The sequence below is a fragment of the Lynx rufus genome, unplaced genomic scaffold, assembly GCF_022079265.1.
Source record: "Lynx rufus isolate CCGP_SWC_20201006 ecotype Redwood Valley unplaced genomic scaffold, mLynRuf1.p SCAF_9, whole genome shotgun sequence".
Lineage (NCBI taxonomy): Eukaryota > Metazoa > Chordata > Mammalia > Carnivora > Felidae > Lynx > Lynx rufus.
In genome coordinates this window covers 66,222,165-66,354,983 of record NW_025814897.1, presented here as the reverse complement: position 1 = coordinate 66,354,983, position 132,819 = coordinate 66,222,165, and the positions used below count along the sequence as shown (strand labels likewise).

The 132,819-nt window shown below is 38.5% G+C and overlaps 2 protein-coding genes and 1 non-coding gene across 6 annotated transcripts; all 3 read right to left on the bottom strand.

Moving 5' to 3' along the window:
- Nucleotides 1-18,571: 18,571 nt before the first annotated feature.
- ZNF143 (zinc finger protein 143) lies at nucleotides 18,572-74,947 on the bottom strand. 4 transcript variants are annotated; one of them, XM_047070485.1, is made up of 17 exons: nucleotides 74,865-74,926; nucleotides 61,763-61,939; nucleotides 58,409-58,527; nucleotides 58,002-58,094; nucleotides 57,051-57,134; nucleotides 56,214-56,297; nucleotides 54,009-54,205; nucleotides 53,365-53,439; nucleotides 43,290-43,409; nucleotides 41,435-41,510; nucleotides 40,637-40,762; nucleotides 36,113-36,292; nucleotides 32,772-32,999; nucleotides 29,174-29,322; nucleotides 26,167-26,328; nucleotides 20,531-20,677; nucleotides 18,572-19,320 (listed from the first exon to the last, which is right to left on the bottom strand). In XM_047070485.1, exons 3-17 carry the CDS (start codon nucleotides 58,518-58,520, stop codon nucleotides 19,237-19,239), a joined length of 1,917 nt encoding a protein of 638 aa, XP_046926441.1. In that variant the 5' UTR covers nucleotides 58,521-58,527; nucleotides 61,763-61,939; nucleotides 74,865-74,926; the 3' UTR covers nucleotides 18,572-19,236. The 4 variants fall into 4 exon arrangements, with proteins under 4 accessions (XP_046926441.1, XP_046926443.1, XP_046926442.1 ...); XM_047070487.1 differs by having other exon boundaries at nucleotides 56,214-56,294; XM_047070486.1 differs by lacking the exon at nucleotides 61,763-61,939 and having other exon boundaries at nucleotides 74,865-74,947.
- A 7,866-nt stretch (nucleotides 74,948-82,813) lies between these two features.
- On the bottom strand, nucleotides 82,814-129,977 carry IPO7 (importin 7). Its single transcript, XM_047070802.1, has 25 exons — nucleotides 129,787-129,977; nucleotides 119,149-119,230; nucleotides 115,332-115,485; nucleotides 113,698-113,856; nucleotides 110,003-110,159; nucleotides 108,406-108,495; nucleotides 105,332-105,426; nucleotides 104,865-104,949; nucleotides 102,332-102,466; nucleotides 101,599-101,698; nucleotides 100,053-100,129; nucleotides 99,786-99,902; nucleotides 97,361-97,450; nucleotides 96,773-96,938; nucleotides 96,460-96,620; nucleotides 94,337-94,465; nucleotides 92,379-92,445; nucleotides 92,174-92,299; nucleotides 91,648-91,745; nucleotides 89,821-89,916; nucleotides 88,938-89,158; nucleotides 88,647-88,852; nucleotides 87,272-87,478; nucleotides 85,843-85,959; nucleotides 82,814-84,971 (listed from the first exon to the last, which is right to left on the bottom strand). Exons 1-25 carry the CDS (start codon nucleotides 129,868-129,870, stop codon nucleotides 84,874-84,876), a joined length of 3,117 nt encoding a protein of 1,038 aa, XP_046926758.1. The 5' UTR covers nucleotides 129,871-129,977; the 3' UTR covers nucleotides 82,814-84,873.
- Nucleotides 97,029-97,212, bottom strand: LOC124506574 (small nucleolar RNA SNORA23). Its single transcript, XR_006960822.1, has one exon. It is a non-coding gene; the product is annotated as a small nucleolar RNA SNORA23 (small nucleolar RNA).
- Nucleotides 129,978-132,819: the final 2,842 nt, after the last annotated feature.

Below are 132,819 nucleotides of genomic sequence, written 5' to 3'. Positions count from 1 at the left end.
TCATGCTCTGTCTCTCTCTGTCCCAAAAATAAATAAACGTTGAAAAAAAAAATTAAAAAAAAAAAAAAGAAGCCATGTTGGTCAAATGTGTTTTTCACTTAACAAATACTAGCAGGGGCAGTGGGGGGGGGGGGGTTGCGGGGGTTGCCTGGGTGGCTCAGTCAGTTAAGTATCTGACACTTGATTTCAGCTCAGGTTGCAATCTCTAGGTTTGTGAGTTTGAGCCCTGCACTGGGGGCTCTGGGATTCTCCCTCCCTTTCTCTCTGCCCCTCCCCCCTCCCCCTACATCTATCTCTCAAAATAAATAAATAAAATTTTAAAAATCCATATTAGGGATGTGTCTGGCTGACTCATTTGGTAGAGCATGTGACTCTTGATCTTGGGGTCATGAGTTTGAGCTCCACATTGGGTGTGGAGTCAACTCAAAAAAAAAAAAAAAAAAAAAAGAGTCAACCAGGTGCTCCCCAGACCAAATCTTTAAAAAACAAAACAAGAACAAATACTAGAACAAATACTATGCTAATAAAGTCCAACTGTCTTTTCTTCATCTTCCTGGTTATCTTTACTTTTTCCCTTCCGCTGCTTCTCTCAGCAAACTTCACCTTACTTCCACCCAGCTCTAACTGCCTGTTGGCCCTGGCAGTCCATATCTCAGGCTAGAATGTGGTACTCCTATCCCTGCTCCTATTTGACTTCTCAGGTCTAGGTTAGCTTTCTCTACTCTTGTCACTTGCCTTCCTACCCCCTGATGGATAACATTGTTTGAATGTTTTACCATGTGTTCATTAGCTCACCCTGAGAATACAGTATAATCTAATTTAATTTGTCTTTAGTTCAATGGGTTAAGTGTGAGACTAGTGCTGTCCCTTACAAAGAATGTTCATACAAAGAGTGTTCAATAAATGTTATGTGTTGCTTTCAATTATAGCAATGTTGTTTGAGACTAATCCATACTTGTTAATGGCTTTATAAATGGTCAGTAAATGGAACATGTAACTCCTGATGTCCCCAAAATAAGTTTGCTTAATATGGATAGACAGTTGAGATTATATACAAATCAAGTCAGGACAGATATAGTACAGTTGATCCTTGAAGAACATGGAGGCTAGGGGTGCTGACCCCTTGCAGTCAAAAATCAGTGTATAACTTTTGACTCCTCCAAAACGTAACTAATAGCCTACTGTTGACCACAAGCCTTACTGATAACATAAACAGTTGATTAACACATATTTTGTATGCTATATGTATTATATATTATATTCTTACAATAAAGTAAGCTAGAGTAAAGAAAATGTTAAGAAAATTGTAAGGGAAGGGGCGCCTAGGTGGCTCAGTTGGTTAAGTATCCAACACTTGATTTTGGCTCAGGTCATGCTCTCACAGTTTGTGGGTTTGAGCCCCGCCTCAGGCTATGTGCTGAGAGTGCAGAGCCTGCTTGGGATTCTTTCTCCCTTTCTCTCTGCCCCTCCTGTGCTCTCTCTCCCTTTCTCTAAATAAATAAGTAAATAAACTTAAAAAAAAAAAAAAAAAGAAAGATTGTAAGGGAGGATACATTTTCAGTACTATATTGTATTAATAGAAAAAATCCATATATTAGTAGACCTGCAGAGTTCAAATCCATGTGGTTCAAGGGTCAACTGTATTGATATAATAAGAACTTGAGAAGTATGGCTCAGGAACAGTGGCCAGTTGAAAGCTTATATTTTAATGAAATAAACATTATTTGTTGTCCTGCCTAATTAATCCTTAATGACTACTAACATACTATTTCTGTTTATGCTTTTAACATTTATATAAGGTAGATCAAGTGTAAATTTCATTATATCCTTTAGGTGTGGATTATATTAATTATATCGGCTGCATACAAAAAGTTTGAGGACCTAAGATTTTCATTCAGTTTTTGCTTAGGGTCTTCAGCTGTGAGAGACCACGCTGGGGCACTCAAAAGCTGTATCTGCATGTATATAATACCTTGCCTATAACCAGCCTTCTTAGTGAAAGCAGCCTTCAGGCCTACTCCCAGTTATTTTAGCCCTTACACAGGCTTCCTAATCTTGAAAGAATTGATAGTCCCCTGCAATCAGTCAGGCCTGTGGCAATGATACTAACTTCAAGACTTTTCCCAAGAGAAAATACTGACCACTGACAGTATCATCCCTAGATAAGAAAGGAGTTCTCAGTTAACATATTTAAAACTATAGTTCTGTAAAGCAGTTAGCCAGAACATCATGCTTCCTCTTTGATATTTTTAAAACTCCTTTCTACTGGGATGGAACTGAGTAGCAGCATTTTCTCCAATAATGCTTTGTTTTTCCTTTACAGAGGCACAAAGCACTGCTTTTCTCTATGCTCTTAGTGAGTTTCAATAACTGAAAAGGTCACTTCACAGAAATGTTATAAAAAGGAGAAATCATGAGTGCCCAACAGAATGCTGGTGCTCAATACACATTTGAGTAATTGATTAATTGCCTCTTGGGTTAGTGACATACTCAGGAAATGACCTGGATGACCACAAGGACTGCCAGTTGTTTGCTGACCACACTGTGATTATTTAAACCAGCTTTCTTCTTATTACTGCATCACAAAAGATGTGATGACTCTTCTTCAGTGAGTCAAGGGTTTCTGTCTCATTAGGAGAGGGAAAGGAGGAGATAAGGCAGACATCCCATGCTGCTCTTTTGTGTAGCAACAGAAGTGTTTGGGTATTGCTGTTTTGATGACTCAGTAGTGAGTCACTTTTAAAGTTCTGTAAAAGGCCATGTTCAGCTCAGACAGGATTAAGATGAGCTCATTGGGTAGAGAGTACCCAGTAGTGTGTGATACCATCAGGTGATTGGTGGTGTAAATATGAATGTGGAAAAATCATACCAGCAAAGATGAACTAGTTCCTGAATGCAGAAATCAACTGTACTTGGCAGTCATCTTTTCAATGCCTACTGTGTTCAAGCACCATCCATGGTTCAAGCACCCACTCCCCATTACCTTTATAAAGGTCAGAATATGATAAATGTCTTCAGTGCTACAAAGATCTGGGGTACTTGAAGGAGCTGGGAAAGGGATACTGCCAGCTATATGGTAGGCACTGAGCCAGATGCTTTACATATTTATTTTATGTACTCTTTTTAAAAAATATTTATTTTTGAGAAAGTGTGAGCAGGGGAAGGGCAGAGAGAGGGGGAGACAGGATCCAAAGCTGGCTCTGTGCTGACAGCAGAGAGCCTGATGCAGAGTTCAGACTCACAGACTGCAAGATCTGTGAGTCACCCACAGTCACCCACCCAAGATCTCAGCCAAAGTTGGGTGCTTAACCAACTGAGTCACCCAGGTGCCTCTAACTTATTTAATCTTTAAAGGAACCCTTTGAGAGAGGTATTTTTACTCACATTTTATAGAACAAAATGAAACCCAGATAGGTTCAATGTCTGCACATACAGCCATAGGGCTAATATTCCTGAGACTGTATTACTACTGGCTTAAAGATTAGCTCTTTCTACCCCAGCAAGAATGGGGTAAGGTGAGAGTGATAACCAATTGGAAGACTTGTTGAAGCAAGGTTGCTGGACCCAGCTGATGGGCCAGACAGTTACGTAGTGTGATGCTAGAGTCTGGACAGCAGGGCACATTATCTTGTCTGGTGGGAATGAGGGAAGTGGGATCCAAAGAGAGTTAGACTTGTGCCTTTACTTTTTTGTTTTAACATAGAAAACCCACATGTATTTTAAATTCTAAAATCAAGAAGAAATATTACAAAAATTGATACTATTGTATGTTGTAGAGGATATGGGGAAATGCATTCTTGTCTACTATGGGGGTGAGTGTAAATTGGTACCATTTTTAAAAGATTAGTTTGATGTTTTCTGTTATAATTTAAGTATTTATACTCTTTGACCTAGCAGTTCTACTGAAATGTTTATATAGATCTGCAAAAAATATGTAAAAGAATATTTATCACTGTATCAGTTCATTCAGTGAATACTTAGGGAGAGTCCTCTATGGGCTTGGCACTCCTCTGGGCACTGTGTGAAACAAAACAGTGAAACAAAACAAAGTCCTTTCAGAAAACTTTTGAGGCCTCTGGTGGAGACAGACAAGGCATATAAATAAACAAATGTACAAAAAAATATCAAGTAGTGATAAGTATAAGTGCTGTTAAAAGGGGAGGGGGTAAGGGATTATGAAGTGGTAGAGGGTTGGAGGGAAGTGCTATTTTAAATAGTGTCATCTGGGAAGACCTTTCTGAGGAGGCAACATTTGAGCAGGAACCTGAATGAAGTGAAGGAATCAGCCAAATGGAGATCTGGAGGAGGTATATTCTAAGCATTGTTTATAATAACAAAAATTGGAGGCCATCCAAATGTCTGTTAAATACTAAGTAATCACAGTCTGAAAAATAATAAGAGAGATATATGTACAGAATGAAAAGATATTTAAGATATAATGAAAAAAATGTCACAAAAACTGCATAATAATTCCATTTTTAAGAAAGTAGTCTAAGCAAATATATTTATCAGAGGGAAGACATCTAGAGAAACACACAAAATGCCAAAAAACCTGTTATGAAAGGTGCCTGGATGGCTCAGTTAGTTAAGCTTCCAACTTCAGCTCAGGTCATGATCTCATGGCTCGGCTCATGAGTTCAAGCCCTGTATTGGGCTCTGTGCTGACAGTGGGGAGCCTGCTTGGGATTCTCTTGCTCTCTCTCTCTCTGTCCCACCCCCCCACCCCCAAGCTTGCATGTGATCTTTCTCTCTGAAAATAAATAAACTTTAAAAAAAAGGTGATTTAGAAGCTACTAGAAGGTGTGTGTGTGTGTGTGTGTGTGTGTGTGTGTGTGTGTAGGGGGTATGGCAACCTGGGACCTCGGGCCTTGGGCCTGAGGGAACCAGTGGGATTAGATGGTGCTGGAGTCACACCACTGGAGGGGGAACACTGCACAACCACACTCCACACTGTCTTTGGAATGCCATCCCATTTCCGTGACCTCCCTCTTGTCCCCAAGGAATCACAGGGTCACAACCTATGCAGGACAACCATCAGACCAGACAGCAAGCATCCTTATTAGCTCCTTAGCAACCTTCTTCCGGAAAACTCATAAAACAATAAGCACAGTGAGGTCAGAGCATCTGTCCATCTCAGTCATCATTACCTTGGGAGCGAGACACGTAGGGTTGTCTCTGCAAAAGTTGGGGGAATATAGAGTGAGCAAAACAAAAAGCCTGCTTAGTCCTGTTTTACAGACACTGAGATGGATCTGGAGAAGGAAGGGGATGGATGATGATAATTTGCTGAGGGGCACCTGGGTGGCTCAGTGGATTAAGTGTCTGACTTCAGCTCAGGTCATGATCTCACGGTTCGATCCCCACATCAGGCTCTGTGCTGACAGCTCAGAGCCTGGAGCCAGCTTCAGATTCTGTGTCTCCCTCTCTGTCTTCCCCTCCCCTGCTCGCGCTCTCTCTCTCTATCTGTCTCTCTGTCAAAAATAAATAAACATTAAAAAATTTTTTTAGGGGCGCCTGGGTGGCTCAGTAGGTTGGGCATCCGACTTTGGCTCAGGTCATGTTCTCACAGTTCTTGGTTCGAGCCCTGTGTCGGGCTCCGTGCTGACAGCTCAGAACCTGGAGCCTGTTTCAGATTCTGTGTCTCCCTGTCTCTGGCCCTCCCCCTCTCACGCTCCGTCTCACTCTCTCAAGGACAAATAAACATTAAACAAAAAAATTAAAAAAAAATTTTTTTTAAAAACCTGTTACGAGTGGTTGTATGCATTGAATGAGAGAACAAATCAAAGTGCCTAGGTGCCAACCGAAGAGAGAGTCAGGAGGAAAGCCTCTGAAACAGGATAGGGTGGACAGAATTATGACACAAGTCCTGAAGTCCCATACCTTTGCTTTTTCTGATGTACTTGGAGCTCTCCTCTCAGGTCCCTGATGTCTGAACCCTCCTTTTTCCTTGCTTCCCCACAACCCTATCCCCCTCCTCTAGTTTTGCTCTTGAGAAAGGAGCCTGCGATTCTGTTTTCTTAGCCTGGTACTCCATCTGGACTGGTTTTCCTGCCCCTCCCAGACAAGCAACTTTATGCTCTGGCTGCAGTCTGATGAGGTGCTGATAAGGAAGAGGGCTTCCAGAACCCCTCTGATTTATTATAGGCTCACTTCTAAGTGCAGAATAAAAAGGCTTCATCCTTGGTTACCAGCTTCAGAATATTAACTGCGCCAGGGGCTCAGGTCGGGGGATAGGATTGGTCACACACACTCCCACCAGTGTTGACCGAACCACCTGCCTTACCATCAAGGTTTTTGAAGCAGCTAAGCTGTAAGTGTTTGATGCCCACCCCTACTCCCACCCACCACTACCAAACTCTGCTGACTTCGGGGCCCTGTGTATCTGTATGCTTGTCAATCAGTTGTTAGAAACAACACAAGAGCACAGAGAAATGCCCAGTAAAAAATAAATACTCAAGAAGTCAGGGTGCCTGGGTGGCTCAGTTAAATGTCCAACTTCAGCTCAGGTCATGATCTCACGGTTCCTGGGTTCGAGTCCTAATTCAGGCTCCCCACTGGCAGTATGAAGCCTGCTCGGGATTCTCTTTCTCTGTCTCTGCCCCTTGCTCTCATGTGCACTCTCACGTGCATGTGTTCTGTGGTCTTACATAGTTTCTGATAATTTTTCAGTTAATTATCTTGGATTTCTAGGTAGATAATCATATAATTTATAATAGTTTTCTTCCAGTGTTTAAACTTATTTTTTATTGTCCAATTGCATTAACTAGCACTTTCAGAACAATATTAAATAATAAAAGAGGTGTTCAATGGCCAGTTAGCTCAGCTGGTTAGAGCATGGTGCTAGTAATAGGAGAGGTGGTGAGCAGCCTTGTCTTGCTCCTGACTCTAATGGGAATATTAAGAGTAATACCGGGAGTAGGTTAGGTGTCAGGCTGGCTCAGTAGATAGAGCTTGCAACTCTTGATCTTAGGGTGTGAGTTCAAGTCCCATGCTAAGTGTAGAGCTTACTCAAAAAAAAAAAAAAAACATGGGGTGCCTGGGTGACTCAGTCAGTTGAGCATCAGACTCTTGATTTTGGCTCCAGTTTTTTTTTTTTAATTTTTTTTAATGTTTATTTATTTTTGAGACAGAGAGAGACAGAGCATGAATGGGGGAGGGGCAGAGAGAGAGGGAGACACAGAATCGGAAGCAGGCTCCAGGCTCTGAGCCATCAGCCCAGAGCCTGACGTGGGGCTCGAACTCACGAACCGTGAGATCGTGACCTGAGCCGAAGTCAGACGCTCAACCGACTGAGCCACCCAGGCGCCCCTCCAGTTTTGGAATAGAGCCCTGTGTCATGCTCTGCACCAAGTGTGGAGTCTGCTTGAGATTCTTTCTCTTTCTGTCTCTCTCTCTGCCCTTCTCCCCCGCTTTCGTGCTCTGAAAATAATTAAAATTAAAATTTAAAAAAGTAAAGACAAGAGTAATACTGGTTGATGAATGTATGTGTGTGTGTGAGTGCACACGCACAGGATTTACACCTGTGTTATGTTAAAAAGGTCTTTTCCTTTTATCAGAATATTTATGAGGAATGAATATTAAATGATATCATATTTTTAATGTTTCTCTTATTTATTCTTTTTCCTCTTTTGATTTATCTATATGGCGAATTGGATTAATGGATTTCCTTATGCCACTTTATCCTTCCTGACATAAATGTGCTTAGTCAAGTTGTTTTCAAATCCTGCAAAATAATGTTAGTATATTTCAATTAGACATTTTGCATCTGTAGTTTTAAATCGGACTGGTCCATGAAGATTGCTGTACAATCTTTATAAGATTTTGGCTTTGTGAAACACTGGGATGTTTTACTTCTTTCTCTGTGCTTTAGAATAGCTTTAATAGTAAGAAAATGATTGATTTCCTGAAAATCTGAAAGAAGTTGCTCATAAACATATCTAAGTTCTGCTTTTTTTTCTTCTTTCTTTCTTTCTTTTTTGGTATATAGCTTTTGACCACTTTTGTCCAAGATTATTTATCTGTTTAGATTTTCTACTTACTTTGAGTCTCTATTGGTCATTTATATTTCCTTCAGTATTGTCCATTTCATTCAGATTTTAAATAGTATTAGCATAGGATTGGGCAAATGTTGATTGAATCCCCTCCCTTGTATTTCTCATCATTTCTTCTGTACCCATCTGTAAACCCTTTCTCATTCCTAATTTGTATATTTATATTTATGTTTTGCCTTTCTTTTTTATTATGTTAGCTAGTGGCTTATCAGTTTTGTTTGCTTCCTCCCATCCCAAAGAATAGATCTTAGATTTATTCATCAGTTATGTTGTTTTCCTGATTTTGAAATAATTCATTTTGCTTTGTTTTTAAAAACTTTTTTAGGGGCGCCTGGGTGGCTCAGTCGGTTAAGCGTCTGACTTCAGCTCAGGTCATGATCTCACGGTTCGTGAGTTCAAGCCCCGCATCGGGTTCTGTGCTGTCAGTTCAGAGCCTGGAGCCTGCTTCGGATTCTGTGACTCCCTCTCTCTCTGCCCATCCCCCACTCACGCTCTGTCTCTCTCTATCAAAAAATGAATAAACATTAAAAACATTAAAAAAATCTTAAAAACTTTTTTAACATTTATTCATTTTTGAGAGGGAGAGAAAGAGAGACAGAGTGTGAGCAGGGGAGGGGCAGAGAGAGAGGGAGACAACAGAATCTGAAGCAGGTTCCAGGCTCCCAGCTGTCAGCACAGAGCCCGATGCGGGGCTCAAATCCACGAACCATGAGATCATCATCTGAGCTGAAGTCAGACGCTTAGCGGACTGAGCCACCCAGGAGGCAACCACCGTGGGATCTTTTTAAGTGCAGGGCCCTGTGTACACACTCGTGAAGCTGGCCCTGCCAGCTGCCTCTGGGCTCTGTTCCTATCCCTAACTCACCCCCCCACCGAAGGTACCCACCCGCCTGACTTCAGATAGCAAGAATAGCTCTGCCTGTAGTCTTCTGTGTCTAACTCCTATTGCCTAGTATTATGTTCGTGAGGATCATCCGTACTTTCACATGTAGTTGAAGTTTATACATTCTCATTGGTGTATGGTTACAACTATGTAATTCAGTTTTGTAATTCAGTTTTGGTTTCTCACTGACTGAAGAATTGTTTAAGACAACTTGAAAACTTTTCTACTCTGAGCACACTAGGCCATGGATCAACTTCCTAGTTTCAGGCTCTTTTCCTCTGAATGAGTGGGTCCTTACTCATAGAATATATAGTATGAATAAGAAACAATGAGCTTTATTCCCTCCTCATGTTCTTCTGATACACAGTGACAAAGAAAGATGAAGTTAGCTGAATTCATTTTAACATTTACTGGTGTCATGATCTTTTACAACACTGGAGAGGATTTGGAATGGTGAAGGTGCATTAGGAGAGCATTTCAAACCTTATGTGGTATTGATCCTCTCTCTCTTTTAAAGAGTAGCCATTCTCCTTTTCGTTCAAGGCTGCCATGAATTTGGAGAGTGAGATGTAGGAGATCCTGAACATTTTGCCAGTGAGCTGCTTGCTTTCACTCTTTCTCTCTTCAACAAAATGAGTAGTTTCCCCCCCTTTTATTAAAGATTATTTATTTTTAAGTAATTTTTACACCCAGCATGAGGTTCGAACTCACAACCCCAAGATCAAGAGTCATAAGCTCTTCCAGCTGAGCCAGCCAGGTGTCCCCAAAATGGGTAGTCTTTTTATTTATTTTTATTTCTTTAAAAAGTTTTTATTAATTAAACATTAATTTTTAATGTTTATTTATTTTTGAGAGAGAGAGACAGAGTATAAATGGGGGAGGGTCAGAGAAAGAGGGAGACACAGAATACCAAGCAGGCTCCAGGCTCTGAGCTGTCAGCACAGAACCCAACACGGGGCTCGAACCCATGAACTGCGAGACATGACCTGAGCCGAAGTCGGATGCTTAATCAACTGAGCCACCCAGGCGCCCCCAAAATGGGTAGTCTTAGAACAATAGATAGGTGGGAGGCAACGGGCAAGCATCTACTCACTCCCAACAGAAGATGGCTCGTTGTGATAAACAGCGGCTAAGTTACAATGGCTACAGAACGCCCTGAGAGAAGTGCACAGTTCAAGGCAGATGGCCTCCCCATATTTACTAACACTCTGTCCTGGACAGGCACCCTTCATTTAGCGGATTGTCACCAGGGCTGATCAGAGAGTGTGTGTGTCTTCTTCTACTCCTAACCCAGGGTAAGCATACATACCTTCAGTGGAAGATGGCAGCAGATATACAAAGATGGAAGCAGGAGGATACATACCTGCAAGAGAACAAGTGGTAGCAGTGTTATCACATGGTTCAGAAAATGAGAATGTCATCAGATGGTCTGTGGCTGTAGTTATGCATCTTTCCTCAGTTCTACTCACTACTCTCTTGCCTCAGACATAAGGCTGTCCATAGCTACTGCTCCAGAATAGGAAATACCACACTGAACTACACGGTGCAAATAAAACTTCTATTTTATGATCCCGTTCTTCCAAAATTAGAGCATTTTTTGTTTTTCTCTGGCCTTTTTTTCCTCCTTGGTTTTAAAATTAGAGTTATGGGGCTCCTGGGTGGTTCAGTTGGTTGTGTCCAACTCTTGATTTTGGCTCAGATTATGATCTCATGGGTTTGTGGGTTCGAGCCCCACACTGGGCTCTGCACTGATGCAGAGCCTGCTTCAAATTCTCTCTCTACTCCTCCCCCACTTGTACATGCTCTCTCTCTCAAAATAAACAAACCTAAAAAAAAATCCGGGGCGCCTGGGTGGCTCAGTTGGTCGAGTGTGTGACTTCGGCTCAGGTCATGATCTCACAGTTCATGAGTTTAAGCACCACTCTGGCTTGTCTGCTGTTGGCACAGAGCCTCTTCGGATCCTGTGTCTCCCTCTCTCATCATTCCCCTGCGCTCTCTCTGTCTCTCAAAAATAAATAAAGCATTTTTTTAAATTAAGAGTTATGTACCTTTCTGTTACTGTTAATATACAGTCTCATTTATATTTTATTTTCAAAATCAATAGTTTTCCAGTCAAAAAATAGAGAACAGGGTAGATAGATCCTGTTCTCTTCATCTCTGACAGGGAAGAGAGAAGAGCAGATACATGACATGATCAAAATAGAGCACTAGTGGAGGACAGAGGAAGGTCTTTTGTGCCTTTTCCATTGTGCTGGCTCCTACCAGGGCATCAGCACTCCCGGACCGTCAAGGGAGAAAGTACATCTGCAGGAGGAAGTCACTACCTGACCATCCTCAGAGTCCCCCAGCTGGGAGGGTGGCCTCCCTCTTGCTGGGAAGGACTCTCGTGCCTCAACTTGCGAAGAGAGGAGGACCATCAAGCCAGAGCACCTATGTGCTTTAGAACTCAACTCAAGGACCAGAAACAACAGGAGTCCGAGGAAATCTCTGTAGAAGGTACAAATGCCAGTGGGCCACTTGATAGTGTTGCGCTTGTGAGAGCTGCCAGTGTGGGTGGGGGCCTTTCCATGCCTTTTTGTGAACTAATCCTGAGTAGAAGATCCTGGTTGCTGTTTCCTCATAGCCTGGACATCTGTGGTATGACTTCTCTGTTGACTCCCTTGCTCCTGAAGGAGCTCCAACGCCAATGCCAATGAATAGATGAGAATGAATGGGACATGGAGAACCAGAACAGGGATGGAGTTTCACCTCTAGTGGGCACTTCTCTTAGAAACCCTCCTGGTCCCTGGGCCGGGTTTGGCTGGACCAGTGGCTTTGAACTCTCAAGGCTAAAATACCCTGTGTATTAGTTTCCTGTTGCTGCTGTAACAAATTGCCACAAACTTCTGGTTTAAAATCACACACACACACACACACACACACACACTCACAAAGACACAAATTTATTCTATCATGTTTCTGGAGGTCAGAAGTCAGAAATTACTTGCCAGGGTTAAAGTCAGGGTACATCAGGGCTGGTTCCTTTTGGAAGTTCTGAGGGAAAAAATCCATTTTCCTTGCCTTTTTCAGCTTCTAGTAGCCACCTGTATTCCATGGTTTATGGCCTCTTTCTCCATCTTTGAGTCACATCACTCCAATCTCTGCTTCTGTCACCACAGGACTTTCTCCTGTGTCTCTTCCCATATTCCTCTTATAAGGACCACATCGGGTTCACTCAGATAATCCAAGATTGCCTCCCCATCTCAAGATCCTTAATCACATATGCAAAGTCCCTTTAGCCATAAAAAATAACACTCATAGATTCTGGGGATTAGGACATGGGGGGGCATTATTTAGCCTACCAAATCTTATGACCAGTCCACCCCAGGAACTCCCAGAGCACCCCACTCAGAAGCCTCCCACTCAGTGCTGTGGCTTGGAGGAGCCTGATACAAGACTCTCCCATAATTTATCTAAGTGGTCCTCCATTAAGCTGTTTTGAAACTTTTGCTATTATGAGCAATGTTGCTTCAAGTATTCTTGACATCACTTGACATCACTTCTCCACACGTGAATATATCCTTAGGGTACATTATTAGGAGTAGAATTGTTGGGTCAAAGGACATGTGCACTTTAAACCTATTTCCCTATATCCTTACCAATAATAAATCAACTTTTTAATATATGGGGTACCTTAATGTCTCAGTCGGTTAAGTGTATGACTTAGCTCAGGTCATGATTTCACCGTTTCTGAGTTTGAGCCTCTTGTCAGGCTCTGTGCTGATAGTTCAGAGCCTGGAGCCTGCTTTGGGTTCTGTGTCTCCCTCTTTCTCTGCTCCTCCCCAACTCATGCTCTGTCTCTGTCTGTCTTGTCTGTCTGTCTCTCTCTCTCTCTCAAAAATAAACATTAAAAAAATGAAAAAATTTATTTGGTCAATATGATTATAAAGCCAAAAGTGGCTGTCAGATTGGGCAAGGAGATAAAACTAGTTTCCCAGGTCTGATGTGGGCATATCCTTCTCAGTATCATCCCAGCGACTGAGGGAGGCAGTCAGGGTCCTTCTCTTCCCATCACTCACCCTGTTTTCTCCCAGCATGAAATAATTTCCTTCCAGGTAGAGAAAAGAGCACCTCGCCCTCTACCTCCAGCCCAGGCACAGCTGGTTGAGTCAGAAGGAGGTGGTGAAGTAGTGTATAGTTGTGGATTGCTCCCTGGACCTACATAGCACCTCCTGCTGGAGACTGACTTCAAGGCTTATCATAGTGCCTTTAATTCATTAACTAGTTGCTTTCTTTTTTACTCTGAAATACCCACAATAGCAAAGCCAGCTTCACAATAGCAAAGCCAGCTTCACAATAGCGAAGATCATTTTTGCATTAAAAAAAAAATGGTCCACTTTTGTACTGTTCCTGATTTTCTGTTGAAAAGAACATTAAGCAATTTCTGGATGTTAGGAAAGCCCTAAGACAGCTGAGAGGCTGCTTGCTTGATCAGTTTATCTGGGTAAAAGATCTGGTGAATGTTAAGAGCTGCTCTCAGGACGCTTATCGCTTAAAGCCTGCCACTGGCTTGGAGCAAAACTTTCCTATTTAAAAAGATAAGACAACCTCCTTGCCACAGCAGAGATTTTACCCCTGCTTTCTCCGTAGAATTGTCTGCCTGCCACGGGGACTGAGTCTGTAACCCAGGTTAGAGCTGTTTTTCACAACCCTTTGTTAGGCAGGATTGTACCTAATGAAGCAAAATGAAACCCCTGCTTGGGGACTGGAGGGTTCTCTGTGCCTCTCAAGCCAGGTGAGTTTAGAGCTGGAGGGAGCAGCTACAGGTCACCCACTGCTCTGCAAGGCCTCCAGGAGTTATGGGGGAGCCGAAGTTCCAGGTTATACTAACGGAGCCGATGCTCTAAAAGGAGAAACAGATAATATATTTCCAAAACACAAGTCATACCTCTTGTGTGACAGTGAAAAGAGAAGGATTGATGGAAGAGCTTTCCCCAGTAGGGCAGGCTACATAATCTGTGGGACTCAGTGCAAAAAGAAAATGTGAGCCTCTTGGTCAAAAAACAGGAAAAAAGTTCTGTTAAAGGTATGTATAAAGCCAGACACAAAAAGACAAATAGTGATGCCACTTATATGACATACTGAGAATAGTCAAATTCATAGAAAGTGAAAGTAGAAGGGTGGTTGCCAGGGGCTGGGGGTGGGGGGGAGGTGGGAGTTCTTGTTTCAGTTTGGGAAGATGAGAAAGTTCTGGTGATGGATGGTGGGGATGTTTGCACAATGATGTGGATGTGCTTAATAACACTGAACTGCACACTCAAAAATGGTTGAAATGGTAAATTTTATGTTATACGTATTTTACAGCCACCGCCCCCCTGAAGGAATGCATGAGCTTTTTCCTTATTTTGAGGTCTCTCTCTCTTGACTTGTGATGGTGTTTTTATTTGAATTTTACCTTTCATCTTTATATATTTGCTATCTAGCATCATTCTAAGTAAAGAAAAATTAATCTTAAATTTTTAGCATGAATTTTACCTTTCATCTTTATATTATGCAATGCCAGGGTTTTGTTTTGTTTTGTTTTGCTTTATTTTGTTTGTTTTTGAGAGGGAGAGAGAGAGAGAGAGCGGGGCAGGGGCAGAGGCAGAGAGAGAGGAAGATAGTCTGTGCTGACAGCAGAGAGCCCCATGTGGGGCTCGAACTCATGAACCATGAGATCATGACCTGAGCCAAAGTCAGACCCTTAACGGCTGAACCACCCAGATGCTCCTGTAATGCCAGTTTTAAATAAAAATATCATAGTGTTGAACTTGTATTTGAAATCACTGAAATTACATGATTCAAATTTTGTGGCTCCTCCTAGAGGGCACCTCAAGCTGGCTAGAAGGATCAAACACCAGCCAGGCTCAGGAAAGGTGGAAGGAGGAAGTGAGGACACCCAGGCGCAGAGCCTATAGAAAGAGTCCTCTGGGTCATGGGACTTCACAGGTGCCTGAGGTGGTGCCGGTCTGGGCCTGAGAGCTATCAGGTCCCCCTTCCCACAGGCCTACTCCTCCAGCCCACGAGAAACAGGCTACTCCCAGGGATCTTCAAAATTCAGAACTGGGACACACTCAGTACAGGGTGTGCATGAGGCCTCATCCCTGTCAGGACTTGGCTAACGTCGGCTGCCCACCTCAGCTTTGTGCTGCTGCCTGCCTGGAGTGAGGATGGCTGCCACCACGCCTGACTCCACAGGGGCATGTGCCTGACACTGACCTGTTGAAAGCAGAGGGCAATTGCAAGTTGAGGGAGAGACCGGGTCAGGTAGGGGAGTGACAGAGAACCCATCCACAGAGGCTGCAGGTGGGACTGTGTCCCATTGCTCCATGAGACTTCACCTGCAGAACACACATTCAGGGGCACCTGTGTGGCTCAGTTGGTTAGGTTAGGCAACTGACTTCAGCTCGGGTTATGGTCTTGAGGTTTGTGAGTTCAAGCCCCATAATGGGCTCACTGCTGTCAGCCCAGAGCCCTCTTTTGTTCCGTTCCTCTGTCTCCCTCTCTGCCCCTCCCCTGCTTGCATTCTCTCTCTCTCTCAAAAATAAATAAACCTAAAAAAGAAAGAACGCACAAAGATAAAACTATTAAGAATTCCAAGACTGGGGGCGCCTGGGTGGCTCAGTCGGTTAAGCGTCCGACTTCAGCTCAGGTCACGATCTCGCGGTCCGTGAGTTCGAGCCCCGCGTCGGGCTCTGGGCTGATGGCTCAGAGCCTGGAGCCTGCTTCCGATTCTGTGTCTCCCTCTCTCTCTGCCCCTCCCCCATTCACGCTCTGTCTCTCTGTCTCAAAAATAAACGGTAAAAACAAAATAAAAAAAAAAAAGAATTCCAAGACTGCAACCACAGTGCATTAAATCCCAAGTGCAGAGTCTGGTCAACTGTACTGGTCACAAGTCCATGAGCCAGCCTTATTCCTCAGTCAAAAGAGAAGAGGGTATTTGGCTGGAGTATTCTTTGTAAGATCTCTGAGGAAACCTAAGTATAGAGAGTGCTTAAGTGGAAGGGGCTGAGGCAGCCTTTTTGCACTTCCCACATGCTCCCTTTCCTTCCTTGGCAACAGACTCCAGCTGTGCCCCTTTCCTTTTTGCCCTCTGCTTTCTTACTGTTGGGATCTACTAATAGTTGACTGGTCTATAGTCTTTTATATATATCTTTTTATATTTATTTTTGAGAGAGAGAGCGTGACTGGGGGAGGAGCAGAGAGAGAAAGAGACACAGAATCCGAAGCAGGCTCCAGGTTCCGAGCTGTCAGCACAGAGCCTGATGTGGGGCCTGAACTCATGAACCGTGAGATCATGACCTGAGCCAAAGTTGGATGTGTAACTGAGCCACGCACATACCCCAACTGGTCTACAGTCTTATGTGAGCTAGGAAACACTGGAACACAAATTCCTTGGAGTCCAGTCCATTTTAGTGCTGAATGCATGGTTTCCCGACATTACTTACCTAGTCCTGGAGCTGCCGTGCAGGAAAGGCAGCATGTGATATCACCCAAATGACCACCCCGAGGTGGAGGGGCACAGAGAGCTGTCTGGCCTTCGGGGCAGCTGCCACCTTTGGAGAGTTGAGGAAGCCAAGTTCTTCTCTTACTCTATTTCCTAAATTCTTAATGACTGCAGACTGTAGGCAATGTTCTTTTTCTCTGTAGTGGCCTCAGGTTGTGTCTGGGAGAGTGAGGGGTTTTCTTAGACTAAGTTTTGCCTTGAGCAACTGCCTGGATCCCATTGCAGTTATGCTCCAACAGGCTCCATTTGTAAAGTACTTGTGTTTCATCAAGGGTCTTTGGGGACTTTCCAACTTTGGAGGGCTCCTTTATGCACCCTACACTCTGAAGAAACTCTGCACCAGCTTAACTAGCAACTGTCTGCACATCAGCTGGAGTCTTCCCTTGGGGGAAATGTGCCACCACCCATCCCCAGGAAGGCAGGTAGGGGACAAACCAGCAGCGTCCCTCTGCCCTTTTCTCTGGTGCCGGTAGGAAGGCATTTTCTTTGGAGCTGAGGGATAAACAGGCCTGCCAGCAGAGTCCAGCTCAGCCCTGTCCAGTCTAGCTGGCAAAGGAGCTGGGGTGAGGGAGAAAGCCTGGAATCTGAGCACAGGCAGTAAGGGGCCCAGGGAGGCTGATAGCGTGGGCTTGGTCCTGGGAAGCACAGCAGGCCTAGCTGGGCCCAGCAGAGGAGCCCCGTCAGCAGCCAGGACTGGGGCTGGGAGGCCAGAGCACCACCCTGTGACTTTGCAGATCCTCTTCTTCCTCTGCCTCCCCATACCAGCCCCTTTCTGAGACTTAGCAGGCCTTAGCTGTGAGTTCTTTGTGTGCTTTAAGGTCTCAGGCAAGAGAGAAGACAGGATCTGTGTGTGACTAAGACCCTTTCTAATGTTAAATATCTGTGAAGAGCTTTGAAGAGAAAGCAACCAGTCGCCTGCCCAACCCTGAAGGGTTTCCCATTTCAGATAAGTAAGTCATGACCCTTTTTTAGCAAGACTTCAAAGAACCTCATCAAAGATAACATTTGTATTAAATACAACAGTACATTTTTTCCTTTTTTACCATAAAGCTTGAAATGAAACATGAGAGCGGCATTTCAGCTCTCTGGCAAACAAAGCACAGTGAACACGGTGAAGGAATGATTACTGCAGGGCAGGCCTCCCCCTCCTTTCTTTTTTGGAACTTGGTGGACCCTAAGCTAAATTTTTGACATTAGACATGGTTTTTCGAGTGTTCTGGTCATTGGGCAATCAGAAAATACCAGAGCTCATCTTGATAATCTTTGCCGCCAGCATCATCTGAGAAGGCAGTTGTGGTGTGGTGAAAGCACACTGGACATGAGGGTCAGACTGGGTTCTCTGGGGTGCCTGGGTGGCTCAGTTGGTTGAACATCCGACTCTTGCTTTCGGCTCAGGTCATGATCTCCCAGTGTCGTGAGTTCGAGCCCTGCATTGGGCTCCATGCTGACAGTGGGGAGCCTGCTTGGGATTCTTTGTCCCTTTCTGCCCCTCCCCCACTCATGCGTGTGGGCACTCTTTCTCTCTCAAAATAAGCATTAAAAAAAAAAAAAAAAAAAAAAAGCCTGGGTTCTCAAGTCTTTGCCTTGCCTCTTCACAGTCGGAGGGCCTGGGTGGAGACACAACTTCTTTGGACCCTCTGTTTCTCCTTGTATAAATGGGGATAATGGGGATAATAAATCCTGTATATCTCACAAAATTGTTAGAAGAGCATAACAATGTATGAAAAAATACTTATTCTGTGCTTGATAAACAATATACTCTCAATATATGTGTGTTGGGTTATAACTGATGGCATTTGTGCTCTTTTCTACCACACTCTCTCCCACACCCATACCACGTTAATAAAACAAATATAAAGGTAACATTTTAAAAATTGCTGTATTCAAAATTAATAATAAACTTTAGGGTAAATAAGCTTTAAAACAAAAGTACATAAGCAAAAATAAATAATTTACACGGACCCACTAACCTAATTTTCAGAGGAAAGCCATGTCCAATTACAGCACTATTATCCCGGGCTCCAGCCTATGGTCAAACTTTGATAGTTCATTATTTTTAAAAAACAGTAACAAAAAAACTGAACGCTAAAATCTTTAACAAAACCAAAGCACTGGATTTAACTCTTTAATTTTAAATAACCAAACTTTGTTATTTTATACATAATCCAATGTAATGGATCCAATTCAATATAATTAGCATTTCAGCTTGAAGAGTTGGTATTTTAACAGGGATGGAAAACTATAATGAATAGTTTTCAAACCGTGAGGTACAAAAAAAAACCAGACACGTATACAGTAGAACAAAAACTGCAGACACTCTATTAACTTGGGGAAATATTTGAAGGCTTTACATCCTTTATTATCCATGATGGCTTCTGGAATTGATTGTTTGAAGTATAGAACCTTTAACATTTTAGATACAGCCTTTATTTTATTTGTCACAGTAAGTTAAAAATCCATCATAAGACTCCATAAGACTTTGCTGATCTTGCATTGTGGACTCTAGGAGTTTGTGAACTGATAAAAGAGTAACATGAAAATTTACTGTATTGCCCTAATTTCATACATCCTTGTACACAATGAATCAGTTTGGGAATCTATTCCAAGGGTTATATACACAAAAGTGTCAAGAATAAAATGTTCTCCACTCTTGCATAAAAACGTGTACAGTATCTCAGGAATGGAAAAATTCTAATTTTCCTGGGCCCGGGTTCCTGGGTGTCTGCTGCCCGAAGACGAAAGGCTCCTCCTGCTGCGATGCTCCACTGTTCTGAGGATTAATCATCCAACCCTGGTGTTTCTCCTTGTTGGATCCTAGATGCTATTCTGATGGCTTCTTCCAGAGATGGCTGTTCTCCAAGCTGAAACAGGAACAGACACAAAGCCACAGTCAAGATAATACCGAAGAAACAGTATATGCCCGAAGTAAAATCTCTGTAATTCTGACACCTGGACTCGTTAAGATACGACTGCTGATCCAATCATTAAGAACACACAAAAAATTCTTGCAGGAGAATAATGTAGTTTCTTACTGTAGGATTTTGCAGTTTTGTTTTAAGTAGGCTCCATGCCCAACCTGGGGTTTGAACCTCATGACCCTGAGACTGAGAATTGCATGCTTTACCTACTGAGTCAGCCAGGCGTTCCATCTTTCTTTAGGATTTTCTTTTAAGCTTATATTATTTAAGCTTATATCTTTTAAGCTTATATATTTATTTTGAGAGAGAGAGAGAGAGAGACAGCAAGGGAGGGGCAGAGAAGAGGGGAGAGAGAGAATCCCAAGCAAGCTCCGTACCATCGGCCCAGAGTCCCGACGTGGGCTCGAACTCACAAACTGTGAGACCATGACCTGAGCCAAAATCAAGAGTCACATGCTTAACCAACTGAGCCACCAGGCACCTCTTCCTTTAGGACTTTGATAAACCTTCACTCATGCAATGGACAAAAGATGCTCATCTTTTCCAATGGAGGTATTCAGAGAGCTTCCTGAGTCTTTAGCTTCTATACCATAAACTAAATTAAAAACAATGGTTGGCATTTTCCTGAGTGTGTTCTAACTCTTTTCCAAGTAAATACATGAAAAACAACTCTTCCCAAGGAAAGGTAATCTGTATTCTAGACTGTCTTCCTGAATCCAGTGACTTCCCCAAGAATAGTTTCTTTTGTCTTCTGATGTTGCCCCAACATAAAATGGGGCTGTGCAGTGATTCTCAGAGGACTAATTTGGGTCTACATTTACACTAGGTTCATTTCCAAGTGCTTTACAGAATCCTGCTTAATTAGACTTATTTTGAAAGTAAAGATAGCTGGCTGGGTGCATGCTGGGATGTATACCAGAAGCTTTATTTTTCTTACTATAAATTCCCCTAAAAAACGTAAAGATAATAGCGAACAAAGTGCCAGTCTCTTTGAAACCACCTCAAACACAGCAATTTCCTTCTAGTGGCCAAGTGACAAAGATTAGTCTGTCCCCAGCCTCCCCTAAAGGTTCTGAATAAAGCACAATGTGCAAGGTTGAGAGCTAGGAAGTAGGTCTTCCTGTTGACTGAGGACAGCTGCTATAGAACTCACCTGAACTGCAATCTGGGTGCCATTGGATGTTGCCACTAAGGTCAGAGGTCTGGTTTCTGTGGTTACTAAATGATGGCTGTGCTGTTGATGCCCCATTTCTGATGAGGCAGTATGGAATGCTGCCAAGTCCTGAGCCACAATTGCGACCTTAAACAAAAAATACACAAAATAAAGCTATGATTAAATACATTAAACTCCATTTAATGCAAGGGACTGTCTTGAAATTTGAAAGGAAAAACTCCCTTCTGACCACAGACTTGTAGAAGCCTAAAGTTGGAAGAGAACTTCTACATTGTCTATCTTAGACTCTTTTTTGTTTGAAGAAGTTGAGGCTCAAAAAGAAGGCATTTATCTAAGCTTATGTGAACCAATGACATAACAGGGTAGAGGATACTTGGCAGGTAGGTCTGCTACACCAGGCTTCATTAACCAGGACAGACGTGACCATGCTTAGGATCTCCTACCCTAAGTGGCTGCTTAGTACGTTACACATGTAGAGTAATTCATATCTCAAGTGTCTATTTATTCCTGAGTTGGGATCAGTGAAACATAATATATACTATTTTCTCTTGTTTACCTGATGCATTTTTTTTAATTAAAAAAAACTTTTTTAAAAATTTTATATATAGAGAGAATGAGCAGGAGAGAGGGGTAGAGGGAGAGAGAGAATCTTAAACAGGCTCCATGCTCAGCACAGAGCCTAAGGTGGGGGTCAATCCCACAACCCTGGGATCGTGACTTGAGGTGAAATTAGGAGTCGGACGCTTAACCAACTCAGCCACCCAGGCACCCCTACCTGTTGGGACTTAAAATTAGATTTCCATTTAACTAGGAAAACTGAAAAGACTAGGGATTGACTGGAAGGGATGACAAGGGAACTTTCTGGGGGTGATGAAAATGTTGGGGATGGTGTTATATGCGTGTGTATGTGTAACAACTCACTGAATTGTAAATTTAAAATTTGTACATTTCACTGTAAATTTTACCTCAATTAAGAAAAAATAGATTGTGAGTCAATCTGAAAAACATGTTCAACCTCATTAATGATCAGACAAATGAAAATAAAATAGAATTCAACTTCTGCTTGTGAATTATGCAAATATGTTAAAAATCTTCAATGCTAGCAAGAAGAGTACAGTGAACCAAGAAAGCTTTTAGATCCATGGTGCAATTAAAACTTTTTGGAAGAAAATTTGGCAGTATGTAGCAAACAGCTTAAAATACTTTATATCATTAATCCAGTAATTCCCGTGCTAGAGTTTGTTCCTATGAAGATAATCAAAGGCTTATACAACAATTTATGTTTGTGGAATGAGTTAATGAGTTCCATTTGATAGATTATTTTACAAATGATAAGAATCCTTTTATAAGAACATTTAATTGGTATGAGAAAGTGCTCAGAATGTAGTGTTAGATGGATGACAGGCATACAAAATTATAATCCTAACTCTGTATACACACACACACACACACACACACACACACACACACACACACGAAGTAAGTAATCCTAAATGTTGAGACTAGTTATTTTAACATCAAAAGATTATAGCTGATTTTTAGTTTGCATCTCTATTTTTAATTCTTCTGGAAATATATCTGCAAGTGGTATTAGTGGATCATATGTAGTTCTATGTCAACTCTTTCTTTTTTTTTTTTTTTTTTTTATGTAGGCTCTAAGACCAATGTGGGGCTTGAACTCATGACCCCAAGATCAAGAGTTGCATACTGTACCAACTGAGCCAGCCAGATGCTCACTATGTTCAACTCTTTGAGGAACTGCTATACTGTTTTCCACAGTACTGGCACCGTTTTACATTCCTATGAGCAATGCACAAGATGTCTCTGCATCTTCGTCAACACTTGGTACTGTTTTTTGGATAACAGCCTAAACTAAAGTGAAGTGGTATCTCACTGTGGTTTTGATTTGTGTTTCCCTAATAACTAACGATGTTGAGCATCTTTTCATATGCTAATTGGCCATCTGTAAAACTCCTTGGAGAAATGTCTATTCAAGTCCTTTGCTCATGTTTAAATTGGATTGCTTGTTTTTTTCTTGTTGAGTTATAGGAAGTCTTTATTCTAAATATTAATCCTTATCAGATAACATAATTTGCAAATATTTTCTCTCATTATGTAGAATGTCTTTTCACTCTCCTGGTAGTAGCCTTTAATGCACAAAGTTTTTAATTTTTAACAAGTTTAATTTATCTACTTCTTCTTTCATTGCCTCTGCTGTGATACATAAGAAATAACTGTCATACATAAGAAATAATTTCCAAATCCAAGATCATGAAGATTTTCATCTATGTTTTCTTTCAAAAAGTTAATTTTTATATATGATATAAGGTAAGGGTCCAACATCATTCTTTCTCATGTGGATATTTTTTTTACCAGCACCATTTGTTTAAAAGACCATCCTTTCCCACTAGTCAAATTTTAATTGTTCAGATTTAATGGACTATATATTTGATGGTTTACTTCTAGACTCTTTATTCTATTACATTAAGAATATATATTACTTTTATAATCTGAAATTAACAAAAAAAATTAACAAAAAGTAGATACTGTCTGTACCTGCTAACTAGGTTTTCAAGGCACCTGGAAAACTGAGGCTAAGAAATCCAATGACCTTGGGGCGCCTGGGTGGCGCAGTCGGTTAAGCGTCCGACTTCAGCCAGGTCACGATCTCGCGGTCCGTGAGTTCGAGCCCCGCGTCGGGCTCTGGGCTGATGGCTCAGAGCCTGGAGCCTGTTTCCGATTCTGTGTCTCCCTCTCTCTCTGCCCCTCCCCCGTTCATGCTCTGTCTCTCTCTGTCCCAAAAATAAATAAACGTTGAAGAAATCCAATGACCTTAATTTAAAAAAAAAAAAAAAAAAGGCAGGGAAAGACCACCTGCTTTCTTCCTGTGCATGTAAAGAAATAGGTAATTTAAGGGTTACAGATAATTCAAAGGTGGTGTCTGGACACCCCAAGTGGATAGTCATCAGTTGCCCAATGGCCTACAGTTGCAGCAGAAGGAGATGTGGCAGCAGCTGGTCCTCAAGAGAAACCCCCGCTCCTGTTGTGATATCCCTGCTTGCTGAAAGCTGCCTGCCTTCATTCCAGCCCTCAAAACCGCCTCTCCTAAAATTTTCCTAGTCCCCAGGCTACAGATAAGCTACAAAAGAATGCTTGGTTTAGGGCCACTATTCTTACAGACCTGCAACTATAACTGGTACAAGGTGTATTTACCCAGGCTGTGTCATACACCCAATCCAGGAATCCTAGAGCCATGGAAATGACTGGGACCATTCCGTAAGACAGCCTGAAAGCTAGTGGCTGGGTTTCGAGTTTGTTTCTGTTTTTGCATCGGGCATAATTAGCAAACAATAAAAATGCATGAATCTTTAGGTGTTCTGTTGAGTTTTGACAGTTAGATACATCTGTGGAACCACCACCTAAAACAAAATAGAGAACAGTTCCTTCATATTCCATTCCATCAATTTCCTTCCCCCAGTCAAGCAGCATTTTCTGATTTCTATCACCATGGATTTGTTTGGTCTGTTCTTGGATTTCATGTAAGTGAAATCGTATAATATGTATTCTAGTGGAATTGCTGGGTCATGGAGTATAAGAAACCACCAAACAGTTCTCCAAAGTGGTTGTATCATTTTACACTCCCACTAGCATGTACAAATATTTTAGCTGCTTCGCATCTTTACCAAATGTCAAGTCTTTTTTATTTTAGTCATTTTGAGCACTTTTTTTGTGTCATTGGCCGTTCTTGAGTCTTCTTTTATGAGAGGTTTGTTCAAGTGAGTGGTCAAATGATCTGCTCATTAAAAAATTTTTTATTTAGGGTGCCTGGGTGGCTCAGTCGTTAAGCATCTGACTTGAGCTTAGGTCATGATCTCACAGCTCAGGAGCCCATGCCCCGCTTCGGGTGAGCCCCACTTCACTCCCTCTCACACTCTCTCTCTCCCTCTCTGCACCTCCTGGGATTCTCTCTCTGCCCCTCGCTCACTTGTGCACCCCCCCGCCTCAAAAAATACATTTTTAATTAATTTTGCTCATTTTTTATGGCCTATTATCCATCTTTTTATTGTTGATTTGTAGAAGTTTGTTATCTATTCTCAATTCCACTGATATATATAGCGTAAATATATTTTTCTCAGTTTGAGGCTTATCTTCTTCTTAAGAGGCTTATCTTATCTTTTTCCCAGTTTGAGGCTTTTCTTAATGGTGTCTTTTGGTGAGCAGAGTTAATTTTGACGAAGTTCAATTTATGTTTTTTTCTTTCCTTGGTAGTGCATTTTTAGGAAATCTTTAGCCAAGTTTGCAAAAGTATTCACTTCTCTTCTAGAAGCTTTATGATTCTGAGTTTTGTATTTCAAGGTGTAGAAGACTTTCTTTCAACCTTGTTCTTTTTTCTTGTTTTGTTTATCATAGGTCCTTTCCATTTTCATGTATATTTTAAAGTGAGATTATTTAATATCTTCAAAAAAGCCTCTGGAATTTTGATTGTGATGGTATTGAATTTATAAATGAATGAGAGCTACTAATTTTGACAGACTCTTTCATTGAACATGGTAAGGTAGCTGCAGTGAATCTCAACATTGCTGTCAGCATAGTACAAGAAGATGTAAAATGTATTAATATCATGGATTTTAAGGGAAATGAAAAATTAAAACTACAGAGAGATACATGAGATTGGCAAAAATCCAAAAGTTTAGTACCTTTGTATTGACTATACAGAAGGGAAGAGGCGCTCTCGAATGCTGCTGGTGGTACTGTGGACTGTACAACACTAGAAGGGAAGCTTGGCACTACTTACCCCAATTACAAATGCATGTATCTTTTCACCCAGCAACTCCTCTCTAGGATTTACCTGGCAGACATACTCACCCATATGCAAAATCACATGAGCACAAAGTTACATGTTTGAAACAGCACAAGACTTCGATTAGGGTGTTCATAGAGTAAAATATGAGACAGCTTTAAAAAAGAATGAGGAAGCTCTCTACATAATGAAATAGAAACATTTTCTAGATGTATCATTAAGTTAAAAAAAAAAAAACCCAAGGTGAAGAACAGTATAGTTTACTACCATAAGAAAAACAAAAGTGGAGAAGAGGACTATTTCTATTTATTTGTATATGCCTAATGAATGGCTGGAAGACTACACAAGAAACTAATAACAGTGGATTATCTCTATGGAGGCAAGAACGAGGTTGATGGAGGCAGGGGTAGGAGGGAGACTTTTCACTGCATACCTGTATATACTTTTTGATTTTTGAACTATGTGACTATATTATTCAAAATATTAAATAAATTTTGCCGATGAATTTTTCCTAAGTATCTGGTGAACACTTTATGAACCATTAATGAACCTTAATATATACCTAGGCTTTATATTAAGTACTATGTACGTATTATCTCATTCAATCCTTATATCAACCTCATGGTGTAGATGCTACAATCACTCCTGTTTTACAGAGCAGGAAAACCTCAGACTCAGAAGGTCATGTGGCTAATAAGCCGTAAACCTGGAATTCAATCCAAAGTGTGTGAGATTAACCACCACACTACCCTGTATATCTATGAAATAGTTTTGATGATATATGTATTGATTAATATAAAAAAATAGCAATCACCTGCTGCCCTTCTGTGCCCTCAGCAGTAACCATAGCAACAGAGTGCGTTCCCGCCGAGGAGATGACTGCATCGTGAGCTGGGACCGTGATGGGTGTGCCATCCTGCGTTACCATCGTGATGGTATTGCCAATGGCTTGCATGTCAGCTTGAGATATGTTGACCTGCAACACAATGCATTTTACATATCAGTCTGTTTCTTGTTCTATTTGGCAATCTTTAGTAAGGACTAGGCCTAGTCCTTAAATAAGTCTACTCTGTGGAGCAAATAAGAATTCTATAATGGAATAAACTCTTTAGAAAGAGATCGTCAGAAAACCTTTTTCTTTTTTAAAAATCTTAAAGTCATCTTTATGTCCAACATGGGGTTCCAACTAATAACCCCAAGACCAAGAGATCAAGAGTTGCATGTCCCACTGACTGAGCCAGTTAGGTACCCCCAAACTGATTCTTTCTTTCTTTATTTAAAGTAGACTTCAGCCCAGTGCAGAGCCTAACACAGGGCTTGAACTCATGGCCCTGAGATCAAGACCTGAGCTGAGATCAAGAGTTGGATGCCTGGGGCACCTGGATGGCTCAGGTGGTTAAGCATCTGACTCTTGATTTTGGCTCAGGTCGTGATCTTATGGTTTCGTGGATTCGAACCCCGTGTGGGGCTCTTTGTGCTACCTGCATGGAGCCTGCTTGGGATTCTCTGTCTCCTTCTCTCTCTGCTCTTCCCCTGCTCATTCTATCTCTCTCAAAATAAATAAACTTAAAAAAAAAAAAAAAGAGTTGGATGCTTAACCGATTGAGTCACCCAGGCGCCCCAAGCTATTTCTTAAATGCACTTCCTCCTCTCCATCTCTACTGCCAATTCACACCCTTACTTTTTCCTTGTCTGACTTTCCACAATAATACAACTTCTTTTTAGGTACTCAGTCTAACCCTTTCTTAAGCCATCCTCTACCTTGACACCTTTTTAAAAGAACAAATTTCATTATGCTCCCTGTTCAAATGCCCAGGGCCCCCCATCACTAGAGTTTAGACTTTTTACATGGTATTCATGACCTTTTGCAATCTGGCCTTTAACAGCATCTCTAGACTCATCTTCCACTACTTCTAAACTAGCAGCTGGCATTCCAGCCACAACTAATCATTTGCAGTCCCAGAGTGTCATATTCTATTTTCCTGGCTTTTCCCTTCCCTTCACTCTGCCTGACAAACGCATGAAAACTCCTCAAGATCCAACTAAATGGGGGGCACCCGGGTGGCTCAGTCAATTAAGCATCCAACTACAGCTTAGGTCATGATCTCGCTGTCTGTGAGTTCAAGCCCCGCATTGGGCTCTGTGCTCACAGCTTGGAGCCTGGAGCCTGCTTCAGATTCTGTGACTCCCTCTCTCTCTGCCCCTCCCCCACTCGTGCTCCGTCCCTGTCTCGGAAAAAATGAATAAATGTTAAAAAAAAAAAAAAAGATCCAACTAAATGGCCATTCTCTAAAAGGGTCTCCAAGATTCCTTCAGGAATAATCATTTACTCCTTCCTCCAGGCTGCCACCGCACTTTACACATTCCTCAATTACATACCCATCATAAGAGGTTATTGTTCATTTAGAAATATCTCTCTCCTCCTTGACTATGATACCCCCCCCTTCCTATATTCCCCACATTAAGCCAACCAAAGTATCTGGCATTGGGTAGACATTCCATAAATGTTTGCTATTTAACTGACTAAAGGAATGGAAGAGAAATCTAATCCCTGAAGGAAATGGGAAGGTTACATCTGGAGAAAATACATCGGGATAAGGAAAATAGCTGCTCTGGAACACATGAAGGGGGATGAGGCTCACTTTATGTGGTCAGAGAGGAGCCAGGAGTGGCTGACATAGCAGGAGGTTCCAGTCTGATAAACATTAGAATTACCCAACAATGGAACAGGCTGCTTCTTTTGAAACTGCCTTATCTGTTTGGGGGCTCCTGGAGAGGGGAATTCTCTTGGGAGGGAGGGAGGGAGGTTACATCACATTACTTCCAGAGGGCCTCTGTCTGTGATGATCTAATTCAAGAAAAAGTCTTAGGATTGATGCTAAATTAAAACCGGGTTAGTAAATATGTTTAATCTTGCACAGCAATCAGTGGACAAAGAATACTGTGAGGGTGAGGAATTAGTGCCATCAAAAGTGAGGGGGAAGGGAATGAATGGGATGGTACAAGCACTTTTAATTTTCCAATCCTGAATATGTGCTGCTTCCTAGTTAGCATCAGCATGGTAACAGTTATCAACACAAAGGGCAGATTCATCATGGGAGGTAAGCTCTGCGACAAGTAAGGAGAGAGTTCTCCATGGAAGAGACAGTTATAGGAGGATAAAGAACCCCATATGCTCATTTCTACCAGGTACTAAGACAACCTTAGTTGGAGCCTAAAAATAAAATAAAGTCTGGATTATTTTAGGCTAGTGGCATCTAGAAACGTTCAGAGAATAACCATTATACTGCTTTTCCTGGGGAAATCAAGATACCTTTCTATGAATTCTGGGAGATAAGTTAAGTGAACTTCCATGACTCCAGGGAGGGAGAGAGACACACTTTGGAAATTTTATAAGTTTTGCCCATCACTGACTTCCCAGGATCTTTTAATGATCAACCCCTCAGCCAAGGCTCTGTTGGTTTCTCAATCTCACCTCTTGGATCTAATCAGCTACTAAATCCTATCCTTTCTCTGAATTATATTTTCACACAGATCCTTTACTTTTCAAGCCCTCCATTTCACTGTGGTTCTGACCTTTACCACCTCACCTTTGAGCTACACCAATAACACCATGGGAATGCTGGGCTCACAACCATCCTGTCTCTCCTGATGTTCTTGTATGTAGCCTCTTTCAGCAGATTACTAGAAAGCCTTCGGGAGATCTAGCATTGCTTGCAAGCTGATATTCAAGGCTTTCCTCGATTAAGGCCCAACCTGCCTTTCATGCCCATGTTCAGAGAAACAATATTTAACTTGTTTGGCTTTTGGTGGATACTTACATGCTGAGTCCCATCCTGGGATATGAGTGTAACTTGTTGACTCAACCCAGACTGGGTTACTGTGGCTACTTGTGTAGACACAACATCATCCCCTTCTACACCTGTAACATACGTGATCTGGGACCCTTTAAGAACATCTTCACTTTGACCTATTTAAAACAAATGAATCATTTATTTGACCAACCAAGCAAGCTGTTTAGAAAACAGAGGATATTTTCTCTCTTTTTTTTTTTTATCGCTTTGAATATTTACTTTTTTCCCAAGTTTTTACTTTAATTCCAGTTAACACACAGTGTTGTATTTGTTTCAGGTGTACAATACAGTGACTCAACAATTCCATACATCATCTGGTGCTCATCATGACAAATGCACTCCTTAATCTCTATCACCTATGTAATCCCTCCCCCAACCCATCCACCTGTCCTCTGGTAACCATCAGTTTGGTCTCCAGAGTTGAGATCCTGTTTCTTGATTTGTCTTTCTCTTTGCTTGTTTTGTTTCTTAAATTTCACATATGAGTAAAATCGTATGGTATTTGTCTTTCTCTGACTTATTTCACTTAGCATAATACTCTCTAGCTCCATCCATGTCATTGCACATGGCAAGATTTCATTCTTTTTTATGACTGAATAATATTTCAGTGTGCTGGTATAACACTCTGAATTAGTGTTTTTGTATTCTTTAGGTAAATAGCCAGTAGTGTCATTGCTGGATTAAAAATAGCTCTATTTTTAACTTTTTGAGGAACCTCCATATTGTTTTCAGAGTGGCTGCACCAGTTTGCATTCCCACCAACAGTGCACAAGGATTCCTTTTTCTCCATATCTTCACCAACACCTGTTGTTTCTTGTGTTGTTGATTTTAGCCATTCTGACAGGTGTGAGGTGGTATCACATTATAGTTTTGATTCGCATTTCAAAAACAGAGAATACTGTAAATATGACAGAGACATTTATACAAATTAAAGTGTATACATGTTATAGTCCAAATCACATGGCTTCTAGCACCTCCTTTTAATTCCTCTACCTTTACTTTTGTAAAGCCAAGCCAAATCAAAGCAGACCAAACCAAACCTTTCCACATCAAATTTAAATATTCTAATTTTGGGAGACCACTCTTATTCTTAATTGGAGTAATTATGTGATACTGTGCATGTGTGCTGGGGGGCAGGGGGAGTACTGAACAGGAAGACTGCCTGGCAAATAACCCTTCCAACATGGCAAGTATGCTAAGTTCTTGCAGTCACTTAAGAAGCTTTTAAATATGATAACACAATCTTCATAAACATTAGCCGCAAAACCAGAACGGTGTGTAAACAGAACCTACTAATACTAAATTACTTACTCTTTAACACAAGTGATTGACCACAAGTCATCAGTACACAATGACCACACTGTGTAAAGACAATGTAATGGCACATTATCTGGGGAGAGGTTAATCATTTAATAAGGGACAGAACAGGAGCACCCATCCACTTCCTTAAGTCATGAAGAACCAGCAAGTAGACAGCAATTTCAACAGTCCATTAGTGCTATACTTGGCAACCAGGAAGTCTGCTGATCTATTTTTTCATCACTTTTCACCTCCCAGGAAGCCAGAAGGAGGGTAAATATGTTTTTTTTCTTCCTTCAAAGAAGGACTTATGCTAATTTAACAGTACTTCTCAAAGTTAGTGGCTGATGCATGCACTCCTATGGCTATGGTCATCATGGTAAAATCTCCAGTCATTATTTCATGTCTTTTTGTTCTGTTTCACAACTATTTATATACCATTATTCCAATGGGCTACCATACCTAGAGAATTATATGAGAGAAAAGGAGTACAAATCCATCCCTATTCTTGGAAAAATAATCTTTGTTTATTATTTTTTAAATAAAATCTGTATCATTATATTACAGACTACTTTCTAAAATACAAGAAATTCAGACAGTCTGAAAAATCAGCACTAAAGGAAAAAGACTGAAGAAGCTTTAGAAAGGAAGAATTTCAAAACCTAAGCTTGTCCAGCCTATTTAAAAAAAAAAAAAACCTGCTTTCTAACTGCAAGGATTCAGCAGTTGTTGGGTTTTCTAACCATGCCCACTTACAGTGCTTTGGCTAGAAAGTACTATAGCATTCAGGACTGAAGGAATTGTTATTTTCTCACCATCACATGACAGATATCTGAAAAAACAAATTAGAACTACAGGGAATCATTTCAGCAGGGAGTGAATGATCTGTTCTTTCCCTTACTCTCCAACACTTCAATATAAGAATGAGAAAATATGATTTCTTTTAATTTTTAAGTCTACTTTGTTTAGGAGGTACTCAGTGAAACAGTAGGATGGCCCAGGCTTTGTTTTATTGGGTGTGTGTGTTTTTTTAAGAAAACCTACTCACTTACTTTACCTATTTACCTATGCTAAGTTACTTACGTGACATCACAGAATGGGATCCTCTAAAATATTTTTTCCCCCAAGAGTTTATTCTTATGAAATGAATGTTTTTGTCTCCTTACAACAATACCTAATAGCACATAAATCAACTAAAAGTTATTTGGGAGTGCTCTGCCGTTCTCATGCTTAAGATCAACATCCTTAGGGCACCCGAATAGCCTAGCTGCCCCTACCTTGCTCTCCAGCCTCATTTCATACTGCCTTCCCAGGCAGAAGTGCCACATTGGCCAGGCTTCTTTTAGTCTCTCCAATTTACTTTGCTCTCCCCAACCTCAGGGCTTTTTGTATTTGCCATTCCCTCTATTCAGAATGTTCTCTTACCTTTGCTCCTTATTTCCCCTCCCTGCGAAATCCCTGCGTCTCCACCTAATTAACCCCTATCCGCTCTCTAGATCTCTCGTAGTAGCTGTTACTTTAACCTATGTAAGAAGTGTGTCTAGCTAACCTGTACTGAATTTAAAAATACCAGAAGGCTCACACTGCTTTTGCAGGGGATTTATTGCAACTATTTGCATTCACATCCAATTATACGTAGGAGTCACTTTATTAAGCAGCAAAATAACTCACATCACTCAACTTCAACTCAAACCAAAGCCCAGACTGCTCTAGACAACAGGGGGGCAGTGGGTAACACGTGCCCTGCTCTGCCTCCAGGTGTGCCAGGGTCCTCTGCTCCTGCAGCTCAGGCCACTGTCACTTGAAACACATGTGATCTCAAAGTTGGAAGGTTCCAGGGCTTCCTTAGGGATAATTACAGCTTTTCTTGCCAAACGGAAGCCACATTCAAGAGGCAAAAAACCCTTCATCACGTATGTAAGCATGACTGAGGTCTGGCACCACAGCCTGGCCATTTCTCAGAAGAAAAACAGCAATTCAAGCTGGGTCTCCTAAATCCATTTTATTCCCATCTTTCTGTTTCTTTAACAAGAGGAGAACTAAACAGGGGTAAAAAGAAAAAGAACCTCCCAGGCTAGATTAACTTCCCTTCTTATACATCCCACAGCACCAAGTACCATTTTTGGCTACCACTTATTACAGTTGTAAATTATATATTTGTGTGATTATTTGAATGAAACTTTATGATCTGAGAAAATGCTATGCATCATAAATTATGGTAGCTGTTGATTCCTAGAGAGAGAGATTTATTGGAAAGAACACTTACCTGGAGGAGGCTCAAAGAAGGCTTCCTGCTCCTCCTCGATGGGCTCAGTGTCATTGTGGGCCGTCCGTTTGTGCATGGCCAGTGTGGAGATCTGCTTGTAGGTCTTTCCACAGTGATTACAGTTGTATGGTTTGGAATGAGTGTGAACAACATGATGTTTGTACAAACTGGAATATTCTGTAAACCTTTTGTCACATCCAGGGACTGTACAAACATATGGCTTTTCACCTAAGAACATACACACATACACACAAAAATCAACTTTTACATATATGAAGGCATAATCAATCCATTCCTCCCATGGGGAAAAAAAGCCTCTAATGGCAAAAATAGATGTCTGTCAAATCTCTCTTTTTTTTTACAATTTATTTTTGATAGAGAGAGAGCACAAGTGGGGTAGGGGCAGAGAGAGAGGGAGACACAGAATCTGAAGCAGGCTCCAGGCTCTGAGCTGCCAGCACAGAGCCTGACGCGGGGCTCAAACTCACAAACCACGAGATCATGAACCTGAGTCAAAGTCAGACGCTCAACCGACTGAGCCACCCAGGCGCCCCCCCCCCCTTTTAAGTTTTATTATCTATTTATTTTGGGAGAGTCCAAGTGGAGGAGAGAGAGAGAGAGAGAGAGAGAGAGAGAGAGAGAGAGAGGGAACCCAAGCAGGCTCTGCACCAGCAGCATGGAGCCCTACCTGGGGATCGAATCCACGAACCGTGAGATCATGACTGGAGTCTAAACCAAGAGTCAGACACTTAACCAAATGAGCACCCAGGTGCCCCAATGAACTGTCCAATCTCTTTCTATACTGCTACGAGGCAGAACACAAAAAAAGACTCTCTATGATTTTGTCTTTGTTCAAAAGGCTGTCTACATTCTAAGTCTTATCTCATGCCTGAATACCACTCTTCCCTTCATTTCAAGGGATGAGAAAAGTAAGGATAGAGATGTTGCCCAGGGTAACTCTAAGCCTTGATAAAACTAATTTATTGTTACCTATAACTAGACAAGTCAGTAACATTAATGCTGTATTAAAAATCACAATAATAAATGCAATGATTACTATAACAAATGCAGCTTTCCCTAAGGGTTTTATAAGGATAATAAAAAAGGTCTAGAAAATCTACTAGACATAGTCTGAACACTTCAGTAAATCTAAAGGACATATTCATATAATTTCTAAAATGTGCATACACATGTGTGCATACAAGTGCATGTCTTACTTTATTCTCATTTTATACCTTCCTTGGATAACTGCATTTTCTTGTATGGTTCTAAACACAGTAAAACCACCCATAAATAGTAAAAAAATCTCACACTAATATAATCTGTAACATAAGTCTTGAATATAAAGTAATGGGAAATTGCTTCCTGTCCTCTGCCCAGTCTATAGTCTCAAACTAGGGCAAGGTAAAGTTCTTATCTTGGTAGATGATCATGGGAGACATGTGTTGAGGGCAAGCCCAGGCACAGGAAGGGCAGGCAATTCCAATAGAAAACCAGTCCCATTGATATTTAGTCTGGAGCAGAAACCGCCACTAAGTGGCACCAAACCACAGTCAAGATGTAAATGAATTTGAATTGCACTTTGGAGCTCCCTACTGGTTATCTGCATAGCCTCAACTGGGTTATCTAGCCAACCTTGCAAGAGTGGATTGAATTTTATTTACATGGCTGAATCTTTGTACTCCACTTACTGCATAACGCGGGCATTTACTATATCATCTACCTGATGATCACTAGTCAATCTTTTCTACCTCTTGGGTCAGACCAACATTTCTAACTGCCTACTGCACCTCTCTACTTCAACAATTCTCAATCATGTACACATATGAAAGACCTGGGTTTTTAAAAATATAAACTGATGCCTGGGCCTCATCCCAGTAAAATTATGTCAGAACTGTGAAGATAGAATATGGAGAATTCTATTTTTAAAAAGTGAATTCAACATGCAGCCACATTTAAGAACACTGCTTGGGGAGCCAGTCAGTTAAGCATTAGACTTTGGCACAGTTCATGAGTTCAAGCCCCACACTGGGCTCTCTGCTGTCAGTATGAAGCCTGTTTCAGATTCTCTGTCCCCCTCACTCTCTGCCCTTCCTCTGCTCTTGTATGCATGCACTCTCTCTCTCTCTCTCTCAAAAATAAACATTAAAAAAAAATTAATTAAAAATAAAAGCACTGCTCTCCTTAAATGTTCCAAAGATCAGTATAGCTAAACTTAATGTGAGCATCCCTCTTATTGGAATCTAATTTGCCCATTAAACAGGTGAACAGCAAACTTTCAGGTAATGAGTCTATATTCCATTTGCTTTAAATGGGCAAAATAATGTTTTCTCAGCCCATCTAAAAATCCCAGCCAATTTCCCCAAATATCATAAAAAGGCCCTTAAGCACCTGTGTTATAATCCACTAGGAATGTTTACATAATATTAATATAGATAAAATACCAATTATCTAGGGGGTGCCTGGGTGGCTCAGTTGGTTAAGTGACTTGATTTTGGCTCAGGTCATGATCTCACGGTTTGTGGGTTCGGGCCCTTTGTCAGGCTCTTTGCTGACAGTGCGTAGCTTGTTTGGGATTCTCTCTGTCTCTCTCTGGCTCTCCCTCACTCATGCTCTCTCTCTCTCTCTCTCTCAAAAATAAAAAAATAAACTTAAAAAAACCCCAATTATGTAATTATTTAACAGTCAATGAACTCAGTAGTGGGTATATGTCTGTGTGTAACACACAATGATACAGTAAGTATCAGACAGGAATTCTGTTTTCCTTCTACAACACAAACACGTAAAAATCAAATCTCTTAAAGACCTAAAAGGAATACAAATTATAGTAGCAAAATATCATTTTTCTTCTAATCTATGGTTTTCTTTTCCAGGCCTCTGGGTTTTCACAGTCTTTTCCGTTTTCTTAGAGAACACTTTAATAATGTAGGAAACATGGTGATGGACTCAGTCTAAAAGTCAATTTCCCCTGGGAAAGCCTTCCTTGAATACTTCTCCATTCCCACAGAGATGGCTGCTCCCCCTCTCTACTCCCATAACATCTTGTCCACGCAATGGGAGAAACTGCACTCTGTAGCAATTAAATATCTGCCATCTCTCCCCAGTTCTACTGCTCTGGACTATGTCTTATCTGTCTCTGTACCTCTGATGCCTGGCAGGGGAACACACAACAGATGCTCAGTCTGCTGACTAAATGAATGTATACATGCTAATGTGAAGTTTTTTTAAGCTGCTTAATCCCTCCCCACCATGCCAAGTGGTAGGAAGGAGAGAAGGAAGAAATTACTTGGAAATGGGTTTATGGAAGAAAGATGGAAGGCAAAGAAATCAGAAACTGTTACCTGTGTGTATCCTCACATGATTTTTATAATTGGTTGCACTGGCAAATGCCCTCCCACATCCTGGTTCTGTGCAATAATAAGGTCTTTCTCCTGTGTGTGTCCTAATATGCACTTTTCTGATATTTGATGTTGTAAAAGACCGACCGCAGCCTTCAAAGGGACATTTAAAGGGCCTTTCTCCTGAAAATACAAAAAGGAATAAATTAAATAGTGCAAAAATACATAGAAAATTGAAATGTCTTATCCTTCAATTCTGCCTAGGATCATACTCATAGAGTCCTTCTGCACTTCCCTTTCAGGTTTTTTTCCCCTATGAATAGCGTCTTCTACTCCCAGCTTAAATTTATATAGGAGAATCTGAATATTATTCAAAACTTATCATTGCACAACTTTCCAAGAAGGAATCATCCAGATGGGCATATTAAAAATGAGCTGAGAAAAGCAGAGAAAGAAATATCATAAAGAAATACAAAAGAAAAACAGAGTTAGGGGTGCCTGGGTGGCTCAGTTGGTTAAGTGTCCGACTCGGCTCAGGTCATGATCTCACGGTTTGTGGGTTCGAGCCCTGTCTCGGGCTCTGTGCTAGACAGCTCAGAGCCTGGATCCTCCTTCAGATTCTGTGTCTCCCCCTCTCTCTTCCCCTCCCCCCATTCATGCTCTGTTTCTCTCCGTGTCAAAAACAAATAAACATAAAAAAAATTTAAAGAAAAAAAAAAGTTAGGAATAAGAATTATGTTAGAAAAACACCAGAATCCCCAAAAGCTTATCTCCTATTTTATTTATTATGTAATACTTCAAAGAAAAATTTATGTTTTTTAAAAATCCAGTGTCTAGCACATAATATGCATCACATATACTTGCTGAATATATTACTATTACTATTCTCATAAACTAAGCTTATGAAAAAGTCTAACCTGCCAATTATATTTCTTTTCTTCATACCTGCTTTATACAACCTCAGAACCCAAAGGGCCTTTAAATTGTCAAGCATGAAATAATAGCCTTTGTTTTTGATGCTTTTTTAGAATGAGTTTGAAGTAAGCAAACAACTCTTGTGATATATAAAAATCTCTGTGTATAGATAGATAAATAGATATAGATATTTACCCGCACATATAAAAGTGTGTTATTTTTCTTTTGGTCAAGTAAAATTAAGATTTTCCTGCTGGTAAAAAAAACACTCCAAAAGATTTCTGCCCTCAAATCTGAAATCATTTAAAAAGGAGCAGGAATCTCTGATCCTTTCTTTAGAGCAAGTTTTCTTTCAATATGTTAACTTAAAGAAAGTACTTTGTCTTGGGTAAGTCCCTTCTCCTGTCTGGATCTAGACAACCTTAACCTTTTCCCGGCTCTGCCATGTTGGGATGATAAGGAATCAAGAGTTCTAACAATTCCCATGGTGATATATACACTACTACACTACTCCTCTGACTCTATAGAACCTTGCTTTATTTTTGCACTGAAATCACTTGTTTGTAAAAGTCATCCCTAAAGCCCCCTTACACAACCCAACTTTTTACCAACGAAAATACTTACAATTTAAAAACTGTTACACAAATATGTAGTTTGCTAAATGCATACTATCAAAGGAATCACAATTTCAATGTTTTGACCAAATATTAATAGAACTAGATTATGGTTTTATACTTTTACATAACAAGTTGGCATTATACAGTAAATCCAAATAGAATCTGCAGGAATTTGGAAAAACATGCTTCTGATACAATGGATAAAAATAAGTACATGAATGAAATAGAAGCAGAGACCTACAGCTTTGTTTGTAAACACTGTATAGTCATGTATTTTTTTTAAGTTTATTTATTTATTTTGAGAGAGAGAGAGCACAAGCAAGCCTGTGAGCAGGGAAAGAGCAGAGAGAGAGAGAGAGAGAGAGAGAGAGAGAGAATATGAATCCCAAGCAGGCTCCACACTGTCATCACAGAGCCTGATGTGAGGTTCGAACTCACAAACTGTGAGATCATGACTTGAGCTGAAATCAAGAGTTGGATGCTTAACTGACTGAGCCATCCGGGTGCCCCCTGAACATTAAAAAGCAAAGCCTATCTGGGATCAAATTTGAGCTAAAAGTTAAACTTTAATGAATGGACAAATCCTCCATGGAAATTTGCTAAACTATTTCAGAATACTTAGTAGTACCTGGGGACAAAGTTATCACACTATGTTTAAACCATCTGTAGTAAAATTTCAAACTAAATTATTAAGCTATATATAATATGCTTAATCAATAGCTTGTAACAGTACCTCTTATCAACAGTTTCTGAAATCTTTCCAGCTCTCATCCAAAGCAAATAATTACCTTTATAATTGGTTTTCCAATTCTACAAATAATCAAGTACAAGAAAGGGAGGGAAGGGGAGATATAAACAAAGTACCCTTTAGGAAAAGGAGAGAAGGAAGTTTAAAGGGAATGAGATATGATCACAAGGAAGTAACAAGCCTTTCTTTCTCTGGGGCTGTTAGGAGTTCATTTTCTTTTTTTTTTTTTTTTTTTTTATAATATATGAAATTTATTGTCAAATTGGTTTCCATACAACACCCAGTGCTCATCCCAAAAGGTGCCCTCCTCAATACCCATCACCCACCCTCTCCTCCCTCCCACCCCCCATCAACCCTCAGTTTGTTCTCAGTTTTTTTTTTTTTTTCAACGTTTATTTATTTTTGGGACAGAGAGAGACAGAGCATGAACGGGCGAGGGGCAGAGAGAGAGGGGGACACAGAATCGGAAACAGGCTCCAGGCTCTGAGCCATCAGCCCAGAGCCCGACGCGGGGCTCGAACTCATGGACCGCGAGATCGTGACCTGGCTGAAGTCGGACGCTTAACCTACTGCGCCACCCAGGCGCCCCTGTTCTCAGTTTTTAAGAGTCTATTATGCTTTGGCTCCCTCCCTCTCTACCCTCTTTTTTTTCTTCCCCTCCCCCATGGGTTCCCGTTAAGTTTCTCAGGATCCACATAAGAGTGAAACCATATGGTATCTGTCTTTCTCTCTATGGCTTATTTCACTCAGCATCACACTCTCCAGTTCCATCCACGTTGCTACAAAAGGCCATATTTCATTTTTTCTCATTGCCACGTAGTATTCCATTGTGTATATAAACCACAATTTCTTTATCCATTCATCAGTTGAGGGACATTTAGGCTCTTTCCATAATTTGGCTATTGTTGAGAGTGCTGCTATGAACATTGGGGTACAAGTGCCCCTATGCATCAGTACTCCTGTATCCCTTGGATAAATTCCTAGCAGTGCTATTGCTGGGTCATAGGGTAGGTCTATTTTTAATTTTCTGAGGAACCTCCACACTGCTTTCCAGAGCGGCTGCACCAATTTGCATTCCCACCAACAGTGCAAGAGGGTTCCCGTTTCTCCACATCCTCTCCAGCATCTATAGTCTCCTGATTTGTTCATTTTGGCCACTCTGACTGGCGTGAGGTGATACCTGAGTGTGGTTTTGATTTGTATTTCCCTGATAAGGAGCGACGCTGAACATCTTTTCATGTGCCTGTTGGCCATCCGGATGTCTTCTTTAGAGAAGTGTCTATTCATGTTTTCTGCCCATTTCTTCACTGGGTTATTTGTTTTTCGGGTGTGGAGTTTGGTGAGCTCTTTATAGATTTTGGATACTAGCCCTTTGTCGGATATGTCATTTGCAAATATCTTTTCCCATTCCGTTGGTTGCCTTTTAGTTTTGTTGGTTGTTTCCTTTGCTGTGCAGAAGCTTTTTATCTTCATAAGGTCCCAGTAATTCACTTTTGCTTTTAATTCCCTTGCCTTTGGGGATGTGTCGAGTAAGAAATTGCTACGGCTGAGGTCAGAGAGGTCTTTTCCTGCTTTCTCCTCTAAGGTTTTGATGGTTTCCTGTCTCACATTCAGGTCCTTTATCCATTTTGAGTTTATTTTTGTGAATGGTGTGAGAAAGTGGTCTAGTTTCAACCTTCTGCATGTTGCTGTCCAGTTCTCCCAGCACCATTTGTTAAAGAGGCTGTCTTTTTTCCATTGGATGTTCTTTCCTGCTCTGTCAAAGAGTAGTTGGCCATACGTTTGTGGGTCTAGTTCTGGGGTTTCTATTCTATTCCAGTGGTCTATGTGTCTGTTTTTGTGCCAAGGAGTTCATTTTCTTAAGCAATAGCTTAATATAGGAGAAACAACGCTGAATTGAGAAGGAACTGGGTGCCTTAGGTTCTGGTCTCAGTTGGGCTAGTACACAGACATGCAATCCTAGGTAAATAAGCCTGCTGCTCAGATAATACCTGCAAACTGAATGGGCTGGTTGTCTATGACCATTGTTCACCTTTTTTTGGGATATGGACCCCTTTGAGATTCTAAAAAAAATTATGAGCCCTCTTCCTGGAAAGAATTTCTAGAGTTTAAGAGAAGTCCTTGAAGCTAACTCTGAAATGTCCAGAGACTCCTTCCCCAAGTCCCCTCCCTGCAGATTAATTCCTGACCTGAAAAAAAAAAAAAAAAAGTCCTGGCCTACATACAGTTATTTGTTTATACCAGTACCTGTATGAGTTCTTATATGTTTCTGTAGATCTCCTGAAGTTTTGAAAGACTTAGTACAATTATCTTCTGAACACCGATATGGCTTTTCTCCTGTATGAGTTCTGACATGACTTTTTAATCCATAACCTTTAAGAAAAATGTAAAGAAATTTAATTATATGAGACCCCTCTAAGCATGCCCACTGAGATTAAACTATTGAAAAATATAGTAAACACCAAGGATATAATACTAGGCAAACACAACAGAACAACCATTAACAACGTGTAAGAGTGTAACAGCTAAGGACTGTCCTGCTGGAAATGCAATACTTTCATCTCTGTCTAGAAGAGGTTCTATACGTTTCTTTTTTTAAACGGCTCCAATCTTATTAGATGTTCACAACTCATACCCCAAAAGCTTGAAATGGAATCAAGACATTAAATGAGGACTAAGGTAGAAGTCAGGAGGCCAGGCCCCAACCCCTGCTAAGTTCTAGTTGCCAATGGTTCCCTCAGGTATATCCTAACGTTAAAGTCTGTGTCAGCTTCTAATGCTCAGCTTTTACTTTTTTGCTAAAAGAAAGCTGAGTGTGGAGTGAAACACCAAACGCAGTAGGCAGAAATAGGCCTGAGGAGAAAAGTGAGAACAGAGAGAGAGAATAGAACAAGCAGGAGAAGAGGAAGTTAAGGGAGAAACTGAAAAACTAGTCACTGTGCATCCACAGATTCAGACAAAGGCAAGGGGTCAGTTCCTACAGCTGGCCTGTTTCTGCTTGCCCCCTAAGAACGACCAGGAAACAAAGAAAATTCATGTTTTTACCTGTTGCAAATGCTTTCCCACAGCCTAGGTGCTCACACTGATAAGGCCGGTCTCCTGTGTGTGACCTCTCATGGACCTGTCATGAAAATACAGGCATGATTCTACTTCCTTTAGGCAATTCCTCAGGTAGATGGTCTCAACATAGACCTGGTTTTTTTTTTCTCTCTGTTGAATTACAGCTGACCTTTGAACATGCAGGGGTTAGGGATGCTGACCACCCCCCACCGCTGACCTCCTGTGCAGTCAAAAACCAGCATAGAACTCTTGACCCTCCCCAAAAAAACCTAACTACCAACAGCCTACTATTGAGCAGAAGCTGATAATAGAAAGTCGATTAACACATTATTTCGTATGTTATATTCTTACAATATAGTAAACTACAGAAAACGTTAAGATAATAAAAGAAAATACATTTACAGTGCTGTACTGTATTTATTAAAAAAATTCACATATAAGTGGATATGCACAGTTCAAAACTGTATTGTTCAAGGGTGAACTGTATTTTGTTGTTTGTATGGGTTTTTTTTGGAGAAACAAAAGACAACCTTGCTCAAAAACTGTAGCCCAACAGTTCTCAATATGCTAAACGCTTAATGTTATGAAGGATGCATTGTAATTTTTTTTTTAATGTTTATTTTTGAGAGAGAGAGAGAGAGCAAGCAAGCGAGCATGAGCCGGGGAGGGGCAGAGACAGAGAGAGACACAGAATCCAAAGCAGGCTCCAGGCTCTGAGCTGTCAGCACAAAGTCCAACATGGGACCCGAACCCACGAACCATGAGATCATGACCTGAGCTGAAGTCGGACATGTAACCAACTGAGCCACTCAGGCACCCCAAGAAGTACTCATTTTAAATAAGGAACAGGAGCATTAGAGGTCTGAGTTTTCCTACAGTGGTCAAAGGTGTCTGTATGGAACATATACATAGTGAGAGCTAGGATCAGAGCACAGACAGAGGCCACGCAATGTAAGGTTAAGAGTGTGGCGGCTGCTGCTACAGGGGCCTTGCCAGGAGGCAAGGCGTCACCAAGAGGTGTTTGCCTTCTCTAAGCCTCAAAGTCCTTTCTGTAAAGCCGAGACATAACTATATCTAGTGTAGAGGGCTGCTGTGACGAATGATCATGACAATGGCCAACATCTACTGAATCTTTACAATGTACCAGGTCATTCTTTTCAGTACTGGTACGTATTCAGTATCTACTTATTTATTTCTCACAAGCACTGTGTGAAGAAGGTACTTTTACCATAAGGAAAAAGGTACTAAGATGCTAAGTAACATGTCATGGTGACACAGCAATAAGTAATGGAGATGGGCTCTAGGGCTGCGACTCCAAATATGCTAAACGTTTTTAGCCTTGCTAAAAGCAAGACTTCTGCTTCCTGACACACTAAGTTCTTCAATAAATGTTAGCTATGCAGTTGTGGTATGTTGTGTTTAGCTGCAAGCAAAATACCTGGCCTATATATTTGAAACATGAAACACATTAACACCAACTTCTGCTAGATTTCAGCAAATCACTGTTAACAGAATGATTACACATACATCTCTCATAAAATTATATAAATTTCCCATTTGACAAAAATATATTCAAATATATAGAGTATCTACCATGTGCCTGGTAGTATTTTGGACATTAGGGAGACAGAGATGAAGAACACATAATCCAAGCGCTCAGAGTTGAGAGTTTCTGAAATCTGCATATGGCTTCATGTGATCTGTGTAAGAGCATGCGTGTGTGTCTATATCTTGGTAAGTGAGGGAAAACAATGGCATTTGAATACTACAACTATATCATGTTGGCATTTAATGTCCTAGGTACTGTCATAACTAAATACAGCATTTCCTTTATATATACCTTAAGATGATGAGCCGTTGTATATAATTTCCCACATCCATCATATTCACATCGAAATGCCTTCTCTCCACTCTGCTGAGACTTAGCAGTTACTCTTGTTGCATGTCCTTGTAAGACAATCTAGATGAAACAAAAAGTACGACTGAAATTATTTACACGGAAATAAAATAGATGAAATTATTATTTTCAGAATAAAAAAGATAAAACTGCAATGTGTGTTTCCAGACTCAGATCATCATTTTACAAAGATTCTATCATGTTGAGCCAGCTAGGTTAATTCTGTTCTGTGACTGAAGTCAGTGGCTGTGGAAGAAATCAAAAGGAGATCCACAAGGGGGCATAGCTAGAGCTCACAGATCTATTCCCATTCTAGAAAAATCAACCCAAGTAGCATCTCCATTGTATGCAGGTATTCCATGATGCAGGTATTCCATAGATAGATAGATCTATAGATAGATAGATAGATTATATATTATTTAGGACATGTGTCCTAAAAACAATGTAAAGAGCACTTTCAATTTCAAAAGCATTTCAAAGCAATGAAAAAGAGAGGCTTATGACATTGGGGTCCCCTGCGGGAGACATTACAATCCATATGATCCTACTCCTTAACCTTTATTCAGTAGAAGATCATTTTTCTGGGACTCAACACCATGAGACTTCAAACAATTGTACTGATTTTAGAAGCTTTTTAAAGACAGCCACCTGGGGCGCCTGGGTGGCGCAGTCGGTTAAGCGTCCGACTTCAGCCAGGTCACGATCTCGCGGTCCGTGAGTTCGAGCCCCGCGTCAGGCTCTGGGCTGATGGCTCAGAGCCTGGAGCCTGTTTCAGATTCTGTGTCTCCCTCTCTCTCTGCCCCTCCCCCGTTCATGCTCTGTCTCTCTCTGTCCCAAAAATAAATAAACGTTGAAAAAAAAAAAATTAAAAAAAAAAAAAATAAAAATAAAGACAGCCACCTATTTTAGAAATTAAGATACCATAAAAATGGAAGACTGACTTTCTACTCTGCAGGCCCTGGGGTGACAGAGCTGTAGGTTAGTGCGAGCTGTCTCGAAGTGAAAACGAGGGGTGGAGGTGAGCAGTCCAGGCAGAAGGGAGAATATGACCAAAAGTATGGAAGGGTGCCTGGAGGAAGTGGAAACTTACTATGAGACTGTCATGTCTATATGACAGAATGAATAACAAGAAAAAGGGAAGATTAGGACCACATTTGGGAAGAGCTTTAGATGCCATTATGAAGAGTAAACCTTGACAATGAAAGCAAAGGCAGGCATTAAGAGTTTTCTTTAATGGGAATGCAAGCTGGTGCAGCCATTCTGGAAAACAGTATGGAGGTTCCTCAAAAAACTAAAAATAGAACTACCATACAACCCAGCAATTGCACTACTAGGCATTTATCCAAGGGATACAGGTGTGCTGTTTCGAAGGGACACATGCACCCCCATGTTTATAGCAGAACTATCAACAATAGCCAAAGTATGGAAAGAGCCCAAATGTCCATCGATGGATGAATGGATAAAGAAGATGTGGTATATATATACAATGGAGTACTCCTTGGCAATCAAAAAGAATGAAACCTTGCCATTTGCAACTACGTGCATGGAACTGGAGGGTATTATGCTAAGTGAAATTAGGCAGTCAGAGAAAGACAAAAATCATATGACTTCACTCATATGAGGACTTTAAGAGACAAAACAGATGAACATAAGGGAAGGGAAACAAAAATAATATAAAAACAGGGAGGGGGAAAAACAGAAGAGACTCATAAATATGGAGAACAAACTGAGGGTTACAGGAGGGGTTGTGGGAGGGGGGATAGGCTAAATGGGTAAGGAGCATTAAGGAATCTACTCCTGAAATCATTGTTGCACTATATGCTAACTAATTTGGATATAAATTTAAAAAAATAAAAAATAAAACAAGTTAAAAAAAATGAAAAACAAAAAGTTTTCTTTAAGTTTACTTATTTAAGTACTCTCACACCCAGTGCAGGGCCTGAACCCACAACCCATGACCCAGAGATCAGGAGCGACGCATTTCTCTGACTGAGCCAGCCAGGTGCCCCAGGCATTAACATTTTTAAAGTAAAGGATTGACCAAGATCAGCTCTGTGTTTTAGAAAGAGAACTCTGGTAATGGTGTGAAACAGTGAAAGACAAAAGAGGCAAGGAGAGTAAAAGAAGCTTGTATGATCATGAATATGGAAGGAAAAAGTGATGAAAACCAGCCTAGGACAATGACCATGGAATTCAAAGCAATAGATGATTCTGCAGCTATTTTAATGGTGAAGACGGACAGAATCTAAATTTCAAAAGCTAAATTAATAGGCTAATGCTATAACAGGTATTTCAGGGCTGTATTGGTTATATCAGTAAAGGATGTATATAGTCTTTGTGAAAAAAAAAAAAAACCTGATATATTACCATGAGGGAAATGTCTGAAAGGCAACAGAGAAGCTAACACCAGTGAAATACTAACCATCTTCTAAAACCATCTACAGAAAATGACTTTATTACTATCTTGCTTAATGTACGTTCTGAGAATTAAGAGATAACCTTAGCTCTGCCATAAATTCACTGCGTGACCTGGAGCAAGTCATGTATGGCTTGTTTGCCTGTCTGTATAGAGAACACATTGTACTAAATCAGTGATTTTTTTTTTCTTTTTTAAACATTTTAAAAATTCCTTTACCAGATGAAATCTTACACAGCAGTCTACTGTGCAAAACAGATAAAGACATTCCTGCTTCTGCTGGCCCAGGCAGGCATGGGTAGCTCTGCTAGTCCCTGAGGGACCTCAAAGAAACCCTAGGATCCCACCCCCGCAAAAATCAGAGCTTGAAAACTGCTGTACAAGAAGACAGTGCTAAGTCCCTTCTAGCTTTAGCATCCTAGAGTTCTGAGAAGGTGCAAATCCCACTGGTAAATAAAGGGCTGGATCTGAGACTGAATTCCAAAGTGACTTCGATAATACAAGAGGTTAACTACCATTTATTGAGGAGGTGCTTTATGTGATGCGCTGTGGTGGGTGTTTTGCATGAGCTGTCTTACTGGTCCTCCAAGACTATCCAATGAATTAAATATTTCCTGTGATTTACAAATAAGAAAAATGAGGCTCAGGGTAGTTAAGTAATGTAACTTGCCCAAGGTCCAAGGCTGGGAAATAGGACTTGAAGCAGATTAGCTCTAGAGTTCACTCTACTAACCCCCCAGTGTTCAGGATGCAGTAACCCAGCGGTAACGAACTGGCAGAGCTCTGTAGTCAGAGAGGGAGAGACCTGGCAGGTTTGAGAATAACTGGTCATTTTACTGCCTAGTTCAGGACTTAAAATTCCATTTATTATAGAGTCCTGATGCACACAGCAGACAGAACTTTTGTTATTTGATGTGGGTAAATTTCTCTCTTAGGATGTAAATAATTTATACTCTTGAGGAAGGATAAAATGAAAGCAACTTGAAGAATTTTTTAAAGTATGTTCTCTTTCAAGAAAGGAATTAATCAAAAAAGTATGGCAACAGAGGGATCTTTAGGGAACCATGAGACACCTCAGAATTGCCAGGAAGATTTAAAACACAAACAAAACACCTCCAGAGATTTCTACCAATGATTACTATTGGGTAGTGGTCCCTTCACTCTTTATTTTTACCTCTACACCATTTGGATTTTTTTTTCAAGTGTACATACAATTTGACTCGTTTTTTTTAATGTAATATTTTTTTACTTGGGTATAGTTGACACACAATGCTACATTAGTTTTAGGTGTACATCAGTGACTGAACATCTTTATATGTTATGCCATGCTTACCACAGCGTAGCTACCATCTGTCACCATGTAACACAGAATCCGAAACAGGCTCCAGGCTCCGAGCTGTCAGCACAGAGCCCGATGCGGGGCTCAAACCCACAGACAGCGAGATCATGACCTGAGCCGAAGCCGGACGCTTAACCGACTGAGCCACCCAGGCGCCTCCCTCTGACCATTTTTAATCAGATTATTTGTTTTTCTGGTGTTGAGTTGTGTAAGTTTTTTATATATTTTGGATATTAACCCTTGATTGGATATATCATTTGCATATATCTTCTCCCATTCAGTAAGTTGCTTTTTTGTTTTATTGATGGCTTCCTTTGCTGTGCACAAGCTTTTCATTTTAATGTAGTCCCAACAGTTTATTTTTGATTTTGTTTCCCTGGCCTTAGGAGACACGTCTACAAAAAATGTTGCTGTGGCCAAAGTCAAGGAAATCACTGCCTATGTTCTCTTCTAGGAATTTTATGGTTTTAGGCCTCACATTTAAGTCTTTAATCCACTTTGAGTTTACTTTTGTGTATGGTATCAGACAAGCAAAGAAATAAAAGGCATCCATATTAGAAAGAAGTTAAACTTTCACTTTTTGCAGATGACATGATACCATATACAGAAAACCCTAAAGATTCCACAATAAACTATTAGAATAAGTAAATTCAGTAAAGTAGCAGGATACAAAATTATGCAGATTGGTTGTGTTTCTATATACATTAATAACAAAGAAGCACAAAGAGAAATTAAGAAAACAGGTACATTTAGAATTGCACCAAAAAGAATAAAATACTGGAATAAACCTAACCAAGGAGGTAAAAGACCTATACTCTGAAAACTATAGAACGCTGATGAAATAAACTGAAGACAATTCACAAATGGATTTTCTAAAAGTAAACATGATTACCTTTTTTTAAAAAACCAAGTATATAGCAGCTATCTATATAGTAAGTTCAGTGGTCATTTTGGGTTTTTTCTTTGTATTTTTCTGAATTAAAAAAAAAACAAACCTCTAAAAATATTATTAAAAAAAAAATTCCTGGGTTCTATCTCAGACCTACTGATCAAATCTCTGGAAACTGATCTCAGCCATGAGTTATTATTTTATTATTAAAAAAAATTTTTTTAAATGTTTATTTTTGAGAGAGAGACAGAGACAGAGCGTGAGTTCAGGAGGGGCAGAAAGAGAGGGAGACACAGAATCCGAAGTAGGCTCCAGGCTCTGAGCCATTAGCACAGAGCCTAATGTGGGGCTTGAACCCATGAACCACAAGACCATGACCTGAGCTGAAGTTGGATGCTCAACTGACTGAGCCACCCAGGCGTCCCAGTCATGAGTTATTTTTTAAAAGTTCTGTAGCTCAATCTCATGTTTGTCCCTGATTAATAACTACTGATTAAATACCTTTCTTTTAGAGATGAAAAGAAGAGGCTCAGAAAAGCAAGGTTCATTTCCTCAAGATCACATAGTTAGATAAAAGTATAGAAAATACATATGAAATATGATCCACATTCAAACTGCCTATATCCACAGGCAGGTTTGGGGGTAATTCTCCAGCCTACTTTCTGGGAGAATCTGCCACCCCATCCATAGACCCTGATAACCAGAAAAGATGGTGTATGTAAGGCTGGCCAGTGGTCTATGCCCTATGTGGCCTAGCTTATAAAGTGAAGCTAATTTTGATAAGTCAAACCCACAAATTTTCCCTCCCTGGAACATGACCTAGGAAATAAAGGAAAATCTTGAGTTGGCTTTGGGTGGGAAGCCTGAGACAACAAGGCTGTCATGAGCTACATGTAAACTCAATGATACAAAAAGGAAGCCTGTCTGCAGAGAAAAGAAGGGAGCAGAGATGCCACGGAGGAGGCGAGGAGGAAGAGAAAGGAGTGGGATTAACCTCCGGTCCCGACTTCTTTGCAATTCTGGTTCCTGTGAAGCCCCACAGTTGTTCAGCAGTTCCTGTTCTCTGCCTCTTATAAGCTCTGCTGTATACTCATAATATATCTCTTTTTTCCTAAACTGGCTTGACTGGCTTTCTGTGTTTTCCAACTATTAGAGCTCTGATTAAAAGTACCAAGCCAAAGAACTTTGATCTCCAATATAAATAAAATTAGTTTCAAATGAAGTCAAAACTAATGGCACTCATGAAAAAAGTCTTAGTATTCTAATACATAAAGCATCAACAATGCTATATAACGCTGACAAATTAAGTTCTCATATATTAGCTAGAATCTTAATCAAATGAAAATCTTATTTGTTTTTCATAATCTCATAAGATGGGTAAGGCAAGATTGTTATTTTCATTTAGCGGATAAGAAATCTCAGATCAAAAAAACCCCCAAAAACCTCAGATCTAGTGAAGTCATGTAATTTGCTCAGTCACACACCTACTACATGGCAAAACAGAAACTCTACTTGGATTTTTTATTATACATGTGTGCTACTTTAACCCCATCAGCCTTACAGTTCTCACAAATGAACACATTGGCATTCTTAAGTAGAGTACTTTGGATCAAGGTTTTCAAATTGGGCACCACTGATATTTTGAACAGGGTAATTCTTTCTGGGGGGGGGGGCTGTCTTTATGTCTTGCAGGACATATACCCACTAGATGCCAGTAATACTCCCCCAATTGTGGGGGCGCCTGGGTGGCTTGGTCGGTTAAGCGTCCGACTTCGGCTCAGGTCATGATCTCATGGTCCATGAGTTCGAGCCCCGCATCGGGCTCTGTGCTGACAGCTCAGAGCCTGTTTCAGATTCTGTGTCTCCCTCTCTCTCTGCTCCTTCCCTGTTCATGCTCTGTCTCTCTCTGTCTCAAAAATAAATAAACGTTAAAAAAAAAAAAAACTAAAAAAAAAAAATACTCCCCCAATTGTGACAACCCAAATTGTCTCCAGACATTGCCAAATGTCTCCTGGTGGGGGCGGCAAAACTACCTCCATATGAGCACAGCTGCTTTACATACTCTAGGTCTTTTTTTTTTTTTTTTTTTTTTTTTAAGTTTATTTATTTTGAGAGAGAGCCTGATCAGGAAAGGGGCAGAGACAGAGAATCTCGAGTGAGCTCTCTGCTGACAGCCCCAACCTGGGGCTCAATCCCGTGAACCATGAGATCATGACCTGAGCTGAAATCAAGAGTCAGATGTATAACTGACTGAGCCACCCAGCACCTCAAACTCTAGGTCTTTCTTGTCTTATGACAAGAAATTTGGTTTCATGTAAGAGATCAGCTCAGCAGCACAACTAGTATGTTTATATTACAGATGGAAGAAAAAGTTCTCAACTATAAGCATCAAAATGAAAAAAGTCTAGAGCTTTGAAACAAGACTATTTACAAAAAATCTGCTTTAGCTACAGACTTTTTATTGTTCATTATTTATTTTAAAGTTCAGCCAGGCACAGAGTTACAGTTCTTAAGCATTCTAGCACAAGTAGGAGTACCAAGAGATAAGCCAAGAAGTTACAGGTGCTGTTTATTTGCAGGGGTTCTTTTGGGATATTTTGACCCTTTAATACTATGTACTGGGCTCTCAACCTCAAATATGATACTAAACTATATCAAAGGAGGGAGGTTTGGGGCACTTGGGTGGCTCAGTCCGTTGAGTGTCTGACTTCAGCTCAAGTCATGATTTCAAGGTTCATGAGTTCAAGCCCCACATTGGACTCACTGCTGTCAGCATGGAGCCCACTTCAGATCCTCTACCCCCCTTTCTCTGCCTCTCCTCTTGCTTGTGCACACTCTCTCAAAAATAAATAAACGTTAAAAAAAATAAAGGATGAAGGATTCGTGAATTTCTGGTCCAGCACTAAGATGATGAAAAGAAATTATGAATCACAAGTGCAAACCACATATATAATTAAAAATGTTCTTGGGGCATCTGGGTGGCCCAGCCGGTTGAGCTTCTGGCTTTGGCTCGGGTCATGATCTCATAGTTTGTGGGTTCAAGCCCCACGTCTGGCTCTGTACTGACAGCTCGGGACCTAGAGCCTGCTTTGGATTCTGTGTCTCCCACCCACTCTCTCTGCCCCTTCCCCACTACGCTCTGTCTCTCTTTCTCAAAATTAAACACTAAAATAAAATTTTTTTTTCTAGCAGCCACATTTAAAAAATAAAAAGAGGGGCACCTGGGTGGCTCAGTCGGCTAAGTGTCTGACCCCTGATTTTGGCTCAGGTCAAGACCTCACAGTACATGAGTTTGAGCCCCGCAACAGGCTCTGTGCTGGCAGTGCAGAGCCTGCATGGAATACTTTCTTTCTTTCCCTCTCTGCGCCTCCCTTGCTCACTCTCTCTTGCTCTCTCAAAATAAATAAACATTTTAAAAAAGTAACAAGAAACAGGTGAAATTAATTTTAGCAATTCTTTTATTTAACCCAGTATGTCTAAAATATTATCATTTCAATGTGTAATCAATATGAGAAATTATTGAGATATTTTATATTCTTTTTTTTCATAATAAGTTTTCAAGTGCTGTATATGTATTTTACACTCACAGCACATCTTAATTCTGAGTGGCCATATTTCAAGCGCTCAACAGCCACACGTGGTTACCATATTGGACCGCCTACATCTAGTCTGTAAGGGAGAGGTACAAAGAGCAAAGGAGAAAAAGCTACAGTTGCAAAAAATCCTAGTCAACTTCCTTCTGTTTCTTTGTCTATTACCACCAACACCAAACAGTTATATGTCTGTGGTAACAGGGCTTTTTATGACATTTTGCTTTAGCAATACTGAATTCCTAGTTATGTTTTTGGATCCAGAAATTAATTACTGCTGGCAATAGATAGACTTTTATGATAATGGTATATTATAATGTTACACAACCCAGTGGTAAATTCACTCATTTTTTACAAGACCCATTCTATATTAGTTTACTACAAGTGTAGCTCTAACTGTCTCTCCTTAAAAATGTTCCATTATTTAAAAAACTTAATTGTTAGTCACTAATAGGACATAGACTCTAAGGCACTGACCTACATCTCTTGAATGTATTTACACTACGCTTGCATTTTAGTAGTGTATGTCTTAGGTGGATTTGACATCCTGCAGTTCAAAAAATAGTTCTCATTTTATGAATTCAAACACTTGAAAAATTTGCCAAGAATCACACAGTTGCAAAGCTGATGAGCTTGGTGAATTGCAAACTGTATTTATACTACTGCCGCTTCATGATACCATCTCAGAGAATAAACAGAAATACTGGCTATTCAGCAATGTTTAGAAGCATGAAATTTCTACCAGTGATTTCAGTTATTTTATCGTTTACTATTATTATAAATGTAAAATCTTCTTGATAACCCCTAAAAGTATCACTCCATGTTATTAAGTGTGATGCTAATGCTCAAGTTAAAATTGTCGCCCTGAAGCAATAATTTTAGAATAGGAGTTAAGTATGATAAAACTCTCAAAGAATGCAAACAACTACCATGGGGGAGGAATCAGCAAAATATTAGAGATAACTACTGATATTTTCTCAAGGAGCAGAATTAAAGCAAGAATGTGCTACACTAATTATATACAAGCTCCAACACACCCACCCAAACATGTCCCCCACAAACACAAAATTCAAAACAGAAGCTTTAATTAATCTAAGTTTTGGATTTTTGACTTGTAGATGTCCCAGGAAGCATCTGTGACTACTTTGTACTTCCTACAAAAACCTTTCCACAAAACTTTTAGAGGCACTGCTGCTCTGGGCTGTTGTCTGGATAAGAGATGACCAATGACTGGACCCAGGGTGAGCATCTAAAGCAAAGTCAGCCAACCCGTGGCCCAGGAAGCAGTCTGGTACAAAAAGCATAAACAGTTTTACTCAGTAGGAACAATGATGACTAGCTAGGCTGGACCTTCTCTTCAGAAGTTGAAAAACAGGGTATGCAGGGAATCAGTTGGGAGTGGAAGAAACAAAAAGACACAAAGAAGAAAGCAGTGAGGGTGAGTGAGTCCCCAAAAAGGTGGAGCCCTAGAAAAAGAATCCACAAACAACCATGGGTGGGGGCAGTCAGAAGACCATCTGGTCTCCAAAACTGCCTTGGATTCCAGAGCATAAACTTCATTTGGATTTCTGTGATATTTCTATTTCTTTAGTGCCACTCTGCAACCACACATAGTGAATCCTGAAACCTGGGGTAGTTCAAGAAAGCTACTGCCTAATACATACACTCTTTCTCCGGAAAGATTTTCATAGAGAGGCAATGAGTTAGCTATTGCTTTCATCCACAGAAGGGCCTGGAAATGCTAAGGGAAAGAGGTTCTTATATAAAAAAGTAGCTTTCCATACCTGCATTTTCTTCTCTTGCTCATTCTCTCCAATTATTCCAGTACCTGCTACACTTTCACTTCCATCAATGGACACCTGTAGGAATAAAATAAAGCTTAACAAAGTTTTACATTTTGGTATTTCTTTAGGTTGGGTGACAAGTACATAGGGATTCATTATCATTTATTTTTGTGTATGCTTGAAATTTTCTACTATAAAAAGTGGGGGGGGAACCCTTTTAGTCATATGAAAGATATATGTTCAATATAGGGAAAAAAAACCCAGCCCTTCTGATGTAAAATGTAATTGAGACTTTCCTTCATGTTTTCCAATCTCTAATTTCTGTTTCTTAATTCATAAGCTGTTCCATCTATACCTTATTTTTTCTTTCGCGGCACTCATCCTTGAATATACATCTTTTTGTGAGTTATCTCTCACCATTTCTTTTCTAGAAATTCTTATTTCATTCCTTTTATCTTTATTCAAATAGTTCTTTCTACACTTCACTTCTTTTAAGATAAATGCTGATCTTCTCCTCGAGGCTTATCTGATTTTGACTTTGAATTGCTAGTTTCTTATTTGATAAAGTATGCTTTTTAATTTTATTTTAATGAAAAATAAAGAAGCCGTATCTGGGATGTTCTTGACATTGTAAAATGCTGTACCTTTGCTGCATACTGTTCCAAAGCACTGATGGTGTCGGGGTCAATCGTGGCATCCCCGGTGTGCAGACCTGCTACTGTGCCGTCAGCCTGAATTGCCAAGATGGTATCAGACTGCGGGACTTGCACTGCGTGGTGGATGTATGCTGTGGTGCCGTCTTCCAGCTGAACTGCCTGTAATGCGCTCTGGTCATAACTATCTGGGGGAGTGGAAGAGAATGGCATTAAATTAAAGGAAGTCTGACAGAGTTATATGTTTAAAGGAAAAAGGGAATGAACTTTCACTGAGTAGTTCTATGAGCACCAGTCCACGTGCCTAACATGTGTGACTTCGTTTAATCCTCACAACAGTTCTGTGAGAGGTGGGTATATTCACCACTCTCATTCCATAAAAGGGAAACTGGAGGTTTGGGGAAGTAAAGCCACTTTTCTTAGGAACCAGAAAATTTCAAAAACTAACAATTAACAGTCAAAATCAGTACGTAGAGGAACCAGGATTTAAACTCATGTCAGTATGACCCCAAGATCCATGAGCTTTTTTTTCCTTCTAAATAGCCACACCAAGATATATACAGCATTGTGAAATAATGAATCTAGACAATTACAATGAACCTGTGATTAAGTCCCACTGCTAAAGAAAAAAATTCAGAGTTTACTTGTTCTCAACTTTAATTAAACAAATTTACTTATAAGTTTAAGTATCCTAAATTTTAAAAAATTCCTCCCTTTGGTTTCACAACTACAGTCTTTCTAAAACATGTTATATCATTCTATAAAATATTTTATAAGGTAATAATAGCTAACATTTATTGAGCATTTACTATGTGACAAATATTGTTGGGGCGCCTGGGTGGCTCAGTCGGTTGAGCGTCCGACTTCGGCTCAGGTCATGATCTCACGGTCTGTGAGTTCGAGCCCCGCGTCGGGCTCTGTGCTGACAGCTCAGAGCCCGGAGCCTGCTTCGGATTCTGTGTCTCCCTCTCTCTCTGCCCCTCCCCTGCTCATGCTCTGTCTCTCTCTGTCTCAAAAATAAATAAAAACGTTAAAAAAAATTAAAAAAAAATATTGTTCTATGTGCTTTACAAATGCTTGCACACATTTTGTCCTCACAACTACCCTATGATGTGGATACTTATAATAATACTCATTCTACAGATGATGAACTTAAAGCACAGGGAGGTTAAATAATCTGAACAAGGTCACATAGCTAAAAGACGGCTGACCCAGATTTGAACCCGGATAGTCTGGTTGCAGAGTGGTGTTCATTACTCCTATGCATTCCACCTCAAAACCCTGGTCCTCCCTACACAAAATTAATATAAAGCATGAACACTTCTGTCCTATTTGCTTCAAATAAAGTTTAAGATTTTATTTAGATTTATTCATTTATTTATTTATTTATTTATTTATTTATTTATTTATTTATTTTTAGAGAAAGAGCATGCAAGCATGGGAGAGGGGCAGAGAGGGAGAAAGAGAACCTTAAGGAGGCTCCATGCTCAGCACAGAGCCCAACGAGGGCTCAATCCCATGACGCTGGGATCATGACCTGCACCAAAATCAAGAGTCGGAATGCTCAACCGACTGAGCCACCCAGGTGCACACAAATGGTGCTCTTTAGTTTTAAAGACCAACACGACAGGCAAAGGACTTTGCTTTAAAAAAAAAAAAAAATTTTTAAGAGGAAAAAAATCAATAACTTTCAAATGCTTAATTTCATATTTGAACAATTTTTTTTTAATGTTTATTTATTTTTGAGACAGAGAGAGACAGAGCATGAACGGGGGAGGGGCAGAGAGAGAGGGAGACACAGAATCAGAAGCAGGCTCCAGGCTCTGAGCCATCAGCCCAGAGCCTGACGCGGGGCTCGAACTCACGGACCGCGAGATCGTGACCTGAGCTGAAGTCGGACGCTTAACCGACTGAGCCACCCAGGCGCCCCCTTTTTTTTTTTTTTGAACAATTTTTTTTTTTCAAATGCTTAATTTCATATTTGAAAAGCAGCGTCTATTTAAAGTTTTCTATTCCAACCTGTTACTTGACAGTTCAAATTGCTAGAAAGTTTTTCCTTGGACTGTGCCAAAATCTGCCATATTTCAGAGAACAAAAACAAATCTTCTTTTACATGAAAGCACTTCAGCATGTAAAGGCAGGTCTTATTTTTCCCACACTCCCATTTCTCTCTTCCTATTTCCAAAGTTATTTTACCTTTGGAGGTGTGGTGAATAAATGCTGTAGTTCCATCTTCTAGCTGCACTGCTTGACCATCCTCTAAACGCAAACTGTCCCCTGCTCAAGAACAATGCTTACATTTAGATCTCATGTCTTCTAAGTACATTCTGATAACTCAGCAGCAAGAGTCAATAAACCATTAAACACATTATAACAACCTATACGTGCTTTATGAGTCCTTGAACGTTTAGTATTTTCAGTAAAGCTGCTCTAAGTAAGTGCTTAGTAAAAAGATATTAGAACACTTGTTTTGGAAAATATACTAGAGAATTAGGAGAGTTGAAAGAAGGGAAAAAAAGAAGAAAATGAGAGACATGTAGGAATTAGTTCAAGTGACAGAAAGATTCACTTAGGACTGCTGTCCATTTATCTCTGGAGCGTAGTCCAGTAACTTCTTTCGTATCATTTTTTTTAACATTTATTTATTTTTGAGAGAGACAGAGACAGAATATGAGTGGGTTAGGGGCAGACAGAGAAGGAGACACAGAATCCAAACCAGGCTCCAGGCTCTGAGCTGTCAGCACAGAGCCCGACGCGGGGCTCGAACCCACAAGCTGTGAGATCATGACCTGAGCTGAAGCTGGCCACTCAACTGACTGAGCCACCCAGGCGTCCCAGTCTTTCATATCATTTTTGAGAAAATGTCTCAATGAAGTCAAAATGGTCTTTAGATCCTCTCTTTCACACATATGGATCTCCCCTTTCAAAAGGAAGACTAGAGACCTGAACCAAGTTTAGGCAGTAAGAGGCAGCTGGAGGTAACAAATCCTGAAGCATGAGAATCAGGACGGTAAGTAAGTATCAAATACTTACTACTTTTAGGTATGGGTACATGTTGAACATAGGCAGCAGAACCATCCTCCAACTGAATGACCTGGCCATCTATAAGTTTTCCATCTGGAACAAAAGATTTAAGCCAATAAATTAGCACAAGCAAAAACTTTAAACTTTATACAATTTCAAAATGGTATCAACTATAAAAACATACACTACTTAAGATCATGTTCATCTTGATTCTTCCCTCAATGTTCTGAAGCAATTCAAAAACACATCCAGTGATCCTATAGAAAGCAGAAAATCCTCCCTCAGCCATTCTTCCTCCCCTCCAATTTTCAGTTAAATAAGTTCAAGAGGAAGAGTGGCTCATCACAGCAAGCTATGTGAGCTGAATCTCTATTTACCTTTTGGAGCCACTTAGGAACAGTGACCCTGACTACAGAGAAGCTGAACCTGGGAATACTGGCAGATATGTCAGTGTATGTGAGGCCAGTTGTCATTCTCATTCCTGGGTGCTGTAAGTCCCTTGACTATGTATGCATGTGCTCAGTAGGTGTCCATAAAAACAAGGAGTTTGAGAATTGGGCTATTTCTTGGGGCTAAGGAGACACTGATTTACAGTTGATGTTATATAAACAAAACCAAACGTCTATACTTCTATGCATGTTTTGTAAAAACATTAAATAAATAATAACCTCAAGTAAAAAAGCAAGAAAGGTCTTACTAGAAATAGGTTGGGGACACTCCCCCACTTTCCCTCTAATTTTCACACCCCAGAGTGTATTCCAAAAATCTCAAAGGGAGTCCCCAAATTATCAAAACAAATTTAAATTAACCTGAAACTATTTAAAAATTACCATATGCAATGGTAATATGCAACGAGGCATCTTTAGGATGGACTGGGAAGGGGGGTAAGCTGCCAGGTGTTCGAACTCTGAGGTTATGAATTGCTGGTATTAACCCATGGGCTGTATATGAGGCACATACCTTTAGAATTGTGTTGTATATAAGCGGTAGAACCATCTGCAAGTGTTACTGCTTGCAAGCTTACACCTTCCATATTTTCTAAATTGTCACCATCTATTATAAAAAAATAGTTATTTTCTTTAGATAACTATCACATGTATGTGCTGTTTAAGTTAAAAAATTTTTAATGAAAATTAGGCATAAGGCAGATTGCTTAAGACTCAAATGGGATTTATTCTAGCATTTATAAAAAAGATTTCCCTGCCCTATTGCACCCAGTATCCACAGCAAGAAAAGAAAGGCTTAGTTTTGGTCACGTGTGCTAAACAAGGAAGAGGGAAGTAAACACAGTGTTGTGAGTTTTCATTCTCCCTTAAGATAAATGATATTTCCAAACCCACATGATCCCTTCACACAAAACTGCTCACCTGCCACTGTTACTGCCTCTGTCAAGCACAGGGTAACATGTTGAGCCTCCATTCCTCCTCCAGGAAACTCTGTCATTCCCTGAGAATCTCGATTTATTTGGGCTAACAACATTTTCTACCTTGAAGAAAAATACAGGCACTTGAGAACAAAGAACAATGCATATGAAATAAAAGCTACAAAGAATATTTATCAACCACAAAAATTTGCTACAGAAGTAAACAGAATTCAAAACAGGCTGAAATTTCACTTAATTTTAGTATATGTGCTGCCGAAACGAGCACAATGAAATTTCACTTAATATACAGGGTTAAGAGTATTAACCCAAAGTCCAGAGCACGCCTTTCATATTCATCAGTAAACTACTGAGCACACTGACAAGTCTTGCCTATCAGTTTTGTAACATATCTAAAGTTTCCATAATCAGAGTTCTTTGGGTTTAACATAGTTGAAGATCCCCACTTATTCCCACAGTCCTGTTGAGTCAGTCTTCAGAAATCTATCCTGAATCTGGCCACTTCTCAGTTTGCCATTACTTCCCTGATTCCAGCCACTACCACCTCTTGCCCACGTTACTGCAACAGCATCCTAACTGGTCTTCCTGCCTCCATTGTGACCTCTCCAGTCTCCTCTCAACACAACAGTCAGAGTGTTCTTTTCTGGTCAAAACCTTCTGATAACTTAGAGTAAAACCAAAAGTCCTTATGCTGCCCTATGAGGCCAATAATCTTGTCCCTCATTTCCTACTACTCTCTACCTCATTCATTGCATTTCAGCCACATTGGTGTCCTTGCTTTTCCCCATAGTGGGTGTTCTGTTGCCTCAGGGCCTTTACATTTGATGGTCCTTCTGCCTGAAACATACTTCTCCGTATCTTCATTGGTATTCCCTGATCTTCTTCAAGTCTTTGCTTAATGTCACCCCAATGAGAGCTTCCTTGTTCACCTCATCTCAAACTGCACCTCCCACCTCCAAACCATGATACACCCTAACCCTCTTCCCTCTTTCATACTTCTGCATAGCACTATAACATATTACATATATTTACTTATTTTGTTTCTTATCTATCCTCCCCACCCCACCCACCCACCTACAATACACCAGGATTTTTATCTGCTTGCTCACTGCTGACTCACAGGTCTAAAAAGTACTTGACACACAGTAGACACACAATTGGTGCTGAATAAATGGATGAATGATAGCTCTTTTACCAATTACCACCACAACCCTCTTCCTCCCTTCTCTCACTTCGTGGTCCCATAATCTCTGTGTGCCTTGGGTTGTCTCAAATAGGAGCTGGGATAACTTAGCTGCATTGAGCCAAGGAATTGGACCAGAGGATCTCTCGAGGACTTTCCAAGTCTAAAGATTTGATTTCAGTGTCAATATTTAAAAGAAAAATGTGCAGATTGTAATAATTTGCAATTATATTTATGACTACTTAAAGCATTTTTGTTTTAGAAACACTATGAACTGGGGCACCTGGGTGGCTCAGTCAGTTAAGTGTCCAACTCTTTTGGCTCAGGTCATGATCTCACAGTTCATGAGGTTGAGCCCTGCATTTGGCTCTGTGCTGACAGTGCAGAACCTGCTTAAAATTCTCTCTCCTTCTCTCTCTGCCCCTCCCCAGCTTGCACTCTAAATCTCTCTCTCTCAAAATAAACCAAAACAAAACAAAACAAAAAAAACCCTATAAACTGTATCCTTTTATTAAAATAAAATTTTTTTTAATGTTTATTTATTTTTGAGAGAAAGAGCATGAGTGGGGGAGGGACAGAGAGAGAGGGAGACACAGAATCTGAAGCAGGCTCCAGGCTCTGAGTTGTCAGCACACAGCCTGATACGGAGCTCGAACTCACAAACCGTGAGATTGTGACCTGAGCCAAAGTCAGACGCTAAACTGACTGAGCCACCCAGGTGCCCCAACTGTATCTTCTTTGAATTAGAGCCGGGAACTGTGGTTTAGGCTCATAGAAAAGCATCACAGCTATGGTGAAAGTCAATCAAAGGCTGACTTTTTAGGGAGTCCTGAAAGATTCCTATCTATAACTGTTCATAGAGCAGGCTGAAACTTCAACACTTCCTTGCTACCTCTAAGAACTATCAGAGAAGCCTCAAAGTATACGTTGGTATACTGCTGTTAAGACCCCTGATGAGGGGGCACCTGGGTGATGAGTCGATTAAGCCTCCAACTCCTGATTTCGGCTCAGGTCACGATCCCAGGGTCGTGGGATTGAGCCCCGTGTCAGGTTATGTGCGGACAGCGAGAAGCCTGCTTGGAATGCTTTCTCTCCCTTGTTCTCTGCCCCTCCCCTGTTTGTGCGTGCTTTCTGTCTCAAAAATAAATAAATAGATATTTAAAAAAAAAAGACCCCTGATGAGAATAGGACTGGGACAGATTAATTTTCAAAACAAGTTCTGTCACTATATAACAGAAACAAATTTAGATAGGGAAATGGAAAGAAAAACACCTATAAGATGTAGTAAGCATTGTGATTTTTATAGTATTCACCTAGGAAATAAATTTTTAAAAGGCAGATTACAAGGTACTTTGGGTCGTGATGTTAAGAAATGTCTAAAGTTGTCATTTTCACTCAATTTTTTATAATCTCCAAATAACTACCATATATAACATCAAAAGGTAACTGACAATATCTGTAATAAAAAAAAGTTATTTCTTGTCTGAAAGCTGATCAACTGTTAAATTTCTTTTATTTTTTTTTTAATGTTTATTTCTTTTTTGAGACAGAGAGAGACAGAGCATGAGCAGGGAAGGGGCAGAGAGAGAGGGAGACACAGAATGTGAAGCAGGCTCCAGGCTCCGAGCTGTCAGCACAGAGCCCGATGCGGGGCTCGAACTCACAAACAGTGAGATCATGACCCGAGCCGAAGTCGGACACTTAACCGACTGAGCCACCCAGGTGCCTCAACTGTTAAATTTCTTTAGGAAGATTTCAACACCTACAGTTTCATTCCTAATGGAAAAAAAAGAAAAAAACTACATTAACAGAAAGATGAATAGACAACTATTCCCTGGACATGAACTGCTGGCAAATACATGAAGTAGTGATGGGAAAAAACATTCAGGGGAGTTCAAATGGCACTACAATTACCAGAGATAATAAGTGATGGCAGGTCCCTCTTATTTTTAAAGTTCTCAGAAAGACTCTGGGATACAAAGCCCTTTGTTAGAAAAAGATCACATGGGGGAAAAAACGATAGTGAAGAAAAGAAGTAAACAAGCCAGAGATCAAACACCCCATAGTTGCTCACATATCCATCATCATGTCTTGATCATTTCTGTCATTGACATTTTCAGGTTGTGTGGAAATGAACATGTAAGACAGACACGATACCTTTAGAAAGGGCCACCTTATGAAAGGTAGTCAATTTCATGTGGTTTAGTCATGAATCATGGGCCAAAATCAGACACAGAGGAGGCTGTCCTGAAGCACTACAGGAATCTCCATGAAGACAGTGTGTAATATATAAACTTCCTGCCTTTCTGGAAGATGATGATGATGCATGTCAGCCTAAGAAAAACAAACATACTATAGAAATGTAGCAAATGTTATATACAGAATATATAAAGAAATTTTAGGGGCAGCTGGGTGGCTCAAGCAGTTAAGGGTCTGACTTCAGCTCAGGTCATGATCCCATGGTTCGTGGGTTTGAGCCCCACATCAGGTTCTGTGCTGACACTGCAGAACCTGCTTGGGATTCTCTCTCTCTGCCCCTCCCCTGCTCTCTCTCTCTCAAAATAAAGTTAAAATAAAATAAAATCTTAAAAAATAAAATAAAATGTGAAGCCCTTATATATTTCAAGGTTAGCTTAATTTGTTAGAGACCATTATTACCACAAATTATTATGAAGACATAAATCTAATGGTCCAGGTATAAAAGCAAGAACTCTAACTGCAAGTAATCTTATCACAATAAAAAATGATACAAAAAGAAATCTAGATTAACAAATCTTAGATGTTTCTTTGCATGGAGCCACACAAACCAGGCTTTCAGAAATTGTCAAACTCAGGCCCTAACTTCAGGTCAATTTCACCTAACCATAACAGAGAAGCTAGGTCTTTCTATTACCTGCTCTCAATTCCAAAATTTCCTACTATAAAAAGTGCTCCGCGCGCCACTTGGGTGGCCCAGTTGGTTAAACATCTGACTCTTGATTTCACCTCAGATGGTGATCTCATGGTTCGTGGGACAGAGTCTCGCATGGGGCTCTGAGCTGACAGCTAGGAGCCTGCTTGGGATTCCCTCTCTCTCTCTCTCTCTCTCTCTCTGTCCCTCCTCTACTCACCACTGTCTCTCTTTCTCTCAAAATAAATAAACTTTAAAAAAAGGAAGTGCTATTTCATTTAACCCTGGTCATTTGTGCTACATTTTAGGACATCTCCTAACCTGGAATGAGGAAGTTCCTTAGTATACAGCAACATGAAAATAGTGGGCTATCCTGTACATTTGATGTTTATAGAATTAGTTATACTGCTTTGGTTAGCATTTGTAGAAAACTGTCTTTCAAGTCTCTTCAGTTTTATTTAAATATACACAGGGACTAAGTATGTTCCACTGATGAAATGTAATTCAGTTAAATACAGGGCAGTTAGAATGTGCTGGCAAATGAGGTGGGAGTTTTCACAGGCTCCACAGGAGGGTAAAATATAGTGATAGAATTTATACTACCAATTTTATTTTTTTTAATTTTTTTTCAATATATGAAGTTTATTGTCAAATTGGTTTCCATACAACACCCAGTGCTCATCCCAAAAGGTGCCCTCCTCAATACCCATCACCCACCCTCCCCTCCCTCCCACCCCATATACTACCAGTTTTAACTGGGAAGAATATTCTAGTGGATGGGTGAAATGCTGAAACTTGAAGGCTTTGCCAAAGTCCAGGACCATTCAGAAACTGAGTATTTGATACTGACTGGCAGGTAGCTGAGATAAGGTCTACCAGGCCTAAAGCTAAAAATACTTATGAGAAAAAGAGGTGAGAGCAGAGATAAGAATTTAGAAATGAACAGCTAGGTCTAATCATCAGGAATGCCAATTTTGGTGATGGTTTGATCTTAACTGAACCATTGATATAAAAAAGAGCTTTAAAAAATATTTCTCTTAAACCTCAATAGATTAGCACCGACAACATGGGTTGGTAAGGGCACACCTGCAGGCAGCAGGTTGCTAAGCATGCCCCGGTTTGCTTTTACTGAGACTAGGGAGTTTGAGGAATAGAAGCAGCAGGAGAAAGATTCTGGCATATTCAGAAGCCACTTCTGGCACTGCTCCATTAAAAAAAGGCATAAGAAAGTCATTTGAAAACTACTCTGCTAAATTGCACTTTACTTCTCTAAGATAAACATCGTATATGTTAATATTTTATTATTCAAATTGCTATTTTTACATGGGTAAGGGAAGCAAAGCATAATTGTTAGACAATTATGAAAATTACAGAGGGCATTCCTGACACACAACTCCTAAACAAAATAGATCCTCTGTCCAAAAAGGTGTTGAATAGGACACTAAATGTGGATAGTTTAAACATATACCTCTAGACAGAAATAACTAGAAATAACTATTTCTGTAGGTATCACATTTACAAAGCACTTTTCAGATCTAATAACTTATTGATAGTTAAATGGAACAGTCCTGGGGCGCCTGGCTGGTTCAGTCGGGGAAGCATACGACTCTTGATCTCAGGGTTGTAGGTTTGAGCTCCACACTGGGTGTAGAGATTAATAAAATCTTAAAAAAAATAAAAATAAAAATAAATGAAACAGGCCTTCAGCGCCATAAGAGTTCTTGAGTTCTTCCAACCTTCTCTGAACTTCCAAAGTTGTCCAGCAAACTGTTTGTTTCTTCATGGTAACTATTTAAAATACGTTTTAAGGTTTAAAATTTTTTTTAAGTTTTTATATATTTTTGAGAGAGAGAGGGAGGGCAGAGGTGCAGAGAGTGAGGGAGACACAGGATCCGAAGCAGGCTCCAGGCTCTGAGCTGTCAGCCCTGACATGGGGCTCACACTCACAAACCACAAGATCATGACCTGAGCTGAAGTCGAATACTTAGCAGACTAGGCCACCCATGTGCCCCAAAGATTTTTTATTTTTAAGTCATCTCTATACTCAACGTGGGGCTGGAACTCACAACCCTGAGATCAAGAGTCACATGTTCTACTGACTGAGCCAACCAGGTCCCTCTAAAATATTTTCCATTTGCCTCAAACCTCTCTATCCCTCACTCCCTTTCCTGTTATCCCCCATTCCTTATCCCTGACACCTCATTTTCAACAAATTAATCAGTCCCCAACTTCACAGAAAATATAGACATCATCATAGAGGAATTCTCTGCCAACAAATCTATCACTTGACTGCATTTCCACATGCTTCCTCCTTCTCTCCTGCCAGATTACCTTCCTACAAGGTAAAACTAATCCCTCCAACCTACATTTCATTTGTCTTTCCTCCTTAGGGATCACAGGGACCTCTTCTGAAAACAATCCCTCTCTCTTCTAATTCCTTCCCATCAAGAACTTAAAAAGCACAAAAATAAAATCAAATAAACAATCTCACATCTGACTTAGCTACCAGTCTCTTTCCTTTTTATCTAGACTAGATTACTTTAGCTAGATTTCCTTAACAGTTGTTACTAAGAATACCTCCTGATTTCTCATTATCATCTATCTGGTTTCTGTCCCTAATTCTAAGGAAATTGCCCTGGCTGTCACGAATCTCCAATTTAACATAAAGTTCACTGGCCATTCCTAGGCTTTCACCCAGTGAAAATGTATGTGTATCTTGCAGAAAAACTTGTACAAGAATTGTCTGTGGCAGTTTTATTCACAACAGTTCCAAACTGAAAAGAACCTAAGTGTCCATCAACTAAAGAATGGATAAAGAAGTTGTGATAAATTTATATAGTGGAATATTACTTAGCAATGAAGAGGAACAAATTACTATACATACAATAACAGTGATAAATCTCAAAAGTATTGTGTTGAGGGAAAAAAGCCAGATACAATACATATTGTATTATTCTATTAATATAATATCCAAGAACAGACAAAATTAATCTACAGTGATAGAAACCAAACTGTGGTTGGAAGGTTGGGGGATTTTCTTTTGAGTGATGACCATCTGGGCGAATACAACTGCTAAAACTCATCAAATGCATACTGAAGATTATACCTCAGATTTTTAGGAAGTTTAAAAAAGGACCTAATATGACAACAGTTAAACATTTAAAAAATGTAATGGCTATTTTTCAGTTGTATCATACTTGATTCAATACCACTGACCTTTATCTCCTTGGAACAATGTCTTGCTTTGGCTTCTGTGGCATCCACATGCTTCTGGGTTTCTCCAACTTCCTAGCTAACCCTTTCCAGATTCTCCTATGGGGTCCTAAATATGTAGGATCCTCAAGTTTCTGTCCTAGTTTGTTTTTTCATTTTATGCACTTTTCCTCTTGAACAATCGCATCCATTCGCATGGCTTCAAAGATCTCTGAAACTTGCAAGCTCTCTAAAATCTATCTAGTCCTTTCTCTTAAAGAGCTGTTGATCTATCTATATGTCTCATTGCTTACTGGCCTCAATGACCTCCATGGTCTATAGTCACCTCCATCCCAACAGGTTTTCCCATGAAATTTTCCTGTTGCATTTCTACCTCTAACAAATGCAATCACCAGCCCAGTAGCTGAAATCTCCCTTATTCTCCAGCCAATCACTAAGAACTATCACTCTATTTCCTAAATACCTGTCAAATTCATTCACTTCTATTAGACTGTCTTAATTGAGGCTACCATTACCCACTTGGATTATTACATCAGCCTCCTAAAGTCCACTCCTACCTTCCTTCAGTGTAATCTCCACAGCAGTCCAAGTGCTTTTAAATCCAATCATAGCAGTTCTCTGTCTCAAAACCTTTAGTACTCTCCCATTTCCCCAGAGTGCAAACATCACAATCTAGACTCTAGTAACTTCTCCAGCAGGTTGGACAGCCATTCCAATTGGCCCAAGACTGAGGAGTTTCCCCGAATATGGGACTTTCCACTTTAAGTGGGGGACTTGGTTTTAAAACTGGAATAGTCTTGAGCAAATCAAGACAAGTTGGTCATTCTATCCTCTGGTCTTGTTCTAGCCATAACCTCCTCACATTCTACATCCCACCAATATATTTTTAAAAATTTTTTAATGTTTACTTATTTTTGAAAGACAGAGCACGAGAGAGAGACAGAATCCAAAGCAGGCTCCAGGCTCTGAGTTTTCAGCACAGAGCCCAATGCAGGGCTCGAACCCACAAACCTTGAGATCATTATCTGAGCCGAAGTTGGCCACTTAACCAGACTGAGGCATCCAGGCACCCTTATGTCCCACCAATATTGACGAAAATTCTAGTACTTAATGATACTAATATTATTTAATAGATTAATAAGAATATTAATAATACTAATATATTAAATATCAAATGATAAAGATAATAACTAACCCTTCCATAAAACTTACCATATGCCAGACATTACTAATTCATTTAATTCTTCTAGCAATCCTATGAATAAAGAACCATTTTATCCCAGTTTTGCAGATGAAGAAAATGAAACTCAAGAAAAGTTAAATGGTATCCTTAGAGGTGCCTGGGTGGCTCAGTTGGTTAAGCATCTGACCCCTGAGCCAAAGCTCAGGTCATGATCTCATAGTTCATGAATCCAAGCCCTGCATCCGGCTCCAGTTCTCTCTTCTCTCCTCTGCTCTCTCTGCCCCTCCCCTGCTCACTCTCTCTCAAAAATAAATAAACTTAAAAAAATAAAAATAAACAGTATCCTTAACTTCACAACATAAGTAGCAAAGTCAATCTTCTAACCATTTGGCCCAGCAACTCTTTTTTTTTTAATTTTTTTTTTTCAACGTTTATTTATTTTTGGGACAGAGAGAGACAGAGCATGAACGGGGGAGGGGCAGAGAGAGAGGGAGACACAGAATCGGAAACAGGCTCCAGGCTCTGAGCCATCAGCCCAGAGCCCGATGCGGGGCTCGAACTCACGGACCGCGAGATCGTGACCTGGCTGAAGTCGGACGCTTAACCGACTGCGCCACCCAGGCGCCCCGGGCCCAGCAACTCTTACATGAGCTACTGGATTATTTGACACTCTCAGAAAAGCCCAAGGCTTTATATATACTTTTTAAATATATAAACATACATATATTCACCAAGTCTTGATAGAAGGCCAAGCAAGGCCTTTTTCTCTGAAAATTGCGTGTATGGATTTCTCTATTCAGCATCAACTTTCTTACAAAAATCACTAGCATGATGAATTCCAATTTGGGTTACTTTATTTTTTTAAATAAATAAATTTTTTTAATGTTTATTTCTTATTTTGAGAGAAAGAGCAAGTGCAAGTGGAGTAGGGGCAGAGAGGGAGAGAGAGAATCTCAAGCAGGCTCCATGCTGTCAGCACAGAGCCTGATGTGGGGCTCCATCCCATGAACTGTGAAATCACCAGTTGGAGGCTGAGCCACCCTGGCGCCCCTCCCCCATGATCTTTTATAGTTGTACTACTTATAGAACTAAACTCCAGTTCCTTAGTCTGACATTCAGGCTACTCTCCAGTCTGGGTTCTATCCATTTTTCAAATTTCATCTCCTATTATTCTCCTATAGGTCTTTACCTTTACCATGATCAACTACTAAAAATATATATACATTTGTTGGATAAATACCCAGGACTGATATTTTGAGTAGTATATGTATACATGTACATGTGTGTGTGTGTATATGCACATGTATATGTGTATATGTGTGTGTGTGTGTGTGCACACAACCCTTTAGATATACAGAGAAGTAAAAAGAAGTTCTTGTCTTTAAGAAACTCATTCCATGGTGCGAGACAAGTGAAAACAGGTAATTAAACACAATGTTAGGGGAGGGACCACAATAATTAGAACAACTTGGTACCACTTACCAATATTTTATTTTTTATTTTTTAAGTTTATTTAAGTAATCTCTATACCCAATGTGGTGCTCAACTCATGACCTCGAGATCAAGAGTCACAAGCTCCTGACTGAGCCAGCCAGGCATCCCTACTTATCAATATTTTAAATGCAATTTTCAACAAAGTAATTCTTCTTGGGACTTATTAAACAGACACTCTCTTAAGTGTGCAAAGTTCATTGTAGTATTATTTATAATAGCAAAAATTAGTCAACAATCTAAAAGTGCACCCAAAGGACAAATTAAATAAACTATAGGACATTCATAAATGAAACATGCAGACATGAAAAAGAATGGGATATGAAATGGTAAGAAATATGTCCAAAATATATTGTAAGTGGGGGGGGGGGGGGAGCAAATTGCAGAAGAAGTATTTATGTATGGTATGACTGCGTTCATGTTTTTAAAAATGTATATAGGGGCGCCTGGCTGGCTCAGTCAGTTGAGCGTCCGGCTTCAGCTCAGGTCATGATCTCACAGATTGTGAGTTCGAGCCCTGTGTCGGGCTCTGTGCTGACAGCTCGGAGCCTGGAGCCTGCTTCGGATTCTGTGTCTCCCTCTCTCTCTGCCTCTCCTCTGCTCATGCTCTCTCTCTCTCTCTCTCTCTCTCAAAAATGAATAAATGTTAAAAAAAATTTTTTTAAATGTATATAAACATCTGCATATGCTTGTATATACATTTAAAAATTCAAGTGGTTACCTCCCAGAAATGGGATTAGGAGATGTGGTGGAGTGGGTAAGGGACTTTTAATTTTTACTGTACACATTCTATAAGTTAAAAAAATATTTACCATGTATGACTCTCATGGCTTTAAAAAATAAAACTACTTTAAAAAAAGTTATTATAAACAGAGGCATTAACAGAGTAAGGAGCACCTAACTTTCCTCAGGATGCAAAGATGATGACATGGAAATTTGGGCATAAAAAGATAAGTAAACATTTCCTAGGAATAGGAAGAGTAGAAAGAGCAGTCTAGGCACAGGGAAGAGCTTTTAATTGTCACCGGCTCTTCCATGGTGCCTCTGTCCCCAACTAGCCAGATCTCAGTCATCATTTGAATCCTATAGTATTTGCTGTTATTTGGCTTGGAGCCCAGGTCACTATGGATACTAGTCACATTTTTATTATCATAGATTCCAACTGTATATGGCTTAATAATTTGCTGGTATTCTAGCATCTGACTCCTTGCTCAGCTCCTAGGCAATTAACCTGCTGCTGAATTCCCATTTTCTCTTTTGAAAAAATGGGAGAATACCCGTCTGATAGGACTGTTGTCAGAAGTAAAATAATGTTAAAAAAAAAAAAAGTGAAACAATGTATATAAAGCCCTAGCACTTCAGATGTACTCAAAATATGCCAGTTTTTGTGTGTTGTTGTTGTTGTTTTTTTAAAGTTTTATTTTTGAGAGAGACAGCACAAGCAGGGGTGGGGCAGAGGAGACACAGAATCCAAAGCAGGCTCCAGGCTCTGACACAGAGCCTGATGCAGGACTTCAACTCACAAGCCACAAGGTCATGACCTGAGCTGAAGCTGGATGCTTAACCAACTGAGCCACCCAGGCACCCCAAAACATGCCAGTTTTCTTTCTACAGGTGAGGAAAGTGAGGTCTATGAACCTCGTTTGTGACTGTAAGGCTTGTTTCGTTATCTACTGCTCCTCTCTCCTCTTACAGTCTTTTTTTTTCTTCTTTTTTTTTTTTTTTTTTTTGAGAGAGACAGAGACAGTGCGCAAGGGAGGGGCAGAAAGAGAGTGAGAAAGAGAATCCGAAGCAGGCTCTGCACTGTCAGCTCAGAGGGGCTCAAATTCACAAACCCTGAGATCATGACCAGAGCCGAAACCAAGAATTGGATGCTTAAACCGACTGAGCCGCAGAGTCACCCCTCCTTTAAAGTTTAAAAACTTTAAAGTTTTTAAAGTCCAAAACTTTAATCTCCACATCCAGTCTGCCCAATTAGACTACAAGTCTTCTAAGGTAGGCACTGTGTCCTATGGGTCTTTAAAATTTTGACACCTAAGATTATATGTTCAGGGCACCTGGGTGGCTTAGTCTGTTAAGAATTGAACTCAATCTTAGCTCAGGTCTTGATCTCAGGGCGGTGAGTTCAGGATCCGCACTGGGTTCTGGGCTGAGCATGAAGCCTACTTAAAAAAAAAGTTATATATTCAATAAATATCTAATGAGTTTAACATAATTCATGTTGCACAGTGCTTTACAAATGTCCTCCATTGTATACATCCAGCCATGCTGACCTTTCTGCTTTAGCACATACTATGTCACCTATCTAAAATATCCATTCTACCACCATCCCCTTATTCTTTACCACAGAACTCTAGCTCCTTCAATAGTACTTAACAGAATTTCTAAGTGAACTCTAAGTTCCATCATGGCTGGGCCTCCATCTATGTTGTTCACCTCTGAACTCTCAGTGCCTATAAGAATGCCTGGCGCATAGTATACACTTACTAAATATTTGTTGACCAAATGAATACAATTTGTATAAGGACATGGCTAGTTAACTGAGACAGGACTAAAGACTACAATCGTCTTTTATTCCAATGCTCTTTTCATGGTGCCACACTTTTTATCATATGCTACTGTATTGGGTGTGTATATAGCATATGTAAACTGCAATTAATTTTAATAATTCTAACTTCTTGTGACCATTACATCCACACTAGATAGAAGATCTCTATTTTTCAATACATGGCCAAAGACATCCATCGTTAAAAGTTGTGCAAATATCAGGACACCTGGGTGGCTCAGTCGGTTGAGTGTCTGACTTTGGCTCAGGTCATGATCTCACAGTTCATGAGTTCGAGTCCTCCATCAGGCTCTGTGCTGACAGCTCAGACCCTAGAGTCTGCTTTGGATTCTGTGTCTCCCTCTCTCTCTGCCTCTCACCCATTCATACTCTCTCTCTTAAAAATAAACATTAAACAATTTTTAAAAAATAAAGATGTGCATAAATAACACAATAATATCCCTGCTATGCCAGATTATGTACAGCACTCAAAATATTTTATCATTCTAGAGCTACAGACACCTTATTTTTTCCCCCAGACATCTTATATTTTAAAATTTAAAGAAGTTAAAGAGGTAGGTACTTGGTATGTTACTGAATAACTCAGCTGAGAGACTAGGCTTGAGCCAATCATTGATTCAAGTCCTAGCTTTGTTGTGTAATAATTGGACAAGTTACTCCAAACTTCAGTTAACTCACCTGCAAAACAGGGAGAACTCTAGTATTTGCCTTAGGTTCATAATGAATAGTTTTATGTATATCTGTAAGCCACTCAACAAACCATTTAACTCAGTGCCTAGCCAAAATTAAGTGCTAAGTAAAGTGGAATTTTAAGTACACACACACACAAAAGTAGTTTGGAGTTAAATGCCTGTGTCTACACATTAATGGACAAGTTATTCCCACAGGCTGCAGAGTTCTCACTGCAGCATAGTTTTAAATTAGGATTAGATTTATGGAAAACTGTGGATAAAAGTGTATTATTGTTTTCTGGGTTGTTGTTTTTTTTTATGAGGGAGAGGGAGCTTTCTCAGTCTAAATCCATCTTAAAAGCAAAATCATTTTGATAGTACAATAAAGTTTAAAACACTATCCTAGGGGCACCTGGGTGGCTCAGTCGGTTCAGCGTTTGACTCTTGATTTCAGCTCAGGTCATGATCTCACATTTCTGAGATCCAATTCCGTGTTGGGCTCTGTGCTTGCAGTGCAGAACCTGCTTGGGATTCTCTCTCTCACTGTCTCTCTGCCCCTACCCTGCTTGCACTCTCTCTCTAAGTAAATAAATTTTTAAAAATAATAAAATAAAATAAATGCAAATTAAGCATAGGAAGGAGCAAGGACAGAACACAACCCAAGTCTTTAAGAAATCATTATGTCCTGAAACCAAGCCAGGAACAAAAAGACTCAGAACTAAGTAAAACCTCAGATTTAAAAAAAAAAACAAACAAAAAAACCCCAAAAACTTGGGGCACCTGGATGGCTCAGTCAGTCAAGCATCTGACTCTTGATTTCAGCTCAGGTCATGATCTCATGGTATGTGAGTTTGAGCACATCAGGCTCTATGCTGACAGTGCAGAGCCTGCTAGGAATTCTCTCTCTCAACCTCTCTCTCTGCCCTTCCCCCACTCTTGTTTGCTCTCTCAAAATAAATAAAAACTTTAAAAAACAAAAATAAACATAAAAAAACCTATATAAAAATTTCAAAATTAAGTAATGAAGAAGACCTCAGGCCTCAGAAAGTTCTCCTTACATGATCATAAACTGCATACATTTTATAAATATAAGCTAAAGTAATACTGGAGGCATAATTCTGCAATCCAGCTAGGTCATCTTTCCATGAAGAATGTGATGAATGTTCACTTCACAATATCCCAACTTATAGCAAAGGGCTATGGACAGTTTGCAAACCATCTATTTGATAAAGACTTTTATGTAAAGAAGTCTTACAACTCAATAATAAACATCCAATTTAAAAATGGACAAAAGATCCAAATAGACATTTTTCCAAAGAAAATACACAATGGCCAATCAACACATGAAAAAAATGCTTAACACCATTAGCCACTGGGAAATGCAAGTCAATAAGAGATACCACTTCATACCCAGAAGGCTACCATCAGAATAGCAAGGGTTGGCAAGATATGGAATAATGGGAACACTCAAACACTGCTGAGAGGAATATAAAATGGTGTAGACAATTTGGAAGAGTTTGACAGTTCCTCAAAAGGTTGAGCAGAGTTACCATACAACCAAGAAATTCTACTCCTTGGTACTTAGACCAGAGAATAGAAAACACATGTTCACGCAAACACTTGTACACAAATGTTCACAGCAGCATTATGCATCACAAAAAGTGAAAACCCAAATGTCCACCAACAGATGAATGGATGAATAAAAGTTATGTCCATGCAATGAAATAATACTTGGCAATAAAGAGAAATGAAGTACTGACACAAGTTAAAACATTAATGAACTTTGCAAACATTATGCTGTGAAAAAATGTCACAACAGCCCACATACTACGTGATTCCATTTATATAAAATGTTCAGAATAAGCAAATCTGTAGATTAGTGGTTGGGGAAGGTTTATGGGTAAATGAGGAGTAACTTAACCGGTACAGTTTCATTTTGAAGTGATGAACGTGTTTTAAAATGGATTGTGGTGATGGTAGCACAACTGTGAATTTATTAAACCTACCTAATTACATACTTCAAATGGGTGAAGTGCAAGATATGTAAGTTATATAAAGATATTATTTTTAAAAAATAAAAGGGGGCTATAGAAAAAACAGCCGATCAAGTATTTGTAAATGGCCAAATAATTTCCTAAGTAGTCAAAATACGCCTGGAGAAATTAGTTATGCATCGTATTTAGCGATCTGATCATCTATTCTTACTAGACACTTTAATAATGAACTTAAACTAGGCACTCAGTAAGAGCAAGTATTAAATACTGCAGATTTCTGTTAACTGCAGATTTTTCTTAATTCAGCAAAACACGTATCACCCAAAGGACAACTTTGAACCTACAATTTTTCACCACATCCCCACTTCATTATTATACCAGCTGATTAGACACTTCTAAAAGCAACGGCTGAAGTTGATTTTAAACAAATATAATGGGTTTAGCAATGGTATTCTTTCCTATTTTTTGCTTAACTTCGTTAATGCGGTTAAAACGCTTAAAATGTTCAAAATAGCAAAAGCGGAGGGAATAAAAATTGGTTCCCGTTCCACGGTAACATAGTACAAAGCAACTGAAAGATTCGTTAACTCTGGCCAAAACCGAGAAAAAATGGCAAGGAAAACTGACAATTTCCAATATTCCATGTTAGGCCTCAGTAATCTAAAAGTGGAAGAAAAAAAAAAGTGAGAAAACAAGAAATCTGTGCACGATCTGGGCGGGACGAAATTCTGGGTGCGATCCGCAGGCAGGATCCCGAGAGGGCCCTTGGCCAGTCCTGCCGCCGGCGCCAGGCTGGGCTGGGGCCTGGAGCTGACCGTGCCTCGGCGTCCCAGCCGGAGGAGCTTCGCCTAGGCGGCGTCTGGGGACTCGCCCCGCGCGGAGGTCAAGCCGAGAAGCGCCTCCAGGCTCCCGAGGGCTCCACCCTCCCCTCCTTCACTCCCTCCCCCTCGGCGGTCCCCTGAGGGGAACAGGCGGGGCGCACCGCGCAGAGACTAGGTTGGGGGGGGGGGAGGTTGCGTTCTCAGCGAGAAAAGCTCCGCCGCCCTAGAGTGGCGGCCGCGGGTTATTAATAAACTCCGCTTCTACCCAGGCGCCGCTACCGAGGCCGGCCGTAGGATCGGCAGGGCCTGCGGCGAAGGCTGAGCAGCCGGAGTCAGAGCCCGGGCCCGAGCGGGCCCGCGCCGCCGCGCTGAGGGCGGCGGCCGGGCGGAGAATAATGCACACTGGGTAAAAACACATTTATATACGAACCTCCGAGAAAATTTTCCAACAATTCCTTCGTCCGACCACCATGCACCAGGACAGGAAACAGCCGCCCGGCCCCCAGGCCCCGTAACCCGCATAGCCAGTCTGAGGCCCGCCCCCAGCCTCCATTGGGCGGGAATTACGTCACTCACAAGACGCTTCCTGCTTGCCATTGGCTCAAATTTAGGCAACGCGAAAGGAGACCGCCTTATTCACGCCTCCTTTTCTTGACGTCAGTTTCATCTGGCCTTGCAGCTAGCGCCTGAGTGGCTTGTGCAAAGTGCGGAATCAAAGTTCCCGTGTCTGACTGGTTGGCAGAACCGCTCATCCTAGACCGACACCGCCTCGTTGACAAGTGATTTATGCCGATTCTGGGGCCTCAGCGGGAGGCGCCATTTTGTAGCGAGGGAGGGAGGATGGTCCTTGTGACTAGCCGGGAGGGAGAAGGGGTGACAGGCGCCATTTTCCCCACAGGGGCTAGGAGGTGGCCTTGGCTCTCCCGGTGGGCTTGCTGGAGTGCGTTCTGGAGACTGGTTGGGCCTTGCCTAGCGACTGCCGAGTGTCGCCCCGTTGGGAGGGAGGTTGTGGGGAGGGCTAGTACAGAATAAGACGCCTGACCGCTCCCTGGGGGCTCTCGGTGCCAGTTGAGGCCTTTGGTTTCGGGCGACGGCTTTGTTTTCCAAGAGCTGCTGTGTGCCGGTCCCTGGCTGCCAGGCCTGCCTGCGCTTCTCAAGTCGCCGGGGCATCATCATTCGGTGGGAGAGTGGGCCTCCTTCCTGCCCTTGCCGAAACTGCGAGGGAGCTCGGCAACGAACGGGGCGGTAGTCCTAGACTCTGCTGGGAGACCCTTCGGATGCTTTTGCGCTTTCATGTTGTTTAGGTTAAAAATCTTAAGTCTGTATTGGTGTCGCTACCCTCGTTTTTTACTTTCCCTTTTGTATGTGTTGCTAATTAAAGGAAAGTTGAAAGGGTGGGAAAAACATTGACTTGGGCTCCCCCAAACCGTTAAGAATGGATACAAATTAGTTGTGAAGTTTAGGTCATAGTTTCTTGTAGCTCTCAACCCAGACTTTTTCTAAACTATTGGAAATACTAGTGTTTTCAGGAGTATTCAGTAAGTGTTTATTTGCTTTGACAAAGCTGCGTAAAGATGAGATGGTGTGAAGACTCAAGATGTGTTAAACCGAGCATTACAGATGTAGAATGAGGGGGTTACTAAGAGAATAAGGTGGCTGATGGATTTTTAACACTTTTGTGACCTTAGAAAAACTGGAGAGAGCTGTATGGTGTTTCATTTAGTGTCTTGGATTTCAAATGGTGATTATGGCTAAAGGATTAAAGCAAAAGGATGTTAGAGTGTTAGAGGTAGCTAGCCTGTGGAGTCTAGTTTGAGACATTAACGTTGCATTCTTTTTGGCGGGTGTGGAGGCCGACTCACCGGCCCGCCGGGTTACCTAACCAAGGCACAGTTGCATAATCGGTGCCCAAACTCCATTAGAAGGTAAATAGGACTTTGAATTTATTTTGAATACGTATTGCTTAGGAATTTAAAGTAGTTACTATTTTTTACGCCCATGTAAAGATGAAAAATGTGACACAAAACTAGATTAGGTTACTTGAAGCTGGAGGAATACGCTTACAAAACAAATTTGTGCCCAATGGATACATTCCCTTTGTCACAGAGATGGAGAGTTTAGATGAAAAACAAGATGTTTTAATTAATCTTTCAGTACCTTCCGGATGTTATACTTGTATAAACAGAAGTGTCATTAAAAGAATCTGTACTTTTATGCAGTTTAGCCAGTTATTATTACTGAGTCCCTTGCCTTCAGTCTACTCATTAAAACACAGTATAATACAGAATCTCCAAAATAACTTAAAAATCACCCTGTAGTTAGTTGTAGATTGCAATTATAGGATATCTTTATATCCCCAGAACCTTCTGAGTGGTTGAAAAATTGGTGGTGGTGGATAGGGTGCTATAATTGTAACCTGATTGAGAGAAAAAACCTTAATTCTGATTTTGTCACAGGTAATGATACTTTGTGTTAATAGTATTTACCAGTGACTGTAGAACAGAGTTGAAGTACACGTGGTATTCAACACCATTCATAATGTTCAGATTTTCCCCAATCACCTGTCTTCTATCTTACTACATCTCAAATTAATGGCTTAAAAATATTTCACTTCCACTCAGTGCTATTTCAAGCTCTTAGATAAAGCTGGACCATTTCCCCAATTTCCTAAATAGGCTTGACGTTTCCAGCCTCCTTTAAAAACTGTTCCCATCATGTTTTTTAAAACATTCAGTACCCAAAACTTTCTGGAGAACTGGTTGATTTTCTCATATCAAGCTCCATGTTGGACTGCAGCCTGGGTGTGAAGCATGCTTAAAAAAAGAAAGAAAATGGGCGCCTGGGGGCTCAAGTCAGTCAAGAGTCGACTTCGGCCCAGGTCATGGCCTTGCGGTTCCTGGGATCGAGCCCCAGGTCAGACCCTATGCAAACAGCTCGGAGCCTAGAGCCTGCTTTGGGTTGTCTCCCTCTCTCTGTGCCCCTCCCCTCCTCTGGCTCTGTGTCTTTCTCAAAAATAAACATTTTTTTAAAAATTAAAAAGAACAAAGAAATGGTTTCTGGGAGAAGTTGTTATAGCTCACTTTACTAAATTCTGTAATAAATTTGAATTTTTTTATCATGAATTTGTAGATTTTATTTTCAACACTAACAAATTTAAAACCAAACTAGTTTCTTGCTCTCCTCTGGGAGTTGTGGCTGTAGATGTGTCCTAGTCTCAGAATTTGTTAACTCATTGGTAAGGTAAAACCACTTATTTCACAGTGTAATTGGGAGGATATATGTAGAAGTATAGATATGATACAACTAGTAATGTTTTGTTAGTGGCTAATTGCACAATTTCCCTTATTTCAAGCTCATCTCTAATGCCAATATGAATGCATTTTTTTTTCTTTTTACCAACTCTATTGTTGAATCAATTTGTCAACCTTATTTGAAAAGATCACCCAATTAATGAGCTTCAGGGTTTACCAATTGTTAATGTGTGTTGTTTACTTTAGTGACAAACTAAAGGGAAAATAACACCCTCAATTTACAAAATATAAATCTTCTGAAGCCCCTTAAGATTCCAAGTGTCCTTCTGAAACTATCTCCATGACATTCTATCATTTTGGCTTCTAATTATATTTACTTAAATCTGAAGTACAACATTACAGAAAAAGGAAAACCAATTAATATACATAGTAGATAGTGACCAGTCGAAGAATGCAACCAGTGGTTTTAACATGATTTTATTTTTCTGGGAAAACATTCTCTTGAGACAAGGTGGGATTTTTTTTTAAGTGAAGTTCATGTCTCCAAATAAGCAGTATGATTGATACACCATTTTACAGAAAAACACTAAGTGCTGTAACTTTCTTGAGAAAAAAAGTTTGGTTCAGTCTTAAATTCTTAATACTATATATTACATCAGAAGATAAAGCAGAGCTACACCATTTATGGAAAACTACAGGTAGTAGGGCTGCTGTTAGGGTGATGAGATTTAAAATATGAATGGGGCACTTGGCTGGCTCAGTTGGTGGAATGTGTGACTCTTGATCTTGGAATCCTGGATTTGAGCTCTATCTTAGGCCTACAGTTACTTAATAAAAATTAAAAAATAAAGAACGAACTAGTAACAAAACAAAGTATGAGAGTACAATCCCTAAGATTGACTCCAATCTCTAGACTATTTACAACTGAATACCCATGAGTAAAACTGTTTTTACTTTAGGCACATTTCATGCTTTTTAGAGAACTTTACCCAAATTTGACTTAAGAAAACTGAAAATTGAGGGGCGCCTGGGTGGCTAAATCAGTTAAGCATCAGATTCGATTTCAGTTCAGGTCAGGATCGCACAGTTGGTGAATCCAGTCCCACACTGACAACATGGAGCCAGCTTGGGATTCTCTCTCCCGGCTCCCGCCCGCCCCCCACCTCTGCCCTGATCACTCTAAAAGTAAATAAACTTAAAAAATAATATATTTTGAAAAAAAATGAAAATAGGGGTATTCATATAAAACTCACCATTTTGAACTATACTTGAGTAGTTTTTAGTATATTCACAAGACATGCAACCTAAAATATTTTCATCAGGGTACCTGGCTGGCTCGGTTGGACTCTTGATCTCAGGGTCGTGAGTTTGAGCCCCACATGGGTGTAGAGTTACTTAAATAAATAAAACCTAAAGAAAAAATAAAACATTGTCATCTTCACCAGAAGAAAACCTTCATCATCCATTAGCAGTCTTCATTCCCTTTCCCACTCCCACAACCACTAATTTGTCTCTGGATTTGACAATTCTAGACATTTCATATAAATGGAACATTTTGACTTGACTTCTTTCACTGTTTCAAGGCTCATCCACATTGTAGCATGTTAACAGTACTTACTTTTTATTGTTAATATCCAACTGGTTGTGACTATACATTTTGTTTATCCATCAATTAATGGTTATTTGGGTTTTCACCTTTTGGCTATAATGCTATGAACAATTATGTCCATGTTTTTGTGCAAACGTGTTTCATTTCTTGTGGGTATGTACATCTAGGAGCATTTCTGTGTTCCACTATTTTCAGTCTTCTGAGGAACTGCCAAACTTTTCTACAACAGGTAAGCATTCTCAGCAATTTGAGTGTGCCAGTTTCTCTACATCCTCTTCAAACTTGTAATTGTTCACCTTCTCGATGATAGACATGCTAATCGGTGTGAAATATCTCCTTGTGATTTCCCTAGTGGCCAGTGACATTCAGCATCTTTCCCTGATACAGGTCATTTCTTTGAAGAATTTTTTTTTTTTTTTTTTTTTTTTTTTAAATAAGCTCTGTGCCTAACATGGGGCTTGAACTCCTGAGCCCAAGATCAAGAATCGCATCTTCTACCAACTGAGTCAGCCAGGCCACCCAGGATTCCCATTTTTTCAATTGGGGTTTTTTTGTTGTTGAGTTGTAAAGGTCCTCGGGGTTGTCTTTTCACTTTGAAGCAGTTTAAAATTTTGATGAAGTTCAAGTCACCTATTTTAACCTTTTGTTGCTTGTGCTTTAGTGTTAGATCCAAGAAACCGTTGCTTAATTCAGAGTCACAAAGATTAATGCATTTTTTCCTAAGAGTTTCAAAGTTTGAGTGAGGTCTTATATGTAAATCTTTTAACCACATTTATGTACGGTGTGAGGGTACATACCCAGCTGTCTCAGAATCACTTGAAAAGATTATTTTCATATTGAATGGTCTTGGCACCCTTGTCAAAAATTAGTTGACTATAAACTTAGTTTTATTTCTTTATTCTCAACTTTATTCCATCAGTCAGCATAAAATGTCTATTCTTACACCAGTACCACTGTCATGGTTGAGTCCCTTGCATTTCCATACAATTTTACAATTACTTTGTCAATTCCTGTTAAAAAAAAAAAAAAGTAGCTGGGATTTTTTAGGGATTACACAGAATCTGTAGATCTGGGGAGTGTTGCCATCATGATACTTTCAACTCATGAATATGGGAGGTCTTTCCATTTAGGTCTTTTTCCAACAGCGTTTATAGACTTTATGTTCAGCTTCGCTAAATTTTTGATGCTATTATAAATGCAATTTTATTTTCATTGCTATTGTATAGGAATATAAGGGGTTTTTTTTGAATATTAATCTTGTGTCTTGCAACTGTGATTAAGCCCTTAGCTCTTTTCTATATGTGGATTCCTATAAGTTTTCTACAAGATCATGTCATCTGCAAAGTTTCACTTCTTCCATTCCAATCTGAAAGGCTTTTATTTCTTCTTCTTGCCTAATTGCCCTGGCTACACAATCTCAGGTAAAATGTTGAACAGAATTGGCAACAGGTTACTTGCTTGTCTGGTTCTTGATTGTAGTTTTTATCCTTTCATCATTAGGTCCTTTAATTAGCTTTTTAAAAAAGGTTTTTGAGGGGCACCCTGGTGGCTCAGTAGCTTAAGCATCTGACTTCGGCTCAGTCATGATCTCATGGTTCATGAATTCAAGCCCCACATTGGGCTCTGTGCTGACAGCTCAGAGACTGAAGCCTGCTTTGGATTCTGTGTCTCCCTCTCTCTGCTCCTCCCCTGCTTGCACCCTCTCTCTCTCAAAAATAAATAAATAAATACATAAAAATAAAATTAAGAAAAAAAAGAGTTTTGGTAATGCCCTTTTTTCAGGTTGAGGAGTTCCCTTGTATTTCTAGCTTTAGTTCATTAAACGATTTTTTTTAATCTTTTATTTTTTAATGTTTATTTATTTTTGAGAGAGCAAGCATAAGTAGGGGAAGGACAGAGAGAGAGGCACAGAATCTGAAGCAGGCTCCAGGCTCTGAACTGTCAACTCAAACTCAGAGCCCAATGCAGGGCTTGAACAACCATGAAACATGGGATTATGACCTGAGCAGAAGTTGGATACTTAACCAATTGAGCCACCCAGGTGCCCCTAAAAACTCTTAAAGAGCACCTGGATAGTGGCTCAGTTGATTGTCTGATTCTTGATTTTGACTCAGGTCATGATCTTACAATTAAGAGACTGAGCCCCATGTTGGACTCTGCACTGTGGTGGAGACTACTTAAGATTCTCTCCCCCTCTCCCTCTGCCCTGCTTGCGTGCGCACATGCACTCCCTCTCAAAAAGAAAAAAAAAATCTTTTAAGACTCAGATAGGAAGCATTTAAATATAGGATTCAAATATTGAGTGTAACTGACAAATTTCAATCTATACACGAAAGCAAAATCTAGACGTATATATGATCACCTATGCTTTAAAAAAACCGAGAAAGGGAGGATTACTTCACAAAGAAGTTACTTAAAAGATACTTTCCCCTTACATACTGATAAAATCCCGGATTTCTAGCTGGGTATCTAGTTTCCCTTTGTAAGAACCACATGCACCAAAGTGCAATTCCAAGAGTGGCCAACCTCATCAAGGGTAAAATCTAGAATTTAGGCATGCTAATAAAGATTCACAGATACTCTTCACCAGAACTTAAAAGTATATAGAACAAAACTGACATTTTTATAATGGATAGGTTTTAATGTAATTTTAGGTCATTCATTTTACAAACATTTATGGAATGCCTACTATGCTTAAGGCATTGTGTTAGATCTTCCCAAAGATGTGGTTTAGTCCTATTAATACAGTTCTTAATGACCTTTTCTTCATGCTTGCTTCAGGGCCTACATCTGGGGCTGAATAAAGGCATATAGTCATAGGGTTGTGGTTTGGCCACCCCTGCTCTACACTCTGGTCCTTTCCAGAGGTGAGCACAGCAATCACTATCTTGATAAGGTGTGTACCTTAGTAATCACCATTTATACCTGGAGAGAAACAGATTAACTTTTTTTAACAATGATAAATGAATATATTTTTAAAAAATAGATGGTTTAAGTTTACCAAAAAGTGAAGTTTCTATGCTTTCGCTGAAAGCCGTTAAACAAAACAAAAATTGAAACCTAAACCAAATCATAATTAACTTCTAGAAATTAAAAAGTTTAAGTTATAGGTTAGCGAAACTGTGGAAAAGGCTGTATGTATATTGAATAAATACTATCTACATGCAACCAATTACAAGTCTGTAAATACTCTTGAAGTTATCCAAAGTTCTACAACCTTGTCCAGAAGCACTGACAAATACCAAGGTGCATAATCTGTAAAAAAAAAAAACACAACAACTATAATTTGATGTTAAATTTAAGGAAATACTGTGAATAACTGAGATATATATATTTGATACATTAGAAACTAACACTGGAGTACTAGTTAATATTCACGTCATTTAATTTTAAGGTCTTTACTTTCAATTAAAATCTGTAAATGGAGATTAGATTGTATGACAGAGGAGACAATAAAAATTCTCAAAGACATAACAATACGTTTTCTTGGAATAAAAGCTCAGCAAATGAGAATTTTCATACTGTGCATGGGAATAACTAAAACCTTTATTAGATATGGTTTTCCAATAACAATGTGAAAATTGGAATTATCAATTCAAAGAGCATTGAAGTCTGAAATTTAAAAAAGTAGACTAGATATTAAGGGATAAAAGGTAAAGGAAGACGAAAATGTTTAATACTATTCAATATATCCCCTCTGTACACAATGTTGCATATATACAACTACTCCATTTTAATTTTATTGATTTTTATATAATAGTGAAATCCCCTTAAGCAACCTTGGGTATACAGATGGTGTCCAACTTGGGGGAAAAAAGTAGAAACACACTTGATTAACAGTTTTCACCCACACATTTTAGACAGACAATTTTTTTTCTTTTTTTTGCCAAGATTTTCATAGTAAATTCATAAATATAGGAAATACTTTCACTCCTTCAGTGTTAAAATAGAAAACCACACAGTGCCAACAGTAGTGGCTTAATTATTGGCATACAAGAAAAGCACAACACCAATGGGTTTTCTTCATTATGCATTTTAAATATCAATATGTGCATTTGTTTCATTTTTACAATTATAAATTTCCTAGTCTGTTATAGACAACAGCATTTAATAGTTTTGAATCCATTGAGATGTTGCTTTCAATTTGAAATATTGTGTGTATACATGTATATAAAAAAATAACCCAATGTATGACTCATCTGACAGATGTTCAAGATCAATAAAGGCTTATTTTTGAACATGCAGTTAGGAGAGAGGGAAGCAAGCCAACCTCTCCATTGTCTTTGTTGCTGGCTTGTTTTTGCAGTGGTATCAATAGTGGTTTTTGGAGGGAACCGTGTGCCTTCAGCCTATCTATCTAAGATCAGATACCACAATCAACAAGAGGGGTAGGAGAGATAAGGAGAGGGGGATATGGGCAGGTATTAAATGTTAAATTTTAGAAGTGTGCATTTTGCACTGTTTCCAGGTACAGGATAAAAACAGGCCAATAAGGAAAAAGTTTTATAATTAGGAAAAAACTGCAATCAAATCAAGACATAATAGCCGAATTAAGTTCTTTTAATAGATTGCATATATAGATGTTTAACCATACTCTTTTATCAACTCTTTAAGAGTAGAACTTTATATCCAATTTACATGCTTCAAATATCACCTTTCTTATTTGATACAGTAAGGTCTTGTATCCAAGTATCCACTTGTACACTGAGAGCTTTAAGAAAAAACAGGACACAGAGGGAGTTGCCATTTTTTAGCAGCAATGAAATATCACTAACCCCTTTTAACATACCGAATTCAAGTCACTATCAGAGGTGAGTGCACCACAAAGTCACCAGGTACAAAATTGCTAGTTCATTTTTAAATTAATAACTTGAAATTACCCCTGCCCCCCACCCCATTACATCCCTTCTTTTTATAAACAGCAAACATTTTGCTATTTTATACATAGGCTAGCAGGCTTGTTTCAATATGAAAGTGCTAATTCATTTACAGATTTGTTTTAATCAGTTATGTAGTGCTACAATAAATGTTCAATAATCTACATAGGAACAATCTTTGATGAATGAAAATGATGAAGATTGAATAAGGCTATCGATTACCTTATCTTATTTACATATAAAGAATAGATACCCAATGGTGAGGAAGAGACAGAAATCGGACAAATACTCATAGGTATAAAAATTACATCTACCTTTGAGCTTATACTGTAAATGAGACATTTTAAATAGTCCTGTAGCCCATGCCTATTTTTTCCTCAGAAAAAGAAAAGCTGCCTTCATGACATCCCCTCGTTTCAGATTTCCACAGTGTCACTTGAACTTTCAGTCAGAATCTTACTTTCTTCAAAAAATAAAGAAAATACAGCCCCCAAATTACCTCCCTCCCCCTCCCCCCTGCTGAAATCCCTCTGGTTTCTTTTTCAGTGCCAAGTTGCATGATCAGGTCCCACCTCCTGGGTTTTTTTGTCCATCTATTGATCAATTAGTTTAGAGTAGATAACATGAACCAGTTCTGGAACCGCTACTAGGAGGAACACAAGCTCTTCACTACAATCACACAGCAGGAAACAAAGTGATAATTCAATTCATCCCTGGTGCCGGGCCTCCAAAATTGAAAGAACTTGGCACAACTGGAGCACTGAATTTGTATCCTCCATGCTTCTCAATCATTTTGGATTCTAAAAAAACAAGTACGTGGAAGTTTAATAGAGTATCTGATCTTCTTACCACTTTGAAGAAGAGAAGAAACTGACAGACATTAACAAAAGCTTATTAACCCACTAGTATTAGCTAGGAAGTTCCAAAGTTGTCCTCTTCCCCCTTCTCTTACATAGAAATAAAAGAGGGGTACATTATATGGAGAAGATAAACTCTACTGTTGTATGCTATAGACATTAGCCAACTTTCACTTTCTGATGTTAAAAAAATTTTTTTAATAAACCTTTTTGAGTCAAATACTAAATCAGGATTTAGTCTTCAAAGGGAGTAACAGCCAATGAATCTAGTGTTGGCAAATCTAAATATAAAATACCTTAATAAGAAGCTATGCTTTCTCTATAAGGAGGATACTTCTTTTTATATTAAACTAGTTTGGCTAATGGTATTAAAACCTACAGAAAATTGTTAGGCTATATATTATCTAAAATGTCCTTTTCTAAAATGCATACTGAAATGTTTAAAGATGCTAAGATGTGATGATGTCTGGGATTTCCTTTAATATATTTCTAAGAAAATGCATAGTTTTCATAACCTAAAAACTTGTTTACACTTTTAATAGAACTTTCTACTATCAAGCCATCACCGTAAGCTTGAGCAACTTTATCAAAGCTACTGTATACTGAAAGTAGTCTCCAATTACACTTAAAATCAGTGCACTATGGGTAAAAACAGAATTCATTTCTTCATTCCTTCACATTTCCTTCCTTCAGAATTCCTATCACCTGCAACAATTGTAGCTTTTATATAATTTTATATCATTTAATATAAAGATTTTAGAGCTCTATCAAGTCATTAATTGCATTAAAGAGGGGTTGTGGTCAATTGACATACCATGGGCTGCTCTTCTTTGATCAGCCAGAGTTGCTATATCCTGTAACTGTTTTCTTTGCTCTTCATTAAGACCATGAGTCAAAGCCTGATACCACACAGGATTACGATTTTGTATAGCTATCAAAAAGAAAACAAGGGGAAAAAGGGAAATTATGAGAGGCCTGGTAGTTCCTTTCTATTCTGTTCCTTCTACTTCACCTCCAATACCGACATTCTGATCTACTTTATATTTTCCCAATAATAAGTGAAGTTAACTTTATTTGTGATAGGGAGGAAAAATTCTGGTTTGGCTTATGCCTCAAAAAAATCTAATCATTCTCATAATTTATATCTCTAAGCAAATAAAGAATCAGAACTGAAACCAGGTCTTATATAATTAAGTAATAGAGTAGGGAAACTTTACAAGTACCTCAACCATTTAAAAGATTCAGAGTTAGGGGTGCCTGGGGGCTCAGTCGGCTGAGTGTCTGACTTCGGCTCAGGTCATGATCTCACAGTTCGTGGGTTTGAGCACCACATTGGGCTCTGTGCTATCAGCTCAGAGCTTGGAGCCTGCTTCAGATTCTGTGTCTGCTTCTCTCTCTGCTCTTCCCCTACTCATGCTCTGTCTCTCTCAAAAATAAATAAACATTAAAAAATAATAATAATAAAATAAAAGATTCAGAGTTAAAAGCAACTTGAAAATGATCAACTTGAAAAGCTACTGTGTTTCTGTAACCTTGTATCAAAAATGCTTTGTCATGGGATTGGAAGAGTAATGCCTTGGTTATCAGAAAATTTATTCTACATCAAAGTTCTCATAATATATAGAACTGACAGTCAACATAGTCGTTAACTGTGGAGAAAAGGGTGTTTCAAATATAGTGCCAATTTGAATTTCTTAAGCTGGATGGAACACTGATGTTATATTTTGTTGAAGTCCAAGTAAAAGATGGTAAAGCCACATACAATGTGCTACAGGAAAAAAGAAAAGGGATTCTAAGACCACTAATGTTAAAAATGATCAAATTCTCCAAAGTTCATTATGGTTTTGGCCAGGAAAAAAAAAGATACACAAATACACAAACACACAACAAACAGATGTAAGAGTGGATACCTCTGGAAAATGCTGAAAGGCTAGGAATCAGAAGTGGGAAAGAGGAACTGTCATTGTATAAACTTTGAACTACACCATTTTCTTATAATGTGCATGTTTCAGCGTGACAATCTAAATAAAAGTAAAATAATAAAATGAGGCAATACTCTGAAACTCTATGGTAACAGTAGAAGTAACTTTGTATACTTTAGCTACCAATCCCTAAATCATATTCTAGTTTGGGTTTGATATACCTAAATCCCTTCTTTAAGTGACAGACACAAACAAGAACAGATGGATTCAGGAAAATGGATCATATAGACCTAGCTGAGTTACATATAAAAGTTGACTTACTTTGAAATATAGCTTTAAATATCTGATACTCATCAACAGGGTTATCTTCATCATCAATGATTGTGGAATAGCCTTCCAGAGCAGTCTCCTCAGCATCATCCTCTTCCCAGTCTTCATCATCTCCATCCTCCCCTGCTTGCTTAGCCAAAATCTCCAAATATTCTTGCCCATCTTCATCAATATCATCTTCATCACTCCCCAGTTCCTCTACCACAGAGTCATAAATAGGTGTGTTTGTTAACAGTATTCTGTTACTCAACAAAGTGACAGTGACCACAGTCAATAAATTACAAATCACAATTGAATAAATTCAAGTTTCAGGAAGTAGCGTTTAAATACTCAGCAACAGGGGCACTTGGTTAGGTGTCCAACTCTTGATTTTGGCTCATGATCTCATGGTTTGTGAGACCAAGCCCTGTGTCAGGCTCTGTGCTGACAGAGCAGAACCTGCTTGAGATTCTCTCTCTCTGCCCTTTCCCTGCTCACATGCACGCTCTCTCAAAATAATGAAACAAATTATATATATATGTATATATATAAAATCAGCAATAGAATAAAAAATTTCTTTTTTAAAAATTTTATTTATTTATTTTTAATGTTTATTTATTTTTGAAACAGAGAGAGACAGAGCATGAATGGGGGAGGGCCAGAGAGAGAGGGAGACACAGAATCCGAAGCAGGCTCCAGGCTCTGAGCTGTCAGCACAGAGCCCGAGGTGGGGCTCAAACTCACGGACTGTGAGATCATGACCTGAGCTGAACTCGGATGCTTAACCGAATGAGCCACCCAGGCGCCCCTAGAATAAAAAATTTCTCATAGAAATCCCAAGAAACCCAACCACAATTCTTAATACTAGAGGTCTGAAAAAGGATTACATAATATGAGATTCAGCACTTATTGTTCTCTGGAACTTATGGTATATACCAAACCAAATACCAATAAAAAAATTACAGTTTATGTTATATCCATAGAGTAGCTTTTGGGAGTTTTTTTTTTTTTTAAACCATTACCCAACTTTCTATCACTTTATACTCTTATAGTCTAGTGTTCTACAGATGAAATGTATTAGCCAACATCTAACTGACTTAATTTTATAGCGTAGGTATACTTAGGTGTTAGCGCTAACAGACGATAGATGTTTGCCCACACTAAAAACCATAAATGCCTAGAACTGCTTTACATGTTGGAGATCTATTCAAAGTTCCTGCCTTCATACACCTTACTCTATTTGGAAGATAAGGCAGTCTTTCTATGAATGAATGAACATGAAAGCATTTGGCTATGATCCATATTTCTTTAGGAGACAGGCTAAAAAACAAGTCCAATGATATTTCGAAGTCGGTAAGTCTGGCTTCCTCCACCACAAATTCCTTACCGGTTTCATCATCATCTTCAGCTTCATCATCATCATCACTGTCATTTTCGTGTTCTGCATGGCAAGCATATGCTCTTTTTAATCCATTAAATAAAAGGATAAAAGCTGGCAAAATCTGTCCAGAAACCTGATTTAAAACTTGTGGTATTTGTTCCATATCAATAAGAGCACACAGGCCCAGAACACACATCTTTCTGTCATGAAGCCTAAAAAATAAAATATTTTCTTTTTTTTAATAAGCAGAGTTTCTCACCAAGTTAAATAAACAAAGATCCAATGTATGTCACTTACCCCAAGAAACAATCAACATCATTAAGCCACTGTGTAATAAAATGATTTGTAACTGGTTCAACATTATTAGGGAAACGAAGATTTTCTAAGGTGTTCAGAAGGAGATGTGGATTATAATACAAAGCTGCAATGGCAACTTGCAGGCACATTGTCCGAAGTTCACTTGTCTTCACCTCTCTTGTCAGTCTCTCTAAAGCTGCTTCCACAAATAAGGGAATGCACTATAAAGAGCAAAATATTCCAAAACTGTTAATAGTAATCTAACCATCCTACCCATATTAACTTGTTGCCTCAACCAACTTCTTTTTATCCCCATTGGATGACCCAATAGTTCATATTGTTGAGGGATTCACTGAGAAATCTAACTTTAGAGAAGACAAATCTTCACTGAGCCTCACCACAATAGCCAGGTGGATTCACAATATTCTTACTAATAACCTTATTGTAGTAATCACTCCACAATATATGTGTATCAATTCATCATATTACACACCTTAAACTTATATAACATTATGTTTGAATTATATCAATAGAGCTGGAAGAAAAACTCCTACTGAAACTGACCATGGAAATTTAACAACTAAGTCTTTCTTACTGTGAAGTAATAATGTGGCAAACAATACTCCACAGCATACTATTAAAAAAAAAATCTCACTCTGCATGATAACAAGTAGCCATAAAACTTGTCATATTTTCAGACATACTAAACATATGATCATTATATATTAACTTTAAGCCAACAATTAAAAAAACATTATCTACAGTGTCATAATAAATAATAACATACAAAATATACAAAAAATACCCCAAAAGAAAAAAACTGGAGGGAAAGATTATCTCTCTGAAGCCTCAGATAGGAAACATTAATCATTGCCTCACTGACCTGGTCAATGCCACGCCCTTTGCACTGTAGAATGATGACCTCTAACAATTTTGCTGCATGACACTCTGCATCTTCTCCTGCAACTCCTGTAAGAACCTGATCAATACAGAATATAAAACTGCAATGAGGCATCATGAAACCTTTAAACCAAGGAATTTCTCTGTCCCCTGTCTAGTCTCTGGAGTTTTTCTTAAGATATTCTAATTCATATATATGATTGCAATATTTATTACACAGACTATAATCTAAAACAACAGTGAGGATTTGGGAATTACTGGTTGGTCTTATTTCAGCACTCTTACCTCCTGGTCTAATCAAATCACTTCCCCTATAGTGTCATTCTGGATTACTGCATGTTGAAAACTACTATCTTCTCATACAACCCTGGTAGCTAAAGCACCATACCTTTCTTAAGGGTATCTGGCTCTTATGTAAAGTGAAAATAAAAAAAGAAAGAAAGAAATAATAAATTTTAAGAAGCTAACATTGCTAGGAAAGCCTTTTCTCTACATAAATCTCACAAAATAAAAAATAGTGTCATTGAAGTGAGAGAGAAGAAAAGGCAGCCTGTTGATGGCAAATGCTGTTCCCAGACAAGAAATTTTTGGACTTGTGCTAGTTAGCGTTAGAGGACTCGAAGTGTTAAGGATAACTTCTGGAAAAGGCAAATAAATGGTATGGATATCAATATTCCCAGAGTAGTAACATAAACTGTGTAACTGGCAATAAATAATAATATACCAGATAATGATTTTGTGATGAAGTGTTTAAAAAGAATAGGATCAACGAGACAAGCCCATCTAAAAAATGCCATAGAACAAAATCATTTTTTTAAATGCTTGGTATTAAACACCCTGCTGCCTCTCAACACTGATAGAACTGCAAATGCTACTCAATTATATTGACTGATAATGAAGGACCCCAATTCAAAGATTTTATTCCCTACCTTCTGTTTAAGAAAAACATTATATAAAACTAACTAACTGGGGTGCCTGGGTGGCTCAGTCCATTAAATGTCCAACTTCTGATTTTGGCTCAGGCCATGATCTCACCGTTTGTGGGTTCAAGCCCTGAATCGGGTTCTGTGCTTGGGATTCTCTCTCTCTCTCTCTCTCTCTCTCTCTCTCTCTCTGCTCCTCCCCAACTCATGCTCTCTCTCAAAAATCAATAAACATAAAAAAAAAGTTACATTCACCATACACTTACTTGTGATTTTCCAAGAAATGGCACAGTACTATTTGACTTTCATTTTAAATAAATCCTTGACTTTTGCTTTGGATTCTGTGTCTCCCTCTCTTTCTGCCCTTCCCCTGCCCACACTATCTCTCTCTCTCTCTCTCTCTCACTCAAAAATAAACAAACATTAAAAAAAAAAATCCTTGGCTTTTACAATCTTGCTATTTACTAAATAACTTCCGTATAGTCTCCATAAACCTGTAACCTCCAAGAATTTTCTGTATAATAAACACTTCTAACTATTCCTGATCCTTTCAAGTATCTCTCAAATCAGTTGATTCTTTCCTTCTTTTGAATCAAAGCCTAGCAAAGAACTAGGCTAAGGTAAGTAAGTTCCAGGCACTCTAAAATTCAAAAAAAATTTGTAACTCCAATTAAATGTCAGGGCAGACAGAAGACAAACACTTGTCAAAGCCATTACTGTGGCATCTAGAACCCAGTCTTTTTTAGTTTATAGCTTTTAAAGCCCTTATTCTGTCAGACCCATATATTTGCCATAATGTATCATGTATCTTCATTCTTCACAATGGCATACTTTTTGTAGTACCAGCCTGATGAAATATATCCTTACATTTACTAAAAATGACCTACCTTTTTACACATACTATATATCATTTCAAGATACTTGGTATCCGACAGAAGTGTGTCTGTATCAACTGTTACGTAATTATGAAGCAGAGGCATCATATCTGTATGAATAAAAAGCATAAAAACATTAAAAATGAATTAAACGAAAAAATTAATAAAATTTAAATATCTTTACTAATATAAATGCTTTGTTTCTGAAAAAATCTCCTTAGAAAAAGAAAGCAAATATGAGACTGTCTGGTCCCTTATAGTTGGTCTGTATTATACAAAGATGATTATTATACAAAAAAGACTAATAGGGGGCAGGAAGGTGAGAATATGTGTTAAAGAAAACAAACCTAAAAGGATAACTAAATCAAATATAAAATGGGTATCAATGTTATTGTCCTTGAGCATTAACTGCTAGTGATAACATCTAAACAATGGAGCACTTATAATACTCAAAAGCATATGTTTAAGTTATATACTAAAAATGAATCAAATTGGGGGAAATCCTCAGTATTTCTACTGAGTTACTGACTTGACTTACCTGTAAAGTAATCAAACCCATCTTGCTGAAAAACCTCAAATACCAAAGGTAGTAGCTGCCACATTTGTGGAGATACTTGTTGACAAGTCAAACTATGTGCTAAAGAGAAGATCTCCTCATAGAATTCTAAAAGAGAGTATGGAGTCATTAGGACAACGCTTGCTGATGTAAAAAAGCAGCAAATTTTAAACACAGAGGTATATACCTAAGACATGCTGTTGTAAAACAGTTCCAATGACCTGTAAGCAGATGCCCTCAAGCTGCTGGGTTATCTGAAAGAGGAGAAAACAAATTGTATGTAACTGTCCCACACCACTGAATAAATTATTAAATAACATAAATGTAATTCACTGCTTATTGAAATATATAGTATTTTAAGAAATCATTTTAAATCTTTGCTTTGAAGTGACTCATAAAATTGTGGGTCAATAAGGAATTTAAATTTAATGAAATACCATTATGATGAAACAAACAAAAGCAATAATGTGTAGTTTACCTAAAAAAAGAAAACATAATATCCTAGGAAAATGTGAATAATTATGAAAATAAAGGAGCCACATCATTTTGCAAATAGATTACAGACCTTTTTGTGTTTATATATAGATTATCGCAGTCCAGACATCACTGTCAGTGGCTTACAGCAAAATTATTTGAAAGAAGGCATTATTTCTACCACTCCAATGCTTAAGTCACCTCTATTTATGTAATTACAGTAGATATAGTGAACCATGCCCCAAGCCATTTAAGAAAGACTGAAAATACAAATTGCTCTTTAATTGTCATTATGGTCCTCAATCAGATCCCAAATCCCTGGAAGGCATCAGAATGTTTAAAAAGTGGGGAGACGAGACATTAAAATTTACTAATTGGGTATAAAACCAGGACATCCATTTCAAATACATATACTTACAACATTTTCAACTCTTCAAATATATAGTGAAAACTGATTTGTTAACCACAAGGCAGCTACAGAATTCCTCATGGCTTCTACCTATTTCCAATTATAATATAGAATATAAATAGCTTACAAAAAATTTCATATTGCAAAAGGCAATTCACAGATAACCTGAAAACATGATTTATGCATATAAATATCTGCACTGGAATTCTAAACACCAAATTCAGGACACTGGTTACTTCCAAGGGAAAGAAGTAGGGAAATAAGATTGCGACGTGGTACCCCAAGGGCCTTGATTACATCTATCTGAAATTGCTTTTCTTATTAGAAATAAAGTTTAGGGGCGCCTGGGTGGCACAGTCGGTTAAGCATCCGACTTCAGCCAGGTCACAATCTCACGGTCCGTGAGTTTGAGCCCCGCGTCAGGCTCTGGGCTGATGGCTCAGAGCCTGGAGCCTGTTTCCCATTCTGTGTCTCCCTCTCTCTCTGCCCCTTCCCCGTTCATGCTCTCTCTCTGTCCCAAAAATAAACGTTGAAAAACAAAAAGAAAGTTTAAAGGATATCCTATGAAATTTTAAAATCTAATATACTTAGGTGGTGGTTAAAGGGTATTATTGGTTTTGTTTTTCTCTGTTCTTTATCCTTTATGTTTTAAATTATTTCATTTTTATTTTTTTTTAATGTTTATTTAATTTGAGGGGCATGCCTGGGTGGCTCAGTCAGTTAAATATTCGACTCTTGATTTCAGTTCAGGTCATGATCTCACAGTTCATGGGTTTGATGCCCACATTGGGCTCTGCACTGACAGTGTGGAGCCTTTTTGGGATCTTCTCTCTACCTCCCCCACTTGCTCTCTCAAAAATAAATAAATAAACTTTAAAAATATATGAAGTTTATTTAATTTGAGAGAGTACGCATGTGAGCTGGGCAGGGACAAAGAGTCAAGAGTCAGGAGTTGGGACGCTTAACTGACTGAGCCACTCAGGTGCCCCAAATTATTTCATTAGAAAAAAATTCATGATTACAATTCTCTTTCCAAAAGATAACTGTGTAAGAAGAAAACTTGAAAGATGATGGTAATGGTAGCACAACAATGTGTGCTTAAAACCACTGAACTATTTACTTAAAAATGGCTAAGATGGTAAATTTTATGTTATGTGTAGTATATCATAATTAAGAAACAAAAGCAGTAGTACAGTTGAAGAATGGCTCTAAATTCCCTAAAACCTGAATCAAAACCTTGTAACACTGGATCATTTTCTTACCTCTTTATGATCTTCAACTACACTAAGAAGTGTGTCAATGGTATTCAGGATTCCCATAGCAGTAACTGCTTTGTCATCACTTCCTTCTTCATCTGGCCCAGTCTGGATTACCTGATTAAATGTCATTGCCTAGGTTCAAAAGAATATAACTTAGGCTTACCATTAAAGCAGTATAAACACATTTTGGTCTAAAACTTCATTTTTAAAATGTTCTCACTGGGACAGAAAAACCAATCAATATCACCAAACTGGTTAATAATAATTAAGAGCCTGGCTCTACAATCAAACAAATGGCTCTGCCATTGAGTAGGTGATCTTAAAGTTACTTGACCTGTTAGTCCTAACATCTCATTTGAGAAATTTATGATAGAGAACTGTGAGGATTAAAAGAGGCAAGGCTGGGGCGCCTGGGTGGCGCAGTCGGTTAAGCGTCCGACTTCAGCCAGGTCACGATCTCGCGGTCCGGCTCTGGGCTGATGGCTCAGAGCCTGGAGCCTGTTTCCGATTCTGTGTCTCCCTCTCTCCCTGCCCCTCCTCCATTCATGCTCTGTCTCTCTCTGTCCCAAAAATAAATAAACGTTGAAAAAAAAAAAATTAAAAAAAAAAAAAAAGAGGCAAGGCATAGAAAGTGCTTAATATTATGAGTATTTTTATTAATTTTACTGGCTAACATTCAACAATGCCCAGATACAGGTATATTAATCAAGGTTTTTTGTTATAAAATTCAATCATTTTCAAAGAAACTTCTGAGAAGTAAAGGGTGGAGTCATAGCTAATAATGCACAGGGTGCCTAGGGGACACAGTCTGTTGAATGTCTGACTTTTCTTTTTATTAATGTTTATTTACTTTTGAAAGAGAGAGAGAGAGAGAGCACGCGCGCACCATGCACATGTGCGTGGGAGGGGCAGAGAGAGAGGGAGATAGAATCCCGAGCAGGCTCCATGTTGTCAGCACAGAGCCTGACCCGGGGCTTGAACCCACGAACCACGAGATTATGACCTGAGCTGAAATCAAGAGTTGGGACACCTAGGGGCGCCTGGGTGGCGCAGTCGGTTAAGCGTCCGACTTCAGCCAGGTCACGATCTCGCGGTCCGTGAGTTCGAGCCCCGCGTCAGGCTCTGGGCTGATGGCTCGGAGCCTGGAGCCTGTTTCCGATTCTGTGTCTCCCTCTCTCTCTGCCCCTCCCCCGTTCATGCTCTGTCTCTCTCTGTCCCAAAAATAAATAAACGTTGGAAAAAAAAAAAGAGTTGGACACCTAATCAACTGAGCCACCCAGGCACCCCAAGTGTCTGACTCTCTTGATTTCTTTTTGGCTGAGGTCATGAGTCCAGGGTCGTGGGATTGAGTCCACCCTCAACGTGTAGCCTGCTTGGCATTGTCTCTCTCCCTCTGCCCCTCTCCCCCACTCACACTCTCAATCTCCAAAATATTTTTAAAAGTGGGGAGGGGTGTGCCTGGGTGGTTCAGTTAGTTGAATGTCTAACTCTTGGTTTTGGCTCAGGTCATGATCTCACAGCTCTGTGGGTTCAAGCTCCATGGTATTCAAGTACTGCACTGCCAGTGCAGAGCCTGCTGGAGATTCTCTCTCTCCCTCTCTCTAACTCATGCTATCTCTCTCTCAAAATAAATAGACTTGGAAAAGAAAAAAGAAAAACACCCCCCCCACCCCAGTGTGTTGTGGAGGTGTACACTTGAAGGGTGAATCCCAGATCCACCGTTCTAGCTTTGGCAAGTTACTTAACCTTTTCATAGTTCACACCTTCTCTCAGTTAGGAATATTCCTGGGGCGCCTGGGTGGATCAGTTGGTTAAGAACAGATTCTTGATCTCAGCTCAGGTCATGATCCCATGGTTCATGGGTTCGAGCCCCACGTCGGGTTCTGCACTGACACCGCAGAGCCTGCTTGGGATTCTCTCTCCTTCTCTCTCTGTCCCTACCCTGCTTGCAGTCTCTTTCTCACAATAAACTTAAAAAAAAAAAGGAATATTCTTCACATAGGACTGTGAAAGTACTAAATGAGACTAAATATATGTCAGAGGCTTAGAACACTACCTGATACACAGTACACTCTGAAAATATTTGTTGTAAGTAATGAATAAGTGATTGGTTCAAAAAAACATACCAAATGCTGTGTCATTTCTACTGCAATAGGAGTAACTTCTTCACTATACTCGCAGATCATTTTCTGAATTACATTGGTAAGATCATCATTTTCTGTTTCTCTTATAATATGAAGAAGAGCCTGCATTACAGGTCTGATGAATGGCGTGATATATTCTTTAGCTGTGAGAAAAAAAATTGGAAACAAAACTCCTTAAAACCTTATATATATCAAAGAATAAACATAGGCACCTTCACAAGGTATCAAGTTCCTAAGATGCCTTGTACAATTATGTATAAAAACACTGTACTATTTTTGAGATAAAATCCTTTACCCTTTTCTTGATTGCTGATCAACACTTGAAGTGCAATGGCAGCTTCCACTTTCACAGGCATTTCCCTATCATCTATCAGACATCTTCGAGTCAGCTCTAAGGCCGTTTGCAGATTCTGGTCACTTTTGAACTTCACTTCACAAAAGTAGTGAAGGACCCAGCAAGCCTTTTTAAAAAAATGCAATGAGTTACTATAGATATCCTATATTAAATTGCCACAAGCTACAGTATTGTGAGTATTTTTGTGTGGGAAGTTTTTTGTGTGGGAATCTGGAGGCTGGCCAGTGGTAGAGATGTCCAAAGAGACAACACTAGACCAGTACTATGATCCCAACTTACTCTTTGGCTGCATGATGTTTGTGTGGATAGCAAGATCTGAATGCAAAACACAGGCAGACACTGCTATCAGACACAGATGAAAACTATGCACACATTATATCAGCCATTTAAATACTTACATGAAACAGAAGTCTAGCATGAAATATGGCTTTTAAGGTGAGCATTAAAAAGTTTCCACATAAAAGTCCACATAAGCAGTTATTCATTACAAGACAAAAATGTATAAATTAATACAGCTTTAACACATACCCTCGCTCTCATATAGCCTAGTTCACTGCTGAAGAGAGGGAATACGTGATTCTGCAACATGTATTCCATCTGATCTTTGTAGATCTTTTTCTGTCAATATAAACAACAATTATTTTTGAAAGAATTCCAAATGTAATCATCTTAAATACCAAATAAATACACTAATGTTAAAAATCAGGGCGCCTGGGTGGCACAGTCGGTTAAGCATCCGGCTTCAGCCAGGTCACGATCTCGCGGTCCGTGAGTTCGAGCCCCACGTCAGGCTCTGGGCTGATGGCTCAGAGCCTGGAGCCTGTTTCCGATTCTGTGTCTCCCTCTCTCTCTGCCCCTCCCCCGTTCATGCTCTGTCTCTCTCTGTCCCAAAAATAAATAAAAAACGTTGAAAAAAAAAATTTATTAAAAAAAAAAAATCACTACTGATGTCAAACCATACATTTATTCTGATTCTTTGTACCTCAGTATCAATATCTAATTTTCTCATTCTCAAACGTAACCATCAAAAAACACAGAATACCTTTTCTTTCATCTTTTTACCTCATTTACTTAGAAAACAATTACACCAAATCTTAACAGTAATTATGTTTGAAGGATGGAAGTGTGGTTAATTTTATTCCTTACCTTATAATAACTATCACAATGAAAAAAACCTCTCTGGAAAAGTTCTAAAGGAATATAACATACACTGAGAAAAGACCTTGCTTTCAAGGTAATCTGGATATCTAAAAAGACTCTCATTAGTCTTAAAGTAGGGTCTTTTCTAAGTGGTAACAAGCTTTTAAGAGTTCCTGGAATTGCATATTACATCAACATTAAAAACTAATAAACACTTCAAGAACTGAAGACTAAGACATGGGAACTAAATGCAATGTGGGATCCTGGACTGGTCATGGACCAGAAAAAAGGACATTAGAGGGAATTCTTGCAAAACATGAAAGGGGTCTGTAAGATTAGTGAATAGTATCCCAGCAACATTAATTTCCTGGTTGTGAGAATTGTGGATGGCTATCTAAGATGGTAGGTAACATTAGGGGAAGAGTAATGAGAACTATTTTTGCAATTTTTCAGTGAGTCTAAAATTACCTAAAAATAAAAAGACAGAAAAATCTGAACTTGCCAAGATCACTCACTCAAGATTCCCAGCCTTCCATACAACAAATAACCATTGTCTTTAATTTATAAACTAACAGAAGGATGGATAGACAGATATAGAAAAGCTGAAAAATACACAAAATATACCTACAAATGGTGACATGGAACAAGGTTCCTGTAACCCAGGGTCATTATTTACTAGAAAATTTATGTCACAAAAAGCATGATGTTCCTAAGTTGCAAATGGATACATTCATGTTTATAAATTTCCTTAAAAGATAAATTTTTCAAAGAGAAAACCCCACTATTTTACAATTACCTTGCAATATGAAAATAACTCCTACAAAAAGAAGTATCTTCAGCATAAGCAGCAAAAGAAAATATTAACTGGACATAATTTCAAAATCATATTAAAACTTGTACTTCAAAGGGCATCAAGTAAAGTGATAACCCACAAAATGGCAGAAATACCTGCAAATCATTATAAAAACCATCTAGTATTTAGAATATACAAAGAACTCTTAATAATTCAACAATGAAAAGACAATCCAGTTAAAAGTAGGTGAAGAATTTGAAAATATCTCCAAAGAAGATAAACAATGGCCAATAAGTACATCAAAAAAGATTCTCAATGTTGTTAGTCATCAGGGAAATGGAAATCAAAACCACAATGAAATATCATTTGACACCAACTAGGATGGCTATAATAAAAAAGATTGCTAAGAATCAGTGAGGACATAGAAACTGGAACCCTCATACATGGCTGATAAAAATATAAAATGATACACCACTTCAGAAAACAGTCTGGCACTTTCTCAAAATATGACAGCAATTTGAATCCTAGGTATGTATTACCCAAGAGAAGTAAAAATACTACATGCACACAAAAACGTGTATATAAATGATCACAGCTTCAAATGGAAACAATACAAATGTCCATCCATTGATGAATGGATAAATACAATGTGGTATATCAATACAATGGAACATTATTTGGCAACAAAAAGGAATGAAGTACTGACACGGGCCACAATATGAACTTTGAAAATATTGTGCTAACTGAAAAAGCCCTACTCCTAATTGAGCACATTCCCTTTACATGAAATGTCCAAAATAGGTAAACCTGTACAGAAGACAAAAAGTAGATTAGGGGTAGCCTAGGGCTGAAAGCTCTGGAAAAAAATGGAATGTGACTGCTAACACTTTTGGGGATGATGGTTATACAACTCTGTGAATAAAACCCACTGAATTATACACTCTAATGGGTGGACATTATGGTATGTGAATTGTATCTCAATAAAACTGTTACTAAATCACTTGCACACAAAAGAAATACCTTGAGAAGTATTTCAGCTAAAGATCCAATCATATGCAGGGCTCCATCTTTTTTTCGAGGATCAGCATTCGGTTCTGTAAGAATCTGATAGCAAAATCCCATTGTCTTTTGCAGTACCTAGATTAAAAAAGAAAAGTAATAAGTGATTTCCAAACAATCCTTAACAAAAACAAAAAGACAAAATGACTTACATGGCTAGCATTAAAAGCTGAGCATACACCTGAACAAATTTTAAATATTAAAGCAAAAGTTACCTAAACAACCTACCTCTTTCCTCTTGCTACAAGCTGTGAACAAAAGTGTTTGGGCAGCGGTAGTAGGAGAAATGAAGTCTTCAAACACATCTAAAGAATAAATTTAAAATTAATACGAAACCCAGTAATTTCAATTTCTTCAACAAACATTTTCACAAAATTTACAAATGATGCTCTGTAAAAAACAGACCTTAAAAGGTGTCAGATGGGTATTCTGATAAGTTTATTCTAAATGCTAACTTTTAAGTCCCTTGAAGTTTGCTACAACAGTACCTTTGCAGAAATAAGCACTGCCTTTCAAATCGCTCTCATTTTGTATCTCCTTTATCTCCAAGATGAGGGTGGCGAACTATGGCCCTGGACCAAATCCAGGTCATCAACTGTCTTTCTACTGCCCATAAGAATTGTTTTTCACATTCTTAAATGGTTGAAGATCAATAAAAATAAGATTCTGTGATATAAGTAAATAAAAAAGTTGTCTAAATCTACATGCAAGGTATGAAAATGAACCCAGATTGCTACATAATTTTGCAACAGCTTAATTTCATGTCTTTTCTGTACAAATTAAAATGTTAATCCATCAATTTCTCCTAGTGATTATTTTCTTTAATACAAAACACTACAAATGTGAGAATTTCCACAATATGGTCACAAAAAAATAATCTGCAAATACAAAAGATTTTGGTAGGAAGAAGAACTAATACTCAACATGAGCCAAATTACAATTCCTTAGTTCCATGCAGAGACTCCATGTGATACAGCTTCCAATATGCATCTTCTCAATTCCCACACATATGATGACTGACATGAGATCCAAAAGTATAGTTTAGGCACTTAGTATTAAGGTGTAATCTTGAATTTGCAACAATTCTGGCATATGCCAGAAACACATCCACAAACTGTAACTCAGTAACACTACTATATTTGTGTCTGTTAAAAATGCAGATCATTGGGGTGCCTGGGTGGCTCAAGTGGTTAGTTGTCTGACTTTGCTTCAGGTCATGATCTCAGTTCTCACAGTTTGTGAATTTGAGCCCGGCGTCGGGCTCTGTGCTGACAGCGCAGAGCCTGGAGCCTGCTTTGGATTCTGTCTCCCTCTCTCTCAAAAATAAACAAACATAAAAAAAAGGGGGGGGGGCGCCTGGGTGGCTCAGTTGGTTGGGTGGCCAACTTCAGCTCAGGTCATGATCTCATGGTTCATGGGTTCAAGCCCTGCTTCGGGCTCTGTGCTGACAGCTCGGAGCCTGGAGCCTGCTTCAGAAGCTGTGACTTCCCCTCTCTCTCTGTCCCCTTCCTAGCTCATGCTCTGTCTCTCATAAAATAAATAAAGGTAGAAAGGTAGAAAGGTAGAAAGGAAGGAAGGAAGGAAGGAAGGAAGGAAGGAAGGAAGGAAGGAAGGAAGACAGACAATCATGCCATAACTAATGAAAAGACCCCAAAAAGTGGGGGTCTATAAAGATTTTTCAGTACCATACCAAAGATGAGGCCTTAAAACTCCCCTAGGTTTATTATACAAACTTAGTTACTGACATTTTATTTCAAAGAAAGTGAAAATTTACCAAACTTCATGCGTATATATTCATAAGGATCTTCTTGCCAAAGTTCCTCATCAGCATCTGTATAGCACATCAAGGGAAAAATAACATCTTGGATAATGCCCTGCGATTTAAAAGTTAAGAAAAGTAACCTTAAGTCAGTCTTCAAATTTAAACCCCGAATTTTGTTTAAGTGCTAAAGCAAAACCAACCCTATAATATGTATTTTAAGCTTAATATCAAACTTTAGTAATGATTCTCAGATCAACTATTACCCTTTGTGAAACAAGTAATTATAAAATAAGACTTATGTGTATATAGGTAGCAATTAATATTCTGAGAAAAATACAGTATGAACTTTTAGTCCATCAAATCCTGTAGTTGTAATAAAGCAAATACATTACTCATAGAAATAGTATATAAGCTAATTATCCCCAAAACTAATCTGGTGAAGCAGTCCTTTGCTTACTCCAAATTATATAATTAAAATGTTATAATCTTAAGCCAACCAAAAGAATTTAAAGGCAAGCTTTAAGATAATAGTTTTAAATTAAAATTTTAAAAAATTCTGAATATTAAAAAAGTACCTTTTAAAAGTTTATGTCAAGGTATGGTCTCATTCCTACTATACTCTCAAAACAATTAAAAGAACTAGACTAACATAAGTCAACAAAATATGCATTTTTCAACATTTATGATAATTAATGTTATTTCCATTATATTTTCCAGAAAAACATTTCAGATAGAAAATTATTACTTGTATATGAGGCTTCAGATTCTTCCAGGTGAGGGCATGTGAAACTCCTTGATTAATATAATTTAATGTCTGCTGTAAAACTCGAGGAGCCATATATTGCTTCTCCTTGTACTGATATAATACCTTTAATAAAACCTTTGAAAAAAATTTTTGAGCAAAAACCAAAAGTTAAATAGAAATTTTAACCACTTCTAAGCCAGCCAAAACACCTGACATACATATCTTAATACCCAAATCCACATTATAAAATAACCATATTTTAAAAAGAATTTTTAAAATTATGTATTAGAGAACCATATTTAATCCCAAGGTATTCCTATAAACAAACTGAAATAATACTATTTCAAAGGACCAGTTTCCAATTAAGTATAGTAAGAGAAAATCATAGGTTACTTACTGAACACATCACAATCTTTTGTGACAGCCCAATATTATTAGTTACCTCCCTGAAAAACCTTGCCCAAACCATGTCTGCCATGAGTTCTAATTCTAATTGATATTGTCAAGATTTGGCCCACAGACCTCTCACAGGTCTATGAGGTCAAAACTATTTTCATAACAATGCTAAGACTTCATTTGCCCTTTTTACTGTGTGACATCTACATCGATGGTACAAAAGCAATGGTGGCAAAACTTCTGGTGCCTAACATGAATAAAGCAGTGGCAGGCACCAAAGTGTACAAGCAGCTGTCATACTCTTTATAGCCATATTAAATGCAGAACCTCTCCTTAAGAACACTCTTAATGAATCAGAAATATAAATATTATTAAATGAGGAGTATATGTGTAGCACTTTTGCTACATACCAAAGTACAGGGGTTGGAAGAAAACATGAAATAAGTAATAGCTTTTCCCATCAAACACCACCATATACTTGAAAGAAAACCTGACAAATTGTGGTTATTTAGACTTGTGTATCTTTCCTCAAAAATGAATAAAAAGTGCCTTTTCCCTTCAAGGAAAATAACCAAAAATACATTCCTGGTGCTAAAATCTAAGCTTTCAAACAAAAATTAGAATTCTCAAAATCTTATACCTAAACACTTAGATCTATTTAATCAGCTTTCCAATATTTAAAGATATTTCTAATAACATCAGTGGTGACATTAGTTAATGTGATTTTTTATTTTTCTTTAATGTTTATTTATTTATTTTGAGAGAAACCGTGTCAGTGGGGGAGGGGCAGAATGAGGGGGAGAGAGAATCCCAAGCAGGCTCTGAGCTGTCAGTGCAGAGCCTGACAAGGGGCTCGATCTCAGGAACCGTTGAGATCGTGACCTGAGCGAAAATCAAGAGTCAGACGCCTAAGCAACTGGGCCATCCAGGAGTCCCTGTAATTGCTTTTTAATATGAATAATGCAATGTATTAACATTTGGAAAATCTTCATTAACTCAATTTTCCAAATGACTGTATGTTACAAAATCATGTATGGATAAAAGATCCATTTAAAGTGCAATATAGGAGTGGGAGGGAGAGGTGGGTGGGTGATGGGTATTGAAGAGGGCATCTTTTGGGATGAGCACTCGGTGTTGTATGGAAACCAATTTGACAATAAATTTCATATATTAAAAAATAAAGTGCAATATAGATCAACAGGTGTTAATGTAACAGAATATAAAATATTTGTTCTTACAAACATTATACTGCAATTAACCTTTAAGAAACTACCACTTGGGACACCTGGCTGGCTCAGTCTATAGAACATGTAACTCTTGATCTTGGACTCGTGAGTTCAAGCCCCAGGTTGGGTGTAGAGTTTACTTAAAAAGAGAGAGAGAGAGAGAGAAACTACCACTATCAAATTTTGATGTGGTTATCAAAGAATTTCCACAACTATGTGAAAGTCTATTAAAACATTCTTTCCAGGGTACCTGGGTGGCTCAGTTGGTTAAACTCTGACTCTGACTTCAGCTCAGGTCGTGATCTCATGGTTTTTAAATTCAAGCCCTGCACTGACAGTGCTGAGCCTGTTTAGGATTCATTCTCTCTCTCTCTCTCCCATGCTCATACTCTCTCTCAAAAATAAATACATAAACTTAAAAAAAAAAAGCCTTTCCTTTTCCAACTTATCTCTGAGTCCATGCCACAGTTATTTATGTCCACCAAAACAAAAGACTGATTACATAGGTAGATGAGTATATAGCTGTCTTTTCTTAAGCCAGACATTAAAAATATTAGTAAAAATGTTTAACAATGCCATTTCTTTTTGCTAAAAACTTTTCATTTGGGGAACAGTTATTAAAAAAAAAAAAAACATGTATTGTGTGTTAATATATAAGAAGTTTATTATTTTTAAATGAATTAACTCTTAAATATTAATTTCTAATATGATAAATACCACTAGGTATAACTCACATAAATAGAAGTTTGTTGAGGTTCTCAAAAAGTTAAAGAGAATAGTAAACACCTAAGACCAAAAATGACAACTGCTACAGACTTCATGCAGTTTTGGATACCAATGAACTATGAAAAGCAAGACAGAAATTAACCCAATAATGCCATGTTTCAACTTAGAAAAATTCTTAGACTTACCTGCTGGACACCAACTGCAAATGCCTTCAGAAATACTTCAGCAAATTCATTATACTCCTTGGAAACATTGCCAGGGCTTCCATATCTAAAAAAACATTATTAAAACACCCAGTTTCTTTCTTTCTTTTTTTTTTTTTTAATGTTTGAGAGGGAGGGAGAGAGAGCATGTGCGCATGCAGGGGTAGGCGGAAAAAGGGAGAGAATCCCAAGCAGGCTCCCTGCTGTCAGCATGGAGCCCAAAGCAGGGCTTGATCCCACCAACTGTGAGCGGTGAGATAGAGATCCCATCACCTGTGAGCAGGGCTTGATCCCACCAAATGAGCTGAAATCAAGAGTCAGATGCTAAACTGACTGAGCCACCCAGGTGCCCCCACACTGTTTCTCTATATTGCTTTATATATCAACACTTATAAAACCAAGTGCTTGAAAAAATAAACTTAAATCCTCATATACTGAGAGAAACTTACCTTTCAAAAAGCCTTGCTAAGATATGTAAAGCCCACTTCTTACATTTCCACCATGGTAACTCAGGTCTATCATCTTCTTCAACTTGAAGTGTTTCCTTTAAAGAGATATTTATTTAAAAATAAATAAATAACGAGATAGATTTTTTTTAAATAAGTCTTTTTTTTTTTTTTAAGTTTATTTATTTATTTTGAGAGAATGAGAGAGCGGCAGAGAGAGAATCCCAAGCAGGTTGCATGATGTCAGAACGGGCCTGGGGTGGGGCTCTAACTCACAAACCATAATATCATGACTTGTGCTGAAATCAAGAGTCGGACGCTTAACTGACTGAGCCACCCATGTGCCCCTCAATTTCCAGTTTTCTTAAGTCAAATTTGGGTAAAGTTCTCTAAAAGGTAACATGAAATGTTTCTAAAGTAAGAACAGTGTTACTCATGGTTATTCAGTTGTAAATAGTCTAGAGATTGGAGGTAGTCTTAGAGACTATTTACTCAAGAAAAATGAAAATTTGTGATTATAAGATTTCTGTGAACACATTCATAGCAGCTTCATTTGTACTACTAAAATCCTGAAACCACCCAGATGTCCCTCAACTTGTGAATGAATACATAATTGTAGTATATCCACACAACAAAATATTACTTGGTAATAAAAAAGAACAAACTACTACAATACAACATGAATACATAAGAAACAAACTATTACCACACAACATGAATACATACCATAAATACATTATGCAAAAGAAGGTAAATACAAATAATTACTTTTATTAAGTTCTAGTACAGGCAAAACTAATCTATGGTGCCATAAATAAGAATGGTAATGGTAGGAATGACTAAAGCTAACTACCAGCAAATATTTTAGGTGATTACATGGATACATATAACTGCTAACTCACTGGGATATTTATTTATAGTATGTGCATATTTATAAATTATACCCAAAAAGTACAGAGTATATAAATGAAAATTTTTAAATTATATTTTGTGGGGCTCCTGGGTGGCTCAGTGGGTTGAGCAACTGACTCTTGGATTTCAGCTTAGGTCTTGATCCCAGGGTTGTGGGATCAAGCGCCATGTCGGGCTCCACGCTCAGTGTGGAGCCTGCTTAAGATTCATTCTCTTTCTCTCTCCCCCTCTCATGCTTTCTAAAATCAAAATGAAAAATTAAATAAAAAGTAAAAATTATAGGGGTGCCTGGGTGGCTCAAGGGGTTAAGCATCTAACTCATTTAGGCTCAGATTATGATCTCATGGTTTGTGAGACTGAGCCCTGCTTCAGGCTCTGCACTGATAGCGTGAAGCCTGCTTGGGATTCTCTCTCTCTCCCTCAATCTCTCTGCCCATGCTCTCTCTCTCTCAAAATAAACAAACAAAATTATATGTTGTACCTATTAAATGTGTACAGTTTCCTGCAGAGTGGGAGAAATGTCCTATTTATTTCTTCTACATGGTTTTTTTTTTCTTTAAGATAAAAATTTAAGCGATAAACCACAGAACACGAGGTTGGTCTCACTTATGCCACTAATAAAATTATTTTGGACAAATTACATAACCCTTCTAGGTCTCTATTTAAAATAAATCCAGAGGGGCGCCTGGGTGGCTCAGTCGGTTAAGTGTGCTACTTCGGCTCAGGTCATGATCTCACAGTTGAGTTCAAGCCCCGCATCGGGCTCAGTGCTGACAGCTCAGAGCCTGGAGTCTGCTTCGGATTCTGTGTGTCTCTCTCTCTCTCTCTCTCTCTCTGCCCCTCTTCCGTTCATGTGTGCGCTCTCTCTCTCTCTCTCTCAAAAATAAACATTAAAAAAAATTTTTAAAAATAAATTCAGAGGGATTTTTTGAGGATTAAATAAGGTATGTAAGAACACTAAAAACATTTTATGTATTTGGGACTTATGAATTCCCCTACCTCTCTAGAGAACTAGATTATAAAGAAATATAGCTGTTATTTTTAAAATTGTGATTAAATTAAAAACACAGCTGGACAATTCTTTCTGTACTAAAAATCACTGAATCGTATACTTTGAAAAGGTGAATTTTACGGCCTGTGGGCTTTATCTCTATAAAGTTGTTATTTAAAAAAACAAGTAATGTAACTAACTACAAAGTTTTACTAATTTGCCAAATTCTTCCCCTGGTTCATAAGTGTCTGGTAAATTAATAGGTTAAAATCTAACAATGAGTGTCTTTTAAAATTATACATAGTTTATATAACATTGTATTAACTTAACATGTATAACACAATGATTTGATATATGCATATATTGTGAAATGATTACCATCGTAAATTTAAGAAGATAGTCAAAAAATATAAACTGTCAATTATAAGATAAAGAAGTTCTAGATATGTAATGTTCCGCATACTGACTATAGTTAACAATACTGTACTGTATACTTGAAGGTTGCTAAGAGAGTAGATCTTTAAAATTCTTATCATAAGAAAAGAATTTTGTAACTATGTGAGGTGATGAAGAGCGTGCAACTCTTGATCTTAAAGTCGTGAGTCTGACCCCCACCTCTGGGTGTAGAGTTTAGTTAAATAAAATAAAACCTAAATAAGATTTTTAATATTAATAAATACTGAAAAGAAACAGAAGAATAAAGATAAAGAGATATATATACGTACCTGAATAATAATACATGAACTAACCCTTTATAATTTTTTACTTAGTATATGCACATATGTAAACAAAGTGGTCTCTCCATGTAGAATAATTTGTATTATGAATTATATAAACTCTTAAAAAATTTACAGGAAAGATCAGTTAAAATTTTCAAAAGATACTTAAGTATTTTAGTAATGTTAAGAACACAAGGAGACTTGGGGCGCCTGGGTGGCGCAGTCGGTTAAGCGTCCGACTTCAGCCAGGTCACGATCTCGCGGTCCGTGAGTTCGAGCCCCGCGTCGGGCTCTGGGCTGATGGCTCAGAGCCTGGAGCCTGTTTCCGACTCTGTGTCTCCCTCTCTCTCTGCCCCTTCCCCGTTCATGCTCTGTCTCTCTCTGTCCCAAAAATAAATAAACGTTGAAAAAAAAAAAAAAATTTTAAAAAAAAGAACACAAGGAGACTTACTTACATTAGGTACATCTCTGTTCACAACAGTCTTTAAAATTTCTATCCATTCTGTCAGGTTCTGTTGGTTTATCAGTTCCAGTGGTAGTGTATACTGAATGAAAATCAAGAATCAATTATTTAAAAATCCTTACAAAAGAAAATCTGACTTCCTTTAATTCTTCACAAAACCTACAAAAAGTATTTCATTTAATTTTTTAGTACCCAACCAAATTTCTCATTCGGCTGATCTGGTCAGTTATCTACAGTGGAGAGTTGTGGCAATGACAGTAGGCATCCTTGTCATCCAAATTACTGGGCGTATGTTTTATTTTCACCACCGGAGTGACATTATGGACTTCTAGTGAATGTCTTTTATCAAGTGAAGAAAATCTCTATTCCAGGACTCTTAAGAGTTGTTTTAAGTAGGAATGCTTATTAAGCTTTGATCAAATGCTTTCTCTGATATTCTTAAACATGATTACAGGTCTTTTTTTTTTCATGTAATATGAGTTAATCACAAAAACTGATCTGTTGATCCACTCTGTTCCTTGGATAAATCCTCTTAATGGGCTCATAAAATCAATATCCTATTTAGAATTTTAGGGTATCTATTTTCACAAGTGAGACAGGGCTATATTTTGATACCAGGGTATGCTAGTGTCAAAAAAATTAGTTGGGGAGGTAACTATTTTGTCCTATGCCCTAAAACAATTTATAAAGATAACAATCTAAAAAAGTTATAATCTTACCAACTAGAAAACAAACGAAAACAGTATAGATAGTATATATCCGAATCACTTCAAGTGCCCTTTGCTTAAGACTGGGAGATAAGAGATTGTCTAAATCTATTAAATCTACAGATTTAGCAAAGAAATGCAAAATCCAACCAAACAATAGAGTCAGTTACAATCTTTGGGGAAGTCACAGTTCTATTTAAATGATATATTTTAAAAGTTAAGCAAGGGCATGAATTGAACCAAAGGTCCTAGTAGATAAGATGAATCCTTCTTTGGCTACATGGCACAAAAAGAACCAGACTTTTAATACTGATCAAAAACGGTTTCATATAAATAATTACATCCCACTGAGAACATACATACAATCACTTTCTTAGTGGATATCTTTTATCGCAGACTTAGAATATGTAAAAATGATGAAGCCCATTATTGTGTGCCAGTCAAGTAAATCAAAAGTACTAGCATTTTTGTGTTAAGCTTAGGAATAGGTTTCGTAATTACTTGGACAATCTAGGTACATTTGGCATATCAGGTTCATGCTAGATATAAACTGTAATTTCAGTAATTGATTTTCAGACTTTGTGAATGCTTAAGGTGAAAGGCATAAAAATTTTTTACTGATTTTGTAAATAGTGTTAGATGGTTTAAGGGAGCTTAAGATTGACCAGTTATAATTTAAGATTTATTGGAGTTGTTTGTGTATTTAGGGAAGTGTGCTTGGTAAGACTTTTAATGTACTTACAATTTTGGCGATTTATATTTGACTAGCAAGAGATCTACTTGATCCAGATTTTCACATGAAATTAAGACATGGAAATTCTTTATCTTTTAATGTAGCAAAGACAGACTTATTACATATAAAAACCGTTTTATAAAAATTACCTGAACAAGAGCATAGAAGATCTTGAAAATTTGTTTCTGGATAAGGACAGACTGATCAGACTGATCAGAAAGAAGCTGGATAAAACGGTCCTTTAGAACTGGCAGAAAATGCTGCATTGCTGCTACCAGTGGACTCCGTTCCTCTGGTTTCTTGTACCTTTGGGTAGGAATACAAACTAATTCTGTAAGAATTTATTTCACAATTTTATTTATATGTATGAGTTACAAAGTTAAACTGCTTGTTTGTTCACATAAATATATAAACAAATACTTCCTAAGCAACTTTAGATTCCTAGAAAGAAAAAGAAAAACCAACTATGGAACCAAATCACAAGCAAAAGCAACTTAAGAAAACCCTGAAATAATAATAAAATATTTAAAATTTTCTGAACATTCATTATGAAGCCGATAATCTTCAAGGCTCCATTAGCATCCTTACTTCCATGGTTTGAGGAAACTGGGGCACAAAGAAGTATCCTTCCCTGTATACTCATCGAGGTATAAACCTCATCAGTCAAGATCAAAGGTCTGTCCTCTTAACCATGTCACTATGCAATCTCTATTTGTGAATACTGATACAAATGAGGAGCTACAATGACTTGACTTTTAAATATTAGCAGCTGACATAAAATCAATTGTATATTACCATCCTTGTTATTTACATACCAAGACCATTAAGGCAGAAATGGCATCTATAAGGCAGAAAATATTCTACTTCTAAAAGTACTATAAACAGGAAGGTCTTTTGTAACCTATCTGGCAACAAAACCTGACCTCAACAGGCTATTTATGACCTTCACTTATCCCATCTAGAGTGGATATTCACACATTTCATAGCAGATATAATAATGTGTTTGAAAAAAACAAGAATGTGTTTGACTACTGAGTGATGGTTCAATTTCAAAAGGAGTGTTTAACATGTATTATGTGAACCTTGCTACCTTTCTAAAATCCAAAAAATCTTGAATTTGGAATCACATTTGTTCAAGGATGTGGGTAAAGAATTGCTGACCTAAGTGAGAAATTTCCACATAGAGATTTCTCGGCCTTTTAACAGTATTATTTAAAAAGGTCTGTTGGTTTTTTAAAAAATTAAACTATACTTCAACTTAAAAAAGTTGTCAAATATGCTTCAATGAAAAAAATTTTAAATAACTTAATGGATTAGAAATATAGGAAAGACACCCCAGCTTCATTAAGGAATAGGAAGAAAAGCTCTGCAAAATACAGACTAGTTGTTAAGTCATTATTCTAAAAGACACAATTTATCTTTTCAGATTAATCTAAACCACTTCAAATTGGTGTTCCCTACCAGACTCCAGTTTTATCTACTGGTAGCCTTCCTGAAGGAAGAAAATGTATTTAAGAATTGAATATTTGAGCACATTTTTAAAAGGTAAAGGTAAAAAAGCCAGATTCTTTTTCCCTACTGGATGAGATTAGAACCAAAGTAAATTGCTCACAATAAAAAAACACCAAGACAAATGTTCTCACTAATAACAACAGAGACTATTAAACAATAAACTGACATTATTTTAAGTACTATTTTAATGTGCTAAGAAATTACACGTAACATACATTTTAAAACATTATCTGCACAGTTGAGTCAAAAAAACCACAACAGTTTATGAAAGGAAGCCATTTGCACTCTCCAATCTGATTATATAAACTACAGTAATTATAGAAAATATTTCCTTAAAAAACATATTTCCTTTTAACAATAAAGGTAGAACTATATTAGGTGCTTCTCTCCACTTATCCAACCCAGATGATCACTCACATTAAGAGGGTTTGACTACCCATTTCATATTACACATTCTTCTTTCCTACCTCCCTCTCAATATCAAGGAGAGGACTAGAAGTTAGATGGTATTAGTTGCTAATCTAAACTAACTGGTATGTGAAAATAATTATGATAGGAAACAAATCACTATCCCATAAGACCTGAAAAGTTCCTGAAAGCATGAAAATATGACACTAATAATTAAAGCGGACTACCACAAGGCTACAATGTGACAATCTGGTGAGCCAGGCTCACCAGAAATCCTAAGTACTAGTCCATCACTTTTCTCTTAAAAAACAAACAAAAAAAATCTTCAATGGTATATCAGCATCTAAAAGAATCACATCCAAATTCTCCATCATGGCATTCAAAACTCTTTAACATGGTCCCAATTACCAGACCAAAATTATCCCCCACCTCTCAACAGAAATTATCCATACCATTTAGTGGTCTCCTCACTACCCACTAAAGACAGTATCTCATTTCCACCTCTGTACCTTTCTTTGTTCATACTACTCCGTATGGTGTGACATGCTTTCCTCTTCAAATGCTCCTTCTGTGCTCCTTCAACTGACAAGCATTTCCTGAGGATCTATGCTCCTGAAGACCACCACAACTTCCAATTTCTCCATGAATTTTCTTAGAACTGCTTCAGTCCACACAGATCCCTTGTGAACACCTTGTGCTCCACAATCAACACTGGCGGAAAATGAACTGGAATTCCAATACTGTAGCAGCCTCCTATGTCTCCCATTAAAAAAAAATCCCTGTCACACTCTCTCCTGCTAAGATTATAGGACAGGAGAGACTTGAACCTCCTCAATGACAATAACAGATTATTGTTATTCTCTCTCATTTTAATCACTCACTTACCAGAACTACAACAACTGGCACTCTGACAGAGGTTGGAGCAACAGCTGGAACATTCCTTAGCAGGAAGATGGGTAGCTGGTGGGAACACAAGAAAACACCAGTACCAATGCTGTAAATGGTATATTTCTCTCCTGCTCAGAAGAAAAGCAGCAGTTCATCAGCTACTTTGAGCTGGGACCCAAAAAGGGTATTTATATTGGAGGCTAACTACAAGCCCCAGAATTAGAGGGCTCACAATGGCATCTGTGTAGCTGTTAGGACTGGAAATAAAGCCACCATCATGGTGTTAAGTGTTCCTCATGCCTTCCTCATAATTTTCTAGTATCAAAACTTTTAAGTGCCTACAAATTTCATTACTTTCACTATACACTTGGAGATAATCCCTTCAACATTTGGCTTACCACCTTTAGTGCTATGCCTCAACTTCCAAGGTTATGTATTTTTTCTCATCCCTAACCCCAAATCTAAAATGATCCCTTAACCTAAAATGTGTCTTACTGATACTACTTACTTATATGAACTATAATTTGTTCAAATATGCAAACACTGAAACAGGATCCCTCAAAATACGATGATTACAAATGATCATATGGAATTTCAACATATCTTTCTTAAAGGATCTTATCAAGACCCCAAATTAAGATAAAAAATTCACAGAAAGCCAGAAGTTAAATAAAGAGCTCTAATGCTCAAAGTACTCTGCTACCCTTCACATTTTAAAAAAGCTCATGTTTAGTTTAGGCCTTTAATCAGCACAAATTGATGAGCCCATATTGAGGAATTAAAGATAACTCAGTTTTTGAATAGGGAAACATAGCAAGAAAAAAGGGCACAAGGAGTTTCTTAGTTGAATCAACAGAAGCAATTGTAGAATTAAAATAAGAATGCTATTTCAAAAAGAAAATACTGAATTAAAATCAACATATAATTCACTAATATTTATATACCAAATGTAATTTTAGATGTTCAAACAGACTACCTTAAAATTTCCAAGCTTTTCCTACTTCTCAAATCTCTGTAGGAATTGAGAGACACTTACTCATAATTTTTCACAAGCTGATAAAGGCAAAGAAGAATTCCTAGCCAACAAGCACTGTTATCAGACTGAAGATAAAAGCCAATTTTGTCCACAATGGCAGTCCAGCGGCTTGGATAATCGTGTTTGATGATATGGTGAATGCATGTAGTAAGCTGTACCCTGAAAGTCAAAAATAAACAATAAAGAGGAAGAAATGCTACCTAGATAAAATTCTGCTCCAAGAAAATTGCTGTTTAGACAAAAGTAAGCCACTGAGCAAAATCTACCTGTTCCTACTGATTTAAAAGAAACCCAACAAATGTTACAAGGTGATTTGGGGGCCCCTGGGTGGTTCAGTCGGTTAAGCGTCTGACTTCAGTCCAGGTCATGATCTTGTGGTTTGTGGGTTTAAGCTCCACATCAGGCTCTGTGCTAATAGCTCAGAGCCTGAAGCCTGCTTTGGATTCTGTGGCTCCCCCTCTCTCTGCCCCCTCCCTTGTTTTCTCCCCTGCCTCTGTCTCAATAATAAAAAAATTAAAAAAATTTTTTTAATGTCTATTTACCTTTGACACAGAGAGAGTCAGAGTGCAAGCAGGGAAGGGGTAGAGACAGAGGGAGAGACAGAATCCAAAGCAGGCTCCAGGCTCCGAGCTGTCAGTACAGAGCCAGACGCGGGGCTCAAACTCACGAGCTGCAAGATCATGACCTGAGCCAAAAGCCGGCTGCCCAACCGACCAAGCCACCCAGGAGCCCCCTCAAAAAAATTTTTTTAATACACATGATTTTATTTTTTTATTTTTCACCCCTATCATCAACTGACGAGTTTCATTTAGAACATAGTTATTCTCATTAAAAATTCTGCAGAATCATATAAAAATAAGAGCTTTTAAATATCAAGACTATAAAATATGGGGCACCTGGGTTGCTCAGTCAGTTAAGCATTCGACTCTTGGTTTCAGCTTGGGTCATGATCTGGCGGTTTCGTGAGTTTGAGCTCCACATTGGGCTCTATGCTGGCAGCATGTAGCCGGCTTGGGATTTTTCTCTCCCCATCTCTCTGCCCCTCCCTCACTTACATGTCTCTGTCTCTCTCAAAATAAATAAACTTAAAAAATAAAAAAATAAAAAAAACCAACAACCAAGACTATAAAATATAACGTATATGACAGCATTCTAAAGTTTTCTTTTACCTGTGTCCACCTGATCACACTATGTTTCACAAGTTTTACAGGAAGTTTAAAACCTTTAGGTTTTATAAGTGTAAAAATCACAGTAAGAAAATTAAATAAAAAGAAATTTGCCTGTAACAGCATTTGTTAAGTTTACTGCTATAAAAATGACAGGTTTTTAGGGGTGCCTGGGTGGCTCAGTCAGTTAAGCACCTGACTCTTGATTTCAGCTTAGGTCATGATCTTATAGTTATGTGAGATCAAGCCCGAAGCAGGGGCTTGAGATTCTCTATCTCCCCCTCTGCCCCTCTTCCCTGCTTGTGCGCACGCGCGTGCTCTCTCTCTCTCTCTCTCTCTCTCTCTCTCAAATAAAAAATAAAAAAAATTAAAAAAAAGACAGGTTTTTATGTTCTGGAAAGACCCCCTCCCAAACTCTACAAATTATATACCTGCAACAATGGGTAAGTTTTAAAAATATACATATACCTGATGAGCTCAGGAGAGTGGATAATAGCTTCTACAATATTTTCTCGAATACAATGTCGATCTTCTTCTGGAATAGTATAAGGAGATATATCTCCTGGTGCTGTTTCCCGATCAGGCCAATACTGTGTTATCATATTTTTCAAATAGATAACACCTAAAATGTAGATAAATTTGACAACAGTATTTACTGTGAAAGCATTGTGAATACCCCTAAGTGTCCACACCTCAATTTATTTCTTTCGGACCAACCACTGTCAGTAAAGCTATCCTTTTTTAAAAACAAAATACTGCCTTCTATTATTTTAAAAGTTGATAATCAAAATACAAGTTTAATTCTTAGCTACTGTTATGATCCATAAAGTTATTATTAAACATATAGCCTTAGAGAACTCTGCAAATAAACACACTATACAAACAAAACTGCTAAAGACTTTTTACATCACATTTATTCCTAATATTTTTTATCCTGTTTTCTGTCGGAAAGCTATTTAATTTCACCTTATCAATTTTCTAAACGAAGCCTCTAAAGATAAAACCACATACATATACCAATATAGCTTCTACAATTAGTAACACTACTATAGACTGAATGTTTGTGGCCCCCCTCAAGTTTATGTCAAAATCCTAACCCCCTAAATGACAGCATTAGGGGTGAGGCCTTTTGTAGGTATGTGACAGCATTAGGGGTGAGGCCTTTTGTAGGTGATTAATGCCTTTAAAAGAGAAACCCTAGAGGTTCTTCCCCTTCCACCATGTGAGGTTCTAAGAACCAGAAAGTGGGTTCTCATCAGACACCAAATCTGCTGGCTTCTTGATCTTAAGACTATTCAGCTTCTAGAATTGTGAGGAATAAACTTCTGTCATGCAGTCTATGGTATTCTGTTACAGCAGCCCAAACTAAGACGTACAAAGGCTGTTATTTTTATCATAGAAAAATTATAGTATAAAAATCTCTAGTCTACAAATTTAAGTATTTCATTAATATGCAATTGTACTACTTCAAATTCATTTTATTTTATGGGAGAATTTGCTATGTTCAAAAATTACAGATTACCTATTTTGTGTTACTGATCACACTGCTATCTTGAACATTGCTAGTTAACATGAACTAGATTGCTAACAGTGCTTTTAATCCAGTCCTCCCCTTCCCATGAGAGAACCTTCAATCACAAATGCATAAGATGTACAGAAAAGGGAAATTATTCAAAATTAATCAATTACTAAATTCTAAAAAATACCAGCTCTTCTCTGATTAGTAATTAACACTTACCTGGAGTTTTACACCTATTTGAATAAGGATAACTAATACATCTATGATTTTTACATTCTACTTTGTTTATCTTGGGAATTAAAATAATATCCCACCTTAAAAGTATTGCAAAAGAGATTAAGACTACACATTAAAATACCCTTAGTATTGCAAAAGAGACTAATACTACACATTAAAATACCCTTCAACAAAAGTTTTAAGACAAACTATATCTACAATAAAGAACACTGACTCAGGGAGCCTTGGTGATTCAGTCAGTTATGCATCTGACTCTGGATTTTGGTTGTGATCTCAAGATCATGAGACTGAGCCCCAGTTAGGGCTCCATGCTGAGTGTGGAGCCTGCTTGGGATCCTCTCTCCCTCTCTCTCTGCCTCTCCCCTACTCAAAAACATAATAATAATAAATAATTAAAAAAAAAAACCACAGACTCAGTATATGTAACATATTTTAGATTACTACTATTTCCAGAATTTTGATTCTTCCAAAACAGAACAAAGATTAAAATTAAGACTTGATACACTCCTATGTCCTCTGCATAGAGCCTCTGAGTATTTATTTCTATCATCTAGCAGCTGCTATCACCATATGCCCTATACTAAAGAGTAGCATTCAATTTTTTTTTTAAGTTTATTTATTTTGAGAGAGAAGGAGAACGTGCACATGGAGAAGGGGCAGAGAGAGAGAGAGAATCCCAAGCAGGCTCTGTACTGTCAGTGTGTAGCCCAACATGGGACTCAAACTCAAGGACCATGACATCATGACTTGAGCCAAAATCAAGAGTCGGATGCTTAAGTGACTGAACCACCCAGGTGCCCCAGGATCATTCAATTATTATAAGAATGCAACTTTTAAAGTAGTTATTATATTTTAAAATTTTTACTAATTCCACAGTTTGGCTGCTTCTGGTTTTGTACATACTAAACAACTTTCTAGCACAATTTAATTTTGTTAATGCACATAATCATGTCTCAAAATATTAAGGCCCCTAAATGCCACTTTCAACATCTTAAGTAAAAATTTCATATTTTAAAGTCAAAGATTCTTATTTAAAAGAATAACCAAATGGGAAAATGCCAACTTCACTGGTAAAAGAGAAAGGACAGTTAAAATAAAGATTTACATCTGACCAGGGTCCAGTGAAATCACTATATTTTATAAACATAAAAAATATTCTATTATTGTGCTACTTATATACCAATATTGTAAAAATAATAAACTTATAGGCATTCATTTATTTTTTAATTACTTTTGGTGTATCAGGCAGTATTTTAGGTACTGGGAATACAATTGTTAATGAAACAAATCTAAGATTAAATGCTAACAATTGAGAAATGGTTCACTGCCTATGGCACATTATGGTAAATTATGTAGCCACTGAAATATAAGTTTTAAAACTAACACTATGTGAAGAAAAGGGAAATGATTACTATACATTAAATGAAGCAAAAAAAAATTTAACGAAATTGATGTAGGGAAAAAGAACAGCAAGAAATAATACCAGAATATAACTGGTTTTCCTAGAATGGTGCAATTATTAGTATTTTATATTTCCTATAACAAAATTAATACATCTGCAAATAAATTAAGTAACAGGACCCTAAAGATGGGAATTCCATTATTTTGCATACTAACAGCTAATATCAGAAATAGTGTACCACATTTTCACACACTATTTGGTACTGAGAGAATTGCTCAATATCTTGTTGAAACTGGAACTAAGAAATACAGTAGTCCCCCCCACTTCTGCAGTTTCACTTTCTGTGGTTTCAGTTATCCGCGGTCACCCACAGTCAGGAAGCAGATGAGATGATCTTTTCTGACGTATTACCAGAAGGCCAACAGTAGCCTAGCATCATGTCAAAATGCCTACATCATCTACCACACCACATCTCATTGCACAGGCATTTTATCTTCTCACACCATCACAAGGGTAAGTACAGGAAAAGAAGGTATTTTGAGAGAGACCACATTCACATACCTCTTATTACAGTATATTGTTATAATTGCTTTAAGTTTCATTAGTTACTGTAACTAATCTCTTACTCGCCTAATGTACAAATTAAACTTTATCAATAAGCATGTATGTATAAAAATAAATGTAGTATATATAGCATTTGGTACTATGCACAGTTTTAGGCAATTACTGAGAGTCTTAAAATGTATCCAGCATGGATAAGTGAGGGCTACTGTAGTATTTTTTTTAATGATTTAAACAATAAAGGCAAAAATTAAAGGAACAACTGATAAACAAAGAGGTTTGTATCTTAGAATCATCCACTGGGCAAATAAACAGGGAATAAACAATCTTTTAATAAACCTTATCAATTTCTCTTTTTAGCTTCTCTTTTAATTCAAGGAAATATCACATTCTTTTCTGCCACCAAATATCAAGGCACTAGCTGTTTGTAGTAAACACAAGAGGGCAAACCAAGTTTCAGGGAAGAAAATCAATGAAGGGCCATCCCAACATACCTCTGCTATTCAACTATGAACCTTTTAAATAAATGACTTACATAAACCCAAGAAAATAATTTAGTAACTTGCCTGCCTGTCTCACAGGTAAATCCAGTTGTTCCGACATAGTAATCTGAAGCAGTGTTGAAACAAAATTCAGAGACTTGTGTGCCTACAAACAAAAAAACAGGTTTTAAATTTCTGCAAATAAATATTCTCAGTACTTTATTCCACTGTTTGACACAAAAGGCTACCCACCTGGAAGTTGGTCCCAGCCTTATTTCCCATCACTCACCAACTATGAACTAAAAGAAAAATTTAATAACCTACCTCCTAAAATATTTTGGATGTTTGTATTTGCCTTCCCATTTATCCCAACTAGCATTCTTAACCTACACTGGCACCAACAGCTCAAAAACCATATCCTCGGTAATGTCTATTTCCCCAATTCAGTAATAATTTCCCAGTAGAGATGTTCTACTAAGTGGCTACACACAAACGAAATCAGTAAAAATTAACAGCCTGGAAAGTGGTTTACAAGGGGCTAATAATGTTTTATTTCTGAATATGGCTATTTTACATAGTGTGTTCAGTTTGTGAAAATTAATCAACTGTACCTTTATGACTATTCTGTATGCATGTTACATTTAAATACAAAGTTAAAAATCAATAGCTTTGAACATATGATAAAAGTAGTATACAAACTATAGGATTATTTAATACACTTATATGAGATTCCAGTGCAACATACACAGAAAATAATGAAATATATCCAAAATGCTACTATAGTTGTATCTTGGGTGGTAGGATTATAAAGAAGCTATTCTTCACACATTTTCTATTTTCCAGTTTATACTATGGACCCTGGTCACTTTCGTTAACAGTACAAAAAAGTTAAAGACTCCTAAAGTTGTCATATTTGTTTCTGGTTTTCTAAAAAAGAACTGGGGGAACCTGGACGGCTCAGTCAGTTAAGTGTCCGATTCTTGATTGCAGCTCAGGTCATGATCCTAGTGTTGTGGGATCTGGCTCCATGCAAGGCATGGAGCCTGCTTAAGATTTTCTCTTTCCCTCTGCCCTTCACCCACGCACCCACTCTCCCTTTCTCTCTCTCTCTCTCTCTAAAAAAAACCAAAACAACAAAAAAGGCAAGACTACCTTTACCTGAACATTAACAGCAGCATTATTTATAATGCCCTCAAGTGGAAACAACCCATGTCTACCAACTGATGAATAGACAAGCAAAATGTGGCTTATCCATACATAATGATTAAATATTTGGTAGTAAAAAAAATGAAGTACTGATACATGCTACAACATATGTGAACCTTAAAAATATATTGTGTGAGGGGCGCCTGGGTAGCTCAGTCGGTTAAGCATCCGACTTCGGCTCAGGTCATGATCTCGCAGTTCGGGGTTCGAGCCCCGCATCAGGCTCTGTGCTGACAGCTCAGAGCCTGGAGCCTGTTTCATATTCTATGTCTCCCTCTCTCTCTCTGACCCATCCCTGTTCATGCTCTGTCTCTCTCTGTCTCAAAATCAATAAACGTTAAAAAAAAAAATTAAAAAAAAAAAATATATATATATATATTGTGTGAAAGATGCCAATACTCCAGGACTGGGAGTTGGCAGGGGGCAGAGAGGGAGATGGAGAGTGACTGCTAACAGGCACAGAGTTTCTTTTTGGGGTGATGAAAATGTTCTAAAGTTTGTGGTGATGGCTGCATAATTCTGAATATACTAAAAACAACTGAATTGGATACTTTAAGTGGTTGAATTCAAGTTATAAAAAAAACTGAACCATGAAAATAAATGCTTATTTTATTACTCTTTAAGTTACTTTGCCTTCAGAAACACAAGCACATATCTCAAAAGTGCAAGTGAGGAAAAAAAGTGTTCCTTTCAGACAACTGAGCTAGACCACGTGGTAAGAAAAAAAAGGATGTTTCTGACAGCAGAAACAGCACAAGCAAACTCAACCTGGGACATTTATATTTATATACCTGCCCCCGTACAAATTTCCATCCAGCTGAAATCCCTAATGCCTTGTATCCTCCCAAAGAAGGTAACAAATAGACATAAAGTAATACTAAATATCAGACATGACATTCTCAAGAAAATCCAGAGCAAAAGTAGATTAGCAATTACCTAGACCTGGGATACAAGATTAAACTGGAAGGAGGGAGTTTACTGAGAAAACAAAAATGTTCCAAAACTAGATTGTGGTGACAGTTGTACAACTTGCTAAATCTACTAAAAATAAAAATCACTGAGTTTCACCTAAAACAGTTGTATTTTATGGCATGTAAATTATACCTCAATAAAGTTTAAAAATGAAGGAAAAAAAGACCATGGATTGGTACAACTGTAAAATAGAGATCAAATAAAGATACACTTTAACTGTTCAAACAGGAAAACCTCCTTTTAATCACTAGCCTCATTCTTCATCACAAAAACCTTTTAAAATCCGAGTAATTGGGGTACATGGGTCGTTCAATTGGTTAAGCATTTGACTTCACTTCAGGTCACAATCTCAGTTTGTTGAGTTTGAGCCCCAAATTGCGCACTGAGCTGATATTGAGCCAGCCTGGAATTCTCCCTCCCCCCCTTGGGTATGCGTATGCACGCGCTCTCTCTCTCTCTCTCTCTCTCTCTCTCTCAAAATAAACTTAAAAAAAATAATAAAATCTGAGTAATTATGTTATCACTCTCAACAGTTTGGCAAACATTGATATGGGCCTCAAGATGCTACAATAAATCTTTTAGAGTATGAGTTAGAGATGCTGACACTAATTATAGGCCCTTCTTCAAGCTTCTCATTTCCAGCAATCAGAGAACCAGAAGAACCGAAGCAACAAATGGGTCATCATACATCATTAGGTAGAGCTACAACGGCTAATACTAAAGTTTAAAAGCTGCTAACCACAACACAAAATTACCTTTCAAGACAACTTCTTACCTTCTCATTGTCATCAACCCAGACAATTCAACATTCACCCTTAAACCCATTTCATCAAAATTTTTCAAAAGCCACAACCTGAATTCCATTTCCTTTAACTCCACTCCACCTATTGGTACTTACGATGTGTCAGACACTACAGAGATAAAAGATCACTATAAGGTAGGTTGGGGTATTAATTCTATTTCGACGTAAAATTTTGAGTTAGGTCCAAAAGGACTTAAACCCATAGAGATGAGATGGGGGGGTGGAATTTTTAAAAAGAAGTATGGGTTATGTTCAAGAGATTATTAGGAGAATGAAAGACAATAATGAAAGATGAAAATGAATAAATTGTGACATCAAGATCTAGTTAAGTGTGAACTTTTTTTGAAATTTTTATACAACCTGATAAGGAAGATAATAAGGTCTTGAAGCAGTATCAAGGATTTAATTCTAGGATAAATGAATATAAAACATCACAGGTGGAAAGCTATTATTATAACAGGTAATAATAGGCCTGAAAAACTTCTATTCTAGGGGCAGCTTCCCCCACCTCCCCAAGTAAGTCTAACTTTACAAAAGGAAAAAATGATTACACATACCCACATAAACAAATTTCGCCAGACCCTTTAACCTACAATCTTATCCCCACCCCCTTACGAGCTTTCTACTCACTAACTCTGTATTCAGAAAATTGTTTTCTGTAAGGTTACCAATATTTTAAATGCTTTTTCCATCAAAAAAGTCTAAATTTTGCTTTAACCTCCCTCATTTAAAAATAACAACCCTTTCTTTTTCTAATAGCTTTTTACTTAAAACATAAGTAATTCGTGTTGACTCCTAGAAAAACTAATCATTGAAGTAAAAAGGAAACGAAATTACCCACAACCAACCTTCTTACTTAAAACTCCTTTTCTTGGCTTCCTCCTTTTATATACAATTATCCAGTCTCCTTTTTTCTGTTTCTCAAAGTTCCAAAAATAGGAATGGCCAAAAGTGAAGCCCTCCAGTCCACCCTACACCTCCAGATGACACTCCCTCCCTCTCAATTCACCAAGAAAAGTCTCCTTTCCATTGTTGCTTTCTCTCCTAACCTTCAATTCCACATTCCCTATTGCCTGCTACACATTTTCCCTCTGATATTTACCAGCTCCTCAAACCCAACTTAAAATTTAAGCCATGTTTTCTCCAATATCAGTTTCCCCTCTAGACCTACATTTTCCAATGTAATTACCTAATGTCAATATCTTTTAAAGCTAACTCTTTAAGAAGTAACTTTTTATTATTTCTCTCCAGGGGAATGCAATCTGAAAGACCTTCAATTAGCTACTGTACTTAACACTATTTATAAGGAAAAAGATGGGCATAAGGGCACTGTGACATCAGAATACATAAATGAATACAGCCAGATAATTTCAAGAGCAAAGGGATTTCTAACTTTTCTGTTTTACTAGAGAATCTGACAAATATCCCTATTTTATCTACCTGAAATATTAGGCATAGTGAGGTAACATCATCATAGTGATAGAATCAGGACCAGTCTGAGGCTCTTCACTAAGTCTTCCAGCCTTTCATTAAATAGCGGTAATACATAAATGCTTTCCCACTAAGGAGTTTTAAAAAACTTAATTATAAAGGACTTATAACCAAAAGAAAAAAAAACCCACTTTAAATCAAATATCATTAATGTGCCACTGATAGAAGCAAACAATAAGTAAAATAATATATGCATCTACTCTATCTGAAAAAGAAATTTTTCTTATAAACGTTAATATGGCAATATCTTTCTTTCAGATCTTTAACATGCTGTGTCACTGAATAACTTCCTATCTAACAGCAGAGTATCTACTTAGAGATATTCCTAATTAAGGAATTTTACCTGCTCAGAGTACAGACAACTCTGTCTTCCAAAAACACATATTTTATTCTCATAAGTATTTTGCTGAATTTCTAGACATGCCAAATTGTCCTATAAACATGCCATCATTTTGCACTTTTCCAGATCTAAGATTTTCATTAATTGAACATTTCAAAAGTCCTTTAATTAAACAATCAAATTCACCATTTATAAATAAAAATTTATCACTTACACTAGTAATTGTAATCATCTGTGAAAACGCTAGAAGTGACTCAGGTAGTTTATGTATTTAAAAGATAAACACAAAATATCAAGAAACATATCAAAGCTAAGTCCACTTACTTTTTCACATAACGAATGTGAGAAACAGGATGTCTATCACATGACCATTTTATAGCACATTAAGCTTAGGAATTGAAGGTTTAAAATGCTCCTAGGTAAGCTTTCTAATTCTACTTATGGCAATTTTTCTTGCTGCAAGTGTAAGAGGGGAAGGGATACTGATACTTAGATTCTATCTGCCTTAACCAAAGTCAGATTTAAAAGTATCTTTATCCAAAACTTACACATAGCTCTACTGTAAGTCCAACCACATGTGTTATGAGGGCCGTGTTGACTATGATAAACTCCAGAAAGGTAGGAATCAACAATCTTTCCATCTACTTAACTCAGTACCTACCACAAAGACATTTGCTATTAAATACACCAGACTGGAAGCTGTCATCCTAAATAAACGTTTCAAAAAAATTTTCCTGACATTACATTTAAAACTTAAGTTCAAATGTAAACTTCATGAGAGTGAGGACTTTGTCTTATGTATGGTATCAGATCTCCAGCATTAAAGATAGGATTTGCCACATGATAGTCACTCAAATTTTTTTTAAGTTTATTTATTTTGAGAGAAAGCATGAGGGGGAGGCCAGAGAGCAGGAGAGAGAGAATCCGAAACAGGCTCAGCACTGGCAACACAGAGCCCCAATGTGGGGCTGGAACTCATAACCTGAGCCAAAGTCTAACACAACCAACTGAGCCACCCAGGCGCCCCTCAAATATTTTTACAGTTTATTTATTTTGACAGAGAGAGAGAGAGAGAGAGAGAGAGAGAGAGCACACGCACACGTGACAGACGGACAGACAGCAGGAGAGGGGTAGAGAGAGAGAGATTCCTGAGCAGGCTCCACCCTGTCAGTGCAGAGCCCAAGGAAGGCTGAATCCCACAACCATGCGATCATGACCTGACCTGAAACGAAAAATCGGATGCTTAACCGACTAAGCCATTCAGGTGGCCCTCTTCCAAATATTTTAAAAATAACAGAAGCAATTATTTGTTGAACGTCTATGCTCAGCTAATACTCCGAAGATTAAAAAAAAAAAAATCTTCATCTACAGATTTTATTCTCATTGGAGATTAAGTTCAAAGTCAATGCACTTTTAGAGTAGAAAAAACAGCAACCACCTAGTTCAAATAAAATTAAAATAGTTAAAATTTAAGAATATATACAACTAGGTATTAAAAAGGTGAGTTTTGAGTTTACAAAGTACCACAGAAGGTCAGAGTAGGAAAAGATGGCATTTAAGATGGTATTGATGAGATTTGTGAACAGGAAAACTTTCATTTTTAGGTTATAAGAGCTTAATAGGAGGAATGAGTAGCATGAGCAAAGGTTTGTATGGAAAGGTTTCCACTGAAGAACACTGGCAGCTAAAGCAGGAAGAACGGCAGAGACTTTGTCTATTATAATAATCTGCCAAAAACCTTCACAAATGTCTTAACTTTATCTTATAAAGGAAGAAACAAGTTTTTCTGAGTGGGAGCAAGAGTAGGAAGTAGGAGTCTCTGGAAACATAACAAATAATTAATGTTGAATGAATAAATACCAAATGTCATATATTTTAATTTCCTAAAATTTTTTAGAACTGTACTTCTAGATCTATAGAAGTCAATCTCAAAGTATATAATTTACATGTCAAATGAGTTTCCTGTACACAAATCTACTTTAAAGATTAAAAGACATTTCTGGCTATTATTCAAGTTCTTATTTCTCCATGCATACAACAAAATATTTACTGAGAGTCCATTGAGTGTCAGGCACTGTGCTTATAATTGTGCCAATTTTCATGATACAATAATGCTATCTACTAACAATCTCAGTGTCCAAATACGTACTTGTATTCTTTCTCCATTTTCTACTAAAATATGAAACTACTATAGTTAGACTGAGACAAGAAATAAAATGTATAGTGTGGTAGAGTGGTTAATCAATTGGCACTGATGCAGTGGTTCAAATAACCTGGAGAGAACTTAGCAGGTTCCAAGCACTTTGCTGAATTTTTTTACATGCATCAACTCACATGACACAATGATATACACACTATTACTACTTTTATTTTGTACATAAGGAAAATGATGCTTAGAAGTTAAATAACTTTCCTAAGATCCTCCAATTAGTGCAGAATGCTTCATCGTTTAAAAAAAAAAAAATTAAATAACTAAGGAGGTTTTCAATTATATTTCCAAGAATGCTTGTACTTTTTAATGGTTTTCTCCAGTCTTTGAGGCAAAGTTTGTTACATGAAGAAATTTCAAATTGAGACATGATAATGTAGTCCAAAATTATAACAGCAATGAACAAAAAAAAAGGATCAAAATTCGTGCCATGCTACAGTGTAAATCAGTGGTGAATACTAAAATGTGTCTTGAAAATATCTGCCAAAAAACAGTCTCCTTACTGTGGTCTCCAGCAGTCTCATGGAAATTTCTTAATTTTATCTATATGAAATATAAAAAACATATAAATACTCTAAAAAATTCTCTAATGAGAGATGGTATAACAGCTAAAGTCTTACTGTTTGTTATCTGTCATAATAAAGTCAGTAAAGCCTAACACTAACAAATCAAAGAATTGCAGTGACCAAAGACAAAAATTCCTCACCTCATGAAACTTGAAAATTATACTGGCGAGAATAAGTAAAATATGTATGACAAACCAGTGTTACAGAGAAAAATAAACTAAGGGAGGTATAGTGTGTCTGGGGTGTCATAGCCAGGGGAACTCCTTAGTGATATGGAGACAGTTGAACAATGATAGAGGGAAGTAAGAAAACAAGTATGAGAGATAACTGAGTAAAAGAGGTTCCACACAGATGAAACAGTTAAGTGTAATCACTGCGAGGCAAGAGCACTTTGTTTTTGTTTTATCTGTACTATTAATACTTTGATAACATTTACAATTTTTACAGTTCGTGATTACTTCACTTAGCTGAAAAGATTCACTCAAATGTCAATCTTTTTCTTTTAACGAAAATGAACCAAAATATAACTTGCTGAAAAAAAAAACAAAAACCAGTATGGAATGATTGCTTCATCCTGTCTTATCCAAAATCAAGAAGAGCCTGATGGAAATAAAATGTTACTTCCTCATTCTTGCTACAGTCAAGCTTCTTCAAGACTTATCTGGAATCTATTTCCTAAATTAAGGTTCTGCCACAAAAAAGTCAAAGAAAGTATTCAAATGGGAACACTTCATTAAAGTGGAATGAAGACTAGAGATGAGAATATTCTAATTAAAAGAAAAGTTACCTTAGGAAACTTACTAAAAAATCGAGGTGTGATAATTGAAAGAAATTTGCAAAATGTAAACAGCTAACAATTACAGAAATACAGGCTAGACACCAAATTTTCTTTCACAGAAAAGCAGTGTTCACTACTCCAAAGTATTCCAAAACTCTAACAGAAGCTTAACAGTTAAGTAAAAAATGCTATGAATACTATTTTGATTATTCATCTTCCAAAAATCAGATTGTGAAATATTTATCCTAGGTCTCAATTACAAAATGTCAGCATATATAACCAGACATTTAATAACTGCTTGAAGAATGAATGAATTTCAAATTTTTCTATTAGGGAATCAACTTTTTTTTTCAAATAGTAATTTTTAAAATTAATAACTACACACAGCATGTTTTGCCAGGATAATAAAGTCATAGTAGAAATCACTGTGACTGACCTTTTAGAGTGCCTAAACTTACACATGTATTAATACTTCATAAACAAAATGTTAATCTTAACCTGTGTCTATCACAAAAATAAATCAAAATAAAAAGTGATCCATAACTACCTCCATAGTTTCATAATGGTTCAATATGGGAATTTGTTTCAGTGCATTATTTTATATCCCAAAGAAATCTAAGCTCCTCCCAAGGTGACTTTGAGCCTAAAAATTTGAGCACTGGGGCATGACTGGCTCAGTGGGTGAAGTACGGGACTCTTGATCTCAGGGTTGTGGGTTGAAGGACCACCTTGAGTGGAGAGAATACTTAAAAACATCTTTAAAAAAAAAAAAAAAACAACTTGAGCATCACTCTTGGTATGATGTAATGATGGTCTCATTTATATACGTAAGACTTAATTTTTTTAGGGGTGCCTGGGTGTCTCAGTCAGTTAAGCAACCAACTATTGATTTCCGCTCAGGTCATGATCTCACCATATGTGTGGCTTCCTCTGTGCTGGCTCCCTCTTTCTCTGCCCTTCCCCTGCTCACATGCTCGCTCTCTCTCTCTCTCTCTCTCAAAATAAATAAACATTAAAAAAAAATTAAACTTTTTTATTTTGAAATAATTTTACACTTAATTTGTCTAAACTCTGTGGGTGGTCTTCTTAAAACACAAGTTCCTTGAGGGCAGAGATCTCTGACATAGCATTGTACACTGATGATGTCCTGTTAGGAATACTCCTGTGGCTTCTGCAAAGTCAATAATAAGTAATGTTTTTAAATGACTTACTTACCAGTTAAGAGGAGAGGAGCATAAAATAACTGAATTTCTACTTTAAAAAGGGACTTCTTTTTCCGTTTAAAAATAAATGTACACTGAACTTCACTAAAGCTTGCACTCAGTAGTATACCAAAAGACAATTATTAACTGGCATAGGAATTACAGGGGGGTCCTTTTAAGAAGCCTTTAAAATACTCACTAAAATATAAAAACTTGCATTGATTTAGAAATAATGAAACTTAAGGTAGTACAATAGTATGCCCACATATTAAAGCTGTTTTCCAAAGGGTGGTCCCTCGAAAATAAGGAAGAAAAAAGGAACCAGTCATGAGCGAGTTGATATGGAGCTTGGCACATTTCAAGGCACTCGGCCTTACATTGTCTCACTTGACCGTCACGGCAACCCTGTGGCCTGATGTTATGAATGGGAGATACTCAGCATTAAAAGGTTAAGCGACTTGCCCAAGGTCAGTCAAGAAAATTAGTGGTTCAGCTCTACCTAGAAGGGTGCACTTCACCTGACTTTCTACTACATTGTCCTGCCTCCCCGACTGAGGCATTATTAGAGTAAAAGAGCAGTGAATCAGACTGGTATCCAGCACTACCCTCGCCCTGCCAAAGAGGCGGGGGCTTGCCTCTGAAAGCTTTCCCTAACAGCTCAGTCGCAGAGAAGAAAGTTGTGCCGATCACCGATCAGCCCACTTAAGTGACAGGATGACAGGCGCAGCCCCCAAAGGACCAGCTTCTGCATTCCCAGGAGCCCCTCCAAACCCGACGCCAGCGAGACTGCTCCCGGAAACGTCTGAAAAACCTTTCAGCGAGTTTCGCCCCCTCCTGGGCGCGAGGAACGAGCTGGGTATGAGCCAGAGGGCGGCCGGCCACCCGAGCCAGCCATGTGTCCAGCCCGTCACGCCCGCCTCGCCTCAGCCGGCTCCTCATGCCTTGACCGCAGCCAGAGGCCCAGCTCAGGATCCGACGCAAAGGCTGCCTTAGCCGCCGCCACCACCGCAGCAGTCTGAGGCGCCCCGGCGCGGCACTCGCAGTTAGGTTCCCGCCCCACCCCTCCAGTTGGGCCCCTCAGCGACGCCGTCCGCGCTTCTGGCCAGGCCCGGAGGGCTCGGCCTGCCACAGTCCACCGCCCGCCCGGCGTCCTTACTTCATTGAGCTGGCGCTCCGCGGCCTCACGCAGGGCTGGGTCCATGGTGCCCCGCAGGGCCTCGATAATGGTGTTGGGGTCCATCGCAGCGCGGACTCGGTCAAACCCGGAGCTCGGGTGCTACTGGGCCAGGAATAGCGCCGCTCACTGCGCACATGGACCTGCCGCGCTCCGCAGCGGCAACCGGCGCGAAAGGAAAGAGAAGCGCCAAGGCCCCGGATAGAACCTCTTCGCCTCGGCGTGGAGGCGGGAGATGCTCCAGCCACTTCCTGTCGGCGCGCCCGCGGGGCACCTTGGGAGACGTAGTCCGCGTGAGCTTTCCACATCCCACGTGGCCCAGAACTGTTGCTCCTATAGGCAACTCTTGCTTTTCAAAAAGGGAAAATGTTCAAACTCCACAGTAAAAAAAATTAAAACAAACCCAAGGATTTCCCATAATAATATACCTCTGGTGATTGTGAGGTGAATCTAATGCCATGTATGATGCAATCCATTGCTAGTAGCTTTGTAATTGAAGGTAATCTTTTGAAAAGCAGTTTGAGATGTGTTTCTAGATGCCATAAAAGTATTCATAATCTTTGCCCCAACTATTCCCATTAATGAGACTTTATCTTAAGGAAATAACACAAAAGATTAAATCTGATTTATGTGTAAAAGATATTATAACATTACATATTTATGATTACCAAATATTAAAAATATGGTTTTTATGGAGTATCCAAATTTTGGTAGGAACTTTCTATAAATCAACTGTAAATGCAGAATAAGAGCATAATCCCTATTGGAACACTACCTTCTTTAAAACAGTTAAAGCAACAGTTTCAGAAAAGTTAAATAACATGCCCAAAGTCACTTAGGTAGTAAGAAGTTCACCCAGGATTTCAAACCTAGGATGTTTCTGTTTTAAAAGATTTCATTCTCTTTACTGAATCACTCTGCCTTTCAAGAGAAATGTCGAGTGATATAGGAAATGTTAAGCAAATTAAAAGAATTCAGTCAGTTAAATATTTCACAGGCATTAAAAATTACAAATATCATATACTTTGGGGCGCCTGGGTGGCTCAGTTGGTTAAGCGTTCCACTTTGGCTTACAGTTGGTGGATTCCTGCATCAGGGTCTGTGCTGACAGCTCAGAGTCTGGAGCCTGCTTCGGGTTCTGTGTCTCCGACTCTCTCTCTGTCCCTCTCCTGCTCACAGTCTGTCTCTCTCTTTCTCAAAAATAAATAAACGTTGAAAACAAAAATTAAAAAAATATATGTATATATATATATACATAATATACCTTGTAACAACACAGAAACAGTTATGTGAAGATATGGCTTTGTAACATGGACAAAGACTTGGGAAATAAAGCTGGCAAATGAAGTTAATTTATTTTCTAGGATGGTGATATTTTGAGTAATTTCCTTTCATAACTGTCTTGATTATAATAAAGTTATGTAAACATATATCCTTAAAATGAATCATAAATTTTAAATGCAACTTGTTAAAAAATCACTTATTGTTTTCAGTTTGCAAAAAAGGAGAAAAGGGGGCACAAAATCTTTCCCTGGAATAGTGGACTTTGCAATATTAATATCCCTTATATGCCAACCACTGTGCCTGGAAGTGTGGTTTACATAATTATCCCTAATTTACAAATGAAGAATCAAGGCTCACATAAGCTACTTAAATTGTGAAAGGTCATAAAATTTCCATAATATAACCTGTTGTTAGCTCCATCAGTGTACTGATACAACCTATTTGAGAATTTCTTCTCCCTGGGGCATCTGGATGGCTCAGTTGGAAGAGCATGTGACTCTTGATCTTGGGGTATGTGTTCAAGCCCCACATTGGGTCTACATCTTAACATTACTTAAAAATAAAAATAAACCGAAAAAGAAAAAAAGGAAAGGTTTCCTCTCCCTACCCATCCCTCGATAGTGAGGGCCTTGAAGATAAGGATTATATTTTATTCACTTTTGTATCTTTACCTCCTACCATGAAGCTTGAATGTCTATTAAGAGTTCAATAAATGTTTTAGTTAATAAATGAAAAAGAATAGATGAACTAGTAATGACTTGTGGTGGCTCAGCCAGAATCTAAACCTCAATTTTCATGATTCCAAAGCCAGTGTTTTGCACTACTACATATCTATTTTAGATTCCAGAATTGACTTATCCATCATGAAATTGTGACAACTACAGCATAGCACAATGCATGTAAAAGACCTGACACATAAAAAGTGCTCCAAAAATATCAATTCCTTTCCCTGAAACTGAAAGGGAGAAGTGGTGATGAAAAATATGGTTTCTAAGCTATAGTACTGGGAATTGGGAGCCAGCAAGGTTTGCAGATCCAAAGCTGGAGTGGGGCCTGTGTCTCGTTCCAATTCACAGTATATGTGCTGCCCAAGTGAGCACTAGGCAGTGTCTCATGCTTCAGAGAGAATAGAGCTCATAGGGTACTAGATACCATCTGGGGAACCAGAGTTCCTTTATTCACACAAGGAGCTTTGTTCCAGGACACTTCAGAAGCTTAGCTGGCAGTGTGATTAGCACACCCAACTTATTGTAGGTTTGTTTGTTTGTTTGTTTGTTTGTTTGTTTTTGTCCAGCTGTTGACACAAAGAATGTGACTCAATAAGACTGGAAATTTAGATGTGAGGTCCTCCAGGGCAGGGACCATGTCTATCTCCCCATGACAAATGCAGAAGTGAGCATGTGCTCAATAAATAAATGTGTGAAGATTAAAGAAAAAGTGCTATGTTAGGCCAGTATAAGCATAGATAACCTTACCTCACTGCTCAATCCCAATTCCCAGAGCCACTATAGCCAATATAGATATGTGTGCCTTCTTGGGCAAGATTAGTCTAAGGAAATCAGAAAAGTAGAAAATGCAAAGTTCTGAGCTGGTTTTGAACTGGAATGGAATTGGACAAAAATAGAGGTAAGGAACAATATAAGAGGTGATTTGGTTATCTGAGCTTATAAACGATGGTTCCGTTGTTCAAACAGAAAAACAAAACAAAACAACCCATGTCTTCCTGCAGGT

What these genes read in the sequence shown, in the direction of transcription:
- IPO7 (XM_047070802.1), bottom strand. Translation starts at nt 129,870, where the DNA reads ATGGACCCCAACACCATTATCGAGGCCCTGCGGGGCACCATGGACCCA. An exon ending in TAGCTGAAATACTTCTCAAG is followed by an intron (nt 97,451 to 99,785) that starts GTATTTCTTTTG and finishes TTATATTGACAG; the next exon opens with AAAAAGATCTACAAAGATCA. An exon ending in TATATAGTATGTGTAAAAAG is followed by an intron (nt 89,917 to 91,647) that starts GTAGGTCATTTT and finishes TGTATTGATCAG; the next exon opens with GTTCTTACAGGAGTTGCAGG.
- ZNF143 (XM_047070486.1), bottom strand. Translation starts at nt 58,520, where the DNA reads ATGTTGTTAGCCCAAATAAATCGAGATTCTCAGGGAATGACAGAGTTT. An exon ending in CAACGGCTCATCATCTTAAG is followed by an intron (nt 41,511 to 43,289) that starts GTATATATAAAG and finishes TTTTCATGACAG; the next exon opens with GTCCATGAGAGGTCACACAC. An exon ending in ACATATAAGAACTCATACAG is followed by an intron (nt 36,293 to 40,636) that starts GTACTGGTATAA and finishes TTGTATTTTCAG; the next exon opens with GAGAAAGGCCCTTTAAATGT.